This window comes from Sciurus vulgaris (assembly GCF_902686455.1).
Source record: "Sciurus vulgaris genome assembly, chromosome: 9".
Taxonomy (NCBI): domain Eukaryota; kingdom Metazoa; phylum Chordata; class Mammalia; order Rodentia; family Sciuridae; genus Sciurus; species Sciurus vulgaris.
The window spans coordinates 85,895,637-86,038,314 of record NC_136469.1 but is presented as its reverse complement, the minus strand read 5'-3'; the positions used below and the strand labels follow the sequence as shown (position 1 = coordinate 86,038,314).

The following is a 142,678-nucleotide window of genomic DNA, read 5'->3' as shown; positions in this document are numbered from 1 at the left end:
GAACTAATAAATGAATTCATCGAAGTAGAAGGATATAAAATCAATACGCATGAATCTAATGCATTTCTATTCATAAGTGATGAATCCTCTGAAAGAGAAATTAGGAAAACCACTCCATCCATAATAACCTCAAAAAAAAAAAAAAATACTTAGGAATTAATCTAACAAAAGAGGTGAAAGATCTCTACAATGAAAACTACAGAACATTAAAGAAAGAAATTTAAGAAAATCTTCGAAGATGGAAAGATCTCCCATGTTCTTGGATAGGCAGAATTAACATTGTCAAAATGGCCATTCTACCAAAGGCACTATACAGCTTCAATGCAATTCCAATTAAAATCCCAATGACATTACTCATAGAAATAGAGAAAGCAATCATGAATTTCATCTGAAAGAAGAAGAGACCTGGAATAGCAAAAACAATCCTGAATAGAAAAAGTGAAACAGGAGGTATCACAATACCAGACCTTAAACTATACTACAGAGCAATAGTAACAAAAATGGAATGGTATTAGCACCAAAATAGACAGGCAAACCGATGGTGGAAGACACAGAGATGATCCCACATAAATAGAGCCTCCTCATACTAGACAAAGGAGCCAAAACATACAATGGAGAAAAGATAGTCTGTTCAACAAATGGTGCTGGTAAAACTGGAAATCCATATGCAGTAAAGTAAAATTAAACCTCTATCTCTCACCCTTCACAAAAGTCAACTCAAAATGGATCAAGGACTTAGGTTTTAGACCTGAGACCTTGCACTAAACAGAAGACAAAGTAGGCCTGAATCTTCATCATGTTGGCTTAGGATCAGAATTCCTTAACAAAACTCTCAAAGCTTAAGAAATTCAAGCAAGAATCAATAAATGGGATGAACTTAAACTAAAAAGTTTTTCCTCAGCAAGGAAAACAATCAAGAATGTGAAGAGAGAGTCTACAGAGTGGGAGAAAATCTTTTCCACATGCACTTCAGATAGAGTACTTAGCTCCAAAATTTATAAAGAACTTACAAAATTTTACACCCAAAATACAAAGAACCCAATCAATAAATGGGCCAAGAAACTGGACAGACACTTTACAGAAGATATACGGATGATTAATAAGTATATGAAAAAGCGTTCAACATCTAGTAATTAGAGAAATGCAAATTAAAACAACTCTAAGGTTTCATTACTCCAATTAGAATGGCTATTATCAAGAACACAAACAATAATAGATTTTGGCGTGGAGGTGGGGAAAAAGACACACTTTTACATTGCTGGAGGAGTTGCAAATTTGTGCAGCCACTTTGGAAAGCAGTATGGAGAATCCTCAGAAAACTTGGAATGGATCCCACTTTTGATGCAGTAATCCTACTCCTCAGGAACTTAAAATTAGCATACTACAATAATGCAGCCTCATCAATGTTTATAGCAGCCCAATTCACAATAGCTAGATTTTGGAACCAACCTAGATACCCTTCAACAAATGAATGGATAAAGAAACCGTGGTATATATACACAGTGGAATATTATTCAACCATGAAGAAGAATAATATTATGGATTTGCAAATAAATGGATGGAATTGGGGAATATCATGCTAAGTGAAATAAGCCAATTCCAAAAAACCAAAGGCCAAATGTTTTCCCTGAGAAGTGGATGATGATATACAATGGGGGGATGGGGAGTAAGAGAAGAATGGAGGAACTTTAGATAATGTAGAAAGGAATGATAGGGAGGGGGGTATGAAAAATGGTGGAATGAGATAGACATCATTATCCTATATACATGCTGATTACACGAATGGTATGACTCTACATCATGTACGACCATAGAAACAAAATTGTGTACCCCATTTGTGTACAATGAATCAAAATGCAGTCTGTAAAAATTTTAAAAAATAATAATTAAAATAAACAAAGAGTTTGTTTTTTGAAAGGATATACAAACTTGATAAACCCTTAGCCAAGCTATTGAAAAGAGGAAAAAATTCAAATTATCTAAATCCTAGATGAAAAGGGAAATATCACCAGAGATATTACTGAAGTCCAGAGTATCATCAGAAACTATTTTGAAAATTTATACTCCCATAACCTAGAAAATCTTGCAGATATTGACAAATTCTTAGAGACATATGATCTACTCAAATTGAACAAGGTAAATATTGAAAACTTAAACAGGTCAATATCAAGCTATGAAATTGAAAAAGCTATGAAAAGTCTTATAACAAAGAAAATTCCAGGACTGGATGAATTCTCAACTGAATTCTACCACACCTTTAAAGAACTAACACCAATCCTCCTCAAATTATTCCATGAAATAGAAAAGAAGGGAACATTGTCAAACTCATTCTATGAAGCCAGTATCACCTTGATACCAAAACCAGACAAAGACACATCAAGGAAAGAAAACTTCAGACCAATATCCTTGATGAACATAGATGCAAAAATTCTTAATAAAATATTGCCAAGCTGCATACAAAAACATATTAAAAAATAGTGCATCATGATCATGCGGGTTCCATCCCAGGGACATAAGGAAATCAATAAATGTAATTCACCACCTAATTAGATGTAACATAAGTATCACATGATTATCTCAATAGATGCAGAAAAAGCATTGGAAAAAGTATGTTTCTCCATGCATGTTTAAAACACTAGAAAAACTAGGGATGGACTGGGGCTCCGGAGGCTGCCTAGGGGAGGAGCGGCGAGGAGAGCTGTGTGGACTCAGGACACCGGGGTCTGCCCTGAGGAGGAGGAGGAAGAGGAGCGTGGCCGCTTGGATTCGGAGTGACTACACCAGAGCTACAGGCAGTTGCCAGAGGAGAAGCTGCGCAACGAGCTGTTTGGACTCAGACCACTTCTGAACACCGGGGCCTGCCCGGAGGAGTAGGAGGAGGAGGAGGAGGAGTGCGGCAGGGCATTTGGACTCGCAGTGACTGCATTGGAGCTCCAGGCAGCTGCTCAGAGGAGAAGGCAAGTGGTGAGTTGTTTGGACTTAAAGCGACCGCTCCTGAACACAGGGGGGCTGCCTGGAGGAGAAGCGCGGTGGGTCGCTTGGTCTCCAGTGGCCGCACCAGAGCTCCAGGCAGCTGCCCAGAGGACGCATGCAGCAGGTCAGGTGGATTCAGAGCCACTCACAGCGACCGCTCCTGAACACCTGGGGGGTTACCTGGAGGAGAAGGAAGAACAGGGAGGGTCATTTTGACTCGGAGTGATTGATTGCCCCAGGCTACGGTGGTCGGTGGGAGGAGAAGGCACGCAGTGAGTTGCTTGGACTCCTAGTGACCGCACCGGAATACTGGGCGGCTGTCTGGAGGAAGAGGCATGTGGCGGGTCTCTGGGACTCAGAGCGATTGTACGGGGCCCCAGGTGGGTGCTCAGAGGAGGGGCCACATAGCCAGGCGATTAAGTGCAGAGCAGGGTCCCAGGATCTAGGAGGCTTCTTGGTAGAAGAGCCGCACAGAGACAGGCTTAGGGGCGGAGCGAAGGTTCCAGGCCTGCGGGCTGATTCTCTGAGGAGGGGCAGCCTAAGGAGATTCATCTGCGAAGGGTGAGGCTCCCAGGCCTGGAGGTAGGGCCGGGTCCATGGGAACTTTGCAGAGGAAGGCAGCCCAGCCCAGGCGGTAGCTGTAAATTGAGGGGAACCTCTAGGAGGGAACTGACCAGCGAGACGTCCCCACCGGGTGAGTTTTCCCTGCAGGGTGAGGTTTCCCCACAAGGACGGTAAAACCAGAGATACAGGCCCAAACAGGCCATGCCTCAGCCCGCAGCCTAGTTCCCCTTTGGATGACCATTGGTCAACAAGTGGAGGCACCTCTGCCCACTAGCAGGGAATATACCCCACCTGAAGGCCACCACTCCTAGAGAGGCAGCTTCCTTGTGGAGCACCGCATTATCAACTTCCTCCAAGACTTCAGCCTACTGAAGGCTAAGAGGGGATATATATAGGAATCTTCAGGGACATTGTAAGTCAATAAAGGAAATCTGCAATATCTCAGCGGTCCACTGATACCTGAACAATATGAGAAAACAAGGAAAGAAAATGCTGCAAACAAATCTAGATGTTACATCAATAAAACCCAATGACAGCATGGCAGAAGAAATGACAGAAAAGGAATTCAGAATGTACATAATTAAAATGATCAGGGAAGCAAACGAGGAGATGAAAGAGCAAATGCAGGCATTGAATGATTGCACCAATCGACAGTTAAAAGAGCAAATACAGGAAGCAAAAGATCGTTTCAATAAAGAGTTAGAGATATTGAAAAAAAAAAAACAAACAGAAATCCTTGACATGAAGGAAACAATAAACCAAATTAAGAACTCCATAGAAAGCATATCCAGTAGGATAGAACACCTGGAAGACAGAACCTCAGACATTGAAGACAAAATATTTAACCTTGAAAACAAAGTTGAACAAACAGAGAAGATGGTAAGAAATCATGAACAGAATCTACAAGAACTATGGAATATCATGAAAAAGCCAAATTTAAGAATTATTGGGATTGAGGAAGGCTTAGAGAAACAAACCAAAGGAATGAACAATCTATTCAATGAAATAATATCAGAAAATTTCCCAAATCTGAAGAATGAAATGGAAAATCAAGTTCAAGAGGCTCAAAGGACTCCAAATACACAAAATTACAACAGACCCACACCAAGGCACATTATAATGAAAATGCCTAACATACAAAATAAAGACAGAATTTTAAAGGCTGTGAGAGAAAAGAACCAAATTACACTCAGGAGGAAACCAATACGGATATCAGCAGATTTTTCAATCCAGACCCTAAAAGCTAGAAGGGCCTGGAACAACATTTTTCAAGCCCTGAAAGAAAATGGATGCCAACCAAGAATCTTATACCCAGCAAAACTTACCTTCAAATTTGACGATGAAATAAAATCCTTCCATGATAAACAAAAGCTAAAAGAATTTACAAAAAGAAAGCCAGCATTACAGAACATTCTCAGCAAAATATTCCATGAGGAAGAGTAGAAAAACAAAGAAGCGAATCAGCAAAGGGAGGAATTATCCTAAAGGAATTGTCACATAAAGGAGGAGCCAAGTTGTGTCAAACAAATAAATAAATAAAATTTAAAAAATGAACCAAATGACCAGGAAACCAAATCATATCTCAATAATAACCCTGAATGTTAATGGCCTGAATTCATCAATCAAAAGACATAGACTGGCAGATTGGATTAAAAAGAAAGATCCAACAATATGTTGCCTGCAAGAGACTCACCTCATAGAAAAATATACCCACAGACTAAAGGTAAAAGGATGGGGAAAAACATACCATGCGCATGGACTCAGCAAAAAAGCTGGAGTATCCATCCTCATTTCCGATAAAGTGGACTTCAAGCCAAAGTTTGTCAGAAGGGATAAAGAAGGTCATTTCATACTGCTTAAGGGAAGCATAAATCAGCAAGATATAACAATCATAAACGTCTATGCCCCAAACAGTGGCTCATCCATGTATGTCAAACAAATCCTTCTCAATTTCAGAAACCAAATAGACCATAACACAATAATACTAGGTGATTTTAACATGCCTCTCTCACCACTGGACAGATCTTCTAGACAAAAATTGAACAAAGAAACCATAGATCTCAATAACACAATCAATAATTTAGACTTAACGGACATTTATAGAATATACCATCCAACCAAGAGTGAATACACTTTCTTCTCAGCAGCACATGGATCCTTCTCTAAAATAGACCATATATTATGCCACAAAGCTAATGTTAGCAAATACAAGAAGATAGAGACACTAGCATGTATTCTATCAGATCATAATGGATTGAAGTTAGAAATAAATGAAAGAGTAAAACACAGAAACTATTCCAACATCTGGAGATTAAACAATATGCTATTATATGATGAATGGATAACAGAAGATATTAGGAAGGAAATTAAAAAATTCTTAGAGGTAAATGAGAACAAAGAAACATCATATCAAAATCTCTGGGACACTATGAAAGCAGTACTTAGAGGGAAATTTATTTCATGGAGCGCATTTAATAAAAGAAGTAAAACTCAAAAAATAAACGACCTAACACTACAGCTCAAAACCCTAGAAAAAGAAGAACAGACAGCACCAAAAGTAGTAGAAGACAGGAAATAGTTAAACTCAGAGCTGAAATCAATGAAATTGAAACAAAAGAAACAATACAAAAAATTGACAAAATAAATAGTTGGTTCTTCGAAAAAATAAACAAAATTGATAAACCTTTAGCCACACTAACAAAGAGAAGACGAGAGAAAACTCAAATCACTAAAATTCAGAATGAACAAGGAAATATCACAACAGACACGAGTGAAATACAAAACATAATTAGAAGCTATTTTGAAAATCTATACTCCAACAAAACAGAAAACCTTGAAGACATCACCAGGTTTCTAGAGACATATGAATTGCCTAAACTGAACGAGGAGGACATACACAATTTAAATAGACCAATTTCAAGTACTGAAATAGAAGAAGTCATCAAAAGCCTACCAACAAAGAAAAGTCCAGGGCCAGATGGGTTCTCAGCCGAGTTCTACAAAACCTTTAAAGAAGAGCTCATTCCAATACTTCTCAAAGTATTCCATAAAATAGAAGAGGAGGGAACCCTCTCAAACTCATTCTATGAAGCCAATATCACCCTGATACCTAAACCAGACAGAGACTCATCAAGGAAAGAAAATTTCAAACCAATATCCTTAATGAATATCGACACAAAAATTCTCAACAAAATTTTAGCAAATCACATACAAAAACATATTAAAAAGATAGTGCACCATGATCAAGTGGGTTTCATCCCAGGGATGCAAGGTTGGTTCAACATCAGGAAATCAATAAATGTCATTCACCATATCAATAGACTTAAAGTCAAGAATCACATGATTATTTCAGTAGATGCAGAAAAAGCATTTGATAAAATACAGCACCCCTTCATGCTCAAAACACTAGAAAAAATAGGGATAGTGGGAGCATTCCTTAACATTGTAAAGGCCATTGATGCTAAGCCCATGGCTAATATCATTCTAAATGGGGAAAAACTGAAAGCATTCCCCCTAAAAACTGGAACAAGGCAGGGATGCCCTCTTTCACCACTTCTATTCAACATCGTTCTTGAGACTCTGGCCAGAGCAATTAGACAAACCAAAGAAAGTAAAGGGATACGAATTGGAAAAGAAGAACTCAAACTATCCCTGTTCGCTGATGACATGATTATATATTTAGAGGAACCTGGAAATTCCACCAGAAAACTCTTAGAACTCATAAGTGAATTCAGTAAAGTAGCAGGTTACAAGATCAATGCTCATAAATCTAATGCATTTTTATACATAAGTGATGAATTTTCAGAAAGAGAAATTAGGAAAACCACCCCATTCACAATAGCATCGAAAAAAATAAAATATTTGGGAATCAATCTCACAAAAAAGGTGAAAGACCTCTACAATGAGAACTATACAACACTAAAGAAAGAAATTAAAGAACACCTTAGAAGATGGAAAAATCTTCCATGTTCTTGGATAGGAAGAATTAATATTGTCAAAATGGCCATACTACCTAAAGTGCTATACAAATTCAATGCAATTCCAATTAAAATCCCAATGACGTACCTTACAGAAATAGAGCAAGCAATTATGAAATTCATCTGGAAGAATAAGAATCTGAGAATAGCTAAAGCAATCCTTAGCAGGAAGAGTGAAACTGGGGGTATTGCAATACCAGATCTTCAACTCTACTACAAAGCAATAGTAACAAAAACAGCATGGTATTGGTACCAAAATAGAAAGGTAGATCAATGGTACAGAATAGAGGACACGGACACAAACCCAAATAAATACAATTTTCTCATACTAGACAAAGGGGCCAAAAATATGCAATGGAGAAAAGATAGCCTCTTCAACAAATGGTGCTGGGAGAATTGGAAATCCATATGCAACAGAATGAAACTAAACCCATATCTCTCACCATGCACGAAACTAAACTCAAAATGGATTAAGGACCTTGGAATCAGACCAGAGACCCTGCAGATTATAGAAGAAAAAGTAGGTCCAGATCTTCAACATGTCGGCTTAGGACCAGACTTCCTTAACAGGACTCCCATAGCACAAGAAATAAAAGCAAGAATCAATAACTGGGATAGATTCAAACTAAAAAGCTTTCTCTCAGCAAAGGAAACTATCAGCAATGCGAAGAAAGAGCCTACAGAGTGGGAGAATATCTTTGCCAATCATACTTCAGATAGAGCACTAATCTCCAGAATCGATAAAGAACTCAAAAAACTCTACTCCAAGAATTCAAATAATCCAGTCGACAAATGGGCTAAGGAAATGAATAGACACTTCACAGAAGAAGATCTACAAGCAATCAACAAACATATGGAAAAATGTTCAACATCTCTAGTAATAAGAGAAATGCAAATCAAAACCACCCTAAGATTCCATCTCACCCCAATTAGAATGGCGATTATCAAGAATATGAGCAACAACAGGTGTTGGCGAGGATGTGGGGAAAAAGGTACACTCATACATTGCTGGTGAGACTGCAAATTAGTGCAGGCACTCTGGAAAGCAGTGGTGTGGAGATTCCTTCGAAAACTTGGAATGGACCCTCCATTTGACCTAGCTATCCCACTCCTTGGCCTATACCCAAAGGACTTAAAATCAGCATACTACAGAGATACAGCCACATCAATGTTCATAGCTGCTCAACTCACAATAGCCAGACTGTGGAACCAACCTAGATGCCCTTCAATTGATGAGTGGATAAAGAAGCCGTGGTATATATATACAATGGAATATTACTCAGCCATAAAGAATAATAAAATTATGGCATTTGCAGGCAAATGGATGAAATTGGAGAATATCATGCTAAGTGAGATAAGCCAATCTCAAAAAGCCAAAGGAAGAATGATATCGCTAATAAGTGGATGATGACACATAATGGGGGGAGGGAAGGGTTAGTGTTAGGGTTAGAGTTAGGGTTAGGGAGGGGGGCAAGCATGGAGGAAGGAAGCACTGTATAGAGGGAAAAGAGGGGCGCGAGGGGTGGGGGGAAGGGAAAAAATAACAGAATGAATCAAACAACATTACTCTATGTATATTTATGATTACACAAATGGTATGCCTTTATGCCATGTACAAACAGAGAAACAACATGTATCCCATTTGTTTACAATAAAATAAAAAAAAAGAAAAGAAAACATATAAGATATCTACAACTCAGGAGAATAAAAATGTAAAATGTTTTATTAATTAAAAAAAGAAAAAGAAAAGAAAAACTAGGGATGGAAGGACCTAAACTCAACATTGTGAAGTGTGTATATAACAAACCCAAGGCCAGCATTAATCTGAATGGAGAAAACTGAAAGTTTTCTTCTAAAAACAGAAACGAAACAAGTATGCCCACTTTCACTACTCCTATTCAACATAGTCCTTGAAACTCTACCCAGAGAAATATGGCAGGAGAAGGAAATTAAAGGGATATGAATAGGAAAAGAAGAACTCAAATTATCTTTGTTTGCTGATGACATTATCCTATATTTAGAAGACTCAAAAAATTCTACCAGGAGATTTCTAGAACTCATCAATGAATTCATCAATGTATCAGGATATAAGATCAACACTCATAAATCAATCATGTTCCTATACTCCCATGATGAATCTGCTGAAAAGAAATTAGAAAAATTATCCCATTCACAACAGCTTCAAAAAAACTACTTGTGAATCAATCTAACAAAAGAGGTGGAGGACTTCTACAATGAAAACTATGGAACACTAATGAAAGAAATTGAAGAAGACCTTAGAAGATGGAAAGACCTCCCATATTCTTGGATAGGCAGAATTAATATTGTCAAAATGACCATACTACCAAAAGCACTATGCAGATTAAATGCAATTCTCATCAAAATTTTAATGACATTCTTCACAGAACTAGAAAAAGCTGTTATGGAATTCACTTGGAAATATAAGAGATCCAGAATAGTCAAATCAATCCTTAGCAAGAAAAACAAAGCAGGAGAGATCATAATACCAGACCTCAAATTATACTACAGAACTATACTAACATAAACAGCATGATATTGGCACCAAAACAGGCATGAAGACCAATGGCATAGAATAGAAAACACAAAGACAAATTCACAAATATATCATTATCTGTTAGTAGACAAAGGTGCCAAAAACATACATTGGAGAAAAGATAGTCTTTTTAACAAATGGTGCTGGGAAAATTGGTAATCCATATGTAGTAAAATAAAGTTTAACCCCTATCTCTCACACTGCACAAAACTCAACTCAATGTGGATCAACAACATAGGAATTAAACCAGAAATCCTGCACAACATGTTGACACAGGAACTGACTTCCTTAATAAGACTCCTAAAGCAAAAGAAGTAAAATAAAAAATCAAGAAATGGAATGCAATCAAATTAAAATGTTTCTTCACAGCAAAGGAAATAATCAAGAGTGTGAAGAGAGAGCCTACAGAATGGGAGATAATCTTTGCCACCTGCTCCTCAGGGCATTAATAGCCAAGATATACAAAGAACTCAAGAAACAACTCACCAAAAAAAAAAAAAAAAAAAAAAAAAAAAAAAAGAATAACCTAATTAATAAATGAGCAAAAGAATTAAACAGATGCTTCTCAGAAGAAATACAAATGGTCAGCAAATATGTGGAAAAATGTACAACATCTCTAGCAATTAGAGAAATGCAAATTAAAACTAGATTTAGATTCCATTTCACTCCAGTTAGAATGGCAATTATCAAGAATAAAAGTAACGATAAGTTTTGGTGAGGAAAAAGGCACACTCAAACATTGTTGATGTAATTGCAAATTAGTGCAACCACTCTGGAAAACAGTATGGGCATTCCTCAAAACACTAGGAATGGAACCACATATGATCCAGTTGTCCCACTCCTTGGTATATATCTAAAAGATTTAAAATCATCACAGCACAAGGATATAGCCACATCAATGTTTATAGTAGCTCAATTGACAATAGCTGAACTATGGAGCCAATCTAGGTACTGTTCAACAGATGAATGAATGAAGAAAATGCAGAATATATACACAGGGAAGTATTACTTAGTCATAACAAGGATGACTTTATGACATTTGCTGATAAATTAATGGAACAGAAGACTATCATTTTAAGTAAAATAATCCAATCCCCCAAAATCAAAGGGCGGATATTTTCTCTGATATGTAGAAGCTAATTAAAAGTAAGTGGGGAGGGATTAAAAAATTGCGGAAGGATCAGTGGAATGAAAATCCACTGGAATCAGTGGAATCAAGGAAGGGAAGAAGGATGAAGGAAGGGAAGAAGGATGAAGGAAGGGAAGAAGGATGGGCTAGGAAAGACAGTGGAATGAATCTGAATTAATCTTTCTATGTATATAAATGAATATTCCACAGTGAATCTCACCATCATGTACATTCAGAAGACACTAAATTTAAAAAATAAGTAAATAGCACAAAGATTGGTAGAGGAGAGAGAAGGGAACTGGGGGAGGGGAGGGAAAGGAGAAATACTGGGGACTGAATTATATTCCATGCTTTTATAATTATGTCACAAAGAATCCTATTTTTATATATAATTAAAAAGAACCAATACAAAATCAGAAAATTTAAGGGACTTTCTGAAGATTAGCTCAGCTAAAACTTGAAATCACGTCTTCTGCTTCTAAAATCAAGCCCCTTTCCATAACACTGCAGCATTTTGCCAGGTTTATTTAAATCAGTTTCATAAGAATTCATTATACAGCGCCTATTAGTCCTGGATACTTCAGGGAACATATATGAGTAAGTAAGCTACAGTTCATTTCCTTAGGTATTGGGTAAAAAATAGTCATTGCTACTACTATTTGACATGTACATTCAAATGTACTATAACCTACAAGCATTGGCAAATACTGTGCCACTCAGACCTTATAGACAAATTGCATTCCTGAGTAAGAATTTAGTGTAGTACCCATTAATTTTAAAACCTAGGTGTTAGCTTCAACCCTCCTACCCTTGGGAAACTAAAGAAACTTGGCAAAAGCACTATGTTCAAGGTTTTGTAGGAGTCTAGAATCTTCCCTACAAATCCTGTGGATACTATAGCTTACTCATTCTTCTGTTACCACCATGTGTGCAAATCTCATCTCCCCTGATTACATCCCCCAAAACCTGTTAACTGCAGTCTGTCTATCCATTCATAAACCTGTCATGGCACTGGTTGTGGGACAGCCAAAAGTAATTGTCCATTGCAAACCATGTGTCTTTCTGAATAACTCACTAATTCATCTCTTCCATTCTCCTTATCTTCCTTTCTCATTTTAGATTCTAGTTTCTCACATCAAATAATTTTATTTTTATTGGGAAACTCATCATTTCCCCTATTTATCCATCAGAATGTTTTTTGTCAAAATAATAATTCTATTCCTTTATTTTGTTAAATAAAAGATTTTGCTCCCATTATATTTTCTTCCCCCTTCTCCATCTCCTCCTCCTCCTCCTTCTTCTCCTTCTTCTTCTCTCTCTCTGGCTCTATCTCTCCCCTCCCCTTTCTCCATTCTGGGGATGTTGCACTTATATTAGTTGAAAAAAATAATATTTATTTAAGTGTAGCTTAATTGTTCTCAATAAACCATAACTAGCATCTATAGAAAATTACCAGAATTACTTACCACAGATTTTCTTTAGGAATTGGAACATCTACTAGAGATGCTAATGTTCTGGCCATATAAAGAGAGTATTTTACTGTTAATATCATTATGATGATCGTGGCTGTGGTAGTTGCTATTGTCTACTAATATTCTCACTAGTCACTGGATCACTTCAGAAAGTGTTCACTTATTTTATTAAGGCTTTAAATGTTATTTTTTAAAGAGAACATTCCATATTTCATTCTGTATCTGTTAAGTATTAATCATTCTTTTCTTAAAAATAGAACTAAAAAATATACATTAAGAGCCCATGATGTGTCAAATGTTGCAAGGACTCATAAAATAAGCAAGACATATGTCTCCATCTTCTTAAGATTTTTCCAAGCACTAAATTGTGAAAATGCGGAGCTGGAAAGGTAATTAGTAGTCATCTAGTCACTTGTTCTTGGGAAAATGATCTGAAAAAATGGAACTCCCACAGCTGCACATCCTGTGTGTCTCATTTGGTAAGAGTGGCATGTCAGCCAGATGAAAGAGTTCCTCCTATGTGGGGGCAGAAGCATTCTCCAAACACACAGTCTGCCTTCCTCCAGTAATTAAGGTGAGCTTTGGTAAGAACACATCAGCACTAGGGCAGAGCTTAGTCTAATAATATTAGTGCTGGTCTATGTTATCTTCTTGGGCCTTGAAACTAAGTTGGGCTGCCATGAATAAAAACAACACGTCACCATTTTTGTGTTTATTATTTTTTGATAGCTCTAGCCAAAGTGCAGAATTCACATTTCTCCCTTTGAAATTGAGTCTCATGTAATCAGGGATCAGTCGGGTGATAATAAAAGAAGTAGAACTAGGACACTTACAAGTGTCAGCAACCAATTTGAGTCTTTCAATACTAGAGATGATATTCCAAGGAGAAGGATGATGCCATCCATATGACCAAGATCTATTACTCGTTGAGTTGTTTGAAAAAGTAAAATGGATTTGGGTCCTTTTGGAAAAAATGGTGGGTGCATTTACTGTATATGTCACTAATTTCTGCATTCTTTGGGAGCAAAGAAATAGAAGTCTGGGTGGAAAAGAAAAGAAACTGAAACCCCTTACTTTGCAAAGTCAACAGAATTGGGAATCACCTGGATGAGTTGTTTATCTTAGATAACCTCAGGGCAAAAGAGGAGGAAAGAGGGGAAGAATTATGACAGTTCTGCCCCTCTGTGTTTGGTAGCTGTGGTAACAGTATAAGAATTTGTCATAGCAAATCATTTCCAAAGAACAGCTTCAGGTTCCTGTACTTGCTAAAATTTGCATCAGAGATCCAGAAGTAAAGAGCCATTTTGGTAAATAGTCACCACATTCATCAATGACCGCAAAGAACTGGAGGAAGAAGGAAAGACAACAATTATTCTGTACCAGAAAGACAGGAGAGTAGCCACATTTCCAACTCAATGGTACAGTGGAACTTAATAGAAGATTAGAATCAGAATCTATAACAAGCATTCTCCATGATACAAAGGTCTAGAAACGAATCAATTAAAAACTCATCTAATTACTTATTCAGTTGCACAGATGAACAATGAACACACCTATCAGAATTGCTAAAATTAAAAAAAAAAAAAAACAGTTGCAATTTTTAGAGAGGATCTGGGGCAAATGGAACTCTCAAAACTCTGCTGAGGTTTTCAAGATGGCGGCCTAGAGGGTGGCTGCATTACGTGTTGCTCCAGAACTCAGGATTCAAGAGAGGAGATATTGAGACGCTTCGGACCAACTCAAAGTAGCCGGGTGACTCTCACCCCCTGGGGGGGCATCCCGGATGGGACGGGGGTCCCGGAACGCAGGAAACTTTGTGAAGTAGAACTGCCGGCGAGACGCCCCTCCCCCCGCTGGAGCGCCATAGAGGAGGCCGGTCGGCACAGCGCTGGGACTCGGAGCAGCCACTGGGGCTCCGGCGGCTGCCCGGGGGAGGAGAGGCGGGGAGAACTGTGTGGACTCAGGACACCGGGGCCTGCCCTGAGGAGGAGGAGAGGAGCGTGGCCACTTGGATTCGGAGAGACTGCGCCAGAGCTGCAGGCGGTTGCCAGAGGAGAAGCCGCGCGGCGAGCTGTTTGGAATCAGAACGACGCTTCTGAACCCCGGGGCCTGCCCTGAGGACGAGGAGGAAGAGGAGCAGCCGCTTGGATTCGGGCGACTATACGGGAACTACAGGCGGTTGCCAGAGAAGGGGCTGCGTGGCGAGCTGTTTGGACCCTGACCACTTCTGAACCCCGGGGCCTGCCCGGAGGAGTAGGAGAAGGAGGAGAAGGAGCGCGGCGGGTCCTTTGGACTCGCAGTGACTGCATTAGCGCTCCAGGCGGCTGCTCAGAGGAGAAGGCGAGTGGTGAGTTATTTGGTCTTAAAGTGACAGCTCCTGAACACAGGGGGGCTGCCTGGAGGAGAAGCGTGGTGGGACGCTTGGTCTTGAGGGACCACACCAGAGCTCCGGGCGGTGGCCCAGAGGACCCGTGCAGCGGGTCACGTGGATTCAGAGCCACTCAGAGGGACTGCTCCTGAACACCCGGGGGGTTATCTGGAGAAGGAGGAGGAACGGGCAGGGTCACTTCGACTCGGAGTGATTGATTGCCCCGGGCTACGGGTGGTTGGTGGGAGGAGGAGGCACGAAGTGAGTTTCTTGGACTCCTAGTGACCGCACCGGCATACTGGGCAGCTATCTGGAGGAAGAGGCCTGTGGCGGGTCTCTGGGACTCAGAGCGATTGTTCGGGGCCACAGGTGGCTGCTCAGAGGAGGGGCCACGCAGCCAGGCGATTAGGTGCAGAACAGGGTCCCAGGATCTAGGAGGCTTCTGGGTGGAAGAGCCGCACAGAGACAGGCTTAGGGCGGAACGAAGGTTCCAGGCCTATGGGCAAATTCTCTGAGGAGGGGCAGCCTAAGGAGATTCATCTGCGAAGGGTGAGGCTCCCAGGCCCAGGAGGTAGGGCCGGGCCCCTGGAAACTTTGCAGAGGAAGGCAGCCCAGCCCAGGCAGTAGATGTAAATTGAGGGGAACCTCTAGGAGGAAACTGACCAGCGAGACCTCCCCACCGGGTGAGTCTTCCCTGCTGGGTGAGGTTTCCCACAAGGACAGTAAAACCAGAGGCTCAGGCCCAAACAGGCCTTGCCTCAGCCCACAGCCTAGGTCCCCTTTGGATGACCATTGGTCAACAAGTGGAGGCACCTCTGCCCACTAGCAGGGAATATACCCCACCTGAAGGCCACCACTCCTAGAGAGGCAGCTTCCTTGTGGAGCACCGCATTATCAACCTCCTCCAAGACTTCAGCCTACTGAAGGCTAAGAGGGGATATATATAGAAATCTTCAGGGTCATTGTAAATCAACAGAGGAAATCTGCAATATCTCAGCGGTCCACTGATATCTGAACAACATGAGAAAACAAGGAAAGAAAATGCTGCAAACAAATCTAGATGTTACATCAATAAAACCCAATGACAGCATGGCAGAAGAAATGACAGAAAAGGAGTTCAGAATGTACATAATTAAAATGATCAGAGAAGCAAACGAGGAGAGGAAAGAGCAAATGCAAGCATTGAATGATGAGATGAAAGAGCAAATGCAAGCATTGATTGATCGCACCAATCGACAGTTAAAAGAGCAAATACAGGAAGCAAAAGATCATTTCAATAAAGAGTTAGAGATATTGAAAAAAAACCAAACAGAAATCCTTGACATGAAGGAAACAATAAACCAAATTAAGAACTCCATAGAAAGCATATCCAATAGGATAGAACACCTGGAAGACAGAACCTCAGACATTGAAGACAAAATATTTAACCTTGAAAACAAAGCTGAACAAACAGAGAAGATGGTAAGAAATCATGAACAGAATCTACAAGAACTATGGGATATCATGAAAAGGCCAAATTTAAGAATTATTGGGATTGAGGAAGGCCTAGAGAAACAAGCCAAAGGAATGAACAACCTATTCAATGAAATAATATCAGAAAATTTCCCAAATCTGAAGAATGAAATGGAAAATCAAGTTCAAGAGGCTTACAGGACTCCAAATACACAAAATTACAACAGACCCACACCAAGGCACATTATAATGAAAATACCTAACATACAAAATAAAGACAGAATTTTAAAGGCTGTGAGAGAAAAGAACCAAATTACATTCAGGGGGAAACCAATACGCATATCAGCAGATTTTTCAATCCAGACCCTAAAAGCTAGAAGGTCCTGGAACAACATTTTTCAAGCCCTGAAAGAAAATGGATGCCAACCAAGAATCTTATACCCAGCAAAACTTACCTTCAAATTTGACGATGAAATAAAATCCTTCCATGATAAACAAAAGCTAAAAGAATTTACAAAAAGAAAGCCAGCATTACAGAACATTCTCAACAAAATATTCCATGAGGAAGAGATGAAAAACAAAGAAGCAAATCAGCAAAGGGAGGAATTATCCTAAAGGAATTGTCAAATAAAGGAGGAAACAAGTTGTGTCAAACAAAGAAATAAACAAAATTTTAAAAATGAACCAAATGACCGGGAAACCAAATCATTTCTGTATAATAACCCTGAACGTTAATGGCCTGAATTCATCAATCAAAAGACATAGACTGGCAGACTGGATTAAAAAGAAAGATCCAACAATATGTTGCCTGCAAGAGACTCACCTCATAGAAAAAGATACCCATAGATTAAAGGTGAAAGGATGGGGAAAAACATACCATGCACATGGACTCAGCAAAAAAGCTGGAGTATCCATCCTCATTTCCGATAATGTGGACTTCAAGCCAAAGTTAGTCAGAAGGGATAAAGAAGGTTATTTCATACTGCTTAAGGGAAGCATAAATCAGCAAGATATAACAATCATAAACATCTATGCCCCAAACAGTGGCTCATCTATGTATGTCAAACAAATCCTTCTCAATTTCAGAAACCAAATAGACCACAACACAATAATACTAGGTGATTTTAACACGCCGCTCTCACCACTGGACAGATCTTCCAGACAAAAATTGAGCAAAGAAACCATAGATCTCAACAACACAATCAATAATTTAGACTTAACGGACATTTATAGAATATTCCATCCAACCAAGAGTGAATACACTTTCTTCTCAGCAGCACATGGATCCTTCTTTAAAATAGACCATATATTATGCCACAAAGCTAATGTTAGCAAATACAAGAAGATAGAGACACTAGCATGTATTCTATCAGATCATAATGGATTGAAGTTAGAAATAAATGAAAGAGTAAAACACAGAAACTATTCCAACATCTGGAGGTTAAACAATATGCTATTATATGATGAATGGATAACAGAAGATATTAAGAAGGAAATTAAAAAATTCTTAGAGGTAAATGAGAACAAAGAAACATCATATCAAAACCTCTGGGACACTATGAAAGCAGTACTTAGAGGGAAATTTATTTCATGGAGCGCATTTAATAAAAGAAGTAAAACTCAACAAATAAACAACCTAACACTACAGCTCAAAGCCCTAGAAAAAGAAGAACAGAACAGCACCAAAAGTAGTAGAAGACAGGAAATTGTTAAACTCAGAGCTGAAATCAATGAAATTGAAACAAAAGAAACAATACAAAAAATTGACAAAATAAATAGTTGGTTCTTCGAAAAAATAAACAAAATTGATAAACCTTTAGCCACACTAACAAAGAGAAGACGAGAGAAAACCCAAATCACTAAAATTCGGAATGAACAAGGAAATATCACTACAGACAGGATGGAAATACAAAACATAATTAGAAGCTATTTTGAAAATCTATACTCCAACAAAATAGAAAATTTCGAAGACATCAACAGGTTTCTAGAGACATATGAATTGCCTAAACTGAATGAGGAGGACATAAACAATTTAAATAGACCAATTTCAAGTACTGAAATAGAAGAAGTCATCAAAAGCCTACCAACAAAGAAAAGTCCGGGACCAGATGGGTTCTCAGCCGAGTTCTACAAAACCTTTAAGGAAGAGCTCATTCCAATACTTCTCAAAGTATTCCATAAAATAGAAGAGGAGGGAACCCTCCCAAACGCATTCTATGAAGCCAATATCACACTGATACCTAAACCAGACAGAGACTCATCAAGGAAAGAAAATTTCAGACCAATATCCTTAATGAACATCGACGCAAAAATTCTCAACAAAATTTTAGCAAATCGCATACAAAAACATATTAAAAAGATAGTGCACCATGATCAAGTGGGTTTCATCCCAGGGATGCAAGGTTGGTTCAACATCAGGAAATCAATAAACGTAATTCACCATATTAATAGACTTAAAGTCAAGAATCACATGATTATTTCAATAGACGCAGAAAAAGCATTTGATAAAATACAGCACCCCTTCATGCTCAAAACACTAGAACAAATAGGGATAGTGGGAACATTCCTTAACATTGTAAAGGCCATTTATGCTAAGCCCATGGCTAATATCATTCTAAATGGTGAAAAGCTGAAAGCATTCCCCCTAAAAACTGGAACAAGGCAGGGATGCCCTCTTTCACCACTTCTATTCAACATCGTGCTTGAGACTCTGGCCAGAGCAATTAGACAAACCAAAGAAATTAAAGGGATACGAATTGGAAAAGAAGAACTCAAACTATCCCTGTTCGCTGATGACATGATTATATATTTAGAGGAACCTGGAAATTCCACCAGAAAACTCTTAGAACTCATAAGTGATTTCAGTAAAGTAGCAGGTTACAAGATCAATGTCCATAAATCCAACGCATTTTTATACATAAGTGATGAATCTTCAGAAAGAGAAATTAGGAAAACTACCCCATTCACAATAGCCTCGAAAAAAATAAAATACTTGGGAATCAATCTCACAAAAGAGGTGAAAGACCTCTACAATGAGAACTATACAACACTAAAGAAAGAAATTAAAGAACACCTTAGAAGATGGAAAGATCTTCCATGTTCTTGGATAGGAAGAATTAATATTGTCAAAATGGCCATACTACCTAAAGTGCTATACAAATTCAATGCAATTCCAATTAAAATCCCAATGACGTACCTTACAGAAATAGAGCAGGCAATTATGAAATTCATCTGGAAGAATAAGAAACCCAGAATAGCTAAAGCAATCCTTAGCAGGAAGAGTGAAACAGGGGGTATTGCAATACCAGATCTTCAACTCTACTACAAAGCAATAGTAACAAAAACGGCATGGTATTGGTACCAAAATAGAAAGGTAGATCAATGGTACAGAATAGAGGACACGGACACAAACCCAAATAAATACAATTTTCTCATACTAGACAAAGGGGCCAAAAATATGCAATGGAGAAAAGATAGCCTCTTCAACAAATGGTGCTGGGAGAATTGGAAATCCATATGCAACAGAATGAAACTAAACCCATATCTCTCACCATGCACGAAACTAAACTCAAAATGGATTAAGGACCTCGGAATCAGACCAGAGACCCTGCAGATTATAGAAGAAAAAGTAGGTCCAAATCTTCATCTTGTTGGTCTAGGACCAGACTTCCTTAACAGGACTCCCATAGCACAAGAAATAAAAGCTAGAATCAACCACTGGGATAGATTCAAACTAAAAAGCTTTCTCTCAGCAAAGGAAACTATCAGCAATGCGAAGAAAGAGCCTACAGAGTGGGAGAATATCTTTGCCAATCATACTTCAGATAGAGCACTAATCTCCAGAATCTATAAAGAACTCAAAAAACTCTACTCCAAGAATTCAAACAGTCCAGTCAACAAATGGGCTAAGGAAATGAATAGACACTTCACAGAAGAAGATCTACAAGCAATCAACAAACATATGGAAAAATGTTCAACATCTCTAGTAATAAGAGAAATGCAAATCAAAACCACCCTAAGGTTCCATCTCACCCCAATTAGAATGGCGATTATCAAGAATACGAGCAACAACAGGTGTTGGCGAGGATGTGGGGAGAAAGGTACACTCATACACTGCTGGTGGGGCTGCAAATTAGTGCAGCCGCTATGGAAAGCAGTGTGGAGATTCCTTAGAAAACTTGGAATGGAACCACCATTTGACCCAGCTATCCCACTCCTTGGCCTATACCCAAAGGACTTAAAATCTGCATACTACAGAAATACAGCCACATCAATGTTCATAGCTGCTCAATTCACAATAGCCAGACTGTGGAACCAACCTAGATGCCCTTCAATTGATGAGTGGATAAAGAAACTGTGGTATATATATACTATGGAATATTACTCAGCCATAAAGAATGATAAAATTATGACATTTGCAGGCAAATGGATGAAATTGGAGAATATCATGCTAAGTGAGATAAGCCAATCTCAAAAAGCCAAAGGACGAATGATATCGCTAATAAGTGGAGGTTGACACATAATGGGGGGGAGGGAAGGGTTAGAGTTAGGGTTAGGGAGGGGGGCAAGTATAGAGGAAGGAACTACTGTATAGAGGGTAAAGAGGGGTGGGAGGGGTGGGGGGAAGGGAAAAAAATAACAGAATGAATCAAACAACATTGCTCTATGTAAATTTATGATTACACAAATGGTATGCCTTTACGCCATGTACAAACAGAGAAACAACATGTATCCCATTTGTTTACAATAAAAAAAAAAAAAAAAAAAAAAAAAACTCTGTGGTGGGGATGTAAATGACAGGGTGAAAAACTGGTCCCACCTACTAAAACAGTAAATAATCATTAAATGATATTTAAGACATATGAGCCTAAGTATTATGAATAACTTTAATTTTTTTTTTTTTTTTTTGTAATGAGGATTGAATCCAGGGGCACTTAATCACCGAGTTACATTTCCAGACATTTGTTTTTTTATATTTTATTTGGAGACAGGATCTTGCTAAGTTGCTTAGGACCTTACCAAGTTGCTAAGGCTGGCTTTGAACTTGCAATCCTCTTGCTTCAGCCTCCTGAGTCACTGGGATTACATTGGGTGCCACCAAGCCTGGCTAGACTTTAAATTCTTAAGATGGAGATTCTCCCCTAATTGATTTGCAGATTTGATGATGTCTCAACCAAAATTTTGATTGTGATTCTCATAGAACTAGACAAGTTGAATTTGAAAAAGATTTGAAATTGATTTGAAAAAAAAAACCTAGGATAACCAAGATCCTTGTAAAAACAAGACAAGACAGAACAAAATCAAGCAAGGGGAGACTTGTCATACTGGATCTCAAGAATTATTACAAATCTACAGTAATTAAAATAGTATAGTATGCACAAATATGGAAAAAGATAAATAGATCACAAGAGCAGAGACTAGCTCAGCTGTGAACCTTTGTGGGCATGGATCAAGGGTGCATCACAAAGGCAGCATTGCTGACCAGTGAGGAGAGGAGGGAGTAGTGGGCTGCAGAAATGGAAAAGGACTACTTAAAAAAGGAAACCAGATCCTTGTCTGAAAGCATGCACAAAAACAACTGCAAGTGCAAACTTCAAAACTTTTGGAAGAAAATATAGGTGAATACTTTTTTGATCTTGTCATGGGGAAGACTTTTAGAAATAAGCTATAAAAAGTACTACCCAATAAAAAAGATATATTCTCAAAACGGAGAATTCCCATCTCAAATATAGTTCCTATACCCAGAATCACTTATATGCCTTTTTAGTATAATACCTTACTCATTAAATTAGGCAAACAAAAACATGTGGATGCAGGGAAAAATACTAAATGAATAACATGTTTTAGAAGTAATGTTAGAGTATTCTGTATTTCTATGAAGAAATAATTTTATAATTTCCTAGGAAATTATGAAAGAAGATGAATAATTGTTCTTATATAGGATATTAACTAGATTACAGCATCAAATGACTGTAGAATAGTTGTATAATTTTTATTTTGAAATTAATTGACTTTTAAAGCTACTAATAAGGGAATTTCAAAATTGTTTGTGGACCAAAATTTTACCTTCAGCCATCTGTGGGTAACGGTGGTTACATGATTCTCAAAGTGGATCCTCTCCCTGGATAATAAGTTTTCAAATAATAGATACCAAAGTTAAGTCTCAGGAGCTGCCCAGACACTAATTGGCTGTGTGTTTTCCCTTTTGGACTCTGGATGAAGACAGGGACCCAGAAAAGGGAGGGCGGGTGCTAGTCCTTGGCTAGCTGGCCTAAGGTTTTTTAATTTCGGCAGTTCTCATTTAAACTTGATTTGCTTAAAGATTAAATATCACCCCAATACACACATAATGCAAAAACACACAGTGGTAGATTCCCCTGAATTTATTAGCAGATTTACAAAGTGAAAAATGTTTTGTGTACTGACAATACGTAGCTGCATTAGTTGTGTCTGTTGAAGTCCACAGTCTGACTGCAGTAGATGGTTACAAACAGCAAATCTGCTGACTGAAGGAAAGTTACATTATTGTTATATTAAAATTAAGCAAGTTTTCCCTTAAATGAAGATGATATTCCTTAGAGTAATCCCCAAGTGCACTGAAATCTTATAACACTGCCGTTGTTACATGCATATCATGGCAGAGGAGGGGGAAGTGAAGGAATTTTAATATAGAGAATGAATTCTCCATGGGTTAATCTAGATATCAACAAAACACTGATAAAAATCTTTTAGAGTTTGGGTTTGTTTTTTGTTTTTTGTTTTTGTTTTTGTAACATTTAAAGTTTCCAAAGTCTCCTTCGTGTACTCTGTCAGAGCAGACTGAATAGTGTTTTCCTAACAGGTAAGACGGAGACTTCTGAGAGTGCTGAACTTTGAAAAATATCATCTATGCAACCATACTGCTCTAGGAAATAAATTGGCTTTCAGAAAATTGGATCATAAAATCATTTTCTATTAGAAAAGCTTCCTTTAGAGGTGGAAAATTAAATATTTGAGTTACAAAACTTTATTTTGTAAGCACATGGAAATGAATATGCATAAATATAATTGTGGAAAAATCGAAATTATACTACAAATTTAAGTTCCATTTTAAACTAATGATCCTGCTTTTCAGCATGACCCTTTTTCTTCTCAATAGAAACATTTTTAAAATTTATTTTTATTTCCTTATTTTTTAATGGTGCATTATATTAATATATAGATGGAATTTGTTGTTACATATTTGTACATACACACAATATAACAATGTAATTTTGGTCAATATTTTGATGAGAAAAAGCAGGAATGTCTCCAACTTATAAATGGAAGCTGTCTATTTAGTGTGAACTTCATCAGAATTAAGGAACACATGTATTAAAACTGACATCATGCCAAAAAAGGGAGCCATTAGAAAGCTACAAGTTATACATAGTGTATATTAAATTTTAACATATGTATAATTAAAATAAAATGACTTTTTGTGCTTGAAATCATCTCCAGCTAGATATGAGGAAAGTTGAGAAAAGTCTGTTCCAGTTATTTCCCTTTTAGGCAAAACTAATTGTAAGATTAAGATTATAAATTGAAACATTTCCATTCAAGAATCTCTTATTACTAAACTTTTAAAATAACTTTTTATTCTCTACTACATTTAATCATTTTAAGTAGGATAATATGTTCAGCTAATTGAATTATTTTACAGGTTTTGGATTTAAAATACTTAAATGTATGTTTTCATTCCTATGGTGGTAGTAAATTAAAACTATTTAAAATCATATTCTAAGTATAAAATTTTAATTAGTGAAAAATTTTGAATTTTTCACAAACACCAAAATGGGCAAAATTTTCTAAATTTCTTATATTCCTTGTATAATTTATTCATTACCCAAATTGTTAAACTGTATATATATATATATATATATATACTCTGTGTATGTATGCATATAAGCACATCGTAATGTAAATCTTTTAAAATTTAACCTTAATGAATCTCAGACAATAAAGAAAATTACATGAACAAATAAAATCATTCTGCTTGAGGTTTCTAGGTAGATTTTTTTTAATTGTTTGACATTCTTTGAATAGATTTTATGAGTTTTTTCATGATTTTGTGACTTTAGGGTAACGCAAACCAAATTATTACATGGACCTATGTAAGTATTTTTGGAGTAATGAAAAGTTTCAGTAATTTAACAACTAAGAATAAAATAAATTATGCAATTTTAATGTGTGAAAGTCATTATGGGTCAGAATAAAGAAAAATTATATTTTATTTATATTTGTTTATATTTTCTTTCTTATCACTTAGAATAAATCTAATTAAAATTTAAATATCCTAAAAGAATTGTCTTTCTAGATAATTCATGCATGTTAAGAACCATTGCAACATATACCCAGTAAATTTCATTCCTTATATATGAGGCTCCTTTGAACAGAAGACAAAGATATATAATCTCCCCATATGTATACTATCTGCACATTTCTATGTAATTAAAAATGGCATTGGTTCATTGTGATAATGGTAAAATAATGTATTATGGGCATTTACTTTAAAAATTTTTGTTATATTCTATAAAAATTTTACAGAAGTTTTATAGAAGGTCTCAATAATTCTACAGTGTTTCTATACATGCATCAGTCTGCTTCCTCTAATACTAACAAAAGTCCACTTATCAAAACTAAGAAATTAACATTAGTATGTATTATGAGCAAAACTACATGCTTTCCCTCACTATCACCCTTTTCCTTTTCTAGGAGTCAATCCAGACTACCATATTTCTTCTCTGGTGTCTCCTCTAATCTCTGTCTCTTATCTCACAGTCATTTTTGACTTTTGACACATTTGAAGAGGATGAGCCAATATTTGGAAAAACACCTCTCAGTTTGAGTTTGTCTGATGTTTTCTCATGAATGGACTGTTGTGAATCCAGTTATAGAGGTAAAAATGTGCTTCACATGGTACATGCTGCACATGACAGCAACATTATTTTTTAACTGGTGATATTAACCTTGATTTCCTGGTTAAGGTTGTGGTAGCCAATTTTCTGCACTGTAAATCCACTATTTTTCTTTCTTACTATTTGTAGAAAGGTGTCACCAAGTCCATCCCTCACTCAAAGGGAAGGAAATTAAGCTTCATCTCCTCACAGGGAGGAGTAAAGAATTGGGGGACATATGTTTAATCAGCACAAAAATTAAAAAATATTTTTGGACAACATGCTCTGAAATTATGGACATTTCCTTTAATATCCTTATCAAATATAATCTGAATTAAAACTTCAGTTTAAAAGTTCCAAATAATATTACAATTTAAAAATATTTCATAGAGTGATACTCAAAGCTAAAAAGAGTGCTAATTTGTGCCAGGTGCTGTTCTAGGCATTCGGCAGTTATAACTTTATAAACACTGTTATATTTTATGTTTGGCAGAAAAAAATACTGAGGCACAAGAAAGTTATGTAATATTCCTACTATTATATGACTAGGAAACTAGGAAGTGACAGGCTGGCCCAGGGCCTGCCTTGCCCTCCTAAACATTCCGCTACATTGCTTCTCTGAGGTAAAAAGGTAGGTAGAGACAAAGATCAAAATATATTAAAATATGTAAGAGAATATGTGTATATTATTGAGGAGTAAGATGAGAACCAGGATAGAAGTAAAATAAGTTGCAAAACTTGCCTACTCAGGCACCATGAAATTAAAATTAAGTTGAGCACATCTATGGTCTAACTATGGTCTGACTATGGTCTATATGGTCTAACATTTATTTTAAGCACAATGAAAATTTTATTCTTCTATAATTGTTGTCTGGAATATATTATAAGCTGCTACACATTAATATAAAAAAGACAATTTTCAAAAGAATATGAACAAGAATATCAATAGGCAATTAACAGAAACTTAATAGATACTTAGTTTCATTAGGTACCAAAGAAAATCAAATTTCAACCTCAGTGAGGTAGCATTTCATATCCATCAGAGGGTTGATAATGGTAAATCTGGTAACACTGAGTATGGCTGAAGATATGGGGAAATGATAACTAGACATCACTAGAAATATAAGAGCATATAATCACCTTCCTGGTACTTGAAAAACAGTTTGGCAATGCCTAGTTGAAGTCAAATGTCTGCACTTTCTGTTGCAGCATTATTACTTCTAGGTGTCATCAAAGAGAAATTCCCAACCATGTATGTAAGAAATTCCATATAAAGGCCATCAGGCCATTCATGTTTAAACACTGGATAAGCTAAAGGTAGAAGGAAATTTACCTCAATATCATAAGAGCTATGTATGACAAACCTAAAATCAGCATTATACTGAATGGAGAAAAACTAAAAGCATTTCCTCTACAATTAGGAAGAAAAAGATGTCAACTGTCACTACTACTATTCAGTGTAGTTCTTGAAACTCTAGCAAGAACAATCAGGCAAGAGAAAGAAATCAAAGGATACAACCAAAAGAAAAAGAAGTCAAAATATCTCTGTTTGCTGATGACATGATCCCTCATCTAGACCACTCAAAAAACTCCACCAGAAGACTTCTAGAGCTGATAAACATCATCAGCAAAGTAGCAGGATATATGAACAATATACATAAATCAATAACTTCTATATTTCCATAATGAATCCACTGAGAAATTAAAAAAAAAAAAACTTTCATTTACAATAACCTAAAATAAAGAACAAAATCTTGGCATTAAATCTAACTGAGGCTATGAAAGACCTCCACAGTAAAAACTACAGAACTCTGAAGAAAGGCATTGAAGACCTTAGAAGATGGAAAGTCCTCCCACGTTCTTGGATAGGCAGAAGTAATATTGTCTAAATGACTATATTAGTAAAAGACTTGTATGGATTCTATGCAATCCCCATAAAAATACCAATGACAGACTTCAACAAATTAGAACAAGCAGTTTTAACATTCATTTGGAAGACAAAAACACCCAAAACAATACTGAGCAAGAAGAGCGATGCTGGAGGCATCCCAATACCAGATCTCAAATTATACTATGGAGCTGTAGTAACAAAGACAGCATAGTACAGGCACCAAAAAAGACAAGAAGACCAATGGAATAGAACAGAAGACAGAGACTTACCCTCATAAGTACAGTTATCTGACAGTCAACAATGATAACAAACATCAGAAAACAAACAAACAAACAAACAAAAACGGCCTTTTAAATAAATGTCCTGGAAAGACTGAATATACATATGTAGAAGAATGAAACTAGATCCCTATCTTTCAACCTGCAGAAAAGTAATTCAAAGTGGATCAAAGAACTATGAATTTAGACCAAAAACTTTGAAACTTCTAGAAGAAAACATAGGCTCAACACCAACATGTTAGCAAAATCACTGACTTCTTTAACAAGACCCCTAAAGCTCAAGTGAAAAACAAGAATCAATAAGTGGGATGGCATCAAATTTAAAAGGTTTTGCACAGCAAAGGAAAGAACAGTGTGAAAAGAGAGCCTACAGAAGAGGAGATCTTTGCCAGTTACTCCTCCAATGGTGAATAATATTAAGAACTCAAAAAACTTGACACCAAAAACAAAACAAAACAAAACAAAACAAAAAAAAAAAGAGAAAACCCCAATCAATAAATGAGTGAAAGAACTAAACAGACATTTTTCAAAAGAAAGAAGACATATGGCTAACTAATGTACGAAAAATGTTCAATGTCCCTAGCAATTGGGGAAATGCAGAGCAAAACTACACTGAGATTTCATCTCACTCCATTTAGAATGACAATTGTTAAAGAATACAAATAATAATAAATGCTGGTGAGGATGTGGGGAAAAGGTACACTTATACATTGTTGGTGACGTGCAGATTAGTACCACCATTCTGGAAAGCAATATGGAGATTTCTCAAAAAACTAGGAATGGAACCTTCATGTGACCCAGCCATCCCACTCCTTGGTCTTACGTCTTCTTTCAGATGTGGAAGCTGGAGCAAAATAAGGGGGAAAATGTGGGGGTAGGGGGGTACCATGACACTAGAAGAGAGATCAGTAGTGTAGAGGAAGAGAATTGAGGAGGAGTAAGAAGGGACAGAAAAAGGGAGAAACTGTAGAATGAAATTGACCAAATTATGCTATGTACATAAATGAATATACCCCATTGAATCCCACCTCTATGTATACCTATAAAATACCAATGAAAAATAAATAAATAAATAAATAGAAGGAAAACCGACTAAGTAGAGGAAGTGGGGGGGGAGGGAGATGGGAACAGGAAGTATTAGGGACTGAAATGGAGCAAATTATATTCCACGTATGTATGATTATATCAAAATGAATACCACTATAATGTGTAACTATAATGCACTAATAAAACATTTTAAAAGACGCTTATGAAGCACTATTTCTAAGAGCAAAGATGTAGGAACAACTATTGTCCCTCAGTAGTTAAATTGATAATCCAATGATACAGGGTTAAAATAGAACAACTGTGTCTAAATGTATTCACATGGGTCTTCATAAAATAGCTGGGAGTGAAAACAGATGCAAAATGCTACATCCAGTACAATTCCATTTATGTGAATGGTACAGCACCAAATACCATTGATAGAAATGCACATGTATGAGCTGGGTTCAGTGGCACATACCTGTAATTCCAGTGACTTGGAGCCTGAAGCAGGAGGACTGCAGGTTTCAGGCTAGATCCAGAACTTAGCGAGGTCTTAAGCAGCTTGAGACTGTCTCAAAATAAAAAAATAAAAGGGATTGGGGATATGTCTCAGTGATAAAGCACACTTAGGTTCAAACCCCAGTGTGAAAGAAAGAATAGAAAAGAGAAGAAAGACTCATACATGGTGAAGAATGAGAATGACATTATCATCACAGGATTTGGATAGTGAAAGGGGAATAAAAGTCATGATTAGGACTTTAGTATCTATATAATTTTAAAGTTAAAAAGATTGGAAGCAGATACAATGAAATGTTAACATTGCTTCATCTCAGAGGTGGGTTATATGCACATATATATGTGGGTTGTTATATGCACGTATTTCATTTTCTTGTTTAGAAGCTTGTATAATTGAATGTTAAAAGGGTTAAGTTTGTAGAATTGTTTTCTCTTCATGGGGAAAAGAAGGGAATTTGAATATTTTCTCCATCAAAAATTCCTTTGAGGTTTTATTTGCCAAGCTTCCTTCTTCCTTATTTAGGGATTAGTAACTCCAAACCATATTTACTTCTGTGGTTCATGAAAAAGATTTGGCTGGTTTACATAAAGCGGGACATTAACCTAGATTCTGAGTTAAAGGTTCCAAAAGGAAGTATTTTCTCTGGGAGAGTTGAAAGGAAAAGTCAAAATATTTTATTATTGACACAACTACTGGCAAAAAGCCATAAAGGTCATTGAGTCTGTGATCCTTCATGGTGTTCACAATGTGACTGGAAACTTGGCTTCTTCTACCCAATACTTGTTTTAGGTTCTTCAGAGCAGATGGACATTCTGGAACATGCTTGCTGCCTCCCCTAGATTGATATTTAACACTCAATGCACTGCCTGTCCCTGTTTTCAAACTTTTACCCTTTGAGTGACTGTCACAATGTTCATAAACCAAAGGAAGTCACTTGCTACTGCTAATTCGCATATGCTAATTCTTTTACTTATGTAATAAATTTATATTTTATAATGTGGACATTTTCTTCAAGGTATAAATTTGTCAGAGTGTACCTTTGGGTAGGGAATCAAAGGCTTTTTCTCCCTATATAAAGATAATGAAAACTATGTTCTGTACAGTGCTACATATCTTTACTGGTATTGATTAAAAGCTCAGCTTTTGTCATAATGGTTTTATTTAAAAAGCAAATGTAAAAACTTATGATTTTTGAATAAGTGAAAAATGACACTTATATTACTTGAAATTTTTATAACCCAAATAAATGCTTTAAAATTATTATTCAAGGGGCTGGGGAGATAGCTCAGTTGGTAGAGTGCTTGCCTTGTAAGCACAAGGCCCAGGGTTCGATCCCCAGCACCAAAAAAAAAAAAAAAAATTATTATTCAATATGTAAAGTTATATTTGATGGACATTAAGTTTCAACATATGAATGGGGAAGGGAACTCAAATATTCAAACCATAAAGACTGCCTGTGTAGACATCATAACAATGTCTGTAGTTTTATGAAACAAAAATTAACATATAAGTTAGGAAGTGGATAGCTGTAATCAGTGCGATCTCCAGATCTTTGCATTGTAAAGAAAGAGGGCAAAATACTGATTAATTTTTGTTTTAGTCAGCTTTTTTGCTGCCATGACTAAAATATTTGACCAGCACAATTGTGGAGAAGAAAAAGTTTATTTGGGGGCTCACAGTTTCAGAGGTCTCAATCCATAGATAGCCAGCTCCATTGCTCAACACTCAAGGTGAGGCTGAACATCATGGCAGAAGAGTGTGATAGAGGAAAGTAGTTCCTCAAGATGATCAAGAAGCTGAGAGAGTGAGAGATCTCCAGTTGCAAAATACAAATATATACCCAAGCCACAACCCCAATGTCCCACCTCCTCCAGCCACACCCTACCACATCAGGTACCACTCAGTTAATCCCTATCAGGGGATTAATTCACTGATTGGGTTAACACTCTCACAACCCAATCACTTCTCTGAAACTTCTTGCATTGTCTCACACATGAGCTTTTGGAGGACACCTCACATCTAAACCATAGCAATTTTAGACACTTATGAGTTCAGTATTTATGGTAATTACTGAAACCATAGGACCAATATGTTTACTAAAAGTTAAAGATAGTGAAATGATGAAGAAATTCTTTCATAAAAGTAAAGACAAGAGAAGAAAATTTAGAACAAATGACCCAAAATCAGATAAGAGAAATGAATCTGTACTGACATGAAATATAAGTGGAATAAATGTTTTAAATAAAAAATAAACACTGTTAGGCAACATGAAAAGTATTGATACTTGAGGTTTTTATAAGAGACTTAGGGATCCAAATGATTCAAAGTAAAAACATGGAAAATAAAAAAACTGAATACAGAAACTGGGATAGCTATACGAACACTCAACAAGACAGACTATCTTGCAATGTGTATAAAATATAAATATTTCACTTCATAATGAGAATTTATTCATTTTTTGAGAAAATATAACAATGCTAAATGTTTGAAAATAGAGCTTCCAAATACATTTTGCTAAAGTTGACAAAAAATAAATAAAGAAGAAATAAACAAATTCACAAGTATAGAGGGAGATTTTCATATACCTCCCTTGATAATTGATAAACTTACCTGACTCTCAAGAAAAATATTGGATAAAATTCAATAAGAACAATGTATAAAAATTTTAAAAATAAAGTGTATATATTGATATATTTTACATGATATCTCTAGAAGTTGAGTGTGGTTGATTTTAAATGTTAAATGTTAAAGTTAATTGCCCTAGAAGATGATTGCAAAATCAACAAGTAGATAAATACACTAATATTTGACAATTCGTTTCAAATCATGAGATACATTAAAAGGTAAAATCTGATATTAAGTAAAAAAGGCATATTTAGCCAAAAGAAGAAAATTGGGCTTTTGAATAGTATTTCAAAATCAAGGAGGAAAAAGTCACAGATGATGAACATGTTTTTATTTATTCACATTTTAAATTTATAAAACTGTAGTTCAAAAATGTACAGTCACTAAGCACTTTTAAAAATTAGTCTTGATTCAGACTTACAAATTGTGTCATTTATCTTCAAAATAGGATAAGAACACTTTTAAATTATTTTATTCAAATTATGTTTTCCAAAAGAGGGCTCTATGTGAGTCATCTTTCAAATTTTTCATACCATTTGCTGAACCTCACTTGCTGGAATGAAATTTTCCCATGGGCTTGATGTCACAGAAGCTTCAGAAACAGCAAACAGTGAAGCAAAGTGGCAGAAATTGTTCCATGTTTTACGGATCACTGAGTGAGTGAGTCAGAACAGAACTCACTGCATTGCCCGCAGGAGTCTATGTCTGAGAAGCTCCTGAGATTCCGGTCTGAGCAGTAGATAAATTCTGGATAATATTCACGACTTCAAAAGGGTGTTGGCTTTCCTTTCCAAATTTGTGAAGATAACACTTGGTTTCCCATTTGTAACATATTCTAGAAGTTGCCATACTGGCATTCTATTTGAATAAGCATAGGAAAAACCAGATCCAAATATATCTTACATAGAGTAAAAAATGCATCCTTTTAAGGCATAACGTTTGATGGGTTTTGACAAGGTCTCAACCCATGTAGTCACCACTACAATCAAAATATAGAGTATTTCCGTCATGTCCCCAAAGTTTCTTCTTGCTCTTTTCAGTCAGTCATATTGTCCCCCAGCAGTTCCAGATAAACACTTATCTACTTTTCACCATTGTAGAATTTTTACTTGATACATAAAGTTGTACATATTAATGAGGTACCATGTGATGTTTTGATACATGCATACATTGAGCAATACTCAAATCAGGGTAAGCATATCTACTTCCTCAGTTATTTCTTTAAGTCAGAAATATTCAAAATTCTTTCCTCCATCTTTTTAAAATATATACAGTCCATCATCATTATCCACAATCACCCAACTAAGCCAAAGAACACCAGATATTATTTCTCCTAACTATAGCTTAGTACCTGTTCATCAACCTCTCTCTACTCTCTCTGGCCTCTGCTAATCGCTATTGTACTCTAACTTGTATGAGATCAGCTTTTTTAGATCATGAGAGAGATCATACAGTACCTGTCTTTTGGTGCCTGGCTTATTTCACTTAACATAATGATTTCCAGTTCCATCCATGTTATCCCAAACAACAGAATTTCACCGTTTCTTGTATGAATTGTGTTTTATAAAAGCCATATGGTGCATAATGTGCTCTTAGGTCTGTCTTCTTTCACTCACTATAATATCTGTGAACTATGCTCATGTTGGTGCAGTACGCATTCCTTTTTAGTTGCTGGATAGGCTGACATATTATAAGATTACATTCAATCTTTCTTGCTTTCACTGATTTTAGTTTTTGGTTATCTTGAATAAAGTTTCTAGGAACATTCATGTTCAAAACTTTTTATGGAGAGTTGCTTTTACTTCTCTTGAATAAATACCTGGGCAGGCAATTACTAGATCATATAATGGTTAAGTTAATTTTATAATAAATGGACAACTGCTTTCTGAAGTGGTTGTCCCATTTTACACTCCCTTCTGTGATGCATGAAGAGTTCCAGTTGTTCCACATCCTCTCCAATACTTGGTATAATGCTGTAAATTTTAGCAATTGTCTTGTAGGCCTCTGACTGTAATTTTAATGTATTATTCCCTTATGCCTAATAATGTTGAGCATATTATGTACATAATTACCATGTATATACTTTCTATAGTGAAGTATTTCTTTAGATTTTTATTGTGAACTTTATCAGATATGTGAATTACACTTATTTTTTCACAGCCTGTGGCTTTACACTCCTCATTTTATTAACAACGTTGTTTGAAAATCAGCAGTTTTTAATTTAAGTCCAATTAATCAAAGTTTTCATTTATGATTAGTACTTTCACTATCTTGTCTAAATAAAACCTTTACCTACACAGAGGTTATAAAATTTTTTCTACAGATTTGATAATTTTAGTTTTTATGTTTAGATACAGATCCATTTAAAGTTTGTGCTTGCTATGGAACAAAAGCTAAGGTTTATTTTATTGCAAGAGGATATCCAGTTCTTCCAGCACCATTGATTGAAAAGACTATCTTTTTGCTCATGGGACTATCTTGGCACATTTGTAGAATACCCGTTGGCTACATATATATGTCCTAAAGGTCATTGGTTAAGAACTCAGTTCCTGGAATTAGAATTCCTAAATTTAAATACTGTCTCTACCATTTACGGGCTGGTGGCCTTGAGCAATTTATTTAACTACTGGAAGCCCCAGCTTACTCATTCTGTTCCAAGCGTAAATAAGGGGAAGAGCTAATGCCCAATGCCCTTAGCAATGTTGACCTGCCTCAGGTTACTCACACAGGTTGGTGGTAGCACTGGGAGCTGAACCCAAATCATTCAACCTTCTGTTCATAGCTCATTGTACTCCAGAATATTTGCCTTCTCAAAACACCATGACTCAGATTGTTTCTATAACTTTAGGGAAATGCTTACATTTCATCACATTGACCTTTCATATGCTTACCTGTGAAAGAAAAGCAAGCATCTTACCAAACTATTTACAGTTTCATGCATACACAATCATATTTTTTTATAATTCCTACAAGAGAAATTACAGTCAAAAATACATGGTCAGGATTCCCAGAATAGATGTCTTAATTTTAAACATTCATTTCAGGTATCTCTTTTGGGGTGTGTGTGTGTGTGTTATAATTATCTAATAGCCTCAGATAATGACCTCAGAGTAAATTCAGATAAGCAAGTGGTCAGAACAAACAAATAAAATTAATTAATAATTGATGCAGACTAGCTGTAGGGTGGCTTTTAAGTCTTTAAATAAAACTAGTCTATATTGTCTATCTCTAACTCTGGGATTGTGAATTTTCTAAATAAAGCAGAAAGGCTGCAGTATCAAAAGTCATTCCAGGGAATTTCACACCAAGAAGAAGCAGAGAACCTTTCTCAGTAGGAGTATCTCTTTCTTTGTGGAATTTGTGCTTTGAATTTTACAAAGAACTTTCTTCATTGCCAGTCAAGTACTGAACTGTCATATTCCCTTTGATAATAAATTTCAAAAAGCTTGTGACATGAGTGTGTATGGTGTGAAAATGAAATTGAACTAAAAGCCAGTTTGGTTTGGCAAAATATGAAAAGGCCACAGCATAAAATCAAAATTTTGTTTCATTTGATGTTTCATTCACTTCTCTTTTCATTGAAAAATACAGATCAAGGATGTAAACATGAATCCAACACAATTGGATACTAGGTGGCTCTTTTCCTCTCATTGTGACTCCCACTGATATTGTAATGTTGGCTCTATTGGTACTTAGAGTTCCATTTTGTTAGATATATGCATGGAAATACATCTCTGTTGTGTTTTCTTGATTTGGAGTGGGGGACATAATTTGAATTAAATCTATCAAATAAAAAGATAAAAAGAAATACACCCAATATAAAAGAAATAGTGTCGTAGAAACAGTTTGTAAAGTCCTGTATGAGATTATAGACATGCTTGAATCTCTCATGTCCTAAAAAATGGTCACTTCTAGGCGAAGATTGTCATCTGTGGCATGACATCAAAGGGTTCCTTCTGAGGCACTTTGACCTCATAGAGTAAAAATCAGAGGAAATTTCCCAGTGGATAAGTTTCCCACCAAATTATCTCCCACTCAATTTAAGAAACGAGTGGACACTGTGGGTATCAACATAGATTTCAGCCTTATGTAGCAACATCTCACATAGCAATTAACTTCTGTATGACCACACATACAGTCACAACAGTCATGGTGTCAAAAATGTCAGTGATGTATATCACATAACTGTCATTTTTTAAGCTCCTATTATGTGCCAGAATGTATGCTAGATGCTTTATAAGCTGAATTCTATTTAAAGCAAGAACTACATGCTACGTAAAGTGTTGATTATTAAATATTTATTCATTTATTTTTGGTACTAGGGATTGGGCTCAGGAGCACTTACCCACTGAGCTACACCCCAGATCCTTTTTATTTTTTGATGGAGTCTCACTAAGTTGTTGAGGGTCTGGCTAAGTTGTTACAGCTGCCCTTGAACTTGGATCCTTCTGCCTCAGCCTCCTAATTCATTAGGATTACAAGTGTGTGCCACCTGCAATCTGCTAAGTTCTTAAATACTTTAAATAAGGTCATATTTCACCTACAAATGGATTTCATTCATTTGTTTTGAAATGTCTAATTTTTTTATTATAGCAAAATATACATAATACAGAACTTACCAATTTTACCATTTTAACATGTACAGTTTAGTGGCATTAAGTACATTTACATTGTTGGACAACTGTCACCACCACCTATATCCATAACTTTTCCTCTAAGATCAGGATCGAGACAATATGACCACACTTAGCACTATTATATAACATAGTAGAATATGAATTTAATACCCAGAGAGCCTAAGCAAGAAAAATAAATAAAAGTCATCCAAATAAGAAAACAAGTCAAATTTTCTGTGATGACATGATCTTACATGTATAAAACCCTGAAGACTCCTTTATAAAACTGTTGGAACTAATAAATGAATTCAGTAAAGTTGTAAAATCAACATACAGCTGCATTTCTATACACTAATAACGAACTACGGAAAAAGAAATTAAGATGCTGTTGTAATAGCATCAAAAAGATAAAATATTTAGGAACAAAATCAACCAGGGATGTGAAAGATCTGAATAAAATACTGAAGAAAAAAATTGAAGAAGACACAAATAAATGAAAGATAATAATACTCATGGATTATAAGACTTAATATTGTTAAAATGTCCATTCTACCCAAAGCAATCTACAGAATAAATACAATTTCTCTCAAAATTCCAATGGCATTTTTCAAACAAGTTGAAAAAATACAATTCTAAAGTTCGTTTATGTCTTAGTCTGAGTTACTATAAAAAATCATAAAGTAGGTGAGTTATAAACTATGTAAATTTATTTCTCACAGTCTGGATAGTTGGAAACCTCAGGATAAGATACAGACAGGTTTGCTCTCTCGTGGGAGACAGCTCTCCAGTTCACAGATATCTTTTTATGATGTCCTCACTTGGTGGGTAGGGCAAGGCAAATCTCTGGAGCCTCTTTTATAAAGGAGGTAATTGGGCTCATGATTAGATAATCAGACCTGATCACCTTCTAATGGCTCCACCTTTTAAAACTATCATATTGGAGATTAGATTTCAAAATGTGAATTTGAGGGGGATACAAATGTTTAGGTCATAGCATTATGACCATAAAAGATCCCAAATAGTTTAGCAGTCTTGAGCAAGAAAAAACTGAAAGCATCACATTTATTGATTGCAAGTTATATTGCAAAGCTACAGTAATCAAAACACAATGGCATCCACAGAAACAGACACATAGGTCTATAGAATAAATTCCAGAAATAAACTTAGGCATACACAGTCAACTAATCTTTGACAAGGATGCCAAGAGCACGGAAGAAAACAGATTAATCAATAAATAGTGGTGGGAAAACTGGATAACCATGTGCACAGTATTGAAATGAAACTCTTATGCCAAATAAAAAATGCAACTCAAAATGGTTTAAATATTTAAGTAGAAGGCTTGAATCAGTAAAACTTCTAGAAGAAAATATAGGGAGTCAATTTCTTCACATTGGTCTTGGCAGTGAATTTTTGGATATAATACCAAAAGCATAGACAATAAAGGCAAAAATAACAAAGTGAGTTGCATTAAACCAAATCACATCTGCACAGCAAAGCAAACACTCAACAAAATAATAACCTACAAAACAAGAAAAAACAAGGAGTTGACATCCAAAATACGTAAGAAACTTGTATAGCTCAATAGCAAAGAAACATATGAACCAACTTAAAAATGGATAAAGGACCTGATAGTTTCTAAAAGAAGACATGCAAAGCAGAGAAAAAGGTATTCAATATCACTAATCACTAGGAAAATGCATATCAAAATCATATCATCTCATGTCTGATAAAAAAGTGTTGGTGAAAATTCAGAGGGGGATCCCTGATGCGTTATTGGAGGAAGCACAATTGGTACAAGGAATGGGAAATAGTATAGTGTTTCCCTAAAAACTTAAAAATAAAAATCCCAGAGATCCAGAAATTCTACTTCTGATTATTTACCAAAGGAATTTAAATTAGGATTTTGAAGAGATGTCTGCCTTCCCATGTTCACTGTGGCATTATGCACAGCAGCCAAGATACTGACAACCTAAATGCTCTTCAATAGATGAATGAAAAATTTGAGACTTTATATATATATATATGTATATATATATATATACAAACACACACACATATCACATGCAAGTATTGTACAAATATACATGTGTGTATCTATAAACAATGGGATATCATTCAGCTTTTAGCAAGAAGGAAATCCCACCACTTGCAACAATATGGGTGACCTGTAGACTACTATATTAAATGAAGTAAGCAAGACAAAGAAAGACAAGAACCTTATCATCTCATGTATATGTATGTGTGAAATCAAAAATGATAAAATGATAGAAGTGGAGAGTAGAAGGATTATTGCAGGGGCTTGCAAGGAAGAGAGATATACTGATGACAGCAACAACACTTGAGTTATGTAAAATAAGTAAGTGCTGGAGATCTACTCTACAGCAGAGTGCCTGTAGCTCATAGCACTGTGCTGAATACTTACAAAGTTTCCTAAGAAGGAAGATCTTATGTTAATGTTTTTGCCTCCCCTGCCTAAAATAAAAAGTGATAAGAGTGAAGATCCCGCAGAGAAACATTGTGTCTAAAGCCTTGTTGGTGGGATGATTTTACATGTATGTTTCTCCCCAAACAAATTGAGTCATATACATTAAATATGTAAAGCTTATTACATATTGATAATACCTCAACAGAATTTAATTCAGTGAAGTAATACTTGTATACTTGAAAATAAGACTAAAGGGTGGTAAAGACACCCAGCAGGAGAGTTGAATTTCAAAACACTCCACCCAAATAGGCAAAGATCAGTCAGAGCACAGGCATTGCAAGTTTCCCATTAGCAGGACTGTTTCATTTGCAGATTCTGATCGGGAAGTACCTCTTTCCTCCCTCAAATTTCCCACTTAACTTTCTAATGTCTGAAATTCTTTTGTGAGGACAACTGCCTTTTATCCTTCATTAGATACTTAGATTAAAATGTTCAAATGATACAAAATTCAACAGTAAGATGTGCAGGACTAGATCATATTTTTTTTTCTCTCTGGAAAATTAAAACTATTTCAATAATGTGGAAGTGATAGAAGGATACTGGAGAGATTTGGAAACAGTAGTTAGGTGAAGAGGAAGGCAAAGTTCCCTCCCTCACAGCTTGACCATGAATTGGTCATGCACATCAAATTCTGCAGCCTCTGCTTTTAGTTTTAGGTTAATACTCTAGAATTTCACACCTAGAATACGTGACCAGACAGCTACAGACCTATCTAGTATCAGAAGCATTTCAAAAGGCAGAGCTGTTATGCATTCATTGCCCTGGGTGGAGCAAGAAATTAAGCAGATAGAATAAACAGGTGTGGCTTTGCATTGTGTTTTATACTAACTGAACCTACAGGAAATAAGTTCCTTAAATAACGATGCCTTCCTTCATGGTAATTCCCAGAATGGAGTTCTGGAAAACAGTATTCTTGGAGAAGTGGTTTCGTTTTCTATGATTGTTTGGTAGGTGCCATTGGCATTTCTGAGAATGTATCACTGGTGCTTTGGGTCACCTGCACCACATATCCCACTGCCAATAAAGCAGAGAATTTTGTCTTTAAAGGAAAACAGAAGGAAGAGGAGATTTTTTTGTGGCAATCCCTAGAAAATTTTATATGCTATTTAACTCACCTGTATTTTTATAGAGAACAACTAACAGCATATTTTCTTTGAAGTCAAGACAGCTTTATTATATGCTGAAGATAACAAGATATCTATAAGAAACTGGGGGAAAATGCAAGGAAAAAGAGAGCTGACAGGAATCGGTCTTCCTACCCCAGGATGCCACACTTGCTATAGAAATTCTAATTTTTGTGTGTTCTCTTTTTTATTGTCCATTTTTATAGTATTTTATTGTTTTAAAAATACAGGATGTTTAAAAACAAAATGATCAAAAGTGGTGTATTTCCACAATTTCAGAGTAAAACTTATTTCTCTGGGAGGACTATGAATTCAATGCATGGGGAACTCAACTCTGGATTTACCATATCCCAAAAGATGAAGTAAAGAATTTGCAAATGATAAATACATGTAATCTAACATTAGGTATGGCTCTGCCCCTAATAGATCTTTTACATTTTTGAGAAGAGATGGTGAGAATAGAGGTAATGGAGTGATTTTTGCAACTGAAATATATTGATGGTTACTAACTGCCAACAATAACACATAGGGTCACGTATCTGCTGCTGTAAAAGTCCCTGAGGAAATTCCCAGCCTCCTTTCTCAGCACGAAAGTTACCAAAGTTTCAGTAGAAATTCAGAAACACAAAGCACCAAGGCAGCATATAGTTAGTATCACAAATAAAGTGAGGACACATCTCATTTTGTAACTAGAAATAAACAGGTGCCAAAGCTTCTCTGTTATTAAATCACGTATTGTAGAAAGCACATTGATAGATGCAACAGATAGGTGCCTTGGATTTGCAGCTTGAAAATTATTGGAGCTTCCATCCCTTTCCCTGGGGTTGAATATTTTCTCACATTCACCTGTTATTGGTTCACCACACCTTCATTTTGGAGAAAACTAACAACTGAAACAGTAGAAAAGATTAGAAATAGTGATTATAATAGTAAAGGATCTTCGTAGAGGGGATAAAAAGTATCCACAAGCAGAGACGAGATGCCAATTCACTATTTGTGTTATCATCTCTAAAACAATTTCCAGAAGAAATGAAAACAGAGATTGTTCTACTGTGGTTCTCAGGAAGGCCTGGGTTTCTAAAGCTTCTCTCAATCTCAGGAAATAAGGCAATTTAGTGTAATGTCAGATTTCCTGAGTTTAGCATCTCATTTAACCCTTGTAAATGAAGACACTGTCTATTTGATCATTATTAAAAATAAGTAAAAGTTATGGGGAAATCTTGTTATCAAATATGAGGTTGACAAGTCCACTGAAATTGCATGGGCAAAGCTGGTTATGGCTGTATTATTAAATGTGCCAGTACAGGTTTACCCTATCCCAAGAATCAATTCCAACACTTGTCTTATTTCCTTCCTCCTTTTCACAGATATGCTTTAAATGCTTAGATGAGTGCTTGATTTGATCAAGATTAAGGGATAAAATGGAAAGCAAGGAGACACAGCCTTTTGCCCTCATGGGGTTACAGTTTAATGAGAATCAGATAATAGCTAATAATCAAGCACACACACATGCACACATGCATGCACACACACTGACGGCTGTGAAAGTATCACAAGGTGAATACATTTCCATACACACAGAAATAAAACTTTATAAGATAATACTTATCCTTACTATGTCCAATCCATTCTCTATCCCATTCTGTAGTATTTCCTTTATTTATTTATTTTTTAAAGATTCTCACCAGGCAGAGTGGCACATGCCTGTAATCCCAGCAGTTCAGGAGGCTGAGGAAGGAGGATCATAAGTTCAATGCCAGCCTCAGCAACTTAGGCCCTAAGCAACTTAGCAAGACCCTGTCTTAAAATAAAAGTTAAAAAAAGTAAAAAGGCCCCGGGATGTGGCTCAGTAGTTTAGCACCCCTGGGTTCAATCTTTGTTATCAAAAAAAAAAGTTCCTGGTCATAACTTTTTAAATTTATTTCATAATCATACCATGAGGGGAATTAGCTTAGTCATAAAAGTCAGAGAAACTTCCATTAAGGAAGTGATGATTGAGTTGAGGTTGAACATGAGTAAGAGTTAACTAGGTAAAAGAAGGCAGAAAAGAGGTGCTTACTCAGAGAACACACCAAGTGTAAAACCAGGGCAAGGGCGGAAGTAGATGTGTACTTGGGCCGAAAAGAAGGACAATGCATGGCAGCGGTGCAGAGGGCAAGGAGGAGCTCGTACCTAGTGATGGCAGAGAAAAAGGATGACCAAAGAAAGCAAGGCAGAGTTCTGCAGTGACATCTTAAGGATTGTTGCCTTTGAGAGCAATGAGATGACATTGAAGATTTGCTTTCTGAAGAGACTATGTGAGCTAATTGTGCATAACCTAGGGGTAAGGATGGATGCAGGCAGAACACTTTGAATTAATGCAGGAAAGGAAAACTATATCTTGGGTTTAATTATATGGAAGCAAGTACGGGAAAAAAAGCGTATTCTCAACATTAAAAATTAATTCCTATTATAATACTAACAGAATGACCTATAAATGCTGACTCTCAAACACATTAGTTTCCACATAATTAATCATCCAGGGAAGTGGATTTAAATTATTTCCTGGGCCCTTTTCTTTGATGATTTTGAGTCTTTAGTAGAATTTTGGCATATAGACATATTTGAAAGTTCCTTAGGCATGTACAAGTAGAATAGAGAACTATTAAGATATAATTCTCTTTAATTTTAATTCATTTTCCTAAATGGCCTGCTCTAATTCTTTTTTTGTGGGTGGTGCTGGGGACTGAATCCAGGACCTTGTACAGGTAAGGCAAGCACTTTACCAACTGAACTAAATCCCCAGCCCTACTCCAATTCTTTGTATGCAATTATTCTCCATATTATGGTGACCCTCAAATTTATATCTTCAGCAAGATCTCTCTGCTGAATTGCACCTTCCTATAACCAGCTGTTTACATATTTAGTTGGATGATCTAACAGGAATGTCTATCATTAATATGATTAAAATATATCTTTAAATTCCCAGTCATTTCCCACCTAATCTTTTCCTTGATTTTCCTGTCTTAGTGATGGCAGCTTCACCTTCCCACTTACTCAGATGAATCTTAGAGTCATCCATACTACATCATGTATGTCATGCCTCACATTGAATTCACCAGGAAGTCCTGTCAGATATACCTTTCAAAGATCCTTCTCAACCCAACAACTTCCCACCAGCTCCATGGCTCCCACTATACACCAAGACTTCATCATCCTGCACCCAAACTGTTGTTAACAGTCATCATGTTGGTCTCCTTTTATCTTCCTTTGCTCCCTTTATTCTATTTTTCATATGTCTTGTAGAAAATTTTATAAAGAAAGATCATTTTACTATTCAATATTCTGCAAATGGCTTCATAATTAATATAGATGAAGTCCAAAGTTCTCATCATACCCTACAAGGGACAAATATTCAAATCTCACACCCTCTGATTCCTTCTTATTAATACTGCTCAGCCACACCAGTCCTTAAATACACCAAGCAAATTCCTGCCTTAAGATCTTTATACCTGCTCTTCTCTTTGCCTGGAACACTCTTCTGACAAAGCTACATGATTTCTCCTTCACTTCTTTTAGATTTTTGCTCAAATATGATTGTAGTGGAGTCCTCAGAGTATGCAATCTAAAATACATATGTACACCATACATTTATACATTACACACACTTTTTGAAAATAATTGTCATCTATTGTCCAACCTCAAAATAGAATGGCTATTCCTTGAGAGATAAACTTTGTCTTATTGTTATGTCCTCAGTGCCTTTAAAATTGCTTTGTTCTTAGTACAAGTTCAATAAATATTTGGTAAATGAGGGAAGGAATGGCATAGGGAGAGACAAGTGGTGACATGGGCCTGTGAAGAGGATGGGGTGAGTGGCAAGGTCATGGAATTGCCCAATGGCATCTTTGACATACTTTCTTGCCATGGGAAAAAGTCAAATCCCCATTTCTATTATTGTATAAGCTTGCATATACAAAGAGGACCTGGAAGAGGCAAGGAAGGATATCAGGTAGTGATTATCTGTGCTGGTTTTGCAGTCAGACAGTCTGATTTTGAACTACAGCCCCACCATTTTTCATATGACCTTGGTCAAGTCACTCAGCCTCACTAAGCCTCTACCCTAATCCAAACATGGGATAAAAGTTTTAGGGAGGATTAAATACAGATAATTCATAAGGTGCACATTAAAAAGGTAGTAGTCATTAAATATTAGCTGTTGTTTATTATTATGTGACAGGGTTAGCTAGTAATGGGATAATAAAAGAAAGATAAAAGAAGGGGGTTAGAAGAGCCAAAACATTGGGATTACTGTGCTACAAATGTTTAGGAAGATCTTTCTCTCCTCTTATTTATTTCTCCTGCTTATTTAGAGTCAGAGGTAAGTAGAACACCAACAATCAATCTTTCTAGGGTTGACCTAGTTAGACTTTTTTAAATTTCAGGAAAGAGGTAAAGGCAAAATTAGATCAAATGTCAGATGGAAAAAGAGGAAGACAGTTGAGAAAAATGAAAAGCCTGATTCAGCAGAGGATTTAGTGCGTCACATTACACCACATCCTGTTTTTCTCTTAAGCCACTACCCAGTATCATGTGTCGCAGTAGCATGAGGATAGCTCAGATCAACTTTACTTACCATCAGCAGTGATTGCCAGAAGCAATCAACTCCAGGTTTAGTCAATATACATCAGATCATGCAGAAAAGCATAAAACCCCCAGCATTTGGAAACACAACAGATACATAATAGCATTTTGTAAGTATAGAATTATATTTTCAAACTCAATCACAATAATTAGAATGAAGAAACCAAAAACTCTGTTAGGACACCTTTTATTGAATTCACTCCCCTTAATAGGTTGATAAATCTCCTAAATATTAGCTCACATCCAATCATACCACTTAAGGTTTCTGTGATTCATAGAATGCTTGAATGGGTTCGTAACCAATTCATAATTTCAATATTTACCAAAATGTTAAATGCTAAGCTTCATGTTGCAGGTATCAACATGGTTAAAATAAACAGGTTGGGAAAACCTCTCAGAATTGACAGATCTCAGTCACATAAATATGCAATTGGATATTAATATTGATTTATTGAAGATCTCCAATTTGACATTCTAATATCTCATACTGTAAAATCAACAAATGGCTCATTGTCATCAAGTATCTGGGGATTTCCGTAAGTCTCAATGTTGGATGAGTTGACCAGTAACAAAAGAATCCTTAAGGAAAATATTAAAGCAGAAATATGTAGCTGAATATTAACAAGTATTCTGATCTAAAATCGATAGTTTAAAACTTTATGAGGAGTTTCAAAAAAAAAATAAAATAAAATAAAATCGATAGTTTAAATCTTCTATAGGACCCTGGAGAAAGGAATCTGTTCAGAAAGAGAAAAGAAGATGGGTGGAAAGATGATCTTGGAAAGGCTCGCTCTAAGCAAGTTCATCCATACAGAAAAAGGACTCAAAACCCAACTCTTGGTTATGGTGGGAAACAGTGGTATAAATGCAAGCACCATCAGCCAACCAACCAGGACAGCAGCAGAAGGAGGTCTCGCTCCATGTTTGTAGCTGAGTGGATCAATTTCCCTGGCAGGTCTTTATGTGATAAGAGGAGAAAGAAGTAAATTGGCTTGATGATACTACCGAGAGATGCTGAGGTAGCTGTTAAACTACCTTTCTTCTGCATAGGGCACTTAGATGAGCACATTATTTTTGGAGGAGGGTGAGGTCTTAAAGGTTTTGTAAGAACTGTCCAATGTGGCAGGAGACGGAGATACCTGAAGACTAATCTGTAAGACAGCATCAATAGTCACCAGTTTTATAAACAAACAAAAAAAAGCAATTCTTCTCTAGCTCAAAGTACCCAACATTTCTTAGCTTTCCAGGCAGATTTCTCTGAAGTTTGGCTGTTGCTGCAAGACTAGTGATTGAATAGGTCTTCATGTCTACAGTAGTATCCTTCGTGTGTCAAAAACTATTGTGGTATCTTAGGACTACACCTTTCTAGGTGAAAGCTACAACATCCTAGAGAAACGGAGCAGAAGTTATTAGTGAAAGAGAAGAACATTAGTGAAAATCTGTTGACAAGGTGCTGCTCAGGAGATTGCTCAACAGCTCTCAGTATCGATGAGCCTGTGGCCTTATAATTAAAGATTATGGAATAAATATTTGGAATATGGAGAAGAGAATTGAAGGGAAGGGAAAGAAAATAAAAGCAAAAGAAGGGATATGGGGTTAAATACTTAAATAACCATCAAAAGATGAGGAAAACTGAAACCCATTGATGCTGAATAAGCTGTTTTTGAGGACAAGGGTGAGAAGAGCAATAGAGCAAATTCTGGAAGATCCAACTCATTTAGAAAATCTGACAGCAGAAATTAGCTGCATCCAAATGCTTCTCTGAAGAGTCAGGTGAATTCTACTGCACACCCTCACCCTCATTGTTAGAAGTAGTAATTAGAATTTGAGAGAAGTTGGAGAGGGGAGTGATATCAGAAGCCTATAATGGGGGAAGAAGTAAAGACAAGTCAGCAGTAGAACTTCAGTTCCTGACTTGGTTACCAGCACTGATGTGGCCATGACACTTGTTGAGGTCATGTTCCCTGCATTAAAAGCTTTAGGGACTCAGATGGCCAGGTTTTCTTCCCTAAGTAGAGTTCATATATCCTCAACCCACATAAGACCAAGATCCCAGTGGCTTACCTAGGTCTCTGCTACCACCATGAGGCAACTTGGTTGCCAGAGGAACTACAGCTTGGAACTAAAAAAATGGCCTCCAAGAACTAGTCAGAGGAAGACCATGAGAATACAAAAGTACAGATCTTCATCTCTTAATGACAAGCCAGACTTCTAAGTACTAAAGTTGATTTTCTAACTAATAAGCCTTTATCAGAAAATCAAATGAAGACAGAAGGAAAGATCATGTTAAAGTCTTTTTTTGGTTATTGCCTGTTTCTCCTATCACATAACATCATGAGAAAACAGTCTTGTCCCTCATACAGTTGGTGATAGATACCTATAGAATAAATGGATCAATAAATTAATTTTTAGAAATAGGTCTTTGTGGTTCAGTGCCTTTTCAACTTTGGGTGTATTATAGGGAGATTGAAATTCTTTGTGAAATTGTCACATTAAGAAACTGATGAGCATGGATACTCTATTGCCTCAGGATTCTTTTTGTACTATAGTCATAGTAGCACTAGTAGAACTATTTTTATCCTCTCTAAAGTTCTGGTACATTATCCCAAGAGTAGGCTAGTAAAAATTTATCACCTAGACTCTCAGAAGCTAATAGTGGACAGTAAAATTAATCAATAATCTTATTTCCTTTGAGAGTCTTTTGAGAAGACCTCGTGAAAATAGTTTGAGCACAAATAGTTTTTAATTGAGAAAAGCCTCATTACATATGTATTAGTAGGTTATTTTGAGGAGAATTCATGGCCAGGATTACCATACTTTTCTCAACATGAAATGAAAGTTGGCTGCCCATAAGGCAAAATAGCAAAATGTTAAATGATTCGTGGCAGTGTCAGAATACATCTTGAAGAATTACATTAATGGAAATTAGTGACCCAAACATCTTTATAGAATGATTGGTTCACATTTGGCTGGAGAGTTATGAGCATCCTATAATCCATATACCTCACCAATTAGAAAGGAATTCTGGAAAAAGTATGTGAGTGCTTATTAGGATACTCTTAATTGTCTATCTGAGGCTGACCTAAAAGTATTAGCCCTAACTCCCATGCCAAGGGAGGTAAATTGTTTGGCTTGCTACAAAATTAGTGTTTTACAATTAAGGTATTACAGGCACCTATTGATGATAAGGAATAGGGCAAATGCAACTTTGACTTTATTTGCCTTTAAACAGATGCCTCTAGAGATGAATCAGAAACCCCTATGAGATTTTGTTAGTTTTTTTTTTTTTTTTTTTTTTTTTTTTTTTTTCACTGTGACTAAATATCTGACAAGAACAACTTAGAAAAGGAAAAGTTTATTTTTAGAGGTTCAGTTCATGATTAGTTGACTCCATTGCTCTGGGCCAGAGGTGAGCCAGAAAATCATGGTCAAATGCCATGATAGAGGAGTGCTGCTCTGCTCATGGTGGCCAAGAATCAAAGAGGGCAAGGGGAAGGGCTTGCAGGGAAGATGAATCCTTCAGGGCATGCCCCCAGTGACTCACCTCCTCCAGCCATGTCCTACCTGCCTACAGTTACCACATAGTTAGTACATTCAAAGTAGGATGGACTGGTGCAATTACAGCTCTCTTAATCAAATAATCTCATCTCTGAACATTCCTGCATTAACACAGTAGCACTGGTAGAACTCTTTTTATCATCTCTAAAGTCCTGGTACATTATTCCAAGGGTAGGCTAGTAAAAATTTATCACCTAGACTATCAGAAGCTAATAGTGGGAGGTAAAATTAATCAAGCAGGAGGAGCAGCTACAGAAGTTCTAGTGAAAGATCCACTGTCCGGCATTACAAGTGTCTGTCAGTGATTCAGGCCAGGGAATGGAGAGTTTGTGTTGTCTTCATCAGCTTGGGTCTGCTGTGTAGGTTTGGGAATTATTCTTAATGCAAATCTTTTGAGACTGACTTGCAGGTCCTCCTGGGAAATTACACGAGTCTCCTAGTACTTTTTAAACTTGTTTATTTTCTGCTTTGATTGTTAATGTTATTTGTCACTAATGACATCATTGTCTTTAGGAAGATATTCGGGTCACCTGCAGACTGCATGAAGTCTCTTTGGATATCCCTCTGGAAAGGACCAGTTCTGTGAGGCTTTTATAGATAATGTGGCCCAGTCTGCACTGCAAGAGGAAATGAGCAGCAAAGCAATCAGAAGTGATACCCCACATCCCACCATTGACAGGCACAAGGACATCTTCAGGGAAATAAAGTAGATCAAAGGTCTTGGAAGCAGAAAATGCAATTTAGAATATTGGTAACAAGTCAATTAACCTCTCTGGATTTTGTTTCTTACACATTAAACAAATTATAGCATTTATTTTACAGGATGGTTACATTTATAGAAAATAGATGTGAAAAATTGAGTCAGATCCTGAAGAAGATAAAAGGAATTGATTAATTTGGAAGAAAGGAAAAGATTTGAACATAAGGATAAATACTTTGAGACTGGAGTCCATTACATTTTGGATTCCTGGACGCAACACTTGAGGCTATGCTTTCATTTTAGCTCTCTTCTGGGGGAAGATTCCATATATGCAATATCCTTCACATATATAACTCCAGGACAGATCTCTTCCCTGAGTTCCAGGCTTATAAATTACTTCTTCCCTGACAGCTTCACTTGGATATTTCATAGGCATTTCAAGCTTCACTTGCCTAGAAAAGAATTTCTAATCCTACTACTGTGTAAACATATTCTTCCCCATTCATTTGTGTCTTCATAAATGGCATCACTATATATAGTTATGCCCATTAAACCAATGGAATAATTCTTGAATATTCCATTGCTTGCCTCCAACCCCTCAGCATGTCTTGTAAGTTTTATCTACAAAATATAGGGAAAACCTCCCCACAGCTCTACTTCTCCACTGATATCATTCTAGTTCGATCCATCATAGTATTTCAGCCAGTCTAGGACCTGATATATTTGTTCTATAAAGGATCAGATAGCAAATATTTTTTCTCTGTGGGCCATACAGTCTTTGTCACACTCATTTGATACTGCTTTTGTAGCATTAAAGTAGCCATAGGCAAAATGCATGCAAATCATGTTGGCTGTGTTTTACTAAAACTTTATTTACACAAGCATGTGGCAGGCCAGGCATGGCCCATGGGTGATACTTGGCTACCCTTAACTTGGACTGTCAGAGCTGTCTTCTCACTTGTGTTTCTGAATCCAAATTTGGAAGGACTCCTTTTCTACATAGAGTCAGAGGGAATTTTGTGTGTGTGTGTGTGTGTGTGTGTGTGTGTGTGTGTGTGTGTGTATGTGTGTGTTTTAACGTAAAGATTAATTATATCTTCTTAAAATTCCTGGAAAGTTTTCTTATTGCAAATAATATAAAATATGATCTCTGTACTTTGGCCTAGAACTTTCTGAATGGCATGGTTCTTGCACACCTCTCCTCTTTCTCACTAAGTTCCAGTCATCACCAGCTCCCTTTTCAAGCAAGCTCTTTCCTGCTTCTGACTTTTGCCCTGGTTGTGTTTCTACCTGGAAATCCTCTCTTAGACTCACTCTTCCCAGGCCTCTGTTATTTTTATCCTACTGGTATCAGTTTAAAATGCCGTCTTCTCAATGGCAACTGTTCTAAAGTAAGTTTGCTCAGTCCATGATACTTTTCAATCATGTTATGAAATTTTTCTGACTCCTTCTTAGCATCTATGACAAGTCACTATGTGTTTTCTTTATCTGCTCTGTTTTTAACCTTTCCCGTTAGGTTTTAGGTGCCATTTAGACAAGGTCCTTGACAGCCCTGTTCATCACTGGATCTTGAGTTCTTAGTACAAGGAAGAGTCTCAATAAATATAAATAGAATATTTTAATAAATAGAATGAAAATAGAAAAAGCCAGATACAAATATGGAAGTCTGAAGGCAGAAGGCAGATAGATATGAATTGAAGAGGTTTCTGCCAGAGAAAGAGATAGAGAAAAGAGGGAGATAATTCAAACCTAAAGCGACCAGACCGAGGAAGGTTTAAATTACCACTGACCATTTTTCTATCTTCTTTGTCTCTTTTTCTTTTCCTTTCTTTTTTTGGAGAGAGAGAGAGTGTGTGTGTGTGTGTGTGTGTGTGTGTGTGTGTGTGTGTGTGTGTGTTTGTGTGAATGCAGGAACTTGCACATGTCAAGCCTGCACTGTACCACTGTTTATACTCTAGCCCCTATATCTTCTTTGAAGAAATGTATATTTCAATACCTTTTTCCCTTTTAAAAGGGTTGTCTCTTCATTGTTACATTGTAAGAGTTCTTTATATATTCTGTATATGAAATGTCACCCATACATAAGATTTGCAAATATTTTCTCCTATTCCTTGGAACTTTTGCTTTCTTAAAAATCTCCTTTAAAGCACAAAATTTTTTTTCAATTTGCTTTTTTCTGTGGTTTCTTATGTTTTGTCATATCTAAGAAACCTTACCTAATTCAAGGTCATAAAGACTAATACCTATGTTTTCTTCTAAGAGCTTTAGCACTTACATTTAGCTCTTAAAATCAATGTGAATAAATTTTTGTATAAGGTCTGAAGCAAGGATACAACTTTATTCTTTATTATATGAATATACAGTTGCCCAGCATTGTATATTGAAAAGTGTATTCTTTACCCACTTTAATTTTGTACGTACCATTCTTGAAAACTAATTGATCATAACCATATGGATTTATTTCTGAACTCTCAATTCTATTGCACTGAGAATACACTCTCTTTCTCTCTCTCTCTCTCTCTCTCTCTCTCTCTCTCTCTCTCTCTCTTTCTCTCTCTCACACACACACACACACACCCCTCCTTATGCCAGTACTGTATAGCATTGATTATTACTGCTTTGTAGTATAAGTATTGAAATCTGGAATTGTGATGCCTCCAACTTGCTTTTCTTTTATAAGCTTGTTTTGGCTATTTGGGGTCTCGGTACAGTGGAAAGAGCCACATAATTTAAGATTTGGTATATTCTTGGTAAAATATACTGAACTGGTGTTGAGTGATCCTGCAATTCTTTTAATTTACATGCTACTATCAATGCTGAGGGCTTATAAAATTTCTTATATCATGATGAAAGTTTATGGATTAAAAAAAAGTATTAGTTCAAACTCTAACATGCCAGAATTTTTTGTTCTGAAGAAAGCAACACATATGCAATCTGGGAGAATATGTCCAGAATTATTCTGCAAGTATGAGCTGAAAATAATTCCTCTCTTATTTGTGATTTACCAGAGCCAAGATAAACACAGCTAGAAAAGGTAGCTGACAGCAGTAATGATAGTAACTTCAGTATGTACTATAGAGCAAATGAGGGCAAAAAGGATACTAAAGAACTTTCTCAGTAATAAGAATGCTCTCGTTCATAATGAGAGAAACTGAGTCAAAACAGAGGACATGAGAAGACTAGGGAAAGGCATTTAAGAAGGAAGAAAAACTTAGTTATTCCATGGAAACTAAAATTTTATACAGACAAATATAATTGACTTTGGTCCCAGAAATAATATCTTTGATTCTGATGACATTACTTTACTATTTAATAATATAGGAAAGGAAAGGAATTTAAAACTAATATGAGTCCTGGTTTGCCTGACTGGCTTATTGATTGATTGATTGATTGGCCAGAGATGAAGGAAGATCTCAAATACAAACTTGAAACTGCCCATTGAATATAAAACAGGATAGATTGAATTATATCTTGTTAAATATGTTATAAATATGAAAGTTAGCAGCTTTCAGGTAAGGATATGAGACATGCCTTCTAAAACCTGAAGATTTTTGAGAGAAAAATAGGCTGAAGTGGACAAAAATGAAGGAAGAGTTACTGCTTAGGTATGTACCCAGACAAAGGAATGAAACTGAATCTATGAACCTAAGAAGGCATTACATAAGTGACCCGTGTAGTTCTTTGACCAAAGGTTGGGATATGCACAGGCTATAGGTTGAGATTCTGTGAGGCCTAGAAAAGATGCGCAGCTCTGTGACTGAGAGCCAGATAGTGATAGCAGAGCTCATAATGCAGTAGGAATGTTACAGCTCTGGCCAGGAAGAGTGCTCAGACCTTGCTGAATATCTCTGATATTCAAATTAAAAGACAAAAATAAAGAAAAAAAAAAAAGCCATGATTTGTACCTTAAATTGAAGAAAATACTTTGGAATTAAATTAAAAAACACTTAGAAAAATAACCAAGCTGAAATGACCAACATAATATCAGTAATATGATACTTTTCAGAACAAAAGACACTATCTTTTACAAAAGAAAACAACATTATTCCAACTGCTGACAAGGTTCAATACACAATAGTTAGCATATAATTAAATACTTTTAGATACATGATACATGAACATGATCCAAAATCAAAAGAAAAAAAATGCTATTAAGGTTTGATCCAAATTAAATCAGATATTACAATTGGTAGATAAAGTTTTTAGAACAATTATTGTCAATATTTAAAGGATTTAAAGAAAAAATATAATCATAATGGTGAATAAGTGAACTATGAGAAAATTATAATTATAAAAATTGAAAAATTTGGGGCTAAAAAGTGCAATGTTAGAAATAAGTATATTCACCAAAACAGCATAAGAAGTGGAAAACAGGAAAAAAACAGATATCACTAGAAAGCAAAAAAAAATGGCTGAATAATATTCTACTATGTATATATACCATAGTATACAGCTTCAAAAGGAAAACATAAGAGAATAACGTTTCACCTTGGGGCAGATGGTGACCTTTTAGAGAGAACAAAAAATATGATTGACCATAAAAGAAAAAAAATTACAAATTGGATTTCACCAAAATACAAAACTTCTCCTCAAAAGACCACCTTAAGAAAATGAAAATTCAAGCTGTAGACAGGGATAGTTGCATATATTTATCTATCAAAGAATTAGTAATTATAATACACACTGAACTACAGCAAATCAATATTAAAAAGACAAAAAATCATTTTGAAAAATGACAAAATGCTCCACAAAAGAAGATTTAAGCATGGCAAATAAACCCATGGAAAGTTTTTCAACATGCATAGTAATTAAAAAGCCCAGTGAGGTTGGGTTCAGTGGTGCATATCTGTAATACCAGTCACTCAGGAGGCTGAGGCAAGAGGATGTCAAGTTGGAGGCCAGTCTCAGTAAATTAGCGAGACCCTGTCTCAAAAAATAAAGAGGGCTGAGGATGTAGCTCAGTGGTACAGTGCCCGAGTTCAATCCTCAATACAACAACAATAACAACAATAAGAGTTATGACAAGGACTTAGAGTAAGAACACTTACGTTGCTGGTGGAAGTATGAAATAGTTGAACTACTTTGACAATGATTTGGAAGTTTCTTATAAAATTAAATATATATATATATATATATATATATATATATGATTGAGCAATTCTACTCCTACATACTTGTCCACGAGAAATGAAAATATCTATTTTGTTTATTCCTGTGAAAAAAATCATCTTGAAACTTAGTGGCTTAAAATCATCTCAAAACTCAGTGGCTTAAAACCATGACTTCATTGCCTCAGGATTAGCTAGGTTGACTGAGGACTAGACCCTTTCAAGTGATTGTTTGGTTCAATGTGGCTAGAGTTGTAGTAATATGAAACTTGACTGGGGCGGAAGGTATAAGATGATCACTTACATGGCTGTCAATCAGTGCTAGCTCCAGCTGGGAGCTCAACTAGAGCTATTAGCTGGAGGGCCTTGGTTTTGTTCTATAAGGTCTCTACACGTAGTGCAGACCTCTCATAGCATTGTAAATGGGTTCCATGAGGAATTATTCCAAAAAACCAAAGACAGAAGCTTCAGGGTTTCTCTCACAGGTTATATGGCATCACTTCTGCCAAATTTTATTAAGATCATGTATAAAGTTTGTGGCAGGATTAGCATCCAGATAAGGCAAGTATTTACGGCTAAAGAAACATTTTTTTTCTAACGAGTGCCTCAGTTTAAATAATGATTTTAATTTCAAACCACCAAAGAAAGATGACTACATACTTGGATAGAAAACTTTCACAAATTTCAATTACTACAAAGAACCATCTTGTACATAGCCACATTGTGACAGATACCAGTTTTGTGGTCTAACATTAATCATTGGTGTATTTCTTTTTTCTATGACATAATCCCTGGTCATTGCACTCATCAGTTTGATCTCTGATTTAAATTAGTCAAAATTTTAAAACTATTCTGAAGGGACATTCTGTTCCAAAGAAAATGACTTCCAGTTCCATTTACTAATACTGAGGTTTTTTTGAACCTAAAATGATTCAAAGTAAAACATTTTGTGAAAGCAATTTGATCAATTTACTCTGTAGAGGAAGCCATGCTTTAAAATCCCAGCTATTTAATGAGGAACTCATAGTCCATGAGCCAGAATTTCTAGGATTTTGTGAATATGGGTTTGGAGTTGCAACATGTTTTATGTCATCAGGAGTAATTTCCTAATTCCCAGTTCTTGTAAAAATAGTATTTTGAGTGTACATGGAAGTAGTTACTCACTAGGAATTCATAATCAGATTCAACCAAAAAAATGGTAGCAATGAGTCATCTATAAGATGTTTTATTCTTTAAAGTTCATGAACACTATCTTGGATTTTTGTCAAATATTAGGTTTTTTTCAAGCAGTGATAAATAAGGCAGAGTTTTGACTGTCTAGTAAGCACATTAAGTCATATACATGTAACTACATCACTATTGTTCCTATTAATCCATTTTGTCCCATCATCTCAGATGTGGAATACTTATGAAAACTTGAATAACAAATATTAACCTTATTATTGCACTTCTGTAATTGAAATATTTGCAGAATTGAAAGCTTGGGACTATGACAATGATAAGATTCTACTATGTATTAAATGAGAGTGATAAATATTGTGAGGCTATGCAAGAATGAATATTCTGCTAAAAAAAATCAAGGTGTGGAGGTAAAGGTGGTCCAAAGCAACAGAGCAAATGGGCATGATTAAGCACAGTGTTAGAAGTCTAAGTGCACTATCATACAAATGCCTTCTCAAAATTATTTGAAATAGCTAACACTAAAAGTATTTTCTTTCTATCTTTTGCTTACCCAGATCAAATTTATGAAGGAAGACATAAATCCTTCCGATTTCTGAGAAACCCAAGGCTTTTGGAAACATGTAGAATTTTAATCCTCATTTCTTCTGTGTATCATTTTTTATTGTCAACAAAAAATAATTTTAGGGTTGCACTACTAGACAAAAGATAACTAGAGACCCCCTTTTCTTTCGTGTGCAAGCAAATAAGCCCTCTGGTCAAACTCATTTTCTTTCTTATATTGAATTCCTTGCTATGCTAAATCAGACAATGATATATCAACATCCTGAATTATTGGCACTTGAATAGTATTTCTTAAAGGTACTATAAAGGGATACAAAGGAGAATAGAAACTTGGGGGAATATTTGAAAAGGCCTGAACCATATACTAAATCACATAAAGCCTTCTGATTTGTTGGAAGAGATCAATTCAGAATGACATTCCCACACTGTTAACATTCAATACAATATAACTCTATCAGAATTTCCTCTAGTTATTTATCTCTGATAATCCCTATGTCACAGAAATTTCACAATTTGGAAAAGATTTAGTTGTATACTTTCCTTCCTTTTAATATCAAATGTCTTTCTGGGTTCTGAAAATTCTTTTGAATAATTCAGATTCCAATGGCTGAACATATCAGTTGAATTTTCACTAAGAATTACCAAGAAACCATTTCCATCATAGAGAAAACCAAATCAAAATGGTGAAATTCCAAAAAAATAGAGATGTTAACAATCCTATCCTTTCCTCCTTAACTTTAAGATCTACTGGTAAGGTAAAGAACACTGTAAAATAACAAGCTATTATCATCATGTATCATCAAATGTTCATATGCAGCTCACTACTGAAAGTAGAACTTACTAGAGTTATCTGAGGAATATAATATATCAACTCCAATTTTAGAGTTTATAGTTGACTTGAAGGAAGCAAAAGCAAAATTAAGGAATAACTAAGCTCAGCCTTATGAGGTAGTTATAATAAGTACATTAGATGTTAAAAGACCAAAGGTGAAATACATTTCAAATGACTGGAAGTATAGCTCAGCAGTAGAGTGCTTGTGTAGCATCCGTAAGGACCAGAGTTTGATCCCCAGCACCAAATAAATAAATAAATAAATAAAACCTGAGCACATACAGGACTTCCGATTAGTTTTGGAGAAAGTGAAGGATATAGAAAAGAGGGTGGTTTCAAGGTGGGTAGCCTGGAAGTCTCTTGGACATTTGGTATTATTGTGGCCCCAAAACCAGAAGTGAATAGACTGGGGATTTCAATAGTTTAAAATATGACTATAGGGCAATAAAATAAAGTGGTTAACCAGAATGTGGAGAGCTCCCAGTGAATGTTTGTTAGTGACTATGAGGAAAGTGGTCTGTAATCTGGAAACCATTAAAAGTGTCTTTTATAGCAGATTCTCTAGTGCTGTACTTCTAATTCTGAATTTTCTACTCCTTAACTCTTTCTCTGGTCTTACTTTGTGTACCATATTACTGGAGAAAAGAGAATATATCTTATCTGCCTCAAAGAATTAATGTAAGGCTCAAGAAATCATGAGCATGGTAGAGCTTAAGAGCAGCAAACCATCATGTTTTCATTCATATTATGTTCCTCATGGTATTATGACTAAAACTAGACTGATTTTTGACATACAGTAAATCTTCCAGGCTATCAGGATAATGAGGTAATTTTGTGGATTATTTTATTCTAGTTGGGAAGAAATAGCACAGAGTCTTTCTTTATCATCTGATATAATGCCAGTAAGACAAGTGGCATCCTTTTAAATTGGCAATAGAAACACAATTGTTTTTAAAATGCTCCGTCTCCACTGATTCTTAGTGCTTTCATTCTCAGCCTCAGGGGATCGTTGGACATGCACATTCCTAATTGTCTTTGTACAAGGCCAACATCAGAGATGCCTAGACAGGAGCCCAACATGGCCTCAGGCAAAAGCTATTTCAATGAGAAGCTAGGTTAAGTTACATATTGCTTCCTGATTAGGTTGGACAACCCAACAGCGCCCACTTCTTTTGGGAACTTTCTCTGGTTGTTTTAACTACTCGCCAGTTTTTTTCTTTTTATATTTTGTAAACAATCCATCTTGAGTCGATTCAGAGTGCCAATCAGGTGAAGCATGTATATCCATAAGACTGAAAGGTGGAACTGGCAATCTCGTCCCATGACTTCTAACTGAATTTGTCATTTAGGGCCCATAACTAACCTGTATGTTCACTTGGATTTAAAATAATTTGGAACTAACCTATACACACACACTTAAAAATAACCTAGGTCATTAAATTTTCTTCCCCCGCAGTCTTATGATAGTGTGAATTCTTCCTTGTAGTTATGATGAATTTAATTGCTCAAGGTCACTAGTCTTGTTTTTGAAGTTTTGCCTTAGCCACTTGAGTGAGGCTTATCTTTCATCTTCAGATATATTCTAATCTCTAAAATGTTGATATAATAAGTCCACAGGCTGCTTTCTACAGATCACCACTACCCAGAAGGATGAAGGATTACACTGACTGAGTCAGAGATGATGCTGAAGATATCAGGAAACTCCTTAGGACAAAGAACTTCCCACTTAGCTTCCCTCCGAGTAAGTGCCAAACCTCCTACCCATCCTCAACCTAATCTTAAGTTTCCTTCCAGGATAAAAGTTCTAAACATAAATGACACCTCTTTTCTTGTTCAATGATGGAAGTGGCATTATTCCAAGAAAGATGGGTGGGGAGTTAATAAAATTCTCCAAGGTCACAGGGGACAAGGAAGAGTTTCACATTCCATGACTATTTTCGGATTGCCATCATGTTCACTGATTGCTTTTGCTGGCCTACTCTAAGGTCAAAGTCTTGAGGACAATCCAGAAGAGAATCTAGTTGTTTTCCCATGAAAGAAAGCCTATGTGTCACACAGTATCACAGTCATAACGTCCATGGAGTGAAGATCTGGTCAGTTCTGAAAGTTACCTCATCAATTTCAGGAGACCGCTCTGGGTTCTAGACCAGGTATTGTTAAGAGTCTAGCCCACCCTGATCATGAAGCTGGAAAGTTCCAGAAACTTGTGGGAGAGGCACCCCCCTCCCCATTCCATGAAGTTGTCTGAGGGAAATTAGAGTGGATGCTGTCTTGATGCCAAATTGATTCAAACCCTTAGATCATGCTTCCACAGGAGTCTCAAATTCATCAGTTTCCTATAGCTTCTTCAAATTGTGTCAAATCAAATACACACGTGGCCGAGGAGCCACTGCCAGAACAGTGGCTCTCTGGTATTGCTTTAGACCGCAGTCACCCTACACCACAGCAGCCCCACGAAGACCAAAACCTCTTCTAATTCAATTGTGTGATGAACTGCTAAAAGCGAGGCGTCATCTTCCAGGGCAACTTGCTGGATGACTTTTGAAGATTTTTGTTTGTTAAACCACTTCAAAACGCATATACTTGCTGAACTACAAGTACAGGATTTCCAGTAAGTAGATTTGATTTTGAAGCCAGTTCCTGCCACTGACTTCAAGTAGAAGTAAAGAAGAAATACTTTTCATCTTAACATCTTGGCTTCTAAAGTTGCTGAATTTCCAGAGAATCGTTAAATAATCTGAGGAACCTTATAATGACCTGCCTGAAAGGACAAGAAGGTTTTTCCGTTTAGCGCAGTTCTAGTCAGGGATTACATTTTCTGAATAATAATAAGAGCTTAAAACCTACTGAAAATTTACTAAAGCCAAATCTCCGCTACTTTAGTTCCAGTCTTCCTCTCTAGATGGAGACGAAGGGCACCTCGCGGAGGGCTTTGCCCTAGGTAGAAAAGCGGCTACCCAGGCATGAGGTCCCCATAGGATCGCTCCTGCTGTCGGGAGGGAGGAGTGGCTCCCTCCACCGCGAGGCGGGGCTACCCCGTCCTTTTCAGAACCGGTGCAGGCGGCTCCTCCCAGCCACCCTCCTTACCCATTCGCATCGTCCAGGCCCCCTCCACCAACCCCCTCTGCCAACGCCCCCCCCCCCAAGTCCAGGGAATTTCCCGAGCATCCCAACTTGAATTTCCTTCCTGGGGGAAGGGATGAATGCAGATAAAAGGAGTGCAGAGGGCTCGAGAAAGTCACAGTGCTCTGGAGCCTCAAATCTCCGCACCTCTTCCAAGCTACGAACCCGCGCTCCCTCGCTGCGCTCTTCTGTCCACGATGCGTCTCCTGCCCAGCCTCTCTGCCGGCGTCCCCCGCCCTTCCCGGTCGCTGTGCGCGCTGCTGGCGCTGCTGCTGCTGCTGACGCCGCCAGGGCCCCTTGCTAACGGTGAGAGCTCGGGACACACCTGAAGCACCCCAGTAGGGCCGTGTGTCATCCTCTGTACCGCCGCTGTGTCCTGGGCCGGGTGTGGGTCGGGGCGAGGGCTCTCCCGGCACCCTTCTATAACGAAGTCTCTCTTCCCCAGCTGGTCCTGTAGCAGCTGTGGTGAGAGAACTGCGTTGCATTTGCTTAACCACCACGCCCGGAGTTCACCCCAAAATGATCACTAATCTCCAGGTGATCGCCGCAGGCCCACAGTGCTCCAAGGTGGAAGTGATGTAAGTTCTCCTGCGCTGCGGCGTTCACTGCGACCTTACCAGGAGGGGACTCCTCCAGCCTTGTCTTCTGCTTCTATAACTTAGGCTGCATCCTCTTTTCTCTCTGTAGAGCCTCCCTGAAGAACGGGAAGGAAGTCTGTCTGGACCCCGAGGCTCCTTTGATCAAGAAAGTTGTCCAGAAAATTTTGGACAGGTACTTGCCATTTTGATCTTTACAGTTTCTTAATCTTTTCTCAGGAGAACGTAGACTTCACAAGGTCCTTATTCTCTCTATAGGATTTGGGTACTACATTCCATACCATGTTTAGAATTCAAAGGTTGTTAAGAAGGGAAAATTGTTCTGGAAGGACCTGGGAAAAACCTTATCATCAATTTTCCATGTAATTACCTGAGTAATAACACAGAACTCATTATTTAGAGATGTATTTTTTTTTCTCTACCCTTTACATTTATCATAGACTTTTCAGGTACTATGTTTTGAAAATAGGGTAGAGTAGACCGAAGTGTGGAAATCTGGTTAAACTGATGTGATTCTTTTCTTAACAGTGGAAACAAGAAAAATTAAGAGGAAGGAACACACATTCGAAGGACTGTCCAGCTTTCAGCCGAGCAGTTTTCCAAGAGAGTCTCTGGACCAGTGAAGACAAGAAGAAATGGATGACTTTTTTTTTTCCCCCAGTAGTTTTCTTTGTGGACTCCCTGCTTGAAAGGGACAAGGAAACCTGTTTGTCTCTCAAGTTTTTTGCTCAGTTTATGAAGTATTTATCATTGTATTTCCTGCTATTTGCTCTTATTTTACCTGATATATTACTGGAAGCTTTGAAAACTATTTTGTGAACCAAGAATTGTTGGTGGTTGATCTCTCAAAGTGTCTTGAATGAAGGTGACTTCTGCACTGTATTTAGAGAATACATTCCTATGGTGCTCATGAAGGCTTTGGATGTAACAAATGAATGTTTTGTTAGAATGCTGTTGAGGGAAAGACACTCTTATCCTTATTCTTCCCATGAAATAGGAAATATTTTAGTGCGATTTCTTGGATAATATGTTACAGAACATTTTTACTCTTGACTCTTATTATTTAAGTTATATATATTAGAAAGCTGGGTGTGTCATACAATAATGTGTAGAATATATTTCCTTATTTAGAATTTCTAAATGTTTAAATTCTATAAGGGATAATATATTCTCTTCCTATAATTTTAGACATTTGATGTCTTCTTAGTATGGCATAATGTCATGACTTACTCATTAAACTTTGATTTTACATGCTATTTATTAACTATTTTATTAACCAAACTGTAATCCAGGTCACTAAATACTTGTTTAGAATAGATGAAGACAAGAAACAGGTGAATTCCTGACTTCTAGTTTTTATAGGAATGCATATTTTAGTTTTTCTAAGTGAAAGCAAACAACATCAATCTGTACTCTGAAAGTTTTGAAAACATATTTGGCACATTTGAATATTAATTCATCATTTAGTCATCCCAAAATGTATACCGTTGCTAAGATATTTACATGGTGATAATGTATCTTTTAAAGATTTTGACCTTTCTGTTATAAGTATTTATACAACACATTCACTATATTAAAATTGCACTTTTTTCAAACTACATGGCTCATTGGTTTATAATACTTATTTGGAGGGGTTGGGGGAAAAAAGATTTCTAAACTTCACTTGCATTGTTTCTTCTTTCTTATACAGTTACAGTGAATTGTATTATTTTATAATTCTACATTATTCAAAAAATTAATTCTGCTCCGCTCTGGCTTGTAGAGGGGGCCCTATCTCCCCATGCTGTTGCATCAGTTCAACCTTTCTCCAAGCTCACTCCCCTTCCAGTAATCCTTCACAACATCACTAGGTCTTGGCATCTTTAGAAAACATAAATGGGATAAGATTTCACTATCTGAAATTCTTAACTAACTTCCTACTATAGTTTGGTTCCCAAATGATCCTTTGATGCCCATGTGTTAAAAGACTGAGTCCCCAGTTTGGCACTATTAGGAGGCGATGGAACCTTTAGGATGTGGGATCTAGTGGGAAGTTGTAGGTCATCAGGGATATGTCTTTGAAGATGATTTTGGGATCCGAGTACCTCTTCTTCCTCTCTTTTTCATGTCTGGCCATGAGGTGAACTGGCCTCTTTAGCCATGTACTTTCACATGGTATACTGTGCCACTACAGGCTCAAAATAGTTGGTCATGGACTGAAAGCTCTGAAACTGTGAGTCTAAATAAACCTTTCCTCTTTTTAAGTTGATTATCTTAGATATTTGTTATAGTAACACAAAGCTGACTAATATACTTCTTATTTCCTAGATGCTGCTAAGCATGGCTAATGAGATTCTGTCCCATCTCACTGCTGATTACTACTCAGTTTTATTCTTTCTCACATTCTTTGTATTCAGGCATTTAGTTTCCTATCTGAGTTCATTCTTTCTTGGGTCCATGTCATTCGTTATGGCTCTGCCTGTAAGGAATTTGCAGCATTGTTTGCCTATAGGAAAATAATTACTCATCCTTTAGAACTCAGCAATACCTTTTTCATATAGTTTTCCTTTCCATTGCTAGCAGAGCTCATGGTTTTCATTTTGATGTTTTCATAGCATCTTCTACATATCTGAGTTATTACAAATATTGCCTTGCTATTATTTGTTTGCAGGTCCTTTCGCTCTAGTCCTCTGAGAACTCTCCTTAGAGCATCACCCTTATTTCATCCATATCTGCATCCCTATTGTGTAGCACAGAATGATGGCGTTAATTAGTAACTTATCCTGACCCATGTTGCCAGGTAGTGTCCTACCTGATTCATGGTAGGTCTTGATTAACTTATCTCTCCTCTCCTTGTCTTCAGGTAACCCAGCAAGGGCTTTGGCTTATACAATTCCCTCATCTATAACACCTACCCCTCACTTTCATAATAACTCCCATCTTTTCTCTTACTTCCTCCTTGGATCCTGACCCTTCCTCCTACCAGATCAAGATCCCTTGCTTAGCCTGTCTTGGAACTGTTTTCCTTTGTAATATTTTCTTACCAAGGTGACTATTAACTTAGGGCATCTATGTGGTGATCTGGTTAGTGTGAATCTATTCCAATATCACTGTAATCTCCATGAGAACAAGGACAGTGTTTACTATGTTTCTCAGTTTCTAGGATAGCACTGAATACATCATGGGTATTTAAACAGATGAGGGATTTAGACTAAACAAGTCCCACCATCTTTCTAGTACTAAGATAGCAATTTCACATAAATATCCCATTCTATGACAAGCAAGAAAGGAAAGGAAGGAGACTAAATAGTATAAAACACATACACATGCACACTGCAATTGGATTAACATATATACTTATATTGGCATGTATTTATTTTAGTAAGTACCAATATTATTAACATAGTTAAATTTAACCTAGGTTTTTCTATAGCTTTTGATCTCTCATTATATATAAAATATGTTAGATTAATGTAGTTTCTATTTTTACATATTGACATATCTACATAACAGAACAAGAGAGAATGAGAGAAAGAGTCATAGTGATACAAAGATATGGAAAAAACTGGTGTAGATGGGCTTGCTGACAAATTTTCCAAAAACACAGAGAAAAACAAAATAGCTCTAAATTTTAAGAAAACATTAAACTTAAGTGGTCTCTCTTTTCTGAAATAGTACCCCTTTTTTTGATCCCATGAATTTTAGGAAATACTAAACAGCAAACTAAATTATCATAAATGTTTAAACTCTAAAATTTGTTAGAGTAAATTTGTTACATCAAACATTTATTGAATAAATACCTGATAGTAACAGATGAAAGAATATTAAATGATCTTTATATAGTAAAATACAAGTTTTGTGGACAAATAAATATCACCAGTTCCTTTCTGCTTCATCATCATCTGAAGATCTTTGCTTCTCCCAGTAGCAAGATTCAAAAGTTCATTTTGTATACAGACCATAGAATAATACCTCATTTCTAATATCTTTGCAATTCTTGTTGTCATGCCCATTCTGGAAAGAAGAAAAAATAGATTACAGTGCATTACAAAGTGCAACCTGTACAAGCACCCCAGTGACAGCTACTGGTTATCATTTCTACCATTATTACACGATTATGCCACTAGCAAGGTCAAGGACGACTGTATACGGGGGGAAAGTAATCTAATGTATGTCTTCTAGGGATGTCTTCTAGTTTCTTCATAATGACACCTAAATACTATTTTCATTGTCTTATCCACCTGAAACTCTCTCTCATATATGAAATCACTTGGAATTAAAGAAGTGGTCAGCCAAAATCCACTCTGTGTGATGGGACCCAATTCAGACAATTTTTAGTGTGTAAGATTCTTCATTTGTTTTACCAGACTTTCCTGCTTGTCTCTGGGTGTGACACATTCACTTAATCCCTCGGTTCCTGAAGGTATGACAAGATCTATGGTCAAATATGACTAGTGGCTTTGTTTTTGTATCACAGTTTTAATTCTTGCATGAGGAAAAGAATTGCTGTGGGTAACTCTTACATACATCACTTCGAAAGACCTTCCTGGATGTCACAAAATGAGAATGGGCATGACTAAATCAAGGAAGAAAGGCAGAGTGTGCGTGATTCTGACTATGGCTGACGGGACTAGTTTACTCTTAGTCAGCAGAATTATTATATTTCTGAGAATGATTGTTGATACATCAAATATGCAGAGATAGTGACATAGGAAGACCTAAAGTTTAGATCTAAAAATTCATTTCTACAAATTCTAGAGTCCAACTTCTTCAATATGGAGAAATTGCAAAGACATCTGACTCCTGCTCTGCAAAATCACCTTTCCACATAAATTTATGTTTGTTTCTGATTCACCTCTAGGATTAGAAAAGGACAAAAATAATTGATTCATTTCCAGGAAGGTGATAGGTATTCTTCTTTGCAGTTTGTGGTGCAGCACAAAGTCAGAGCAGCTGTCTTTTAAATCTAGATCTGAGTATTTTTAGCTATGTGACCTTGACAATTTAGTTAATATCTCTGTCCCTCAGTTCTCTCATCTGTATACTGGTATAATAATACCTACCTCACAGGCTTTCTTGGAGGGATTTTCTGGAACAAAGGAGATGTTTGATAAATATTAGCTGCCTTCCAAGTGTTCTAATTCAAACTCCCTTTCACACTGAGAAAATTGAGACCTGGATAGTTGAAAGCATTATTTTTTTCAAATTTACCTATATTCTTTCTACCTATATACAAATGATATTTAATACTGCTAAGCATTTATTACTGAATCTTTTTAAAGAGGTTTCTGGAAACTATATATTCCTTACATATTTTCTGTCAATTAAGTGGTGAAATTATTAAAATGTATGAGCCCTTATCGTTGCTATAAACATTTATCAATCAAATATCAATGTATTGACATGTTTTTATAATTTTGTTTCATACCAGATTCTGTGCAGGATCCTTATGTTTTTGAGATGATAAGGAAGAAATTTCGGTTTAAGTTAAGACTTTTTTGTAGCAAATATACTTAGTTTTTCCATGAGGCAAATATTTTCTTGAATGGAGAGAGGAAGGGAGGGGAAGAGAGGGAAAAGGAAGAACAGGGAGAGAGGAACCGAGAGGAGAGATGGAAGAGAAGGGGAAGAAGAGGAGGGAGTGGAGGTTTGTGTCTTTTCTTTTTCCTTTCCTTCCTATCCTTGCCCTCTTCTCCTCTCCCTCACTTCCTCCCTCCCCACTCCTTTCTGTTTATTGTGGAGAAAGGCAGCCACAGGAGGAAGATCATTGCCAGGGGAGTCCTGAGGAGTACCTGGCAGTAGAGGTGTCAGCAGCCAGTTGCCAGCATCCACCAGCTCCCATGTGAATGAGGCCCTTCTTGACTTTTCAGCAGTTTTGATCACTGTCTTATTAGGCCCACTAAAGTGAGTACAGGGAAGAGGGAGACAGCAGCCTTTGAGTTACCAAGTGTGGGGTTGGCTTGTTACACAGCCAAAGAGAATCATGGTACTTGGCAACAATTAAATGTGTTTGCAGTTTTCAAACAACATTGTATTTGAATTTCCTCCATTGACTATGTAGTTAAATTGGGGAACATTTACTATCTGATATTCAACAAATGATGTCATTCAAAATAAAAAATCTCAGGCCTGTAAAACTTTATAGTGTTCCTATGTTATAGCACCCAGGAAGATATTTCCCTCATCTTCATCCTTTCCACTCATCTCTGCCCCTACTCTGTGCTTTACTTCTGGACAGTATTTAACAAACACTCAATAAACATGAGTACCAGAACTTTGAGGTCTAGACAATTCTTGTCAACTCAAGAGGTATATGGAAAACACATCTGGTTTCAACATTTATGGAAAATGTTTTGTTCTCTAATATTTTAATTGGTTGACTAAGGTACTGTAACAGATGGAACCCAAATTTTGGTACCGTAGGATCTTCTGTATCAATTGCTTTTATGATCAATTTGCAGTGATAGTTTATTTTCTTTGTACTTGGAAGAAGGATTTGAGAGAGATCCTTTCAAAATGTTCTATATAAAGCAGTGTTTATATGTGTCTTAATTTTAATGTATAATAGTCTTCCCTTCCAAAGTCTCTAAATATTTTATGTAAAATAGCTAACAGATAAGTTGTATTTTGGGTCTTAGAAAAAAAATGCTTGCTTCCTGAATGACTTTGTTACTTATAAGGTGATTTAAAGGAACAAGAAATAAAATAACACACACACACACGTGCACATGCACACTGAAAATGCAAGATTCAAAAAAAGCCTGCAAGTCATTTTAAAACCCAAGAACCTCTGATATTTGCTTCTATTTTTAGTATTCATTTAATTCTAATTTTGCATGAGTTAGCTGATTTTAATTGACTAACTGACTTTAAAATATCTTTTACCCATTTTGTACAGTCAGTTTATGACCATCTCTATTGTGTTTGTCATTATGGAAATGGAAGAAAATTGTAACAGAAATAGCAGCTAACAGTAGTAGTCATAATAATAGTAGTGGTGTAGGATATCATTTTATCTCAGTGTTTTGTGCAAATATTTTAGGTCTTTTTAAAAAGAAATAGTTAAATGAATAAGTTGCAAGAGAATTTTATAATGCCTTGCATATAATAATATTTCTTGAACAAAACTAGCAAAAAGTTGTTTTATCTTAAATATGGACTAATTAGCAGATTAACTTTTAAAGATAACTTTGTTAGTACTTCCTTATGAATCTTGCTGATGATGTATTTTTTGTGACAAGACACATTTGTTGATTAATACTGATGTAATCATATTGTGCTACACGTCCACCTCTTTCCTGGTACCAACCAACTCAAATAGTACCATTAATTCAGAAGATGTTCCACATATTTTCTCCCAATGGATTAAGGACTGTTGAGTAATCTAAGTAAATCAGGAAAGAAGTTTGAGTAGAATGAAGTATGGAGAGAATAAAAGTGTGCAGTGAGCTGATATATATCATTAACTATGTTTTGGAGGGTTGTGATGGACAGAAGAAGGATAGCATGAAAAATATTTAAAACCTTTATGTTTCACTCACTGTTTTTGAAGGACAAGAGTAAGCTGTATAATGATCCCAACAGAATAATTCCACTTATGTAAAAGGACTATGTCTATCCCTATATATATGTTTTATGTATGTATTAAGTATGTGTTTTTCTGTATATGTTTATGTGTATAAATTAATGTAGATAGAATAGAAAACAAATGCTCTTTCTATAAAACAGTAATAATATGGAGTAATTATGAAGAGGCACTTGAACATTTTATTCCACGTATATCCACTGTATATGAATTTTTTACAACAGATTATGTCATCTATCTTTGTTTAATTAAAAATAAAAAGAAAACTATGCTGTTTCTTTCTCTAGGGTATACTCAGATGGTAAAAACAAGTAGCTTGTTTTATAGTACAAAGGAGAATGAATTTGCTTCTACTTTCTGATGAAATTGCAAAATGTAATTCATGTCGAAGGCCGAAAGAAACCCATCAACTAAAACCCAAGGTGAACATTTGGTGGCAATTGGCTAATATTTTATCCACATACTTCAAACAAATCCTGACATTTTTTAAATCCTCACTTTTTCAGTAGTCAAGACTGAAACATCTGCTTTCTTTGCCCTTTGGAAAGTGAAACAACTCTTTTTGTTTTTTTCCCCCTCAGGAGACACATGCTTATGTCTTCAGGTGTTCACAAAGTGTCTATTAAGCCTATAAACTGTATCATAGGAAGGCAAGCATATTGTTACCCAGTCAATACAAAGAAAGGACATGGAGTATTTTAATCCAGCTCTTATCTCCCTAAGTATGTGTGTGTAAGGGATATAGGCATTGAGAAAAGGAGAGTAAAAATGTGAAATGACTCATAAAATGCAACTAATTTGGCAGGAATTTTGACCTGTTTGGTGTTATCTGCGTGGTAAGACTTAAGCATGCCTTTACGGGTATATCAGCACAAACCCTCACTTCCCCTTTCCTAACTTCTTCCTTACTGGCCATGAGGCAGTGGCATCAAAGACATCTGGAGGGCATATAAAGCCACTTAGCTACCGACTTCTAGGCAGCAACACATCCTCAGGCTGAGGTCTCCTGACTCTGGAAATAGCTCTAACTCTGTCTTTTCCACCATGAGCCTCAGACCCAGCGCCACTTCCTTCGGTACCAGTGCTGGTCCAGTTTGTGTCCTGCAGGTGTTGCTGTTGCTGTCATTGCTCCTGACTCTGCTGGTTCCCTCTACCATTGGACAACGTAAGAGAAATTTAGGGAAAGATGAAGGTAGAGGCCCTGCTGCTCAGCAGCTGTGGCTGCTTCTGTTGCAGCTATGCAGGGGAGATTTGGGGGAAGACTATCTTGGCCCTTCTAGGGCTAGAGAATGTCATCATACTACTGACCCTAAGTGAAGGAGCTGCTCTTAGTGGGAGTTATAGATGTGCTGTGCTGTGCAATCTGCTAATCGCATTACTAAAGGTTTACCGATTATATGCACAGTGGCCTTATGGGAGAGGTAAAATTACCCTCAATTTACAAATACAGTGAGGAACATAATTATGACCACTAATAGTTTCATGTTCTCCCACAGCCAAAAGTGCAGAACGGTATATTGAACTGCGCTGCCTGTGTGTGAAGACAATCTCTGGAATTCATCCAAGTAACATCCAAAATTTGGAAGTGATCAAACCAGGGGCCCACTGTGCCAAAGTCCAAGTGATGTAAGTTCCTGCTTCTGTACCATTGCCTCCTTAGGGAAGCCCTCTACCTCCTCCCACCTACACTATTTTCTTCAGTCTCTTCCAGGCTAGGATACTCATAGGTAATTCTGTCCTCTCTTGCAGAGCTACTCTGAAGGATGGGAGGAAAATCTGCCTGGACCCACAAGCTCCCAGAGTCAAGAAAATGATCCAGAAACTGTTGGAAGGTGACAAATCAGCTGCTTAATCTGTTTACTTTCTGCCAACCCTTCTTTATCTCCCAGGAAGGGTAGGATTTTGAAGCCTTGACTTTCTAGAGTTGTTATTTATTCAGGATACTCGTTTTTATTACATGAAAATTCAGATACATTTTCTAATCTGTCTGCCAAATCCTACTTTATGCTGAGAAGTCTGCTTAAAAGATGACAGAAAGAAGATGAAAATAAGTGAGACTAACAAATAATTTAAGGTTTACTCCCCAGTTTCTGGTTAAACACTGTACTTGCTTTGCATTTCTTTATTTGAAAATTTCTTTCCAAACACATTTGTGTCATTTTCTTTCTCTACTTTATTGTTAGGTTAGACATGTCTACGATGATCAACAGATTTTACAATAGCCAATTATACTAGGGATCGTGCAGAGCCAAACATGGAATACTTGCTCAATAAATGCTTTTTAAGTATATTTAGGTACTTAGAGCTTTTCAGTGTTTTTGTTCTAGATGGCTTGTTTAAAAGCAGTCTTTGGAAACTTTTCTAATGTTTATTTTAGCCTTCAAATCCTAAAAATAATAAAGTTATAGAATGTAAATCTTGTAAGTAGTCATTATTTACTTTAAAGGGAATACACTTAACACTAGTAGAGCAAGAAAATACATGGTGAAGAAAGTCTTGACATTCTCTATAAAAAACACGGTAGCATTTTCTGAAACAGAAAAGATAGAAAATAGTAGATTTATTTTATATTAAAAGTTTTACTCTGGCATTTTGTATATACTTGCATTTATTTAATACGTAATGATCACAATTTCAGTATTAGAATTGATCTTCCAAATAAGTACAAAAGAGAATTTAAACTTTACTGGACTATTAGTTGTTCTTTTTTAAATCAATATATTCTTCACTGATTTCTAAATCCATAAAATTTACACCCATGCTATTTTTATAGAAGTATGAACATGAAACCTAAATGTGTTATTTATTTATTATATATTATCAATTTATAGACTTGGAGAAAAAGTCTTAATTCTCTCTCTTTTCTTTACACTTTGGTATTATATAATATTGCCAACAAAATTTACTAAGTTGATAATCTCTGCAATTTTTTACATGCTATATATACCATATTTTGTTTTATTTATTTATTTATTTATTTTGCAGTGCTGGGGATTGAACCCAGGGCCTTGTGCTTTCGAGGCAAGCACGCTACCAGCTGAGCCATATCCCCAGCCCTACATGATATATTAATCAGAAACTATTAATCACTTTCAAAAGGCCAGGCATAGTGTTTTACATACATTGATTAAGTAATTCTTACAACATTGCAATGATCTGATTAAGAATCTTTTCTCTGGAGCTGGAATAATTAGCTCCCCCACTTGGCTGTTTTACTTTGATCAGGTTGCTACATCTCTAACATGGTGATCATGTAATTGCCTATTTCATAGCGCTGATATGAGGAGTAAGAGTTGTTAAGTTCAAAGTGCTTGAAATAATGCATGTCACACAAATAAATATTAGCAATTGTTATATACTATTAGTAGTAATAGTATTGCAAAGAAGAAATTTGAAGTTCAAAAGATTAAGAAATTTACCCTGGGATGGGGATGGAATTTAGTGGTAGAGTACTTGCCCAGCATGCATGAAGCCTGAGATTTGAATCCCTACCCCGTCTCCCCCCCAAAAAAAAGATGAGGTGAGAAAAAGAAAAATAAACTCACCCCAAAATCAGATACTAAGTGATCAGAGTGATCAGAGTGGAGATTTGAAATTGTGTTCTAACCTACTACAGATTGACACTTTCCTTGATTCTTCTTTCTCTAGTGAGATTATATTATCTTTCACATAGTGTTATGGACACATAAAATAGTACTTAATACTTAAATACCATACTGTATGTACTATACTGGTCATAGGAAAAGAAGTAAGTTTATCAATCCCATCCTCTAAAAGGACTTCAGGAATCATTTACTTACTAAGAATGTAGTTTGTATCAACTTTGCTTTATTAAGGGATCCTTATATTATATATTATATTATCACTGTCATAAGTTCAGTGCCTTAAAATGTCTTGCCTACAAAATAAATACACTTATTAAGTACAAGGTAACAAAAATATGCATAAGTATGTCACAAAACTGTAAATGCTGTAAATGGAGACTGCAGTCACTTTCATTAGTTTTTAACCAAAAAATTAAAAGTAGCTTAGGTATCTCAGTCATATTCATAGAGGTTTCCTACTGAAAGTGGGCAGGGTCATCACATGAGACATGACACAGTGTTTGCACTATGCTTACACCTCCTGAGAAATAGAGGTCATTTATTATTGTTGTATGTATATATTGAATTATTTTGTGTAAATGCAGAGAAAGGAGGATTTTTATTGCCACTCCCTAATGACTGGATTCCTTTACTCTGCAAAGATTAAAATCTAGGGATATGGCTATACAGTGTTTTGCCTGTCCATATTCAAAACAATCCCTCCTCTCCATTCCCTCTGCTGCTAACCCAGACGGAGACTCAAGTTTCAGTTCCATAAACACATATGATTTACAACATGTTGTGAAACAACCATTATATTATATGCTGAATTTTCAAAAATATATGTCATGGAGAATTGTCCTTGAAGATATCACTGTTCAGTAAGAGAGGCAGACAAGTGGACAGAAGAGTACAACACATATACTGACACATGTCAGTATAGAGAGGGCCACAATTGTACAAACGAACAGACACATGAACGAGTCAAAGATTCAAAATTATTTTCAACACGTGTTGTTCATTATTAATGCAGATACTTTATATTAGGTCCCTACCTGTGTGCTAAAATAGTGATAAGCATTATGAACTCTAACCTCCTAGAGCGTTCCATTTAGGGAAAGAAGAATTTTAAACATTGTTAAACACACTCAATGTGTCTGAGCATACCATGTATGTGTGTATTATCGGTGTGAAACAGGAATGGCTGGGTTGCTGCAAGAGAATAACAAAGGAACATAATAGATAGGATTGTCATTTCAGACTCCTCCGAGGAAGTATTATTTAAGCCAACACCAAAAACATGAACAGAACTTAGATGACTGAGAAGGCAGTTGGTGAGAGAATAATAGGAAGAAAATTCCAGGCCCAAGAATTAAGTGTGCACTATACATATTTCTGCAGATGTTCTATCCTGCAGAGCAGTAGGATGCCAGCTAATTCTATGCTGCAGACTCCTAATGTCCTTCATCCCTACTAATTTGTGCAACAGAGAGCATCTGGCTTTGGAATGTGCACCTACCTTGTACTGATCAAGAGCCAAGCCATTCCTTTTCAAGAAAAGAAAGACAGTTCATGTTTACCTCTTCACCTTTCTTGTGAGGGACTCTGCTGCGTATCCTCCACCCTCGCCTCCACATCATTTTCACACTCAACTCCCAGACTCTGTATTCTCCTTCTAAGAGCATTGCTGCTCCCCACCTGCAGTACAGTCCATTTCACCCTGCCACTGGGACTGGGATATGTGGCCCACCAAACTCTCCTGTCCCCTCTTTTGGGATATTATCTAGTATGAAGCCAAATGGAGACTCATCCAAGCTCTAATGTTTTACCAAAAAAAAAAAAAAAAAAAAAAAAAAAAATTCAAATATAACTTTAGTAACTTTTCTAAGATTATGAGTAATGAGGACAATTGACCTTGCTTCTTATAGTATATTGGAGAATGGTTAGTGGAGGCTGGTAAATGCCATCCAAGAGACTGGGGAAGGCTTCCACATTCAGTAAAATTCTGAAGACAGTCATTGCCTAGAGAAAATTCAACTTTTCAATAGCAGAAGACAATTTCGAACAACACAGCTTTAACTACATAGTAGTAGCCAAACTCAGTAGAAATCAACAAGAGTTCACAACTGTAATCCCAGAGGCTTGGGAGGATGAGGCAGGAGGATCAAGAGTGGGAAGTCAGCCTCAGCAAAAGCAAGGTGCTAAATAACTCCATGAGACCCTGTTTCTAAATAAAGTACAAATAGGACTGGGGATATGGCTAATTGGTCGAGTGCCTTTTAGTTCATTCAATCCCTGGCACCAACAGCCCACCCGTCAAAAAAAAAAAAAAAAAAAAAAAAAAAAGAGAGAGAGAGAGAGAGAAATCAACAAAAAAGGCAGGAGTCTAAGGGCAGTTTTTGGTAAAACAGAGGGGAGTTGGGAAGGAATAGAAATAGTCTAAATTCCAAAGGTATACACAGAGTACTCTGCAGTTACACATAAAGAAAATATACACCTTATTAGCTCAAGTAGTACTACTGTTTTAGACTCCAAAAATGTGCGCATATTTAGGTTAGGGTAGATGTGGCTGCTGCTGCCAACTTCCGGCCAAGGCAGCTGACTCTGGCCTTTTTTTTGGTTGTTATGTTTAATCTTGCCTGGCCAGAGCCCAACTCCTCTCTGAAATGTCTTAACTTCTGCACCCCAGTTCCTCATCCCCCATCCCAGGTTTCCGGACTGGACCAACAGTAGGGATAAAAGACGCGGGAAGCGCGGCTGGAGCCACTGGCCTGCGGAACCCTAGCCCCCACTCGCCCGGAGCTCTCGGATCCTGCTTGGAACCTTCAGAACATGGGCCTCCTACGGGGCTCCTGCGGCCTCCGCCCCCAGCCCAGGCCGGGGCTGCTTCTCGTGGGGCTATTGCTTCTACCAGCTGTGGTCACATTCGCCAGCAGCGGTGAGAGCAGAAGCAAAGCGGGGAGGGGCCGGAGCAGCGGGAAGAGAGTCTGGGAACCCCGGTGGGGGATGGGAAGGCGTCCTTTAGATTAATGGCACCAGCTCTACTGTCCTGGGCTTGCGAAGTGCGCCGGCACTAAACCAACGGTGCACAAGCGCGTCGCCACGGAGTCAATACGCCTTCCTTGTGAGGGAAATTTGATTGGCGGCTAAGGAAATGATGGCCAAGGGCGCTGGGAAAGATCCTAGAGGTGCCTCTGGCCCCTCATGAAGCCATCCTCCGTCTTCTACTCCCGGCTCCCTACCCTGCCTGTCACCCTCAGTGAGCCCTGAAGAAGATGGGGACCTGCACTGCGTGTGTGTGAAGACCACCTCCCAAGTCCATCCCAAGCACATCACCAGCCTGGAGGTGATCAAGGCCGGACCCCACTGCGCCACCGCCCAGATGATGTGAGTCCCTGCCCTGCACAGTCTATGCCGCCCTTTGCCTCTCTGTCCCTCTGTCTAATCTTGTTTTGGAATCCAGGCACTAAAAGGTGTGTCTGTTCTCTTTTTCCTGCAGAGCTACGCTGAAGAATGGGAGGAAAATTTGCCTGGACCGGCAGGCCCCCCTCTACAAGAGAGTAATCAGGAAACTCCTGGAGAGTTAGTTCCTAGCTGCCTAAATATGTACTTTGCTATAAAACATGTTCCCATGAATTTTTCCCCCCACGTTCGATCTCACTGAAAAAGAATCTGCTAGTGCTTACATTATCCTTCAAATCTTAAATAAATAAAATGAATCAAGTTGTGATATCATCAAAATATTTCTTCATAATACAGCGGAAAATAGTGCTGACATATCATATTTTCTTACAAGAAAACACCTCCAGAATTTTAAACAAAAAATATTTTGAAGGAAGGTTTGGTTTATAAGGACTGAATTTGCTTGATGCTACATGTTGGATGATAGATATTTGCTTGTTTATTCGATTACATTACTTTATAGCTACATATTTTCTTTATGTGTTATGGTTAGCTTTGTTAATAATTGATAGCAGTTAACCATTACTAGGTTGCTTTTTTAAAAAAATTAAGTAAATCAATCTGATCCTGATTTTATCCCTTTAAGATTTATACTCTATTACATTATTTTCAGAAAATTAATAAAAATAGAACTTGAAAGAATACTTAATGTTAGTATATAGATACTTTAGGAAAATACATTAAAATAGCTTAATCTTTATTAGTTCTTTGAAAAATGTTGATATTCCACAAAAATGAAATATTAAAAACAATTTTTGTATTCACATTGCTGCCTGTAATGAATCCCTGTTTAGCAAACCTACCAGTTTTGTTATTATATTTATATGTTATTAGTGTTACTCTAACCATGCAGATGTCTTGAATAGAATTTTTTTCCTCAGCATTTTCAGGTTGAGGAGTTGCCTTATTTGCAGTTCACTACTCTCAGTGCATTCCCTAACATCAGAGATATTAACGATTACGTGTTAAACAGCCATGAAAACCAGGCGCAGTGCAAGCTGACTTTTTCATTCATACTTAGGGAAGATGTTACTGCACTTTGGGGAGAATAGGAGGTGGTGCAATATGGGTATATTAGTTACCTATCGCTTCTGTAACAAATTCTCACAAACTCAGTGGCTTACACAGCACAAATCTATTATCTCACAATCCTGGAGGTCACAAATTCAAAATAAATCTTAATGGGCTAAACTCAGCATGTCTTCAGGGCTGTATTCCTCTGGCTTTATAGGACACTCTTTTCCCTTACCTTTCTCAGCCTCTAGAAGCCACCTACATTCCTTAGCGCAGGGCCCTTTTCTCTATGTTTGAACTGTATCATTCCAGCCTCAGCTTTAATCGTCACATCTCCCCTCTCCTCTAACCTTCTCTTATAGGGAGCCTTGTGTATACCTTGGGCCCAACCAGATTATTCTGGATCAACTAGAATAATCTTTCACACATCCTTAATACGTGTGTGAAATTTTTTTCTTGCCATATAAAGTAACCTAGTCATAGGTTCCAAGCATCAGGCCATGAGAATCTTGGGGGTAGGGAACATTATTCAGTCTACCACAATGTTCAAGAAGGCAAAATCTAGTTGAGGCAGAAGGAAGCTACAGATGCTTGTGAACTAATGTGATTTCACCCTAATGTGATCATGTTTGTATAGTGGAAGGTTTAAAACCCTAAGGGAAATGAGAGTATGATACCATTCAGTCTCTTGGGAAAGAGGGACACCTTAGGATGACAAATTGATTAAAATAGACTCAATTTCAAGAGGCTTATGAAGTACCACACCATCATCTAAAATTTCTACACCCACATTGCGAGTTAGGTAATATTATTCCCATCACAGAGTTGAGGTAACAGTCTAGGAAAGGCCACAGCTTGTTAGAAGCTGTACAAATCAGTCTGATTCCTATCTCTCTGCTTTGGGTTTCACATCATACTCTCACACAGGCAAGCAGCCTGGTAGCTCATGCTTCAGAAAGGAACTGCCCCCTAAACTGGCTCTTATAAATGGATTAGGGTTTGCTAATGGGTCGAAGGGAAGAGTGGTACTATCACAAGATTAAAAAAATAAATAGAAAGACACATGATCATTAAATCCTAAGCGTACTTGGACAGCAGCTCACAGTTCTGCAGCCCTGGAGTGTCTATGGGGAAAGAGAGTGAACACTGGTCTCCCAATTCCAATTGATGCTTTTCACTTCCTGTACAGCTTTCATGCATTCTTAACCTAAATGATCTTTCAAGACACAGATATAAACATGGCACTGCCCTTCATAAAACAAAATCCAAAGTCCTTATGGCACCCAAGGCTGGGCCACACTTACTTCCCCTCTTGCCTTCATTTTCTCATCTGTGAAGTGGGAGCAGTCTGAGTATATACTATGGGTTACTGTGAGGACTAAATAGGTGGCATATGCAAAACACTTGGTGTAGTTCCCATGCTTCGAAAGAGCAAATGTAAATTCCTGCTATCCATAATGCTTCTAAAACACCATTCCAGTCATTTTGGATTGTTAAGTTTTTAGCAAAGATATTTTTGGTGATAGAGAGCAAAAAAGGGTTGCAATAGCACCAAAGGTTTTCAGATCAAATGAACTTTGAGGGAAAAAATGTTGGAAATGAGATGGGGGTGGCATATTTTATTTTGCTCATTTCACTTTTGATGCCGGTCTCAAACAACACACTCAGGTGTAGTCCATAATAGAGGTGAGTTAAAGGGACAAAGGGCTACAATGAATTCTGTAGAGTGAACCAACGCTGGAATACTAGGGCCTCCTGTGTCTTTACTTCAGAATTACCTTGGTCTAACTACCCTGAGAACACTTTCAAGTTGCTGTTTTCATCAGCAAGGGCATTGGGAGAGGTCTCCCTTACCAGGAAAAGCCCAACATGTTCCCTGTTGTTCAGACCTTCATGAAGTGATAAGCTTGAGTGTACTTGAACTGTCCCTCCACCCCCATCTTCCCATTCCAGGTGGTAAGTGGAAGCAGGCAGGAGGAAATGTCCACAAATTAGACACTTACATCATGTCATGGTCCCTATCAACAAAACAAAACCACCAAAGGATATTTTACCCCTAGAAGTTGCTCTGCAATTTTGCAATCTTTGCTTCTTTTTTTCCTTCTAAGGCCTTTGTGGTAACAATTTCCTCTGTAATATGAAGAACGTTGAAGGCTTACTTGGTTTTAAAGATATATTCATAGTTTTCTCATTATAAACAATGTGTTCCTTATAGATAACAGAAAATAAAGAGGAAACAAGTATTTAAAAAAAAAACTATAATTTTACCACTCAAAAATGTCCTTTTCCAATTTCAGAATACTGGTCATCTGATATGGTTATAAGCTGAACAGTTAATTTTCAATAAAGAGTCATTTATTTTTCCACAGACTCATAAAATAAACAGTAATTACTTAATTGCATTGCAAGCAGTTAGGAAGTACTCCTGTCCCAATTTTACAGAGATAAACCAAGTTTCAGTATAATAGAATAAGTTTTCCTTGGCCAGGAAATGAATGGCAAATCCATGTGATCTAGCAATCTAGCATTCATTTATATTCCACATATTGCAGTACTGTGTATGCACATATTCTTTGTGTATTTATGTATGTATGTATGTATATAATTCCACATGTACATACACATCTATACACAGGTAAGCCCACACATGCTCACACACACATAAAAAAAAAATCAAAATATAATACTTACACTTTGATTATACTGTGACTCCTGGTATTTCATTTTCTGCACTATCCAATCCTACTGAATTCCACTCTTAAAAGATGTTGACCACAACACTATAATTTCATAACTCACTGCTGGAGCGTGGCTTTTAGTAAAAAACCACTTTAATTAGAGGCAAGTTCTGATGTTTCATATTGAGTCCAGACTTTAGAGAAGACACTTGAAGAGTAAGTAGGGGTAGAATGAGCAGGGCCACCTGCATAGTTCAATCTGCTTTCCCGTGTGTCCTCTTCTTTCATTCATCCCTGACCTGGGTTGGAATCCACATGACAAGCAGCTTTTGACATAAAGATGTTAGACCAAATTGCATGAGATGCTAGCTCCTTTTCCTATTATTTTCACTGCCTACTCTGCTTCAGTCATGTGTATCCTAGATTAGTTTCTAATGGAAACTTTATTGAGAACAGAAAATACATTGCTTTCCAGGATGGCTTGGAAAAAAAAGGAAACATTAAATTAATGACCTTAGCAGTTTTATACTGATTTGTTCTTCCCATATTGCTCTTTTAGTTATTATCCCAAAGATGGTGACATTAACTCAATGGGCTAATAGTTTGAGTCTCCCCTTCTGTTATAGTTTGGATGTAAGGCATCTCTCAAAAGCTCATGTGTGAGACAATACAAGAAGGCTCAGATTGAGTTATAAAAGTCTTAATTCGATTAGTGAATTAATCTCATGATAGCCATTAACCAGGTGGTAATTGAAGTTATAGGGTGTAGCTGGAGGATGTGGGAATTGAGATGTGGCTTTGGCATATATATTTTGTGACTGGTGAGTAGAGACCTCTTTCTTTGCTTGCTGATCATCATATGAGCTGCTTTCCCTCTGCCACTCTCTTCTCCCACCACGTTCTGCCTCACCTCGAGCCCTGAGGAACAGAGCCTGATGTTTGTGGATTGAGATCTCTGAAACTGCCAGCCCCCAAATAAGCTTTTCCTCCTCTAAAGTTGTTCTTGTTGGGTCTTTTAGTCACAGCAGCGAAACAGCTAACTAAAACACCTTCAAAGCACATGTTGAAATGTAAGTGCCCCTGGATGGTATTAGAAGATGGGACCTTTAGGAGGCGATTAGGTAATAAGGGTTCTACTGTTTTGAATGGATCAATCCCATTATGACAGGAGTGGCTTAGTAATGGAGAGAGCGGGTTGCTGTAAAAATATATTCAACGTTCTTGACTTTGTCTTGCTTCTGCCCTGGCCTTTTCTCATGGGCTTTCTCACCATGTGATTCCTTTTATCATGTTATCAAATAGCAAGGAGGTTCTCATCATATGCAACCCCTTGATCTTGAACTTCGCAGCCTCCAATATTCTAAGAAATAGATTTCTTTATAAGTTACCTACTCTGTGGTATTCAATTACAGCAACACAAAACAGACTAAGACAACTCCATTAAGTTAAATCTCAATTTTGACTCTCTGTGACCCTTAGTCTGCTCAGTTTTCTCATTTGCAAAACAAGGACAATGCTGTCCACCATGCAGGGCAATTAAAGGAGTAACTCATGCTAATAGTAGGACCCAGCATGGGTTCTGACTCAGAATTGGAAACACACAAGTGAATATTACTTTTCGTCCCTTTCCTTAGAGATCTGCCCCAGAACACATTATCATTACAAACAGTGGTAGCCACAATCCTTGACCCAACACATAACCCATTAAGAACAAGGCCAACAAGCCAGAACTTCCCCACACAGAACCACAATCCAAAGTTTGCATACAGACAGCTGGTTAGAAAGAAAAAATTGAATATGACAGACAGAGGTGATACTTTCCACTCTTGGCAGCAACTAAAAGAATCAAATAACAAATGTATATCAATTCATATATCTAAAGATTATAAAGTAAGCGGGACATCTGATGACTGGGAGCCTGGCTCAACTGTTTTCCTAGTAAACAAACAAAAGAAGAAATAAACTTTTCATGTAACAGTTATAGTCCATTTTATGCTGTTATAACAGGATACCACAGACTGAATAACTTACAATAGCTGGAAATTTATTTGGCTCATAGTTCGAGAGGCTTGAAAATTCAAACTTGAGGAGCTGAACCTGCTGAGGGCTTTCTTGCTGCATCATAACTTGGCAGAAGGCATCACGTGGGGAGGGAGAGAGGGGTACAGAAGAGGGAAAAAGAGGGGCTGAACTCAAGAACTCAGCCTTTTAAAGGAACCCACCCCCATGATAATGAATTTACTCCTGTGATAATGGTACTAATCCATTCAGGAGACAGAATCCTCACGATCACCTCTTAAAAGTTCCCACCTCCATACTGTTCCATTGAGTTCCCATCACATGAAATCTGGGAGACATGTTCAAGCCGTGCCAAATATTTATTTCTTCTCGGTAGCAGATACAGCATGGGGATTATACTGTTATCTGGCATTTTGTGATGAAAGGCCATAAAACTTGAAGGCAGAGCAGTCATCAAGCAAAGTTGGGACAATTAGCTTTCACTTACCAGCTGTGTTGGAGATTAGTCTTCTGCCAGTATTCTAGAGAAAACTATAGGAAATATTATGGAAAAAAAGAATAAAGCAATGTATACATACCTCCATCACCAGAATGGCTGTTAAGGTACTCTGTGAATATGCATCTGTCTATTTTCCTACTTTAAATCAGGGAATAATGGTCAAACCTATTCTTTCTCTTCTTTCCAATTCCAGATAAATACCTGAAAGACCAGGGCTAAATAAATATTTATCAAATATTAATAACATAGAGAGGAACAATAATGCACTTAGATGCAATGGTACAGTCGAGAGCTGAGCAAAAGGCATCTAGCCAACAGAAAGTTAACTGAACATTAAAGACACTCTTCCCAACTGCTAAACTTCTTAGGCTCAGAGATCTTGCCAGGTTATTCATAGACACTAGAGTATGCTCATGCCCTTTGCACCATTAGTGACTTGTTTGATGTTCCAGCTACAGTCACATCTGTATCTATCAGGAAATCTGTTGCCTTCTGTCCATTCACATCCTCCAAGCACATTCTGATGCTATAATACAAGCTCATTAAATATAATTTAATTGTAGACATTTACATTCAATGTATAACATATATTAATGGAAAATATATAAGGTCAAGGCATTTCTCCACTATAACCATAACTTCCACTATACATAATCAGATCTCACTTAATGTCCTTAACTGTTTAGAAATGTCAGCCAATGAACCAGCTCAGTCACATATCCGCAGTGCCACCCCATTGTAATCAGTATCATTCAGAATTCTCTCCCTCAAAAGTTTCCTGAGTATATGGACAGAGGCTAAAGGAAAAAGTGAAAACAAAGATATTTCTGACCAAAATATTGGAGGATAATGAACATTGAAAAATACTATGAACAGCATACTTATTATCAAGTTTTTAATAATGATTCATAATTTTCCTAGTTGAAAGTTATATCTTTATGCCATGTATGCTATTGTCATTTGCAGTTTATATATTCATCTTGCAACTTCCTAAATTTTATTTCCATAGTGTTAAAGTCATAATGTCTTCATATACAAAATAAATTTCTTATATTTTTAAAGGGAAAATTTCTCATTTTCTTTCTTTTTGTTACTTTGGCAATCCTACATCTCTTCTTTTTACACTGTGTGGTCATGACATCATTTATTTACTAAGTCCACTTCCAAATAGTTCAGAAAACAATCTTAAGAAAATGGGGATGCAAAGCAATTTATAGACACTTTAAAAAAAAAAATAACCTACTCCAAAAAAATCTGTGAAAAGCTAATATATGACATGTTTATCAGTGTTAGCTCAATGATTTAAAGTATTTAAAACTGATCTTATCATTAGATTATCATGCCAGAGGAGAAAAATAGATGATTCTTTGTAGAAGCAGCATTATAGAAGAGAGTACACAGGATAAATGAAAAATTTTACATAAGAAGTTAGACTTAATCCAATTTTACATGTTTTGTGAAATTCATTGCTATGCTTTATACACACACATAAAAGAAAGTGTATATGATGAATAGTTATTATTCACTTTTTCTGTCTGGACCACATACTTCTAATTAGCTGGATCTTTCCATTGGTCATGAGGCAGATGGTCCATAAAAGTCAAGCATCTCAGGTCCTCTTGCTTTGAATGCATTTTCAGATCTCATCTATGTTCTTATCCTGCTGGCAGAGCTAGGCCTCAGAACTTTCTAATGACTTCTGTTCAGATTTGTTTCTCTAAGGTAGAATACTCTTCTCCATCACTTCCTCTAGAATTCAAACTCTGGCTCTGACCCAAATATATTTTGTGTTCACTTGTATTCAACAGAGATTTTATTCAGGTAGTGAGTGGCCAAAACAAGCAAAAGAAAGTAAGGAAAGTAAGGAAATCTAGACTGCTAAATCCTTCAAGGGCAGTTTCCTGATATCCTACCTCAGGACGCTTTGGTTATGAAGTAATGGCCTGAAACCGTTGAGTTGTGCATTATCTCCACAAGTACTTGTTGTGTGCTTAGTGCCAGCCAGACTCTCACTGGAGACCAGCAAATGCAAAGAGAAATGAGATATAGTTACTTTCCTTGCAGAACACATAACTCACATAAGAGTATGTAAACCAGTGTGCACCACATCCCATGTTGTGATCAGAACCCATGGGCCACGTTAATCACTTGGGAAGAATTATGAGCTTTTGATGGGGGAAGGGATGTTAGAAATGTTCCCTCAATGACAAGTAGGAGCTGCCAGTGGCTGAGTCATACCCATCCTCCTCTCTATCTCTCAGTGCTCCTTGCCTCATGTTAAACTTCAAGTTAGAAAGATAAATTGCACATTTTTTTATCTGTGCTTTTTAGTTACACATGACAGTAGAATGTATTTTGACATATCATACAAACATGGATTATAACTTCCTGTTCTTGTAGTTGTACATGATGTGGAGTTACACTGATTGTGTAATCATATATGAACATAGGAAAGTTATGTCTGATTCATTCTACTGTAAACTGCTTATTTTTCTTCTCAGGTCATATGACATTGTTCCCAGTCTCCATGCCTTAATTCATTCCCTCCTCCTTTTCTGAATCTGTCCCCTATCCACTCACCTTAAATAGCTTCCTCCTTCAGAAGTTTTCTCTGGCAGCTCCCATCCTTCCAAAAAAGGGAATCAGGTTCTCCCTCCTCTGAGAACCTGTAAAGCTCTCTCCGTTGCTGAGAGTGTTAGGCCCCTGGACAACTCCATGTCTTTCTGCCTTACTCCATAGACTGTGAGTTCAGTAGTGATGGAGTCTGTCATTCCCCTCAGAACTTAATTTAGTTCATCAGCTTCTAAGTCATACATAAATGTTCAATTGATGAATGGGTTGATACATTAACAATAAACAGAGTAGCTTGTGTTGAAAAGTAGCAGAAGCATGGAAAATGGGTGATTTTAGGAAGACCATTTTACTGGGGAGAGATAAACATCTAATTTAACTTGTCTGAAAAATAAAAGAAAGAAAATCTGTTGGCTTACATAACAGAGAAGTCCATGAAAAATCAGAGCCAGCTGGTGGATATAGCATCCAAAGAATTTTCCCCACAATAGAAATACGTCCCACGTCATTTTTTCTGGGTCGACTTCATTCTTAGACATTGTCTCCCCAAGAATTGGCAAAACTCTAGGCTCCTTTGCAGTTTACCCCTCAAGGATTCTTGTGCTGGAAGTTTGGTCCCCAACATAGAATGTTAAGAGGGGGCTGGAACTTTAAGAGGTGGGTCATAGTGGGAGGTCCTTAGGTCACTGGGGTAGTTCTGGGATCCCTGACTTAGTTCCCTGAAGAGGGGTTGTTATAAAAGTGTGCCTAGAACAGTTCCCAGTCCCCCCCCCCCACACACACACATTTGCTCCCACCATTGTGCTGCCATCAGCCATGAGGTGATGCAGCCAGAAGAACCTCTCATAAGAGCCAGTACAATGCTATTTGGACTTTTGACTTCTGAAACTGTGAGCTAAATATACCTTTTTTCTTTATAAGTTACATGGCCTCCATTACTTCAGTATAATAATATAAAACAAACTAATACACCATTAATTTTATCAGTTTAGCAAACATAGGGTGTTTTCAATTGTTTCAGCAAAATCTCTAGAGACTGTTTCTGACTTAACCAGGCTTAGGTCATGTCTCCATTTCTGAATCAATCAGCAAGGTGGAGAGCAGGTTTGGACAGAAGTAATTAAGAAATGGCTCCTCCTACCTGAACCCCTGGACTAACAGCAGATGTTACCAGGTGAAAGTGAAAGGGGAGCTAGACAAGCAGTCTCTGGGGATGCTGAATGGAGAGGCTGCCCCTGAACCTGGCACACACTAATGCCCTTGGATTGGGGCAGACGATCTTAGAATTTTAGGGCATGCTTTGATGTCTTCATTCTTCTCCCCTATAAACAAAGTCATTTGCATCCTTTTAGGGAAATATGAATAGTAGTTGTGAGGCAACGAGTTCCTGAGGCAAGCTGGGGTAGAACAGAGTGATACTGCTCATACCTGCCTGCCAGTCAGCATGGAGCTGTGGTCACTCTAGGCTTCCCCTTGAAAAGCAGAGTCTGATCATGGGTCTGCCATGCAAGTCATTTATTTGAGAAACTGACCCCAGTGTATAGAACTGAAGAACTGGGAAGAGTGCAATAGGAAAAGAGGGTGTGGACAACTGGGGTTCAATCCTACTGGAAACCCTCTGAGAAATAATGGAGAATACCTGCTTAAAGCAGAAAAATGAATTGGGGAAATGTTTATCCATTGGCTCCTGTTTTTAAGACAAGGAACATTTCATGGCAGCAACTGAGAAACATTGGACCAGAAAGTGAAAGAAACTGATGCAGCTGAGGCGAGGAACTGTCAGGTTACTGCTGCATGTGACTCTTACTGCAGCCATGTCTGTGGAGGTGAGTGAAGATGTGAGCACCTGAAGTTTATTGTTTGTCAATTCTGAATGGTTCCTTGATGATTATAGGGCAAATGGAATTTAGTCACCCAAAATTCAATTTTTAAAGATTCTCCCATTTCTTGAAAGATTGTTGCTTGCAAAAAATTGTTCAATTTCATTAACAATCAGGGGAATGTAAATTGAAAGGACACTGATATTTCATCTCACTCCAGTTAAAATGACAAATTTCAAGAATACCAATAACGATAAATGCTAATGAGGATGTTGGGAGAAAGGTACACTCCTACATTGTTGGTGGAACTGGAAATTAATACAATTACTTTGGAAAGCAGTTTGGAAATTCCTCAAAGACTAGAAATAGAGCCACCACATGACCCAGAGATCCTACTCCCTGGTATTTATTCAAAAGAACATGCATACCGATATTTATAGCAGAGCAGTTCACAATAGTCAGGTTATGGAACCAGTCTAGATGTCCCTCAATAGATAAATGGATAAAGAAAATGTGGCATATATATACAACGGAGATTTATTCAGCTCTAAAGAAGAATGAAATCATGCCATTTGCTGGTAAATGAAAGGAACTAGAAAACATCATGCTAAGTGAAATAAGCAGACTCAGAATGTCAAGGGTCAAACTTTTCTCTTATACGTGGAAGCTAGAGAGAAATAAGGACTTTTTTTTAAAAAAAGGTGATCTCATGAAAATAGAAGGGGTAAACAGTGGAGGAAGGGGATAGAGAAGGAGGGAGGTGAGACGGGAAAGGAAAGAAAACAAAGACTGAAATTGATGAAATCATACTATGTGCATGTATGTAAATCACAATGAATGATACTTTTATATATAACTAAATGCACCAATTAAAAATAAAAATTAACCGAAGGAAAACCAACAGAGTAGAGAAATGAAATCAGAAGGAGGGAGGAAGAGAGGGAAGATGGTAGTACTAGAGATCAAAATAGAGCAGACAATGTTATATGAATGTATGAATATGTCAGAATGAACCTCACAACTACATAAAACCAAAATGCACTAGTAAAAATATAAATTTATAAAACGAATCCTTGCTTTCATGAGTTTAAAGACTGTATAGAAATCTAACATTCACTTCTTGAAACAGACTTAGAGAAACACTTGTTCAAATGAGAGAATGAATTTATTTCTTGTTCTAGGTTACAGCAATTCCTGTGCTTAAAAATTTTTGAATTTTGATTTATGAAGATTTCATGGATTTAAGTGGCATATTAAGGAGAAAATAACAACCACTCTTTGCTTTTTAATCTCATCACAAAAACAGGTGATTTTAATTGATTTATCCCGAAGAGTCAAGTTCTACATAATCTACAAGCACTGGCAGCCTCTGGACATGCTTCATTCTTTTGGCAGTCTCTCTGGATAAACTATGTCTGACTATCCCTGAGTACTCCCATTTACGTCAGTTATGAGTTGGGTCTGAAGACCAGTTACAGCAAACCCTTTCTGTTTCTCTAGTTACAAGAAATAGATGAGATATTTGGACAGTATAATTAATGCTGAAGGCAAATTATTGAATCCCATGAAACATGATGAAGTGTCCAATCTGTGGCAGCAGATCTTCTGGATTTTCATATTTGAGTAAGTAGGCACTCAACCAAAATTGAATTTCATTTCTCGAAAGCTAGCAGGGAAAGCATGCATGTTCACTAATTTCATTTTGATGCTATTCTAAATTAATTTAGAAAGAGAAACTTTTAAAACAAACATTTTAGTTTTGGAATAATTTCAAATTTATGAAAGTTGCAAAATAATACAGTGCCTGTGAACTCTTTACTCATTTGCAAATATTTGACATTACCTGGATGCATTGTTAAATCTAAGAAGCCAACTAATATTGGTAATGTGCCATTCAATGCACATTACTTTGAACTAAGCTCTACTTTATTCAGGTTTCACCAGGTTTTCCATTAAGTCCCTTTTCTGTCCTCGAATCTAATCTGAAGTACCATATTGCAGTTAGTTGCAGTATTCTCCACAGTTTTCTCTAGACCACAATAGCTTCTCAGTCCTTTCCTATTTTTCATAACCTTGGCAGTTTTGTAGAATGATGCTAAGTTATTTCAAATTCTTCAATTTGGACTTGAAATTGTTTTCATGATTATACATTGGTCATTGTCGCTCGCAATGACGACTCTTACACGATCTTCCTCAAGCAGTTTTATTACCCCAGGTTCTTACAGAGTTCCCGTAGATCTTCTTCCTCCCCCTACCCCAGAAACCATTCCCTTATAGAGCCCATCAGCCAATCAGCAGCCTGTCCACGTGCACATCACATGGACTCAGCCAGTCCATTGGCAGTTGCCCCGTGGCATGCGGTGTTCCCGTGCATCTCATGCTTCCGCTGTCAGACCTCCTGAAAGTTATTTACCACCTAAGTGCTCCGAGGAACTTCCGCTCAGCGCCATCTTAGCTCTCAGACTTAATGGCTGATGGGCGGGGCCGTCACAGGTCATGAATTTTTGGAAAGAATACTGAAGAGTGCACTTCTCATGACACCACTCCAATTGCGTATGTGACATCCTCATGACACCATACTGATGGTATTAATCATCATTTTTTGGTAAAGGGGTATATTTTCCTGTTTGTCTCTGGGAAAGGGACTATTTTTTCAGAATTGGGCACTTCAAGGCAATATAACAAGCTAACCAATGCCACAGAGGAGAGTGACGCTGTTAGTGAAATAGAACTCTGGAGATATGTGACTGTTTTACTGGGTTTCATTTCATTTTATTCTATTTTCAACTTGTTCTTTTTAGATATACATGGCAGTATAGTGTATTTTGACATATTTTAAATATATGGAGTATAACTTATTCTAATTAGAATCCCATTCTTGCAGTTGAATGTGATGAGGCATTTCACTGGCCGTGTATTCATACATGAACACAGAAAAGTTATGTCTGATCCTTCTACTGTCTTTCCTATGCTCATCTGCCCTCCCTTTCTTTCATTTCCCTTTGTCTAATCCAATAAACTTCTATTCTTCCTTCCCCCTTGCCCTTATTATGTGTTAGCATCCACAAATCATATAGAACATTGGGCCTTTGGGTTTTAGGGACTGGCTTACTTCACTTATCAAGATAGTCTCCATTTCCATCCATTTACCAGCAAATGCCATAATTTCATTCTTCTTTATGGCTGAGTAATATTCTATTGTGTATATATACACCAAATTTTCATCATCCATTCATCTGTTGAAGGATACCTAGGTTGGTTCCATAGTTTTGCTACTGTGAACTGAGCTGCTAAACATTGATGTGGCTGCATCCCTGTAGTATGGTAATTTTAAGTCCTTTGGGTTTATATTGAGCAACATAACTGGGTCAAATGGTGGTTTCCATTCCAAGTTTTCTGGGGGATCTGCATACTGTTTTGTGTTTCATTTTAGAATAAGTAAAGTTGAACCATCTAATGAGGACAATAAGAAATTTAAAAAATCACTACTCTCCTGAAATTATCAATCATGTATTAGAGGTTTTTTCTTATCATAGAAATATTGTTAAGAGCCATTTTATTTCTGGATTTGATTCCAGGCTTAAGGACGTAGTTCATTAGGAAAGTTACTTGATGTCTTTGTACCTACCTCAGTTTCTTTATTTGTAAAAAAGTAACATATCCCGTAAAGATAACAATAATGTCTACATCACAGGGTTGTTGGGAAAATTGAATGAGTCAATATTTGTAAAGTACTTAGAAAAGCATAAAATAAAAGCTCTGCACCTTGGGTGGGTGCAGAGGGTTAGTAAATTGCCAGGGGTGTGTGGCAACTAAATATAGGAAGGAACATGTTTAATATTTACCCAGAATCCTATAAGCTCTTATAATTTAACTGCTGTTTGTTAAGGAAAAAAATATCAGACCTGTTAAGATTTCTCCCTAGACAAAGGAAAATAGAGGAAAAAAAAATACTTCTTTATGGCTTTCTGACTTCACAACTTTATAAAACCAGCATATATTGCAAGTACAACTACAAAACAAAAAAAAATTTTCAAGTTTTAAAGAATTACTTTTACATTTGTAGATAGTTTTCCATTAAATCCCAGAAAAACAGTAATCACACAAATTCTCAACTATTCATGAGCTAGTCACAAATTTCATGACCTTTGGATTATTTCTCATTTCCTTTTCCCTGATACAAATTTTAATCTCCTTTTACTTTTCCTGGTTTTTTTTTTTCTCCCCAGAATCATACTAATAAATAGAAGAGTAATTCTTTAAATATAGTCATTCATTTTGTACATCTTTTCCAATAAATGAGTCTTTTATTCAGGTTCTTTTTTAATAGATGCAATGACTGAAAGTGGAATGACAAAATAAATCAAAGATTCATCTTAACAGTAAAAATAAAATCCCATCTGTGTGTACCTCATAATAGAGCACACTCATGCCTTCCTTGATGACAGCCTGAAATATATCATTCTACTTTGTATTTTTTTGTGAATTCTCAATTGATCCTTAAAAAAGTTTAAGTGTGTAGCACTGACTGCAGTGGAAAATTGCTGAAGACATTCCTTTGTCTTTCCACCTGCTTTTGGTCAGTGCATTCTGGGCATCCTTTCTGTCAAGGAATTTAATCAGGGAGACCAGGAAAATTACTGAGAAGGACTGGAACACATATGCTATCTACAGTGTATAAGCACCACATGCCAGCACACCTGTTCCACTCTGCACCAAGATTATCATGATGACATGGCTCCCCCCAGCACCACAAGGCATTCTGTACACCCAGATGATGATGGTTTTATAAACTCTATTCCCCTGGGATCTGCCTTGATGCCTTAAAGACACACTGCTTCTCCATATAGTGTTGTATACAGTTAGGGACAGTTGGGGGGCAGTCACTGATATAGAAAATTTTAAATGTGAAAAGAAAAATTGAAGCGCTGCATATAAATAAATAAATTAAACAAAGGTCCATCAACAAGTTAAAAAATATTTTTAAAAAGAGAAAAAAAAAAAGAAAAATTGGGGAATGAACTTATCCATTAGTTTTTTAAAAAATTTTTCCTTTATAAGAAAAACTCACAACAGGTTGAGTTTCTGTTTAGGCAATATTGGAAAAAGCTATTTCCACTTTATTTAACAAACATTTGTAGGGTACTTATTCCATGCTGGGGCTTTATCCATGTTGACTCATTTTTCATAACCACCCTGGGGAGTCACAGAGAGGTTTAACAAGGTGCAGGTGATATGGGAACTGTGTGCAGCTAGAGCTACTTGCCCCGTGGTTGCCTAGGGTCTCCGACTGGGATCGTTTGAGTTGGGCAGTTGGAAACCCTGTCCTGCAGTCCTACACCCCTGGGTCAGATGCCATTGCTTTCTCCTCTCCGGACTCCCATAGTATTTCACATTTTGGTGAAAGAGATCTAAATCCGACTTGGAGAATCACACTTCCGCTGCCCTGCCCTTTAAATCCCAGCGATGAAAACTTTTGTTTTTTTAGTTTCTCTAAAACTCCTGGGGAAAAAGTGATCAGAGACAGGTTAAATGACTTTGAGGGTCTGGGATTTTACCTCAGTGGTAGAGCGCTTGCCTAGCAGGTGTGAGGCACTGGGTTCAATCTTCAGCACCACATAAAAAAATAAAATAAAGATATAAAAATTTAAAAAAGACTGAAATTCCTCATCGGAAAACTGAGACATGTCAGTATTCCAACTCGGAATACCAGACAGCCCTGTAGTAAACGGAATGGAATCTTGTTATTTGGTGTTTCGTATCTCATTCTTATGCTTCTATTTGCTCCTTTGGAGGCACAAGTGCTGAACAGCGGGTACCCACTCCCTAGAGTTCACGAGCGAGCATGCTGCTCAGTGACACTAGGAAAGGTAACTCTGTGAGCCTGCTCCACCCATCCCCCTGCTCTGTGGCTTAAAAGTGGCCGCCAGTCTTGTATTGCAAAGATCAAATTTTAACCCCTTATTACATGGAAAACGAGATCTCGGGGGAATTTCAGAAGTTCCAACCTTTCAGAGAGAAGAGGAAGTTATACAGGATCATAACATAAAATCAAGAGGTCATATTACAACTCTCTTTTTCACTGAAATTCACAGTGCGCTCAAGTTAATCCGGCTTCCCACCAAATGGAAAACGTAAACAAGGTAATTGTGGTTTGAGAATGAACATGAGAAGCAAGTTGGATATTCTCTGCAATCTGCGATATTGGTTCAAGTTTTGAACAAAAGAATGAATGTCAGAAGTATATGCAATATGCAAAATAAAATATTAGGGACAAACACAGGAACTGTAGAAGATAATGAACTAAGCAAAACCTAGGTCCCCCTTCCCGCGCTTCCTTAAACGCCCCACGTCGGATAACTAGTATTGAATTATAATTTGCTTCCTCTAAAAACCTGGCGACGCCCCTGCAGTGGGTCTCTCAGATCTGCTTCCAGCTGTTGCCTCCCTTCTTGCCCTGTACGCTGGGGTCACTGGGTGCCCACAGTCCCCCTCGCAGGCGGTTGGGGCGACATCTTCCTTCCGCACTCGGGGAAACACCAGGAGCTCCGGGAATTTCCCTGGCCAGGGGCTCTGGCCTTTCCCGCCAACCATGCATAAAAGGGGCTTGTAGATGCTGGAGAGCCACAGAGCCAGGACAGCAGCCCCTCGCCGCCAGCTCTTGCACTCCAGGCGCCGCCGCGATCTTCCAGCTAGTCCCATGGCCCGCACAGCACCCTCGGTCCCCAGCGCTCCGCGGCTGGTCTGGGTGGCGCTGCCATTGCTGCTACTGGTGGCCTCCGGCCGGCGCGCAGCAGGTGAGGCCCGCGCTCTGGGATCCCCGGGACGGGACCGGGCTTGGGGGTACAGGGTGGGGACACCTAAGATGGGGACAGCCTCCCTCACCAGGTCTCTTCTCACCGCAGGGGCGCCCGTGGTCACTGAACTGCGCTGCCAGTGTTTGCAGACGGTGCAAGGAATTCACCTGAAGAACATTCAAAGTGTGAAGGTGACGCCTTCGGGACCCCACTGCGCCCAGACCGAAGTCTTGTAAGTTCCATCCGGTGCCGCGGATTCTGCTTCTGCTGCAGCCCCTCCACCTGGCTCCCTGCCCCCCCCCCCCCTCGCCTCACTAGGATCCTCCCTTCTCTCTGCAGAGCCACTCTCAAGAATGGACTGGAAGCTTGTCTCAACCCTGAAGCCCCCGTGGTTAAGAAAATCATCCATAAAATGCTGAACAAGTGAGTTATGATTCTGTTTACACGTGTGGATGGAGTCATTGTATCAAAAAACGCAGGGGTGACTGACCAACTAGAAATTGTGGCTGCTTTTTTTTAACAACTTAGCCATTAAGATAATTAATGTGCTCTGGGGCCCGAAATTTATTTTCAGCATTCTGTGTCCCCACCTGGACCCTGTCTTCATTCCAGTGAGTGTAGGTAATGACTGCCTTCTTTAAAACTCTGATTAAAGTTGGTCAGTTATGCTAAAGAGCTTTCCACTTGATAAAAAAATACATTTTCCCCTAGTCCATACTGGGCTTCAGATCTGATATTTTGTAGCATGAGGCCCCCTATGTTAGTGGTGAAAAGATTTTACAGCAATACTGCTGAGTAAAAATCTGGGTTCCTCCAATACCTATTAACCTTGTGCCTCAGAATAATTTCATTTTATCTGAAACTTAGTAAAATAAGAGAAATAATAGGTATTTCATGAGCTGTATGAGGACCAGTGTGACAGCAATAGGTTCTGGCTGTGAGTAGAACACACCTGTAATAGAGTAGAGACCACAGAACCCTCCTCACCCCCACTCCTAAGTGAGAACACCCACCACTCTAGAGGTCTCTTCTACCAGCTCTGACATCACAGTCCTCTTGGGGCCAGGCTGGAGAAACTGGATTCAGAAAACTCTGGCGTCTAGGGGACAGAATGCTGCCCAGTTACCTTTCCTGAGCAACCACTTAAGGACAACAATTTTCTCCTTCCAGTGGCAATTCCAGCTGACTGGGGAAAGGAGGCAGTTCCTTGCTGATCGTTCCTGAGACAGGACCTGACTTCATATGAAAAGGAGATGAAAAGAGAGCTCCTGAGGCCACCCAGAGTGACCTTAGTGTGCTTCAGCATGTCTTCTGAGAGCTCTTCTATTTATTTATTTGTTTTCAAAGGTTCCAGTTTAATATTTTATTTATAAAATAATTAAGGGTATGATTAAATCTACTTGCACATAACCATTATATTTATTATTTTATATCAAGCCCAGATTAATTCAATACTGATTCTTATTTAAGTTGGCATCTGAAAGGATCCAAGCAAGCAGAAAGTGAGATCAGTGTCAGTGTAGGAGAATGTGCATACACATCTTTTTTTGTGACTCTTTAAAAGAATGTTAGTTGTTATTTATTGAAATGGCTTTCTAGTACGTGGTCAACATTTCTCATGTTGAAACTTTATGAACTACAATGTTCTAAATATCCCTTGGACATTTTATGTCTTTCTTATGTAAGGCATCATGCCTTATTTATTGTTAATAATGCAATATGTTACTATGTCTTAGAACAAAGAGGTTTAAATATTGATGTTTTTACAAAGAACATGAAAATAAAGGATTTAAAAATAAAGAATGTTTATTTCCTGGGGGGAGGGCTATCTTTACTGGATTACCTAATGATTTACATCAGTGTTTCTCAACTTTTTCTTCCTAGGGACTCAATATGCTTCACAGATAAATCATAAGTCATGCCTAATTTCATCTGGTGATAGATCTCACTTCCCTTGGCTCTCATCTATTTAAGAATGTGCTTCTCCAAACTTGTAGGCTACTTTTGATGTGAGAGTCATTAATGTGGACAGATGGATAAATAGTTATGGATGGTATAGACATAGATATTCTTTAATGAAGTTGACAATGAAATGGTCGTAAAGTTGACTTTTTATTCTTCGAAACTATTTGTGTCATCAGTAGAAGCAGAAAAAATGAGTGGCTGAGTACTTTACCTGCAAAAAAGATCTAACTGCGACTCAGGTTCCACTCTCTAACTCTAACATATGTAGGAAATTACCATCAATTTAATGTCTTCCAATTCTTTATACCAATTATATGAAACGTGGCTTCAACATCAGCTCCCACCCTTCCTAGTGAAGTTTATGTGGAATCTGTTACAGTGTTTATCCTGGGAAAACCTTTGGATAACTTGGTATTCAATGCTGCTGAAGGATGATAGCAGCAATCCAGGTTTCCAAGAGACAAAAATGCCATGTCTAAAGAGAAAGTGTCTCAATAATCTTAAAAAAAAAAAAAAAAAAAAAAAATTCTGTACCTGAAAGAAAAGAATTTTTTTTTTTACCTGTGTGAGGTGTGTGTTTATCTCCAATTTAGGACTAATTCAGTAGATCCTGAACTTAGGTAAACACCTTCAGCAGAGGAAAGAAGGCTGGGCTCAAAGCCTGAACACTTGAGATCAAGTTCTGGTTTGGCCCAAGTAGCTCGGTAAATAAAGGCCCCAAGTAGCAGGAAACAATCTCTATGTGAGTTGTTCTTTTTTCCCCCCATATTTAAAAAGTTAAAAATTTTCTCTTTATAAGTTCCAGCTATTAATTATGAATGTGATAAAAAAGAATAAAGTTTTTAAACTGCACAGAAAGAAATAAATGCAAACCATTCTAGAAATTCTGTAAATGCTAGCCTTCACTCCCTAACCCTGAGTTAAGGACATGGGAAAATGTTTACAAGTAGGACCCCAAAGGCTCACTAAAGCCACACCTTGCACCTAGGGTCAGACCATATCTTCAGCATTGCCTAGAGCTTGCTGTTTTGGCTGCTGTGTTCCTGTCAGTATGGAACATGGAACACAAGAAGGACAAGAGAGATGCTTTTATTCATGTAGTGGGTAAAGACAGGTTTCAGAAGATCAGATAGACTTTAGTTTAAATTCTAGCTATATCACTGTGATCTGGATCAAGTTTTGTGATTTCACTCAACTTTATTTCCCCTTTTATAGAATGAAGATAATAACAGAGTGCACCTTGCGAAGTGTTTCAGGGAGTAAATGTTATTGATAACAACAAAAATCTGCTTCTTGTCCTAGGTACCCAGGACAATGTCATGGACATGTCTCAGTTTTAGATCAAAATGGGATGTAAATTGCAGTTTCCATGCCAAATCGCCCTATACCTTCAAAGTGCAAGGCAGTTTCTTATGGGGAGTGTTATGGCAGGAAGTGGGACACAAGAGGGTGTGAGGTGGTAGTCCAGGGTGAAGGAAGTAGGAAAAGAATATTAGGTAACATATCTTCACTTCCTGAGGCCGTCCACAGAAAACAGCAAGGACCAGAGTGGCTGAGGTTTTCTGAGAAATGCTACCGAAAGAGACAGAAAAGGAGAGGAAGGAAATAGAACTGAGGCTATCCGTCAATGCAAGTTCTTCTTTGTGAGTTCTCCTGAGATGTCTTCTCAGGACTTCCAAAAGTAACTGAAGAGACATTGGGGGATGGTGGAGGTAGCAGATCCACATTAGCACAAGGAGGGTCAGCCAGAAAAAGGCATGACAGTGTTTCTTTTCTCTGGATACCTATACAAATAATAAGGAAAAAGTCTAGTCCCACGTTCATCATTGATGCCCCGGTCCACATTGCCTCCATTCACCAAGGAGTTCAGCAGTCACAGTGTGCAATGGCTTCTCAACTTGAGCTCCCTGTTCTTCAATTTCTCTTTCTGAGGGCTTTGTGTGGGAAGGGGACTTGGCAGAGTCAGCATGATTCCCATTCCAGAAGGCCTGTGAATTAATGCCTTCAGAGGCAAATCCTTGTGGAAGGGCAGAACTTAGTAGATGAAGACTCTATTTTCCCAGTTCCTTGATAGGACAATGCTAGAAATTTCTTTCTTTTATATCTCTATATGTATGTATATGTGTGTGTGATATTTTTTAAATAGATAAATTTTATTTTATCCTAAATGATTTATTTTAAAATAAAGTTAAATATAGTTTAAAAAAATAAAATACATAAAATTTCTTCTCTCTTCATTTTTTTCACCTAAACACCTAAGTGTATTTAATAGCTATTTAAAAATCCTTAGCCACTAATTCTATAATTTTGTCATTTCTGATTCTGTTTATATTGACTGATTCCTCCACTTCCCCTATGGCTCAGGTTGTTCTACCTCTTAGCATGTGTAATAATTTTTTATTGGATACAAGAAAATTTTTTATTACCATATATTAACTTGTGCATAGTAATGGGGTTCACTATATTTCCATACGTGCATGCAAGGTACATTGATCAAATCCATCTACTCTTTTTCCACTCACCTCACCCCCAGAACTCTTCCCAATACCTAATAATCACTATTCTGTTTTCAGATTAACTCTCTTTCTAAGTTTTCCCATATGAGAGACTATTTGGTACGAGTCATTCTGGGTCTGGCTTATTTCACTTAACATAATGTCCTCCAGTTCCATCCATTTTCTTGCAAAAGACAGGATTTCATTCTTTATACCTGAATAATACTCCACTTTGTGTATATACTACACTTTTTTTATATCCATTCATTTGTTGATGGGCACCTAGACTGATTTCATCTATACCTTAGCTATTGTGAAGAGTGTTGCAATTAACATGGGTATGCAGGTATCTCTTTTATTTCCTTAAGATTAAGATATATATCCAGGTATAGGATGGCTGGATCATATGGCAGTTTTCAGTTTTTTGAGAAATCTCTATACAGTTTTTCACAGTGGCTATACTAGTTTACATTCTCAACAACAGCATGTAAGTTCCTTTTTTCTCCACATTCTCACCAGCATTTGTTATTTCATGAATTTTTTGGTAATAACCATTCTAACTGGAGTGAGAAGGAATCTTATTGTAGTTTTGACTTGCATTTTCCTGATGGCTAATGAGAGTGAGCATTTTTTCATCTATTGGTTGGTCATTTGTATTTCTTCTTTTGAGAAGTATCCATTCAGATCATTTACCTATTTTGAAACTGGAATACCTATTTTTATTAGGTTCTTTGAATTCTTAGTATATTCTAGATATTAACCCACTGTCAAATGAAAATTTGGTGAGTTTCTGTCTTTCTATAGGTTGTCTCTTCACTGTTAATTGCTTCCTTTGTTGTGCAAGAGATTTTTAGTTTGATCTAATCCCAGGTGTCAAATGTTTTTTTTTACTGTACTTTTATTTTAAGAGTCTATTGAGAAAATCATTGCTATACCAATGTCTCAAAGTGTTTCCCCTCTGTTTTCTTCTAGAAGTTTCAGAATTTCAGGTCTTATATTTAGGTCTTTGATCCACATTGACTTTATTTTTGGACAAGATGGGGGACAGTGGTCACATCTCAGTGTTTTGCATGCGCTTATCCAGTATTCCTAGCACCATTAGTGGAAAAGCTGTTCTTCCATCCATGGTTTTGATGTCTGTGTCAAGAATTGATTGTTTGTAGATGTGGGTTTATGTGAAATCTCTATTTTGTTTCATTGGTCTAAGTCTGTTTTTAAGCCAAAATCATGCTGTTTGGGTTACTATGGCTCTGTAGCATTTTCTTGAAGTCAGGTATTGTGATGCCTCCAGCTTTATTCCTATGCTCGAGATTGCTTTGGCTATTCAGTCATTTGCTTCCATATGAATTTAAGTATTGTTTGTCTCATTCTGTGAAGGATGTCGTTGAAATTGGAATGAAGCTGTAGACTACTTTGTGTAGTATGGGTATTTTAACAATATTAAGGCTTACAATCCATGAATCTTGATTGTCTTTCCAATTATTTGTGTCTTCTCCAATTTCTTTCATCACTGTTTTGTAGTAGTCATTGTAGAAGTCTTTCCTAGGTTGCCTTTCTTCCTCTTCTTTTGCTGTTGTGAATGAGCTTACTTTCATAATTTTTTTTCTTGTCAAATTCATTATTGGTATATTAGAAAGTCAACTGGCTTCTGCATGTTTATTTTGTCTGTTACTACTTTACTGAATTTCTCAGTCCTAAGTCTTTTGGTTGAGTCTTTAGGTTTTTCTATGTATGGAATCTTATCACCTGCAAACAGGGACAGTGTGCTTCTTCCCTTCCTATTTATATGCCATTTATTTCTTTCTCTTGTCTAATTGCTTTTGCTGAAACTTCTAGTACTACAGCAAATAAGAGCAGTGAGAGTGAACAATATTGTTTTGTTCCTGTTGCTTTCAACAATCGTCTGAAAAAGAAACTAAATAGTTTGGAGAAGAAAAAGTAAATTAAATAAAAAAGAAATCGATCTCTTGGCAGTCAGGCAGGAGTTTGGTTCAAAATCTGAGATTGCAAAAAAATAATGTAATATCATTCTGCTCATTTTATAGATAGCATGGGAGATGCTCAGAGACTACTAAGGAATTACCAAACATCAGAGAACTATTCAGAATTCAACTTTATGATATTTAGTACAAGGCTATCTTCACTAAAATAGATGATTCTCAAGGTTGCCAAAGAAGAAGTGTGTTCAGTCACTTTAGGTTAGTTGCTAGGTTACTCTATGAACTATCCTTTCTTTCCCCCAAACATAGTGGCTTAAAACAATCACCATTTTTTTTTTCTGACTTAGGATCATCAATTTGAGCTCAGTAATGCAACAATCTGGACTGGACCAAGCTGGATGGTTTTTCTAATGGATCATCCAGGGTCATTCACATGGCTATGGTCACTTGCTCTCTTTGCTGACCTGAGGCATTGCCTCATTCCCATGTCTAGTCGTTGGTGTTCTCCAACAGTCGGAACTCCTGTTTCTAGCAGATGGACTTTGTTCTCTTCAAATTTATATGCTAATGCCCAAAGCCCCAGTATTTCACTTTAAAGTGTTAATCAGAGTAAAGTAAGGTCATTAGGATGGGTCCTAATTCAATGAGACTGGTGCCCTAATAAAAGGGGAAATTTGGGGATAGACATACACATAGGAAGAATACCATGTAAACATGAAGACAACCACCTACATGCCAAGTAGAGATGCCTGTGACAACTCTCCCTCCCAGTCTAAAAAGAACCTTGATATTGGATTTTCAGTCCCCAAAACTGTAAAACAAAAATCATCTGTCATTTAAGCCATCCAGTCTGTGACTATGGTAGCATATGGTAGCCCTAAGAAAATATGAATATTTTGCTCTCTCATTTATTAAGCCAAAACATGCAATCAGTATGAGATAATTAAGGTCACTTGAAAAGTGCTTAAATAAATAAATAAATAAATAAATAAATTTCACTCTTAATGCAGCTTCAAGCTCATGGAAACTGCTACCTTCAAACAAGTAAATTGTAGCTTTGTTTTATTCATTAAGACAAAGTTCATTATAGTCTGGCCTCCATTTTCGCTGTAGTTTATGCTGTATTGTTTTGGCTTCATAAATTTCACTAAAATCTCAAGGGGGATTATGCAAATAATCACAAATGACAAAAGAAAATATTTGCTGAGGAATAGTATCTTAAGTCCCTTCTTCGTGCAAACGTGGCATTTGGAAAGATTCATAAAAGTTCTCATAACTCTATTCATCAGCTACAATTGGCATTGAACTTTTCACATTATGCAGTCTCACCCTCAGGAAATAATAGATTCCTTTCTCTATTCAGAAAGTTCATCTCATCCTGTCCCTAACCCTTTAATTTAAACAATGCATGAAAAAACAAACCCAGTTTCCTTATTGGCTTGTGAATGGCAAGCATTCCACTTAGACATTGTGCCTTTCATTCTCCAATGAGGAGAGAGAATAGAAGAAGGAAAACAGAAAATTCTCCGTGTTTCAGTAAGCATATAAAGGTGTACTGAGTATTGCTTCTACCTCCCAGACAAGCATCAAGATCAAGGGCAGACATGACTGCTGAGAGCTCACCAACACTCCTGCTGGCTATCCTTGTCCTGGGCATCTTTGGTAAGTCATCTATGATGATTTTCTTTTCATTTTGGTTACTAAAATCGATTCAGAAGAGATTACAGATCTAATGAGCTTATACTGGGTTTTAAACAAAACATAGAAACTAAAAATAAAGCTTAAGCAGGCATAAATTTAGATTGCAAAGTGTCAAAAATTTCTTATTGATTTAAATAAAAAATTTGCTTCACTCCCTAGAAATATCTAGTTGTAAGTCTATGCTTTTCTTTTTTTAGACATAATAGCAGAAGCATTACTGCAAATGGGTTTAGGATATTTGCTGTAACAATGGTATGCAGATAGAAATGCTACCCTCAGTTGATAAAATTCACATACAATCTTTATGTTTAGAACTTTTCATGGAAGAAAATCAGGTAATTTTACCATTAAATGTGTTATCTTATTGACTATACATACTTTAAAGCAATGAACTAATGGTCTAGTGTATCTATCAATTTCTCAAGAATAGTAGATGCTCCGTAAGTGATCACTAAGTGATCGTTAAACATAATAATATCCAATGATTAGGTTTGTGATTGTCTCCCTAAATATTTATCAGTACTGAATTTGTGCATCCAATTAATATCCTTCCGTACTTATTTCAAATTAAAAAAAAAAAAAAGAATTAAGGATCACAGCAGTGTGAGTTTTCACTGTTTTTTTTTTTTTTTCTATTTTTTTTCTCACACAGGTGATCACTGTAAGGCTCAAGAGTTACGATGTCAGTGTATTCAGATGCATTCTGATTTTATTTCTCCCCAATTCATTGAAACTTTACAGTTGATACCTGAGGGTGTTCAGTGCAGCAGAAAAGAAGTCATGTAAGTAGTGAGGATGTGGGGGAGTATGGAAGCTCCAGCATTGGTGTTTTCAAAGAGGGCATTTCCTTATAAAATGTGCTACATTGTGAGTATAGGGGACCAGGGTCCTGGGTTATTATTCCTTCCAGAATGGAGATAATTGTCTAGTATTTATGCTCTCATTCCTGAAAATACCATGTACCCTTTCCAGAAAATAAACGAAGGAGGAATCTCAAAAGGGAACACAGGGGTGTAAATTCTTCTAAAGGGTCTTAGCTTTGAAATCAATAAATAAGTATAATACAAAAAGATACATAGCCATGAATAAGGATAAAAGGGAAATTAATTCATTATCAAGAAATCTATTATACACTTGGATATTCAAGTAAGTTCAGTATGGCTTAATGGCCTTGCTGATAACCTTTCTAGGGCATCAGCAGACAAACACAGAGACTGTAGGGAATAAGTTTGCATTTTCTTAAAACTTTTTTAAGATTATGAAGTATATTTGCATACAATTCAATCATTCATTGCTGGGTCAACAATTACCACAATTTTGTGTGGAATAGATGCATTTATAATCTCACAGTAGGTTGGGAGATGGGGTGGACTGGGTTCTCTGCTTGGAGTTTCATAAAGCTAACACCAAGGTGTCAGCGGGACTGAAGTCTCAACTGGAAGCTCCAGGGAAGAGACCACTTCCCACTTCAGTTGCTGGTAGAATTTAATTTTTTGAAGTTGTAGGACTGAGGTCCACACATTATTGCTGTTGTTCATCTGGGGTCACTCTTAACTTCTGAAGGCTGCTCTCAGGTCCATCCACATGTTTCCTTTCACATAAGCAGTGAAAATGTGCCTCATATTGTATCTCTTCCAATCACTCCAATTTTCTCTTCTGCTACCGGCCAGAGAAAATTCACTGCATTTAGGGATCATGCCATTATTTTAGGTTTACTAGAATGACAATTCTTTGGATTAATTTAATCAGATAATTAGAAACCTTAATTACATCTGCAAATCCTTTTTGCCATGTAACATAATCATGAGCGTAGTGTCTCATGATATTCTCGTACCTGGGCTTATGAATGGGAAGTTTACTGGGCCTTCTTAGGATTCTGCCTGCTACAAATATAAAAGAACCTATGAATCCATTCAAATGGGTACCATTTGAAGAGCAGTTGTAAATAAAATCTCACTCATTTGCTACCCAGGCTGAAATCTAGAACATAATAGTATATCAGAAACCTCCTTGTGTGAACTTCCTGTTATGAGTTGAATTGTGCTTCCCTTTCCAATAACCAGGCTGAAACTCTAATCCCCAGAGCCTCGGAATGTGACTGTATGTTGACATAAGTTCTTTTTTTTTTTTTTTTTTTTTTTTTTTTGACAAGACAAAACATACCTTTTATTCTATGTGGTTAATATACAAAACATCCCCACTTCCCCTGAGAAATAGTATATCCAAAATACACTTAGATGAACACTGAATATTAAAACATTATGTGACAATATATAAGTGGATAGAATAGAGGTGAACACAAATACATCTCCATACTTCCAATTGTCTAAGAATATTTCACAGCATTGATAATATGAAGAAAATGTTTGGATTTATTTTTAATTCAAAATTCTTCTGGTTGCTCTCCACTGAGGGGCCTTAGAGGTGAAAAGGTAATAAGATTACCACCAAAGGAGATATGTCTGGCATATTCTTGATGTCTCCTCTCCACCTGATTACTGAAGTTTAGGCTTGGCGAATCAAGAAGGTGGCATTCAGTAATGACACTTTTATTATCAAGTAGTACTAACTGAGAAGGTTTAGCTTCTTCTTGTAAGATGTTATTTTGTGATAGTACATTTTTTTCAGGGCTACTCATCAAAACATCTTGTGAGGTAACTGAAGAATTTAGTTCCATTCTTTCCACAACGTCTGAAATTTCTTCCTTTTTGTTAGTTCCATATTTGTCATGGTTTATTTCAATTAAACCTTGTAATCCAGGACACTGAGCATCATCTCTTATGCTATTCCTGCTTTCAGAAATATTTGAAAACAAAATTTTCTTATCAACACGTTCACTTTTGGTGCTGTGAGGATCAGGATTCTCTGGTGGTAGCGTTTGTCTTAGAAGGTCCTCATCAGCCTTGCTCTCAGATATGGGTTTGCTGAGAGAGTTAGGTGTTCCACGTCTTTGAGAAAGACGGTCAGAGGAGAGTACTGAGAATGATTTAACAGGACTCTCAACTCTGAAAAACCCAGCATCAAACACTATTTTGTCAACTTCCTTTGATATTACAGGGGCTGTTGTCTCAGAGTGTTCTTCCTGTTTAATTTTCTCTCTCATTGCATTTTTTATAGCAGCTAGGTGATTTCTAGCTGCAATCCTTCCACCATCATCTTGTTTTGGTTTACTTGCTATGTTTGAGACAATTTTTTTCCGAATGACTCTTTTATTTGTGTTGGTATTGTTTTGCCATCCAGACTCCTCCAGTTTGGTCAGATTGTTGAATTTTCGGTTTATGTCTTCTATCTGAAAATTAACCATATCCCAAAATCCATCCAGATCTGCACAGGTAGTCTCCAGTTCACCTCGTTTATATTCACAATCATTCACCAGTCCTTCGAACTGTTTGAATCTTTCCTTCATAAGGAGTCTTGTTTGACCAACTGCTGTGCGAATAAGATCTTTAGCATCATCTGGAATGTCCAATTCAAGCTTCCTGTCCCACTCAAGGCAGTATGAAGTCAATTTTTCAGTTTCTGACCGTAGGATATTTCTGAAATATGGCACATCATGTGTTGGCTGAGACATCTGACCTTCATTTAATTCAAACGCTGGAACGTCTTTTATTGAAAGGTCACTTGAACTTTTAGTAGTAGCTACATTTTGATTTAAGCTATGTTCTTGATTCAAAACTGTTAGAGAACCCAAAGGACACTGTAATTTACTTGAATCTTGCTGTACTGTCTTGGTAGAGTAAGTTTTACATTTTTGGGTCAAGATTTCTTTTGTTGCTTCTTGAGTCTTACCACCTTTCGGTTTTAAAGGGTTCCAGGTATAACTGGGTGTCAAGAAAGCATTGGCACTTGTGGGAGTCATAACTGTTACTTGATAGGTCTTTAAACCATCCAGTGGATGAAACATAAAATCATTAGGTGCAAAGGAATTCTTTCCTTTGGTTTTTTCGGAACTTTTCTTAGGTAAATTTTCCATTTTTGATAAGATTCCATCTGGATCCATTCCATTTGTTGCACTGGTTTGTGAATTCAAAGTATTTTCTTCATTATCAAGTTTAAAAGAAACAACCTTGTCAGGTTTTGTTTCTATCTTTTTCACAGGTCTTCCTTTATTTGGTGCTTTTCTTTCAGGTTCATTATCATTAGTGGCTCTTGTGACTGGCTTTCTTGTAGTGTTAGTTGAGACTGTTCTGACAATCTGGGTTGCTGCTTGAGTAGTAGATCGGATTATTCTCACTGATGTGGGCACAATAGGCCGAATAACTGGTTTCTCTTTGTCCAATACCTTCTTTTCAGAAGTCTGTCTTTGACCAGGTTGAATTGCTCGAACATCAATCCCATTCTCAATCTTAGTTTGTTCAATTTGTTCCTTGGCCTTTGATCTTGTAATCCGTGCAGAAGATGGAATAGCCTTTTTTGGCTCAGTTTTCTTAGCATTCGGATTTGATAAAAGAAAGCAAGATGCATCAGGTCTATAAAGACCCATTTTAAATATTCCTCGTTTAGCTTTCTCTCTCTGTTCTTTTAATTTTTGAAGTTGCTTTTCTTCTTTGTATTTTTGGAGCATTTGCTTTCGTTGTTCACTTAGAACAGTTTTCACTGACTTTGGCTTGGTACTGGCCTTTTCTGGAATGAGCTCTTGCGATGTCTCATCTAATTCAACAAGATGTCTACCTTCCAAGGTTGGAATATTGACATCTTTCAAACCAAAGTGTCTATTTCATTGGTATTCCTTATGTCTGTTTACTTTCTGAGACAGTGATTTCCTATGAGCAATTTTGGTTCTAATCATTTCAGTACTTAAATCCTTTCTGTGATGACTGGCAAAACGTGACGAAGACATCCTGAAGCACTTTCTACTGCGAAACTTCAACCAAACTAAAAGTAGAGGCGTCCTCTGGATCTGGACGACCTCGGTCACTTCCGAAGCAGGAACCCATAAGTTCTTTATAGCAGTAGTCATGTTAAAGCAAGGTCATTAGGGTGAGATCTAACCCAGTATGACTGATGTCCTTATAAAAAGATAAATCAGGACACAGACAACACATGAGCCATATGAAGACACAGTGAGAACATGGTCATCTACAAGCCAAAGAGAGACTTAAGGAGAAATCAAACCTGCCAGAACCTTGATTATGGGCTTCCAGTCTTCAGAATTATGAGAAATCAGATATTTGTTTAGTGTACAAATTTCTGTTGTTTAAGCCACCTATTCTGTGGCATCATATGACAGTCACAACAAACCAATATCTTCCCCAAATCATATACCTATTCCAAGAATTAACCACTATTTTGAATTGTGTCACTTCTTGCTTTTATTTAGAGTTTTACCACCTAGGTATGAAACATCCAACAATTATTATTGGTTTTGCCTGTCTGGAACTTCAGATCAATGAAATCATGATGAATATATTCTGTAACTTGCTTCTATCATTTAACTTCATAGTTTGCAATTCATTTATTTTAATGTGTTTATCTGTAATTTATTCAATATAAGTGATAGTATTCCATTATAGAAATATTAAATAAATAAGTACAAAGTGTATTTATCTAATATGCTTGTGGCACACATTTGGGTTCTTTCCAGATTTTTGCTAATATAAACATTCTTTATGTTTCCTGGTTCATGGATATGAAAGCTTCTGTAGAAACATGGATAGCAAACATCATTTTCCAATTTTTCATTCATATTTTCTTTCTTTCTATAGTGTCTTCAGTGAATATAATTTTGCATTTTTACTATACTTGAGCTTAGCAATAAACTCTCTTCTGGTTAGCATTTTTAATGTCATGTTTCAGAAAATACTTCATGGAGTTCACAAAAATTTTCCTCTACATTATCTCCTGAAATATTTCAGTGTTTTCCTTTGTGTTCAAGACTTGAATTCACCTTCAATTTATTTTTGTTTATATGATGTGAGTAAATTATCCAATTTTATTTTGCTTTTTTCATATGAATCATAAATTAATGCAGTGGTATTTATTGAGATTTCATCATTTCCCCACTGACCTACAATGCTACTTCTACCATAAATTGAATCCCCTTTAAGTAGAGGATGGTTCTGACCCCTCTATTCTGTCTCACTGATCAGTTTGTCTAGACCTGGGTGGCAGTCTTCATTATTAACATTTTATAATCATTGACATCTGGAATGGTCAATTTCTCTATCTTTTTCTCCAAGAGTGGCTTCTCATTAGACTTCTTTCACGTAAATATTTAGAAGCAGCTTGAAAATTACACTAAATTAAATTATAATTTGAATGGAGTTTATTCAAAACTATAGATTCAGAATGATTGATATCTTTATGGTACTAAAATTTCCATTTCAAGGAAATGAACCTGCTCCCAGTTTATTGAGGACTTCTTTACTGTTCTTAATTTTCCTCATAGAGGCCTACCATATCTTTTTTTAAATTAAAATTCTTGTTTCTAGATACTTTATATTACTTGGTCCTATTATAACTGTCATCTTAATCAAATTTCACATTCCAACTGTTAGTGTTTAGACATTTGAATTGATTTTTTTAATCATCAATATTGTACCTAGTTATATCATCTGGTAATAATGGCAGTTTAGTTGTCTCTTTTGAAAATCCTGGGATGTTTATTTATCTTTCTTGCTTTTCTCAGATGGTTGTGCTGAAAGCAGGAACCTTAGGTTTGTTCCTGCATTTAAAGTAATATTTTCAATTTTTACCATTTTGCATGATGTGTAAGAGTTATTCCATGTTTTGGTAATTTTCTAAGGATTTACTATTATCATTATATTTCACAATTGGATATTAAGTCATGCTATTTTTTTTAACATTGGAATGTACACCCTTGGCTCAGAGTGTGGTAAGATGATGCAGTCCTTATATAATAATCTTTAAATGGGTCCTAGAGATACTGGTGGAGCTTTGTGGTTCTTGTAGTAAAACTGAAAACCACAGAATTAATTTAAATAAGAAATTTATGCTTTCCCTGTTCAATTTTAAAAAGGCCTTAATGAGGTCCTGTTGAAATCACAGAGATACAGCAAGAAAGAGTATAGAATAACTGATTGACAACTGTCAGCCTGGAAGATATTATACTAAAGTAGATTTCTACCAGTCTAGCACTATACCTGATACATTTTAAGCTAAAAAAAATGTTTGTGGATTGGTTGACACCACAAAAAAACTCTAAAACAGATATTATTTTATTTAATTATTTATTTATTTTTGCAGTGCTGGGGATTTGAACCCAGGGCCTTGTGCTTGCGAGGCAAGCACTCTACCAACTGAGCTATATTCTCAGCCCTAAAACAGATATTATTCTTTAGTTTAAAAAATTAGTAATGCACATTGATATGACTAAAAGTCATATTCTATTAATAGGATTAAGGTAGTTTGAGAAATCTATGTGTTCATTTTAAGTATGTGCATTTCATGTTGCAGAAATTATAATTAATATACTTAACACATTGTTATATCAAGTATAGTTGTTGTTTAACCAAAATACTTTTTTATTTTCAGAGTCACACTGAAAAATGGGCAATTAGTTTGTTTGGATTCTGAGGCCAAATGGGTGAAGAGTCTTCTTGAAAAGGTACAAATAAAGCCAAGAGTGCACACATTCACATTCTCTCATTTTTATTTTAATTACAGATATGTTTAGAAATATATACATATTGTTATATATTAGAAGAAAGCTACAACAAGACTAGAATAAGTCAACTTCAGAGACACCAAAAGAATAATCTGTTCCCAGACTAATAGCATTCACATTACCAAAAAACTTGTCGGGAAAATTCTCAGGCCTCACCTCATAACCTACTGAATCAAAAACTCTGAGGGGGAACCCAAAAATCTATGTTTTAACAAGGCTTCCAGGTGTTTCTGATGTACTCTCAAGTTTGAGAACCCCTAGTCCACATCTTCTATTTAATATGATATCCAGAGTTACCCGTTATAAATGACCTTATTGAACATGAAAGTGACATAAGATTGATAGCATCTACCTGTTTTACACAGATCAATTAGGTTATTGGCTGATTTGCTGAAAGAAATTTTAAGAACTGCTTACCCTTTAGAAAAACACGACCATTTATTTCTCCACAACATTTCTACAACTTAAGCACCAAATAGAATTTGCAAATTGGTGGGTGGAGAAGGGATAAGGAGCACAGGCAATGATAATAGGTGTGTTTTGCATTAACGTCTTAAACAATATAGCAAAACAATACCTAGATGTTTCAAGTCATAGCTGTAGATATGAGTGAAGAGTTGACCACTTAGAAAACAAGTTCTGGGTTTTTTTTTTTTTTTTTTTTTTTTTCATTAGAAAGTGAAGAGGATTTGAAGCCTATGATTCACCCTTGGGTGACCTTGGTGGTAGAGTAGTGTAACATGGTGAGAAGAGCTGTGGTTTAGACCCAGATCTATCAACTATGTTATGTCATTCTGGATAATTCACTTAGCACCAGCGACTCACATGCTTTCACTTGTTCTTACATTGGTCTATCATGGGAGAAGAAGAGAAAATAATATGTGTAAAATATTTAATTATGGTATTATTAATTTTCAACTGACCAACTAAATGTGCTTCATCATTCTTTTGCTTAGCCTTTTTTTAAAAACAGAAATCTTTCTTAAAAGGGACCACGTGTGGGTCATCCCGTGTGTTCACATGCTACTCTCTTCTGTCGTAGGTTCACTAATTGATGCCACAAATGAAACACCACATCCAATGATTAATAGGAGTCCTTTGCATCATCGTGAGCTTGTACATACTCCCGAAGGTTCTCTGGAGGTGGTGCTACCTTTATGCCAATTAAAGACTGGAATACGCTGCTTTATCTACTTTTTCTGGGGACCTAAACATTGTTTTCAGGCATCTGACTGCCTGCTTGTAAGAGGAGTCTTAGGAAGTGCAGTGATGAAACTTCCAACATATAGGAAAGATAAGTCCCAGATTTGATATAGTAGGTGAAGAGTTTCCCTGTCAGACTCAGTATCTTTCTAGATCCCTCTTCCTCCGTTGCTGTCCCCTACTATCTTACCATCTATTTAATTTCCTAGTAAACTTAACATTTGAATGCTGTTTCCCTCCCACCTTTCTACTGCATACTTTGATATTACACTTAATGACATCATGTGATTTCTTTTTTTCCTCATGATTGCTTAACCTTTTGACTTCAAGTGGCTTTCACTTCAACCACATTGTAGGAACCCACAACATTGGGTCACAGTATAAAACAGAATTGCTTTATCTCCTGTGTCTAAAACCAAAACACTCTTTTGGAGGAATTTGTGATTCATCATAAAATCTAAAATAAAAATATATTTAAGACAAGATTGGAACATGATCAAATGTATAAGAGAATTATCTTAAATTTTAAAGATTTGCTTTTTTTAACTTTCAAACATGTAATTTTATTTTTTTTGAAATTTTACCTTGTTTATGTTTCTTAAATTATTTATTTATTTATTTATTTTTTATAGACTGCATTTTGATTCATTGTACACAAATGGGGTACATCATTTTGTTTCTATGGTTGTACACAATGTAGATTCATACCATTTGGGTAATCATACATGTACATAGGGTAATGACATCTGTTTCATTCCACCATTTTTCATATCCCCTACCTCTCATTTCCTTCTATATAATCTAAAGTTCCTCCATTCTTCTCTCACTCCCCAGCCCACACTAAAGCAAATCTAATGAGTAGCATCTATCAAAAGTAGAAGTGACTCATGCTAGAAACTAAAGTCATCATGAAAGAGAGGATGGGAGGATATCTACGACTATCCAGACTCCAGGAAGATGGTGAGGACACTGCCTAGAAAGGTGAGGTGGGAAATAGAACTGAAGCCATATTCTGACCATTTAACTTCCCTGGTAGAATTTCTGCATCTGCATTAGTGTCAAATACTAAGTGGATAAACATCAACTTTTTTGCTTTCCATTTCTAAAGAAGAATGTGTTCATAGCTGAATGATTTTCTCATGGAGTCACATCAGGATGCCCTCTCAGAAAGAGACTGTTCAAAGGCACTGGGGTCCTTAGGATTTCCTATTTTTTTTTTAATTTATTTATTTTGGTTCATCATACACAAATAGGGTACAAATGTTGTTCTTCTAGTTGTACATGAAGTAGAGTTGCACTATCTGTGTAATCATACATGAACATAGGGTAATGATGTTTGTCTAATTCTGTTATTTTTCCTTCCCCCACCCCTCTTTTTCCTCTATACAATTCATCCTTCCTCCATTCTTGCCTCCCTCCCACATCCCGTCATGTATCAACATCCAATTATCAGACAGATCATTTGGCCTTTGGTTTTTTGAGACTGGATTATCTCATTAGCATGATATTCTGCAATTGCATTCATTTACCTGAAATGCCATAATTTTATTCATCTTTATGGCACAGTAATATACCATTGTGTATATATGCCACAGTTTCTTTATTCATTCATCAATTGAAGGGCATGTAGGTTGGTTCCACAATCTAGTTGTTGTGAATTGAGCAACTATGAACATTGATGTGGCTGCATCACTGTAGTATGCTGATTTTAAGTCCTTTGGGTATAGGCCAAGGAGTGGGATAGCTGGATCAAATGGTGGGTCCACTGCAAGTTTTCTAAGGAATCTCCACACTGCTTTCTAGAGTGGCTGCACTAATTTGCAACCCCACCAGCAATGTATGAGTGTACCTTATTCCCCACATCCTCACCAACACCTATTGTTGCTTGTATTCTTGATAATCACCATTCTAATTGGGGTGAGATGGAATCTTATGGTAGTTTTGAGTTGCATTTCTCTTATTACTAGAGCTGTTGAACATTTTTTCATATATCTGTTGATTGCTTGTACATCTTCTGTGAAGTGTCTGTTCATTTCCTTAGCCCATTTGTCGATTGGGTTATTTGTATTCTTCATGTAGAGTTTTTTGAGTTCTATATATATTCTGGAAATTGGTGCTTTATCTGAAGTATGAGTGGCCAAGATTTTCTCCCACTCTCTAAGGTACTCTTTTCACATTGCTCATAGTTTCCTTTGCTGAGAGAAAGCTTTTTAGTTTGAATCTATCCCAATTGTTGATTCCTGCTTTTATTTCTTGTGCTATGGGAGTCAGGTTAGGATGTCTGGTCCTAAGCCAACATGATGAAGATTTGAACCTACTTTTGCTTCTATATGGTGCAGGGTCTCTGGTCTGATTCCGAGGTCCTTGATCTATTTTGAGTTTTGTGCAGGGTGGTGAGAGATAGGGGTTAATTTCATTTTGCTGCATATGGATTTCCAGTTTTCTCAGTACTATTTGTTAAAGAGGCTATCTTTTCCCCATTTTATGTTTTTCGCACCTTTGTCTAGTATGATAAAACTGTATTTATGTGGGTTTGTCTCTGGGTCCTCTATTCTGTACCATTGATCTACCTATTTTGGTGCCAATACCATGCCATTTTTGTTACTATTGCTCAGTAGTATAGTTGAACTTCTGGTATTGCAATACTCCCTGCTTCACTCTTCCTGCTAAGGATTGCTTTAGCTATTCTGGGTCTCTTATTCTTCCAAAAAAATTCCATGATTCCTTGATATCTATGAAGTACATCATTGGGATTTTAATTGGAATTGCATTGAATTTGTATAGCACTTTTTGTAGTATGGCCATTTTGACATATTAATTCTGCCTATCCAAGAACATGGGAGATCTTTCCATCTTCGATGGTTTTCTTAAATTTCTTTCTTTAGTGTTCTGTAGTTCTCATTGTAGAGGTCTTTCACCTTTATTGTTAGATTGATTACCAAATACTTTATTTTATTTTTTTGAGGCTATTGTGAATGGGGTAGTTTTCCTAATTTTTCTTCAGGAGGATTCATCACTTATGAATAAAAATGCATTAGTTTTATGAGCATCAATTTTATATCCTACTACTTTACTGAATTAATTTATGAGTTCTAGAAGTTTTCTGGTGGATTTTTTGCCTCCTCTAAATATAGAATCATGTCATTGGCAAATAGGGATAATTTGAGTTCTTCTTTTCCTATTCGTATCCCTTTAATTTCTTTGGTCTCTCTAATTGCTCTGGTTAGAGTTTCAAGGACTATGTTGAATAGAAGTGGTGAAAGAGGGCAACCCTGCCTTATTCCAGTTTTTAGGGGAAATGCTTTAATTTATTCTCCATTTAGAATGATGTTGGCTGTGGCTTAGCATAGATAGCCTTTACAAAATTGAGGAATGTTCCTACTATCCCTATTTTTTCTAGTGTTTTGAGCATGAAGTGGTGCTGTATTTTATCAAATGTTTTTTCTGCGTCTATTGAAATAATCATGTGATTCTTAACTTTAAGTCTGTTGATGAGGTGAGTTACAATTAGTGTTTTCTGGATGCTGAATAAACCTTGCATCCCTGGGATGAAACCCACTTGATCATGGTGCACTATCTTTTTAATATGTTTTTGTATGTGATTTGATAAAATTTTGTTGAGAATTTTTGCATCTATGTTCATTAGGGATATTGGTCTGAAGTTTTCTTTCCTCAATGTGTCCTTGTCTGGTTTTGGTATCAGAGTGATATTAGATTCTTAGAATGAGTTTGGAAGGGTCCCCTCGCCTTTTATTTCATGGAATACTTTGAGGAGTATTGGAATGAGCTTTTCTTTGAAGATCTTGTAGAACTCGGCTGAGAACCCATCTGGTCCCGAACTTTTCTTTGTTGGTAGGCTTTTGATGACTTCTTCTATTTCATCACTTGAAATCGATCTATTTAAATTGTGTATGTCCTCCTGATTCAGTTTGGGTAGATGATATGTCTCTAGAAACCTGTTCATATCTTCGAGATTTTCAACTTTTTTGGAGTTTAGATTTTCAAAATAGTTTCTAATTATGTTTTGTATTTCAATAGTATCTATTGTGACATTTCCTTTTTCATCCTGAATTTTAGTAATTTGAGTTTTCTGTATCCTTCTCTTCATTTTTGTGGCAAAGGGTTTATCAATTTTGTTTATTTTTTCAAAGAACCAATTTTTCATTTTGTCAATTTTTTCAACTGTTTCTTTCGTTTCAATTTCATTAATTTCAGCTCTGATTTTAACTATTTCTTGACTTCTACTACGTTTAGTGTTGATCTGTTCTTGTTTTTCTAGGATTTTGAGCTGTAATGTTAGGTCATTTATTTGTTGACTTTTCCTTCTTTTACTGAATAGTCTCCATGCAATGAGTTTTCCTCTTAGTACTGCTTTAATAGTGTCCCAAAGATTTTAATATGTTGTATCTTTGTTCTCATTTACCTCTAAGAATTTTTTAATTTCCTTTGATGTCTTCTGTTATGTTGTGTCATTCAATAGCACATTATTTAATCTCCAGATGTTGGAGTAGTTTCTGTTTTTTATTTTGTCATTGATTTCTAATTTCATTCCATTATGATCTGATAGAATACAAGGTAGTATCTCTATCTTTTTGTATTTGCTAGTAGTAGCTTTGTGGCATAACATATGGTCTATTTTAGAGAAGGATCCGTGTGCTGCTGAGAAGAAAGTGTATTCACTCATTGATGGGTGGAATATTCTATATATGTCTTTAAAATCTAAATTATCAATTGTATTATTGAAATCTATGGTTTCTTTGTTGAATTTTTGATTGGAAGATATGTCCAGTGGTGAGAGAGTTTTGTTAAAGTCACCTAGTATTATTATGTTGTGGTCTATTTGGTTCCTGGAATTGAGAAGAATTTGTTTGATGTACATGGATGAGACATTGTTTGGGGCATAAATATTTATGATTGTTATGTCTTGCTGATTTATGCTTCCCTTAAGCAATATGAAATGTCTTTCTTTATCCCTTCCAACTAATTTTGGCTTGAAGTCTGATTTATCTGATATGAGGATGGATATCCCTGCTTTTTTACTGAGTCCATGTGCATGGTATATTTTTCCCCATCCTTTCACCTTTAGTCTGTGGGTCTCTTTTTCTACGAGATGAATTTTTTGAAGGCAACATATTTTTGGGTATTCCTTTTTAATCCAACCTGCCAGTCTATGTTTTTTGGTTGATGAGTTTAGGCCATTAACATTCAGGGTTATTATTGAGATATGATTTGTATTCCTGGTAATTTTGACTTACTTTTGGTTTTTAACTTGACTTGATTTCTCTTTTATTTGACTATTCCTTTAGGGTAGTTCCTCCCTATGTTGACTTACATCATTATTTTTCATTTCTCCTCATGGAATATTTTGCTGAGAATGTTCTTTAGAGCTGACTTTCTATTTGTAAATTCTTTTAACTTTTGTTTATCATGGAAGGATTTTATTTTGTCATTAAATGTGAAGGTAAGTTCCACTGTGTATAAGATTCTTGGTTGGCATCCATTTTCTTTCAGAGATTGAAATATGTTGTTCTAGGCCCTTCTAGCTTTTAGTGTCTGAGTTGAGAACTCTGTTGATATCTGTATTGGTTTCCCACTGAATGGAATGTGATTTTTTTTTTTCTCTCTGTCTTTAAAATCCTATCTTTATTTTGTATGTGAGTTATTTTCATTATAATGTGCCTTGGTGTGAATCTGTTGTAATTTTGTACATTTGATGACCTGTAAGCCTCTTGTATTTGATTTTCCATTTCATTCTTTAGAGTTGGGAAATTTTCTGATATTATTTCTTTGAATAGATTTTTCCTTTGGTTTGTATCTCTACGCCTTTCTCAATCCAAATAATTCTTAAATTTAGTCTTTTCATGATATCCCATAATTCTTGTTAAGTTCCATTTATGATTTCTTACCATCTTCTCTGTTTGGTCAACTTTGTTTTCAAGATTAAATATTTTGTCTTCAGTGTCTGAGGTTTTGTTTTCCAAGTGATCTAGCCTATTGGTTATTCTTTCTGTTGAGTTTTTAATTTGGTTTATTGTTTTCTTCATTTCAAGGATTTCTGTTTATTTGTTTGTTTGTTTGTTTTTTCAGAATATCTATTTCTTTATTGAAATGATCTTTTGCTACCTGCATTTGCTCTTTTAACTGTTGATTGGTGTGATCATTCAATGACTGCATTTGCTCTTTTATCTCATTGTTTGCTTCTCTGATCATTTTAATTATGTAAATTCTGAACTCCCTTTCTGACTTTTCTTCTGCTGTGCTGTCATTGGATTTTATTGATATAGCATCTAGGTTTATTTGGGACACTTTCTTTCCTTGTTTTCTCATATTGTTCATGTATCTTTCCCTCTAGGAGTGTAAATTTGAGATATTGCAGTTTCCCCCTTATAGATTTATAGTGTTCCTGCAGGTTTCCAATACCTCGCCTTGAAGTGAGAGATCAAAATTAGCAGCACACCATACAAACAATATGCATCCTTAACTTAAATGACCCTTTGAGATATTAACATATTGTCTTAATAAACAGAAATTATGAGTTCAATTATTATCTACAGCTTAGCCAATAAGTTTGCAATAGGACCACAATTTCTAATGATGGACAAAGAGAATGGGGAGGGGTGTAGGATATAATGTTAATGAGCTAAGAAGTGCATCTATAGTGGTACTATGTCATAGGAGTAGTGAAATTGGAATTAAAAGAATTTGGTTGTTAGCATGTGAAAAGGGAGAGTCTTCAAGGAGACAGATAGATGAGAGGAAAATAGAATGAAAAAAATATTAATAAAAGAAAAGTAGGAATAATAGTAGGTATAATAAGAATAATCATAACATTGCTACTAATTAAAAAAACTACAATAAAACTATTCAGTACTGTTAAAACCTCCTAATCTTCAGTAGCCTGATGCCTAGGAAGAACTTGATAATGCAGTGACCCAATAAGGGTGCTGGCCCTCTAGGAATGTTGGCCTCCTGCTGAGATATAATTCCTGTTAGTGGACAGGGGTGCCTCCATGTGTTGACAGATGGTCAACCACAGCAGGGGCACTAGACTGCGGGCCGGGCTTGGTTCTCTGGGCCAGGACTCCCAGGCGACGAAGTCTCATGCAGCTACACTGGCTGGATTTAGTGTCTGTCTCTGCACCCTGCCTCTCATGTGCAGAAGTCTCAACCTGCAATGCTGGGCTTGGCCTGATTCTCTAGGATTTTCTCTTGCTAGGTGTTGTGTCTTTGCCTTTTTATTCCAACATGAGATTCAATCCTGGATGTTGACATTTTAATCTCACATTAGGAAAGAAGGTATAGTTGTGGATCTTTGCAAGCCTGAGTATTATAAAAAAAATCCTTGTTTAAAATCAGAACCTTTAAAAGGGACATATCTACTAAAGAACACAGATTTATAATTAGGCAGCTCATCTGTCTCCCATAAACAATGGGTGGGGAAAATAATTTTTTCCCCTTAAGAAGTCTATGAATCCACAAAGGGTCTACTCTCAGGCAGCTTTGGGATTCCTTTATAACACCTGTGTGGTCTTGGAGCTCCTTGGAGAAAGGGGACCCACATGAATACCTGAAAGAAATTAAATTAAAACTACCCTAAGGGCACAACTTCAACACTGACCTCACAGGAATCTTAAAAGTAAGACCATGCTGAAGATAATAAGTTCATCATCGAAAGTCATAAAGTTCTGAAGGAAACATCCATGTTAAATATAAGTCAAAACCCACAAAAAAGAGCATCTCTAAAATTGAAAAAGTTAACATCAATAAAGGAGTTCACAATCAATAGGTTTCAAATCATTAGACACCAAAGAATAAATTGAAACACAAGAAATTAATAAGACACTAAGAGACCAAGTAGACTCTGGGGAAAAAGCCCAAGCAGATAACAGAAAAAGGAATAACAGATTTAGGGGAGAGGGGGCCTCTATAAATATTATTATTATATCTTAATATTATATATATTTTTGTGGTACTGGAGCTCAAACCCAAGGCCTTGAACATGCTAGGCAAGTACTACTGAGCTACCTTGCCAGACCCAAAGATATAATTATACAAGGTAAAAGCTCATAGAATGGCTTAATCAGTAAATTTGTTATCCTTATAGAGATACAAGGAAATTATCTTGGATGCAGCAGAGTGATAAAAATATAGCATATGCAAAAAAGGAGGCAAGAGACTGGGAGAATAATATAAAAATATCTTACTTCTGAAAAAAATTCCAGACTATACCAAGGGAGAGAGTGGGTAGAAGGTAATATTTAGAAGGTTAATGACTGAATTTCCTAGAAGAGATGAATCTTCCAAATTCAGGGAGACCAATAGGTTTTAGCAGGACAGAAAAATAAAATTAGCACTTAATGACACTGTATTGAACCTGAGAGATCCAAATGTCAGAGAAGACCTTAGAATGAAAAGCACAGATTACCATGTGGCATGTATGCTTGGAGAAGGAGTCCAGGAAAGATCAAACCTAGGCCAAGTCCCTGGGAAAACATGAGTTTTCTACTATGGCATTGCTCTGTATGAATTAATAGTCAAAGAATAAAAAATATGTTTATTTTGTGTTGTTCAGGACTGTAAAGAAGAATTAAGATCACCAAATGTAGTATATGTAAGTCATATCTAAATTTGGAATGGTTTCTAAAGGAAACTAGTACTGAAAATATCAGGGTTAGTGATGTATTCACTTATGGACTAATTTTACCTGTAATGTTTGTGGTCCCAAACCTATACAACTAAAGACTCACACTGTCAACATTTCTCACTGTGGCTTTTCTCTCTAGGTTCAGAGAGTTGTTGTCAAATTGTAAACTGCTGAATACACTGAGAAGAGTAAACCTTTCTAATTGCAACCCCATCCCCCTGTCTTGATGTGTTAATATGGGAAAGTGATAAAAATTAATAGTTAAAATAGGATTTGGAGCACACAAACCCTTATCCTACTAGTTACAAGTTAAGTGATCCCAGGCAAGTAATTAAGACCCAGACTGCTTCTGTGAAGTGTCAACATTAGTATCTACTTTATTTGAAATTGATCGAAAAGACTGAAGAAGCAAATGTCTGACACCAATCTCTGATCTAGAAGTCAATCAAATTTCTTACAGTCTTTCTAAAAGTACTATTCCATTTCTTGGCCTAAGGCTCTTGTTCATACCGAGCCCTTTACTCTGATGGCTTCCCGTTGCCCCACTTCTTTATCCTTCATCTTATCTAATATTTTAAGATCCAAAGAAAGACTTTGTCACTAAATCCAGAACACTTTCCTAGACCCCTCAAAATTAGGGTATCTTCTCCTCACCCACAAAAACTGCCAAAATTGTAATTGCTTCACATTTACCCTCATTTCATAGAAGGAGTTTTGAGTCAACACAAATTTAAATGACTTGCCAAAACCAGTTGGTGGCAGTGCCAAGGCAAGAAGCCAGTAATCCTGATTTTTATCCCCAGGCATTTCCCCTACTTCCACTTCAGTTAGCCAGGCATGACCCAGCCTGGTTACACCAAACCTCTGTGGGTTGCTTAGACATAAAATCTGCAGAAAGAGACCCTCTGCGTATTTGTGGGTGGGGTACATTTCTTCCCCATGACACAGGAATTAACTCCTCCAGCTGACTAACACATCCTGAATGCCACTCTCTGCCAGTGTTCCCAGCCTCTTTTCACCGGATCCTCAGGTGCCATAAACTTGGCCCATTCTGATACCTGTCTTTTGTATTTTTCCTTTTAGCTGCCAACAGAATGTGTCATAATTTTAATTTAGTCAAATCTCCTTCCAGAACTCACCATTCACACAGGATATCTCTCTTCCCTTGAGCCTGTCACTGATTAAAACAACTGTCCCACCATCTCTCACCCTCACCCCTGTGCAAACATACATTTTCCCATAACTATACCTAATGGATATGGAGAATGAGAAATTCCCAGAATAATGAGACCTGAGAAAAACAAAAGGGAGTAAAAATGAAAGTCATGCTTTGACAGCTTTCTTCTCCCAAGATGAATGATTTCCAGATGTTGGTTGCAGGCAAAGAGGATGTTTTATCATCCTCAAAGAAAAGAGTCTCTAGGAGGCGTTATCTCCTCCAAAGACCACCCCTCAAAATAACCTATGTAAATCCAGTCCCTTTCTTTGTTCAGTGGCTCATTTTCTACCAGGAGAGTGGGTCCATGGCACCATTTCATCCCCCCAAGTAAAGAACTGAGATGATGCATGAGATTTGCATCCTGTCCAGTCTTTTTGTGCTAACATTTTTTTCTCTGATCAGGAATCTACAGGGAGGTAACATTCCCTACTTCCCTGAAACCTCTTCCCTTCCCCCACAATCAGTTAAATGGCTGATGAGGCCTGGAGACTGACAGTGATCTGCTGGCACCTCCAATGCTCTTTAAAAGCTGGGAGGAACCCCAGCCACCACTCACAGGAGCTACAGCTGAATCTCCAAACTGACTTCATTTCCCTTCTCTGCTGAAGGTAGGCCTCTCCTGCCCTTTGCTGTCCACTTCACATGGGAGACTTTTGGTGCGAGAAATAGATGGAGGGCCAGCCAGCCAGGGCAACTCTCTGGTGCTGTACAAAGGTTTCAGGTCTGAAGTATAACTCTGACAGACCTTAGGGGTACCAGGTGTCAACTGCTGTGTGGGAGAAATTTGGTGAATGAGACAGGAGGAAAGCTCAAACGCAACTGAAGGCATCAGGCTGGGGCGTCTCCCTAGCATTTCACGAAGGATTTGAGTGTGAGACCCGACTCTGACAGCCCTCAGGGATAACAGACATCAACCACTTACTAAACTTCAGGGGCTTTATGCTGTGTGAACAGTAAAGGGACTTACATCACACCCTTTGTTGGCATTAAAGGAAGCATACTTCTGCTCCCTCCCCAATCTTCCCTTCCTCTGCACACCCAGCAAATCTCACAAGTCAGGGACCTACCTACATGCCATTTCACTTCTACATCTGCTGCCAGCTTTCTCATCCCTTTGGAGAGGTAAGACCCCATTTATTAATCAGGGATCCTGTCCCTCACTCATTTCTTCTCTGCTAGACAGAGACTCTGCCTTTAGGCAAACAGGAGACCAAGTCCCTTACCATTGGGACTGAGGGAAAGATGTTTCCCCAGTCCCTTGTGGGGAAGTCCAGTTTGGGACTGGCATACCAGGTGACATAAAGAGTACAGAGGATGTTTTGCTCTCTGTTGTCGCCTTCTCTGTTGAATCTCTCTTCTCTGCTGATCAGAGACTCCACCGGTAGGCATCCAGGGACCCTGTCCCTTACCACTGGGATTGAGGGAAAGATGTTTCCCCAGTCCCTCATGCAGAAGTAGTGCAGAACTGGCACACCAGTTGACAGAAAGAGTGCAGGGGACACTGCTTTCCATTGTCACTTCTGTTGAGCATCTCCAAAGATGGGAACTACCCAAACAATTCCCAGAGACACCCCTTTAGGCTATCTCTCCACCAATTTTAAAACCCTCTGTTCCCTTACTGACCTCCAAATGAAGCACCTCATTAAGTGCAGTATTCAAATCTGGTCAGGATACAAATTGGATAGCCAGCATACATGGCCCAAATATGGAACTCTCAATAAAGAAGTTTTACAAATTTTGGGAAAATATTTAATCCAAAATGGCAAGTACTTGGAACTTCCATACCTACAGACCTTTACCCTCCTCCACTCAAACCCCTCCCTATATCAGCCTTGTACTACATTACAGTTACTAGTGAAAATTTACAATCCCTTTCCTCATGCACGGTCCCACAGATAGTTGATGATCCCCCTCCTTATAGGTCCCAGGGCCCCACAGCCTCCCTGGAGAACTCCCTCTCCCCTCCAGGTTCTCTTCCCCAAAGCCCTGTCACTGCCACATCAGATCCTTCTCCTCAAAGTCCTACAGCTCCCCTGTCAGACCCTCCTTTACTAACTCCACACTCTCCCTTCCATTTTCCATCTCCTCCCCATACACAGTCAAAAGACGTTTCCCGCCAGGCATATGTTCCCTCTCCTCTCTGTCAAGTGGCAGGACTAAAGGTACAGTCTGAGTTCACATCCCCTTCTCCAGGACAGATTTGTCCCAAATAGAGAACAAATTAGACTCATTTTCTGAAAACCCTGACAAATATAAGAAGAAATTTGTCCATCTGATGGAGGTATATCACCTCACTTGGGCAAACAGATTTTATATACTAAATCCCACCCTGACCAATGATGAACGTGCCATATCTGGCAGACTGTTAGACATCTTGCAGATCTCTTATACAGTCAAAACCCCAAAATCTTCCAGACAAAAGACACTCCTGTGCCTGATTAAACCTGATTGGAGGTACCAACCTCAGGACCCTGGGATTATCAGGTTACAGCATAAATTCACCTGCCTTTTTGAGGGAATGTCAAAAAATTCTCACACCCAAGTAAATTGGGAAAAGCTAAAGGAAATCACCCAGGGACAAATGTCCCTCCCCTCAGTGCTGCCACCTTCCCAAGTCCCCTAATACATCTGAGGAGCCCCAAATTACAGGGATGGTGAAGGGCCAAGAAGCCAGCAAATATTCCCTGTATGAAGAGATTTTTAAGGGCACAAATAACTGGTAAATATCCTCCCTTAACCTTGAATAATCCAGCAGTCAATGGCATGTCCCAGTAAAGAATATAATGATGTTTCATAATTTTCTACATCCTAACATGACCTGATTACCAATCGGGGAAAAAAAGGCTAAAAGGCCCTAGGCAGCAACTTCCCTGGCCTGGTCTTGTTGTAGCCTGCTTTGGAAAGTAAACCACAAAGTCAGCAGGCCCAAGAAGGGACCAACCTGAGACCCTGAGACTGAAGAAAAAAGTGTTCTGGTCTGCAACACAGAAAAATAGTTTTAAGATTCTCTCTCTCTCTCTCTCTCTCTCTCTCTCTCTCTCTCTCTCTCTCTCTCTCTCTCTCTCTGTCTCATACTGCTTTACAGAAATAATTAATGGCCATGTCATTTTTTTCTAGGACTCTTGTTTTTTTTCCTTAAATTTCATGTTTTTTTGAGCTCATAATCTTGATCCTAAATACCTAGGTTAATGTTTTTCTGATCATTCCTGTTTTTATTCAACTATGGAGTTTTTTAAACATCTATAACATTGCAATGGAGATTCATCTACAAAAAGCTGCAAGACCTTTGTTTTTGTGGTATGTGTATATTGTGTTTTCTGTCTATATATGTGTGTGCATTCATTTGTCATGTATATGATATCAAAATTGATACCTAGATAATGAGTACTCAAATTAAAATTCAAAAATATGGATCCAAATACCTTTAATTCACATGATTTAAAAGGTTCGATTTAAATTGGATAAACAAATAAATGTAAAATATCTTTAAATTACTTAACTCACAAGTCTTTCTAGGTGGTCAAACTAATAAAATATTCACATCTATAAAATGCGTAATATCCATTGTTTCTAGGACTTTTCTTCAACAAGGAAGAGATGACAAATACTGTTCAATTGTCTGACATCTTGTTTTTTACAGGAACAATAAGCAAATTGAATTTAACTTGTATAGGATTAATCATGAATATGTTTGTTAGAGACATCTGATTAATTTGCAAAGTTAAAATACTAATGGTAACTATAACATCAAGTACTCCTATCTTCTAAATTCCATGGAATGACATACTGAAACATTGTTTGTGTTTTTATAAATTGGTAAACAAACGGATGTAATTCTATGTACAGAGGGTCTAAAATTTTCAACTGTGTTTCAATTAGAGTACTGTAAATAACAAAGTATTTCCTCTTATTGAAATGGAGTAATTTATCTAAATTGAGAAATTTCATAAGGGTTGTTTCAGAATGTAAATTAAAAAAAAAAGAAGGGCCAACAGCTAAAGAAATTTAAAGGTTCTGGGTATAAAAATATATTTAATAGAAGGAAAAATGTTTCTGGACAAGAAAATCCTTGTATGAGGAAATAAACAACATGAGGGTCTATGTAAGTATAGGGCAACTTTCAACCAGTTTATGTGTAACTAAGTTTGTTATATATATGCAAAACAATCAGTTAAAGCTATTCAAGGTATCTCCCTAAGGTCAAATATTAATGTACTGATCTATACCAAATTTTAATATATATGTTAAAATGACAAAATTTCTTAACATATTAACTATCTCTTAACATTATGTCTGTTAAATTTTATTCTTTAGAGCAATCTATCTTAAATAAATTAGCGTTATTTCAACTCTGGTTAAACAACAACTGTTTTGAGTATTACACTACATTACAGAGTGTAAATTTTTCTTTAAAAGTTAAACTTGATTAATATAAAAACATCAATGTAATTGTGGTACTATTACTCTTCCTTGTATATTAAATATGTTCATATCTTTCAGGTATACAAGTCTTTAAAGAAGGAAATTTTAAAGAATATTTTTATCAAGCTGCTGTTTCCAAACTAAAGTTGTCTGGAATGGTGATTTTAAACTTATAAGAATCACAAATTTAATTGGGGATTTCTTCATATTGCTTAATGTTCCATAACTAAACCTAAATCTCATGTTACTTTCTACACTGGAATAAAAATGTAAATGTATTTCTAAAAGTTAATGAGTGCCTAATTTACTTAAAAGTTAATGGTGTGAAACATGAAAACATTTTGCCACTTTTCCATACAAAAGCATAGTTAAAAACTCAGCCTTTCTTTAATTCATGTTTTAAATATAATGTTATATTACATTAACTAATGTTCATATAGACTCCAGAAATAAGATATATAAACTTTGTAAAACACATTTAAGAAAGTGGCAAAGATCAGCTTTAGAACGAGAATAATTTACCTAAAATTTGCCAAGAACCCCACCTTATCTAAGGCTCTGTCTCCCACCTTACTACATGTTAGAATGGCTCCAAAATAAGCCAGACTTTAACTCATTTAAAATTGTGTTCAGGGTAGCTGTAAATTGAGGGGAACCTCTAGGAGGGTACTGACCAGCGAGACCTCCCCACCGGGTGAGTCTTCCCTGCCGGGTGAGGTTTCCCCACAAGGACGGTAAAACTAGAGACTCAGGCCCAAACAGGCCTTGCCTCAGCCCGCAGCCTAGGTCCCCTTTGGATGACCATTGGTCAACAAGTGGAGGCACCTCTGCCCACTAGCAGGGATTATACCCCACCTGAAGGCCACCACTCCTAGAGAGGCAGCTTCCTTGTGGAGCACCGCATTATCAACTTCCTCCAAGACTTCAGCCTACTGAAAGCTAAGGGGGGATATATATAGAAATCTTCAGGGACATTGTAAGTCAATAGAGGAAATCTACAATATCTCAGCGGTCCACTGATACCTGAACAATATGGGAAAACAAGGAAAGAAAATGCTGCAAACAAATCTAGATGTTACATCAATAAAACCCAATGACAGCATGGCAGAAGAAATGACAGAAAAGGAGTTCAGAATGTACATAATTAAAATGATCAGAGAAACAAACGATGAGATGAAAGAGCAAATGCAAGCATTGAACGATCGCACCAATCGTCAGTTAAAAGAGCAAATACAGGAAGCAAAAGATCATTTCAATAAAGAGTTAGAGATATTGAAAAAAAAACAAACAGAAATCCTTGACATGAAGGAAACAATAAACCAAATTAAGAACTCCATAGAAAGCATATCCAATAGGATAGAACACCTGGAAGACAGAACATCAGACATTGAAGACAAAATATTTAACCTTGAAAACAAAGTTGAACAAACAGAGAAGATGGTAAGAAATCATGAACAGAATCTACAAGAACTATGGGATATCATGAAAAGGCCAAATTTAAGAATTATTGGGATTGAGGAAGGCCTAGAGAAACAAGCCAAAGGAATGAACAATTTATTCAATGAAATAATATCAGAAAATTTCCCAAATCTAAAGAATGAAATGGAAAATCAAGTTCAAGAGGCTTATAGGACTCCAAATATACAAAATTACAACAGACCCACACCAAGGCACATTATAATGAAAATACCTAACATACAAAATAAAGACAGAATTTTAAAGGCTGTGAGAGAAAAGAACCAAATTACATTCAGGGGGAAACCAATACGGATATCAGCAGACTTTTCAATCCAGACCCTAAAAGCTAGAAGGGCCTGGAACAACATTTTTCAAGACCTGAAAGAAAATGGATGCCAACCAAGAATCTTATACCCAGCAAAACTTACCTTCAAATTTGACGATGAAATAAAATCCTTCCATGATAAACAAAAGCTAAAAGAATTTACAAAAAGAAAGCCAGCATTACAGAACATTCTCAGCAAAACATTCCATGAGGAAGAGATGAAAAACAAAGAAGCAAATCAGCAAAGGGAGGAATTATCCTAAAGGAATTGTCAAATAAAGGAGGAAACAAGTTGTGTCAAACAAATAAATAAATAAAATTTTAAAAATGAACCAAATGACTGGGAAACCAAATCATATCTCTATAATAACCCTGAATGTTAATGGCCTGAATTCATCAATCAAAAGACATAGACTGGCAGATTGGATTAAAAAGAAAGATCCAACAATATGTTGCCTGCAAGAGACTCACCTCATAGAAAAAGATACCCATAGACTAAAGGTGAAAGGATGGGGAAAAACATACCATGCGCATGGACTCAGCAAAAAGCTGGAGTATCCATCCTCATTTCCGATAATGTGGACTTCAAGCCAAAGTTAGTCAGAAGGGATAAAGAAGGTCATTTCATACTGCTTAAGGGAAGCATAAATCAGCAAGATATAACAATCACAAACATCTATGCCCCAAACAGTGGCTCATCCATGTATGTCAAACAAATCCTTCTCAATTCCAGAAACCAAATAGACCATAACACAATAATACTAGGTGATTTTAACATGCCTCTCTCACCACTGGACAGATCTTCCAGACAAAAATTGAACAAAGAAACCATAGATCTCAATAACACAATCAATAATTTAGACTTAACGGACATTTATAGAATATACCATCCAACTAAGAGCGAATACACTTTCTTCTCAGCAGCACATGGATCCTTCTCTAAAATAGACCATATATTATGCCACAAAGCTAATGTTAGCAAATACAAGAAGATAGAGACACTACCATGTATTCTATCAGATCATAATGGATTGAAGTTAGAAATAAATGAAAGAGTAAAACACAGAAACTATTCCAACATCTGGAGATTAAACAATATGCTATTATATGATGAATGGATAACAGAAGATATTAGGAAGGAAATTAAAAAATTCTTAGAGGTAAATGAGAACAAAGAAACATCATATCAAAATCTCTGGGACACTATAAAAGCAGTACTTAGAGGGAAATTTATTTCATGGAGCGCATTTAATAAAAGAAGTAAAACTCCACAAATAAATGACCTAACACTACAGCTCAAAGCAATAGAAAAAGAAGAACAGAACAGCACCAAAAGTAGTAGAAGACAGGAAATAGTTAAACTCAGAGCTGAAATCAATGAAATTGAAACAAAAGAAACAATACAAAAAATTGACAAAATAAATAGTTGGTTCTTCGAAAAAATAAACAAAATTGATAAACCTTTAGCCACACTAACAAAGAGAAGACGAGAGAAAACCCAAATCACTAAAATTCGGAATGAACAAGGAAATATCACACAACAGACAGGATTGAAATACAAAACATAATTAGAAGCTATTTTGAAAATCTATACTCCAACAAAATAGAAAATTTCGAAGACATCAACAGGTTTCTAGAGACATATGAATTGCCTAAACTGAACGAGGAGGACATAAACAATTTAAATAAACCAATTTCAAGTTCTGAAATAGAAGAAGTCATCAAAAGCCTACCAACAAAGAAAAGTCCGGGACCAGATGGGTTCTCAGCCGAGTTCTACAAAACCTTTAAAGAAGAGCTCATTCCAATACTTCTCAAAGTATTCCATAAAATAGAAGAGGAGGGAACCCTCCCAAACTCATTCTATGAAGCCAATATCACACTGATACCTAAACCAGACAGAGACTCATCAAGGAAAGAAAATTGCAGACCAATATCCTTAATGAACATCGACGCAAAAATTCTCAACAAAATTTTAGCAAATCGCATACAAAAGCATATTAAAAAGAGAGTGCACCATGATCAAGTGGGCTTCATCCCAGGTATGCAAGGTTGGTTCAACATCAGGAAATCAATAAACGTAATTCACCATATTAATAGACTTAAAGTCAAGAATCACATGATTATTTCAATAGATGAAGAAAAAGCATTTGATAAAATACAGCACCCCTTCATGCTCAAAACACTAGAAAAAATAGGGATAGTGGGAACATTCCTTAACATTGTAAAGGCCATTTATGCTAAGCCCATGGCTAATATCATTCTAAATGGTGAAAAACTGAAAGCATTCCCCCTAAAAACTGGAACAAGGCAGGGATGCCCTCTTTCACCACTTCTATTCAACATCGTTCTTGAGACTCTGGCCAGAGCAATTAGACAAACCAAAGAAATTAAAGGGATACGAATTGGAAAAGAAGAACTCAAACTATCCCTGTTCGCTGATGACATGATTACATATTTAGAGGAACCTGGAAATTCCACCAGAAAACTCTTAGAACTCATAAGTGAATTCAGTAAAGTAGCAGGTTACAAGATCAATGCCCATAAATCCAATGCATTTTTATACATAAGTGATGAATCTTCAGAAAGAGAAATTAGGAAAACTACCCCATTCCCAATAGCCTCGAAAAAAATAAAATACTTGGGAATAAAAAAATAAAAAAATAAAAAAAAAATAAAATTGTGTTCAAAAAGTTGATGTTTGTTGTAAAGATTACTGTGCTCTCAAACAGGGATATAATGTATAATTGCTACCAAAATTCAGAATAGCTATTACATAAACTGAACATGTTTTTACTCTTGTTCATTTTATCTTGTATTTTCCTTGTAAACTCTATAAATGTTGCTTGTTAATATTTTACAGAGATACTATTTCAGGAACACAAAACCCAGGCTAATTTGAGATAAGTCATCACCCACAAGACAGATAGGATATAAAGCCTACTTATAGTGTTACTACAGACCCCAATTAAATATAAGGGGTAAATAACTAAGGTTGTGTACATTAAAGTTAAAGCCCAGTTCTCTTAATTTAGACTGGTGAGACTGGCTTGCTAGATGTTTAACACCAAGATTTAAAGATTGAGATTAAAATAAAGGGGCCAAGAAAACCAATATTTGACTTTCGAGCTCTGAGTCCACCTGAAGCCAGGGAACTAGAGAACTTCTCTAAGGAGCTTTGCCACTCTGGGCCACATAACCTCCTGATCAGGGAGATTACTGAGACCACTGGAGAATGGAAAGCCAATCAGTGCACCTGCTGGAAAGACAAGGGTCACTGGAAAAGGGAGACATCCCTGGTGCTTCCAAAGGAAGCCAGCTCATCAAGTAGATGCTACCTAGCAGATAGCACTAAAAGAACCAAGAAGCTGCTCTCAAGTTGCCCATGAGTGACACCTGTGGGAACTGAGCTGACTCAATAGACAGGAACAGGTCAATTTGACCAGCTTGATCTTGAACACCTAGCAAAATAATTAAAACTAAAAATAGCCATATCTGGGCATTTAGAAGAAAAACAATAACTCTTAAATAAAACTTAAGATGTACACTTTTGTCAGTCCACAGCCCTGATGCCCCCAAACTACTGATGTTTGTTTTTTATGAGATTTATATTTATCCCTGCGTACAAAATTAAACTATCTTCTGTGCCTTAGTTTTCCTTACTCCTCAGTCTGACATTTAACTCCACAGCCAAAGTCTACCCATTCCAATAATAGTACACGCTAGACTAGAGGAGCCCCCAACTTATTCCCTTACTAATAAGGCTAAAAACATCCACTGAGAATAAAGAATTCTTCCTGTCACCATGTGTACTAAATCCCTATGTTTTATTGTTTGAAACTATTCAAGAACAATATAATGTGTCACAAAACATGTATATATTAAATACAAGAACTGTACATTACAACAATGTGTCAATCAGATTATACAACAGACTCTAGGACAAATTGTTATAAAGGCCAATAGCCCCCTGTTTCCCTGTGAAAATGCTAAACATTTCAACTGGTGGCCAATAGCTGGCTTTGTTATCTTAGCTGGGATAATCACCTCTAAATTTTACTGTAACCCAGCAAACTCAAGTACATATTGACCAGAAAATTCTAAATGAGGTCCAGCAATTAAAAGATTCTGTCATATGGCTAGGAGAGCAAGTACAAGATTTACAGTGGACTCAGAGACTCCAATGCCATTCAAATATTATTCACTTTTGTTTTATTAGGGTTCCATGCAATGATACTAAGATTCAATGGTAGAATGTACATAATCACTTAATGGGACTTCATCCTTTTCATAATGCCTCTTTGGATGTGTGAAATTACAATCTCAGATTCTGACCATGGCTAATGCCCAACTACCTACTTTTGATAATGAAGAAATTTGGAATAGTTTAGCTGAAGAGATCTCTTCCCTTAACTCTTTTAAGTACTTTTCCACACATATAGCTGGGTTACCAGCCTTAACAATACTGTTAATTTTGTCTCTGATCTTATTTTATGTAATTTGTCGAGTAGGATGGAAACAACTAAACCATTGGGAAAGTATGGTCCCAAGATTAATCATGCTTGCTATGCTTCTAAGGAACTATGCCCATGAACTCATGTGAAAGGCACCTCAAATCTGATTGGGCCTCGACTAAAATTAACAAAGCCCTCAATTATGTTACGCACTAAAATCATTTTTTGTAACACTGACACATTAGTTTCATAACACTTCCACACTAGAATTATACTTTTAACATTAGTAAGCTAATTAATCTACATTCTATATGCTACAACTGTTTCCCCTTATCTAACAAACTAGTTAACCTTCACATATTACTATGTTTTTCTTCTCCCTATTTTTAGTTTTACAGTTTTTTAATAAAGTGGTCAGGTCAGCTGCAACTGCCAGAAAATATCCCAGAACATTTCTCCTCCCACCTATCACCACCTGAACTCCTGGAGCAGTATAAAGAGAGTTGACATCACTCAGATGACCTCAGGACTTCCCTCACACATCCCCCTCTGCATGCCCCCATGTTCACTTACAGAACTCTGAAAGGAAGCCCTTTCCCCTACTTCATCCCTTCCCAGTTGGAAGAAGCCAAAGAGTCATCACCCGATTTCCCCTTTCCTTTCAGAATCTGGAATAATGGAGATGGAGAATAAGAAATTCCCAGAATAATGAGACTTAAGAAAAAGAAAAGGGAGTAAAAATGAAAGTCATGCTTTGACAGCTTTCATCTCCCAAGATGAATGATTTCCAGATGTTGATTGCAGGCAAAGAGGATGTTTTATCATCCTCAAAAGAAAAGAGTCTCTAGGAGGCGTTATCTCCTCCAAAGCAAAATGCTTTTAGGCACTGTCCACATTCCTGACTAAGCAAAACTGACATATTTTCACTAGACCACCCCTCAAAATAACCTATGTAGACCCAGTCCCTTTCTTTGTTCAGTGATTCATTTTCCACCAGGATAGTAGTTCCATAGGCACCATTTTATCGCCCTGAATAAAGAACTGAGATGATGCATGAGATTTGCATCCTGCCCAGTCTTTTTGTGCTAACAACATCCAACCCCACAGGTCAGGAAGCCCATTATCCTCCCCAAACCTTCTACTCCTCTTCTTTCAAAATATTTTATTATACTACCATTTGCCAGTTGCCTAAGCCAGGGACCTAGGGCCATTGTAAACTGAATTCCCATGTTCCATGTGAAACCTGCTGTAAATCCTACTTTTTCTTCCCCTTTATGAACCCTCACTTATCCCTCCTCTGTTTTCTTCCACAGCACTTGTTTTAGCCTTCTCTAACTTTCATCTGTACCACTGAAATAACATCTTAACTAGTCTCCCTGACTCCAGTCTATCCCTATTTTAATCAGTCTTATTCACTGCAAAGTAATTGTTTTTAAACTCAAATCTCATAAGGTCACTCTCCTGCTTGAGAACCTCCAATGATTTCTTCATCTATGAGATCATCTACTAGGGTCAGAATGTTTATGTCCTCCAAAATTCATATGTTGAATTATAATCACCAAGGTGGTGATATTAGCAGATAAGATTGGTTAAAAGATTATTGGATTATGAGGGCAGAATTTTCACAAGTGAAATTTATGCTTTTATTAAAAATGTTCCAGAGACATCTTGCCTTATTCACTATGTGAGGACACAGTGAAAGTGTGCCATCTATGACCCAGTAAGCAGGCCCTCATCAGACACTGACTCCTCCTTGATCATGAACTCCCTAGCCTCAGGACTACTAAACAAATTCTTATTTATAAACTACCTAGTTTCTTGTATTTTCTTTACAGCACCCTGCATGAACTAAAACACAGGTCAATAATTAAGAAAGATCATTAATCAGATCCTTCATGAAAAGTGTGTGTGCATGTGCGTGTGTGTGTGTGTGTGTGTATGTGTGTGAGTGTACATGTGTTTTGCTGGGGATCAAACCCAGGGCCTTATTAGGCAAACACTTAACCATTAGCGACATACCCAGCCTTTGTTTTTCTTTAGATTTGCCTCAAACACTTTGGATAGGCCCAGCTTTAATTGGATCTTCTTGAAATTCAATTTAATTATGATAATCCTGAGACTGTCTGGTCAAAAAAAAAATCCTCTCACATCATTTTTCTAAATTTGCTCTTTCTTACCAATGGCCAAAATTTACAACAGCAAATAGCTGCATGCATTATATTTATTCAGAGAAAACAAGTTTGTGATAAAAATTCAAACAGTGTAAGGGATTATATACTTAAAAAAGAAAGAAAATTTTTTCCTTTTACTGCCAAAACCTCAGTGTTGCATGGGGCTGCAACTCCAGAGGCCTTACCCTGCAGCACCCTTTCAGAGTTGTAGGAACTCAGACCACACACCAAAATCCGAGAAGAGCTTTATTCAAGGGAGATGGAGCACTTGTCACAAAGGAAGCTGCTTCTGTCTTTACTGCATATAACGCTGTCTTTTATATGCTTGCAGTTTAGTTAGCCATACATCTTAAAGACTAAGGCCTGCGTAAGCAGTTACTAGCCTACTTCTTGACAGATTATATGTTGATAACAGAAGGTAAAACACAGCCATGTGAACACAGAAGGTGAGAATTTCCCAGACCACAGAAGAACTGTCTTATAGCCCACAGAAGAACATCCTCTTCATAGAACACAGGAAAAGAGTGATGGGGACTCAGCCTCCGAGTGGCCTGAGAGGTGCATGCCTCGTTGGACTCCTTCCAGTGGTAAGGGTAGAGCCTTAGTCCCTGAGTGGTCTGTTCAGCATGTCTGTCTCCCAACAGAATGCCACATAGGCCTCCTACCAGGAGACAGGTTCCATACCTCAACTGTCTGGTTTCCATTCTTTAGAAATAATGGCTTTTACCAATTTTGGTGGGTGTATATTTCCAGAAACCGTCTCTACATGCACAAGTGTATTTGTTGAGACATGGGAGCATTGCTTCATTTCAGCAGATCTGTTTGTTTACTTATTTTAACAAGATAGGAAGTAGGGGCAGAATGTTTTATTGCAGAACCTACCACTGTTCAACTAGCTCTTTCTGGTGGGACATGTGGGTGTTCCCAAATCAATCAAACATTAATATTTTATATTTTAAATTTTTTAACATTTAGAGTCATTGTACGCAAGTGGCATACAACTTTCATATCTCTGGTTGTACATGAAGTAGAGTCACACCATTTGTGTAATCATACATGTACATAGAGTAATTACACAGTTTGTCTAATCATACATGTACATTCTATTATCTTTCCTTCCCCCTGCCCCCTCCCAGCCCTTATTTTCCTCTATACTATCCATCCTTCCTCCATTCTTGCCTCCCTCCCCCCAAGTATGTTTCATCATCCACTTATCAGAGAAAATATTCAGCCTGTGGTTTTTTTGGGCTTGACTTATTTCACTTATCATGATATTCTCCAACTCCATCCATTTACCTGCAAATGCCATAATTTTATTCTTTATGGCTGAATTTTGTATACATACCACAGTTTATTTATTCATTCATCTATTGAAGGGCATCTAGGTTGGTTCCACAATCTAGCTATTGTGAATTTACCTGCTGTAAAGATTGATGTGGCTGCATCATTGATGTAGCATGAAGATTTTAAGTCCTTTGGGTATAAACTGAGGAGTGGGATAGCTGGGTCAAATGGTGGGTCCCTTCCAAGTTTTCTGAGGAATCTCCATACTGTTTTCCAGAGTGGCTGCACTAATTTGCAACCCCACCAGCGAAGGATGAGTGTACCTTTCCCCTCACATTCTCGCCAATACCTGTTGTTGCTTGCATTCTCAAAAATAGACATACTTATTGGGGTGAGATGAAATCTTAGGATAGTTTTTATTTGCATTTCTCTTATTACTAGCGATATTGAACATTTTTTCATATATCTGTTGATTTCTTGCAGAACTTCTGTAAAGTGCCTGCTTATTTATTTAGCCCATTTATTGATTGGGTTATTTATAATCTTGGTGTAAAGATTTTTGAGTTCTGTATAAATTCTGGAGATTAGTGCTCTATCTGAGGTGTGTGAGGCAAAGATTTAGACAAAGGACACAAAAACATAAAATGGAGAAAAGACAGCCTCTTCAACAAATGGTGCTGGGAAAACTGGAAATCCATATGCAGAAAAATAAAACAAAACCCCTGTCTTTCACCCTGTACAAAACTTAACTCAAAATGGATCAAGGACCTATGAATTAAACCAGAGACCCTGCACTTAATAGAAGAAAAAGTAGGTCCAAATCTTCATCAGGTCAACTTAGCACCAGACTTCCTTAACATGACTCTCAAAGCACAAGAAATAAAATCAGGAATCAATAAATGGGATAGATTCAAACTAGAAAGCTTTTTCTCAGCAAAGGAAACAATTGGCAATGTCAATCAAATATTTAGATTCAGATGTTTGATCCATTTGGAATTAACTTTGGAGATAGGCGAGGTTAGCTTCATTTTTTTTCTCAAATCATTCACCATTTCCCCCAATTCCATTCACTCGCTCATTCCTTCCCCTCCCCATTTGTTTTAATTACTTCCTGTAGTGTTTTAATTCTGTGTGAATTTAATTTCCAACTCTAGTGTAGCCTGTTGATATTTCAGCTACAATCAGAATTTTAAAATTGCTACACCTTTATATGCTTTGGCATCTGGTGGTGCTGATTCTCTTGCAATTTTGTTTTAAAAATTTCCTTCTCCTCTGAGAATCAGGTACATCTTTTTCTTAATTCAGGCATGCATATGTGTACATGTTCAGGATCACATATGTACCTTAATGGCATTTTATAGTTTTCCTCATTAAACATTCACCTTTTCTTAGTTTATTCCTAGATGATTGATTTTTGCTTTAGTTGTAATTACTGTGTATTATGGTCTAGATCTGAAAAGTCCCCCAAAAGCTCATGTGCTGAAGTCTTGGTTCTCAATGCAGCCATGTCCAGAGGTGTATTTTTCAGGAAATGATCAGATCATGTGATTTCTAAACACATCAGTGAATTAATCTATTTGATGGATTAATAATTTGAAAGAACTACCTGGAAGTGGTAGAAACTACAGGCAGGTGGGACATGACTGGAGGAAGTATTTTATTGGGGGTGTGCCCTTTGGGACTTTATCTTGTCCTAGGCACCTTCCTCTCAGGCTTTCTGCTTCCCAACGGCCATGAGCTAAGAAGATTTCATCTACCACACTCTTTCACCATGATGTTTCTACCCTAGAGCCAGCAGATCAGGGACTGAAACCCCTGAAACCATGAGCCAAAATAAATCTTTCTTCCTTCAAGTTATTTTTCTCAGGTATTTGCCACAGCACTGAAAAGCTGACTAATACACTATGACTGAAAATGGGATATTTTATTCTGTTAAATCTGTATTATTCTGTTGCTTTCCTATAAGACATCTCTCGATGTATGCATATTAATTCAAGATTCATGAACTGGTTGAACTTTCAAATTATGTCAAACTGATTGACTTGATTATTTTCAGTTATCTGGTTATGTAATCATATCAGTAACTCATTACAATTTTTCTTTCCTTCTCATGTTTTTATAACTTGTTTCTTTTCTCAGAAGAAAACTGATAGTATTCCAGAATAGTGTCATATGATATTAGTGACTATAAGCATCTTAATCATATCCAGTCCTTTAATGAGACCCTGAGAGTTTTATCATTAAGCATCATCCTGACTTTAACTGATGTTAATATTTTTTAAACAAGATTAAAATGTATGCATAGGGAAAATATTTTTTAAGTAAAGGCAAATACATACCTCTGTTCAGTGTAAAGGGATTTTATATATATAATACATGTATGTGTGTATTTTTTACTTGTATCAGGACACAATACCTTTTTTTTAATCTATTTATTTTTATGTGGTGATAAGGATCAAACCCATTGCTTCACACATGCTAGGCCAAGTGCTCTACCACTGAGTTACAACCACAGTCCTGATTACTTTATTTTGTAAAATAAGTCAGGCATGCTCAGCACAGGTCTTTGTTTTTCCTCTTAAGAGCTAGTTGCTGACAGGGAGAAGAAATTTTTTATGCCAAAACTCTTACTCAGGGATCCTTGTAGATTTCCTACTCTACATGGACCAGACCTTCTGTCCTGCATTACTGAAGCTTTGCTGGGTATGGTTGTCCAGTGTGACTTTCAATGTATAACTCCATTTGGCTTTCTCATCAAGCCATATATTTCAAAGTATTCCTTAGAAATAATGAACATATTGTTTTGTCTATATTCCATTCCTCTGTCTTTTTTCTTAATTGTTCAGGATGATTTATCAGACCTTCTCAAAGGCCCCAAGAGTAGAGGTCCAATTAGATATTTGTTAAGAGAGTAAAGTCTCTGATGAAAGTTGAATCTTATCAAATACTTTTGCATTATTTATCAATTTAAATTCTTTTTTTCTACTATTTTCACTTGTTGATGTCATGTCAGTTCTTTTTAAATTATTTCATTAAATAATAATAAATTAAATGTTTATGAATTAATAGTAATAGTACTACCCTAAAAACAATGGTAATGTTTAGTATTCTCATTAAACTTTTACTGAATATGATTCTTAAGATTTAGTTCTTTTTAGAATTAGGGATATTTTGAGGGAATATATTCCTTGTCAAGTTTTAAATGCTAAAATGATTTAAATTTCCACTAAATACAGTATAGAAAGTATCATATGGAAGCATTCAATATCATAGTTCTTTAGATATAAAAATAACAAAGTATAGTTTTAAGATGTATAATGTCCTTATGAAGAATGAAGAAGATATCAGCACTCAAATGTTTAACAATATACAATTCTGACATTTATATTGATAAGAATAGATTCAGATTAAGACCATAATCTTTGTGTTCTAAATGAACCCTTGTGGATATTTTTTCCAATGACTTAAATGGAGAGTACATGTATATTTTTAATTAATTTGAATGCAGGACCATATAGTGATTACCTTAAAGTGGGGACAAGAAGACATGGTTTTAAAGGATTTTATGAATGTGAAAATTTTGGAAATAATTTGAAGTATTCATGGGCATAGATATTAGAGACAAAGTGATCCGGGTTTGAACACTAGCTTTAGAATATACTAGTTGTGAGACCTTGGGAACATTAGCTAAAATCTCTGAGACTCACTTTCCTTCTTTGTAGAATGAGAAGAAAATTAGTAATCACCCAACCACCACCACTACCAGGTTGCTAATGGGAATATATGTAAAGTCCTAAAATAGATGCCTGTCACGTAACAAGTTTGTAGTCAGTGGTAGCAATTGTTAATACAATTGCCATTGTTTCTATAGTACTATTGCTGTTGCTTATCATTTTACTCTTTTCAGTTGTGACTTAAGCATCACTTATTTTTCCTATACTCCTAAGTTTCAATAATTAATAAATAAGTTTCAAATTTTAGCATTTCCTATCTATCTCACTGTCTTCACCACCTAAACAGTAACACCTTACAGTTGTGTGGCAAGGTTGTACTGGAAAATAAGTTACAGGTTTTTTTTCCCTAGGAGATCCACATTAACCCTGAAAACTCAATTTAATTCTTCTTTTAAAAAAAATCTTTTCCTAGATTTAAATTCCTTAAAAAATCTTTTAAATACTAATGTATTGGAATCAAAGGATGCTTTCTCCCACTACTACCTATCACCAAAATATATACTTTTAATTAGAACTGCTAGAAAACTGGCTTCTTAATGAATGGATCATTTAGATCATGTCTAAGTGTAGTCAACATGTGTTTTAAAGAAAACATTGTACATTTCTTTTGAATACAAAAATATTAAAGTAGTTCAGATTTTTTATCCAGCCTTATTGAAGAATAATCGACAATATTGTACATATTTAAAGGTACAGTGTGATTAATTGATATATGTATAGTTTGTATAATGATCACTCAAAAAATTGATCATCGAATTGATCACCTACAGTTTCCCTTTGTGAGTGTGTATATGTGGGGTTGGGTGAGTGAGGGCATTTAATATCTACTTTTTATTTAGCAAATAATAAAATATTATTAGCTATAGTCACTATGCTGTATGTTAGGTTCTCAGAATTTACTCATCTTACAACTATTAGTTTGTACCATTTGACCAACATCTTCCCATCCTCCACCCTTCACTCTTAGCCCCTGGCAACCCCATTCTACTCTCTGCTTCTATAAATTTGATTTTTTAGATTCTGCATATAAATGAAATCACACTGACTTATTTTACTTAGTATAAAGTTATTCAGGTTTATGTATTTTGTTGCATATTACAGGACTTCTTGTTTTTGTTTTTGGGTGAATAACTGTATATATGTGTATATGTATGTATTTATATATATATAGGATATATATATATATATATATATAGGCACACATGTATTATATCACATTTTCTTTGTACACTTCTTTACATATTCATCCATCAACTGACAAAACTAAAGTTGTTTCAATATCTTGGCTATTGTGAATAATATTGAAATACACTTGAGATACTGACTTTTTGAGAGACTGATTTAATTTCCTTTGGATACTCATCCCAAAGTAGCAAGTAATGCTGGGTCATAGTGTAGTCTACTTTGTAATATTTTTCCATACTGTTTTCATTAAGGTTGTGCCAATTTATATTCCCACCAACAAAATTTCCCTTTTCACATCCTTATCAAATCTTGCCATGTTTCATGTTTTTGATAATAATAATTTTAACAGGTGTGAGATGGTATCTACATTTTTATTTACTTCCCTGATAACTAATGTTAAGCACCTTTTGATATACCTGTTGGTTATTTGTTGGGTTTTTATTTGTTATTTTTAGATATACAGGACAGTAGAATGCCTGTTGGGTATCTGTATATCTTCTGTGGAAAAAGAAAAAAACATCTTTTCAAGTCCACTGACTATTTTTAGTTGCGTTACTTGTTTTTTGTTATCGAAATGTATAAGTTTCTTACATATTTTGGATATTAACACCTTACCAGGTACACAGTTTTCAATTATCTTCTCTTGTTCTGTAAGCTGCCTTTTCATTTTCTTGACCGTTTCTTTTCCTATTCAGAAACATTTTAGTTTGATGTAATACCACTTATTTATTTTTGCTTTTATTGCTTTGGGGACCATACCCAAAACTAAGAAACAAATGAAACAGAAGTCATTGCTTAGAAGAATATCTAGGAAGTTTCTTTTTCTAATACTTTTTTTTAGTTGTAGATGGACATAATACTATTATTTTATTTATTTATTTTTATATGTTGCTGAGGATTGAATCCAGTGCCTCACACATGCACTCTACCACTGAACTACAACCCCGATCCTGCAGAAATTTTCTCCCTATTTCTTCTAGAAGTTTTATTGTTTCTTGTCTTTCACTTAATTCTTTAATTAAACAACTTCAACTTAATTTTTCTATATGGTAAAGTGTGGATGGTCTCTTAGCCATGTCCTACATGGACGAGAAAAGGGTTAACTGCTAGAGGATAATATTGCCTATAAATCAATCAATTGCCCATAAATTTATCTAATCAATAAACACACAAGAGCCAAAACTCTTTTTAAATGAGATGGGCATGATGGGTCTGACCATACCGGCTCTGGTCTCTAACAACATAGAGTAGCCCAACTCTCTTCTATTTATAGACACACAGGTAAAGGGGCCAAGCCTGGGAGGAGCTTCTCCTGTGATAACAGGATAGGGTGGAGTTAGGGGAGCCATTTTCTCAAGAAAACTAGATAGGGAACCATCTGATTCTGCTAGATAAGGATGACTTTCCACATCTCCCACTTTTCAATATTTTTTAAAATGCAAATGAGGGGCACTATTTTGAGGTTCTCAATCTTGTTTCTGAGAGCTATTTTGAGGTCCCTGCTGTTTGTTCTTCCTCTTTCTTCTCCTTACTGGCTTCCTGTTTCCACTGGAGGTCAGGGCTGACTCTGGTTCAATCTTCAACCATATGAACCTTGGTTCCAGGTCCTCCATGCTTGATGGCACTTTCAGGCACCCAAGTAGGACAGAATGCTCCTTCAGGAAAGACACAAGCAAGCCCTCTACCCTCAATATTACTGGATCTGGTCCTTTATGCTGTCATGTTTGTAAATCTTTCCACCAAACTAAACCCAATGGACCCATCACAGAAGAAGACATGTCTCTTGGCTGCCATGCGACATTCAGAATCACAATTTTAAAAGTTTAAAACAAACAAGGCATGAATAAGTTTATTTTGTGGGATCTTATCTCCACCTTTTTATTTTTGTAATTCTAGCTTAATAGATAAATGAGTTTATTCTACAATGACTAGACTTTGAGGATTATAAGGAATACATGTTTTGTGTTCAATATGAAATTGGTGACAAAACTGTTGAAAAGAAGAACTAGTATAAGCCAGAGAATTATCAGTTTTGATCTGTAATGGACAGTGTAATACTGCAAAAGCAGCTAGACAATGAAAATAACATGTTGAGTACTCTCTGTGTTGTGGCCTTCAGTCTTTACTTATTCTAGGGGGCTAACACGAGTGTACATCTTAAGTTACATTTAACTATTTTTTTTCTTTTTTAAATGCCCAAGAGTGGCTATGTTTTGGGCTTAACTGTTAGCTAGGTGTTCAAGTTCAAGCTGGTCAAGTTGACCTGTTCCTGTCTTGAGTCAGCTGAGTTCCCACAGGGATCACTCATGGGGAATTTGAGAGCAGCTTCTTGGCTCCTTTGGTGCCATTCACTAGGTAGGATCTCCTTGATGAGGTGGCTTCCTTTGGAATCATCAGGGATGTCTCCCTTTTCCAATGACCCTCCTCTGCAGCAGGTGCACTGATTGGCTCTTCTTCCTCTAGTGTTGTGATTAATATCCCTGATTGGGAGGTCATGTGACCCAGATTTGTAAAACTCTATAGAGAAGTTCTGTTTTTCCCTGAATTCAGGCTGAGTCTGAGGTCGAGAGCCAACTACTGGTGTTCTTAGTCCCTTTATTGTAGTCTCAATCTCTAAGTTTGATTTCAAACATCCAGCAAGCCAGTCTCACCAGTCATAAAATAAGAGTACTGGACTTTAACTTCAATGTCTATAACTTTACAGTTATTTACCCCCTTCTATCTAATTGGAGTCTATATTATCTTATCTGTCCTAAAGGTGATGTCTTATTATCTCAAATGAATTTAGGTTGTTTGTTCTTGAAGCAGTATTTCAGCAAAACATTAATCAGGTAACAGTTATAGAGTTTACAAGGGAAATACAAAATGGAATTAACAGTAAAAATATATTGAGTTTGCATAATAGCCATCTTGAATTTTGGCTGAGCTATACATTATATTCCCTGTTTGAGTTCACAGTAATTTTAGAACAACGACAACAAAACACAATCTTTTAAATATAACTTTAAATGAGCTGAAGTCTGGTTTATTTTGGAGTCACTCTAACATGTAGTAAGATAGGAGGCAGACTCTTATTTCAGGCAAGTTAGGGCTCTTCACAAATCTTAAGTGTTCTAGTGCTGAAGTTGATCTTTGCCTCCTCTTTAAATATCATTTTACAAAGTTTACATATATTGTTTCCTGAATCTTTATGAATATAAGTCAACACAACATGACAATACATCTAAAACATGAATCAAGGAGTGGTTGAGAGAGCTTTTAACTTTCCTTTTGTGTGGCAAAGTGGCAAAATGCTTTTGTGTTTTACAATATTAATCATTAAACAAATCAGGCTCTCATTAAATTTTAGAAATACATTTACATTTTAATCCCAGTGTACAAGGTCACGCAAAATTTTACATATATCCCATGATAACAAGTCCTGGTATAGAAAATTAAATGATATAAATAAATTTTCAATAAAATTTGCTATTCTTATAAGTTTAAAATTACCATTATAGATAAGTTTAGTTTGTAGAACAGCAGCTTGATAAATTTTCTGCCTTAAAGACATGTATACCTGGAAGATATGAACATATTTAATATACATAGAAGAGTAACCACTCCACAATTACCTTGATATATTTTTACCATTTTTAAATTTTTTTATTTAGTTTTAAATTTTTTACAAACTGCATTTTGATTCATTGTACACAAATGGGGTACATCATTTCGTTTCTATGGTTGTACACAATGTATATTCATATCATTCATGTAATCATACATGTACATAGGATAATGATGTCTGTCTCATTCCACCATTTTTTATACCCCCCTCATTTCCCTCCACATATTCTAAAGTTCCCCCATTCTTCTCTCATTCCTCACCTCCCCACCCCCATTATATATCATTCTGCACTTATCAGGGAAAATATTCGACCTTTGGTTTTTTGAGTTTTGCTTATTTCACTTAGCATGATATTCTCCAATTCCATCCATTTATCTGCAAATGCCATATTATTCTTCTTTATGACTGAATACTAATCCATTGTGTATATATACACCAGAGTTTCTTCATCCATTTATCTGTTGAAGGGCATCTAGGTTGGTTCCACAATCTAGCTATTGTGAACTGAGCTGCTATAAACATTGATATGGCTATGTTACTGTAGTTTGCTGATTTTAGGTCCTTTGGGTATAAACCAAGGAGTGGGATAAACTGGGTCAAAAGGTGAGTCCATTCCAAGTTTTCTGAGGATTCTCCATACTGCTTTCCAGAGTGGCTGCACCAATTTGCAACTCCACCAGCAAGATAAAAGTGTGCCTTTTTCCCCACATCCACGCCAACATCTATTGTTTATGTTCTTGATAATAGCCTTTCAAATTGGAGTAACTTGAAATCTTAGAGTTGTTTTAATTTGCATTTGTCTAATTACTAGAGATGTTGAACACTTTTTCATATATTTATTAATTGCCTGTGTGTCTTCTTCTGTGAAGTGTCTGTTCAGTTCCTTGGCCCATTTATTGATTGGGTTCTTTGTATTTTTGGTGTAAAGTTTTGTAAGTTCTTTATAAATTTTGGAGATAAGTGCTCTATCTGAAGTGTGTGGGAGAA

At 36.7% G+C, this 142,678-nt stretch overlaps 6 protein-coding genes across 6 annotated transcripts; 5 read left to right on the top strand and 1 right to left on the bottom strand.

Moving 5' to 3' along the window:
• The first annotated feature begins 59,688 nt into the window (after window positions 1-59,688).
• LOC306670231 (C-X-C motif chemokine 6-like) lies at window positions 59,689-61,847 on the top strand. Its single transcript, XM_079154913.1, has 4 exons — window positions 59,689-59,959; window positions 60,099-60,231; window positions 60,341-60,424; window positions 60,778-61,847. The coding sequence occupies exons 1-4, from the start codon at window positions 59,734-59,736 to the stop codon at window positions 60,794-60,796; spliced, it is 462 nt and encodes a 153-aa protein (XP_079011039.1). The 5' UTR covers window positions 59,689-59,733; the 3' UTR covers window positions 60,797-61,847.
• Window positions 61,848-68,767: 6,920 nt separating this feature from the next.
• On the top strand, window positions 68,768-70,233 carry PPBP (pro-platelet basic protein). Its single transcript, XM_079152766.1, has 3 exons — window positions 68,768-68,978; window positions 69,310-69,439; window positions 69,563-70,233. The coding sequence occupies exons 1-3, from the start codon at window positions 68,858-68,860 to the stop codon at window positions 69,663-69,665; spliced, it is 354 nt and encodes a 117-aa protein (XP_079008892.1). The 5' UTR covers window positions 68,768-68,857; the 3' UTR covers window positions 69,666-70,233.
• Window positions 70,234-74,044: 3,811 nt separating this feature from the next.
• Window positions 74,045-75,398, top strand: LOC306669496 (platelet factor 4-like). The gene is made up of 3 exons (XM_079153512.1): window positions 74,045-74,335; window positions 74,658-74,784; window positions 74,897-75,398. The coding sequence occupies exons 1-3, from the start codon at window positions 74,230-74,232 to the stop codon at window positions 74,982-74,984; spliced, it is 321 nt and encodes a 106-aa protein (XP_079009638.1). The 5' UTR covers window positions 74,045-74,229; the 3' UTR covers window positions 74,985-75,398.
• Window positions 75,399-91,848: 16,450 nt separating this feature from the next.
• LOC306669013 (growth-regulated protein homolog gamma-like) lies at window positions 91,849-94,026 on the top strand. Its single transcript, XM_079152765.1, has 4 exons — window positions 91,849-92,257; window positions 92,366-92,489; window positions 92,597-92,680; window positions 93,428-94,026. Exons 1-4 carry the CDS (start codon window positions 92,074-92,076, stop codon window positions 93,441-93,443), a joined length of 408 nt encoding a protein of 135 aa, XP_079008891.1. The 5' UTR covers window positions 91,849-92,073; the 3' UTR covers window positions 93,444-94,026.
• Window positions 94,027-99,453: 5,427 nt separating this feature from the next.
• LOC306669016 (C-X-C motif chemokine 15-like) lies at window positions 99,454-109,688 on the top strand. The gene is made up of 4 exons (XM_079152768.1): window positions 99,454-100,319; window positions 101,011-101,140; window positions 107,853-107,925; window positions 109,028-109,688. Exons 1-4 carry the CDS (start codon window positions 100,262-100,264, stop codon window positions 109,034-109,036), a joined length of 270 nt encoding a protein of 89 aa, XP_079008894.1. The 5' UTR covers window positions 99,454-100,261; the 3' UTR covers window positions 109,037-109,688.
• Window positions 102,511-105,285, bottom strand: LOC306668988 (disks large-associated protein 5-like). The gene has a single exon (XM_079152718.1). The coding sequence runs from the start codon at window positions 104,920-104,922 to the stop codon at window positions 102,742-102,744; it is 2,181 nt and encodes a 726-aa protein (XP_079008844.1). The 5' UTR covers window positions 104,923-105,285; the 3' UTR covers window positions 102,511-102,741.
• Window positions 109,689-142,678: the final 32,990 nt, after the last annotated feature.

What these genes read in the sequence shown, in the direction of transcription:
- LOC306670231 (XM_079154913.1), top strand. Translation starts at nt 59,734, where the DNA reads ATGCAGATAAAAGGAGTGCAGAGGGCTCGAGAAAGTCACAGTGCTCTG. An exon ending in GCCAGGGCCCCTTGCTAACG is followed by an intron (nt 59,960 to 60,098) that starts GTGAGAGCTCGG and finishes TCTCTTCCCCAG; the next exon opens with CTGGTCCTGTAGCAGCTGTG. An exon ending in TGCTCCAAGGTGGAAGTGAT is followed by an intron (nt 60,232 to 60,340) that starts GTAAGTTCTCCT and finishes TTCTCTCTGTAG; the next exon opens with AGCCTCCCTGAAGAACGGGA.
- PPBP (XM_079152766.1), top strand. Translation starts at nt 68,858, where the DNA reads ATGAGCCTCAGACCCAGCGCCACTTCCTTCGGTACCAGTGCTGGTCCA. An exon ending in TCCCTCTACCATTGGACAAC is followed by an intron (nt 68,979 to 69,309) that starts GTAAGAGAAATT and finishes GTTCTCCCACAG; the next exon opens with CCAAAAGTGCAGAACGGTAT. An exon ending in TGTGCCAAAGTCCAAGTGAT is followed by an intron (nt 69,440 to 69,562) that starts GTAAGTTCCTGC and finishes CCTCTCTTGCAG; the next exon opens with AGCTACTCTGAAGGATGGGA.
- LOC306669496 (XM_079153512.1), top strand. Translation starts at nt 74,230, where the DNA reads ATGGGCCTCCTACGGGGCTCCTGCGGCCTCCGCCCCCAGCCCAGGCCG. An exon ending in GGTCACATTCGCCAGCAGCG is followed by an intron (nt 74,336 to 74,657) that starts GTGAGAGCAGAA and finishes TGTCACCCTCAG; the next exon opens with TGAGCCCTGAAGAAGATGGG. An exon ending in TGCGCCACCGCCCAGATGAT is followed by an intron (nt 74,785 to 74,896) that starts GTGAGTCCCTGC and finishes TTTTTCCTGCAG; the next exon opens with AGCTACGCTGAAGAATGGGA.
- LOC306669013 (XM_079152765.1), top strand. Translation starts at nt 92,074, where the DNA reads ATGCTGGAGAGCCACAGAGCCAGGACAGCAGCCCCTCGCCGCCAGCTC. An exon ending in CTCCGGCCGGCGCGCAGCAG is followed by an intron (nt 92,258 to 92,365) that starts GTGAGGCCCGCG and finishes TTCTCACCGCAG; the next exon opens with GGGCGCCCGTGGTCACTGAA. An exon ending in TGCGCCCAGACCGAAGTCTT is followed by an intron (nt 92,490 to 92,596) that starts GTAAGTTCCATC and finishes TTCTCTCTGCAG; the next exon opens with AGCCACTCTCAAGAATGGAC.
- LOC306669016 (XM_079152768.1), top strand. Translation starts at nt 100,262, where the DNA reads ATGACTGCTGAGAGCTCACCAACACTCCTGCTGGCTATCCTTGTCCTG. An exon ending in CCTTGTCCTGGGCATCTTTG is followed by an intron (nt 100,320 to 101,010) that starts GTAAGTCATCTA and finishes TTTCTCACACAG; the next exon opens with GTGATCACTGTAAGGCTCAA. An exon ending in TGCAGCAGAAAAGAAGTCAT is followed by an intron (nt 101,141 to 107,852) that starts GTAAGTAGTGAG and finishes TTTTATTTTCAG; the next exon opens with AGTCACACTGAAAAATGGGC.
- LOC306668988 (XM_079152718.1), bottom strand. Translation starts at nt 104,922, where the DNA reads ATGCTCCAAAAATACAAAGAAGAAAAGCAACTTCAAAAATTAAAAGAA.